The 144,179-nt window shown below is 37.0% G+C and overlaps 3 protein-coding genes across 5 annotated transcripts; all 3 read left to right on the top strand.

Moving 5' to 3' along the window:
* The first annotated feature begins 8,829 nt into the window (after positions 1-8,829).
* LOC139437100 (ovostatin homolog 2-like) lies at positions 8,830-11,808 on the top strand. Its single transcript, XM_071210252.1, has 4 exons — positions 8,830-8,931; positions 10,057-10,131; positions 10,977-11,142; positions 11,525-11,808. The coding sequence occupies exons 1-4, from the start codon at positions 8,830-8,832 to the stop codon at positions 11,773-11,775; spliced, it is 594 nt and encodes a 197-aa protein (XP_071066353.1). The 3' UTR covers positions 11,776-11,808.
* Positions 11,809-13,966: 2,158 nt separating this feature from the next.
* Positions 13,967-26,107, top strand: LOC131274795 (alpha-2-macroglobulin-like protein 1). The gene is made up of 6 exons (XM_058282763.2): positions 13,967-14,078; positions 23,130-23,220; positions 23,599-23,667; positions 24,275-24,377; positions 25,075-25,150; positions 25,955-26,107. Exons 1-5 carry the CDS (start codon positions 14,017-14,019, stop codon positions 25,125-25,127), a joined length of 378 nt encoding a protein of 125 aa, XP_058138746.1. The 5' UTR covers positions 13,967-14,016; the 3' UTR covers positions 25,128-25,150; positions 25,955-26,107.
* A 35,940-nt stretch (positions 26,108-62,047) lies between these two features.
* Positions 62,048-124,606, top strand: LOC101442018 (ovostatin-like). 3 transcript variants are annotated; one of them, XM_058282756.2, is made up of 35 exons: positions 62,048-62,177; positions 62,795-62,978; positions 63,441-63,597; positions 66,213-66,265; positions 70,118-70,138; positions 70,645-70,813; positions 71,483-71,567; positions 74,134-74,251; positions 76,559-76,673; positions 79,015-79,124; positions 83,287-83,445; positions 83,793-84,023; positions 87,667-87,727; positions 88,286-88,431; positions 88,768-88,917; positions 89,612-89,779; positions 90,409-90,502; positions 93,826-93,940; positions 95,100-95,328; positions 97,893-98,019; positions 98,390-98,508; positions 99,010-99,061; positions 100,269-100,352; positions 103,378-103,554; positions 103,749-103,830; positions 105,152-105,308; positions 107,496-107,567; positions 107,902-108,067; positions 108,239-108,456; positions 110,247-110,462; positions 113,095-113,219; positions 114,157-114,247; positions 114,755-114,823; positions 115,019-115,121; positions 124,045-124,606. In XM_058282756.2, exons 1-35 carry the CDS (start codon positions 62,110-62,112, stop codon positions 124,098-124,100), a joined length of 4,347 nt encoding a protein of 1,448 aa, XP_058138739.1. In that variant the 5' UTR covers positions 62,048-62,109; the 3' UTR covers positions 124,101-124,606. The 3 variants fall into 3 exon arrangements, with proteins under 3 accessions (XP_058138739.1, XP_058138741.1, XP_058138740.1); XM_058282758.2 differs by lacking the exon at positions 83,287-83,445; XM_058282757.2 differs by lacking the exon at positions 100,269-100,352.
* Positions 124,607-144,179: the final 19,573 nt, after the last annotated feature.

The following is a 144,179-nucleotide window of genomic DNA, read 5'->3' as shown; positions in this document are numbered from 1 at the left end:
TCATCTATATGTTGACTACAAGAGACCCACCTCAGACATAAGGACACAACCAGGTGAAAGTGAAGGGTTAGAAAAAGGTATTCCATGCAAATAGTAACCAAAAAAGAGCCGGATGTTGCAATGCTAATATGGGACAAAATATATTTCAAATGCAAAAATGTTTTAAGGAGGGAAGAAGGTCATTACATATTAATAAAAGGGGTATTCACAAAGAAAAAATAATGATACTAAATATGTATGCACATAACCTGAGTGCCCCAAGATACATGAAACACACTGGCAAAACTGAAAGGGGAAATAGGTATCTTTACAAAAATAGTTGAAGACTTCAATGAACCACTCTCAGTGTTAGATAGAATATTTGAACAGAAAATAAATAAAGAAACAGAGAACATGAATAATTTGATAACTGAACTAGACCTCACAGACATCTATAGAGCATTGCACCCCGAAACAGAAAGATCTACTTTCTTTTCAAGTACTTATGGATCCTTCTCTGAGGTAGACCATATTTTGGATCACAACACAAATCTCAACAAATTTAAAAAGATTGAGATTATTCAAAACACTTTCTTTAATCATAATAAGATGAAGTTGGAGATCAATAATGGATGGAAAAGGGAGAAATTCATAAATATATGGAGATTAAACAACACCCTCATAAAAAATCAGTAGGTCAAAGAAGAAATTGCAAGAGAATTCAGCAAATATCTTTAGATGAATAAAAATGAGAACACGACATATTAAAACATATGGGACACTGCAAAGGCAATGCTGAGGTGAGAGAGAAATTTATAGCCTTTAATGCTTACTAACAAAGAAGAAAGAGTTAAAATTAAAGATTTAACTGCACAACTGGAAGAACTAGAAAAAGATCAGCAAACTAATACCAAACCAAGTCAAAGGAATGAAATAGTAAAGATCACAGCAGAGGGAAACGAAATTGAGAAAAAAAAATAGAGAGAATCAATAAAACTGAAAGTTGATTCTTTAAGAAGTTCAAGAAAATCAACAAACCTTTAGCTAAACTGACAAAGTAAAAAAGAGAAAAGACACAAATCAATAAAACAGAAATGAGAGATGGGACATTATGAATGATCCCATAGAAATAAGAGAGATCACAAGAGGATACTATGAAAAACTGTATGCCAAAAACTAGACAATGTAGAGGAGATGGAAAAATTCCTAGAAACACAAAAACCATGTACACTGACTCTAGAAGTATTAGAAGACCTCAATAACCAATTACAAATGAAGCGATTGAAACAGTCATCAAAAACCTCCCAAAGACGAAAAGTCCAGGACTAGATGGCTTCATAGGTGAATTACCAATCATTCAAAGATGATCCTATACCAATGTTACTCAAACACTTCCAAAAAATTGAACAAGAAAGAATGCTACCAAATTCATTCTACAAAGCCAACGTCACCTTAATACCAAAAACAGATAAAAATACTACAAAAAAAGAAAATAACAGACCAATACCTCTAATGAATATTGATGCAAAAATCCTCAACAAAATACTTGCAAACAGAATCCAAAAGCACATTAGAAGAATTATACACCACAATCAAGAGAGTTTTATCCCAGATATGCAAGGGTGACTCAACACTAGAAAATCAGTTAGTGTAATAAACCATATTGGTAAATCGAGGAAGAAAAATTACATGATCTTCTTAATTGATGCAGAAAAGGCATTTGAAAAAATACAGCACACTTAAAAAAAAACCTCTAAAAGATAGGAATAGAAGGATGTTTTCTCAATATGGTAAAGTACATGTATGAAAAACCCACAGCTAGCGTTGTACTCAATGGTGAAAGACTGAAAGCTTTCCTGCTGAGATCAGGACAAGCCAAGGATGCCCACTGTCACCACTGTCATTCAATATTGGGCTACAGGTTCTAGCTAGAGCAATTAGGCTAGATAAAGAAATAAAAAGCACCCAATAATAAAAGGAAGAAGTAAAACTTTCACTATTTGCTGATGATATTAACTGTATTTAGAATCTCCTGAAAAAAATCCACAAGAAAGCTATTAGAACTAATAGATAAGTTCAGCAAAGTGGCAGAATATAAGATTAATATGCAAAAATCAATAGCATTTCTATATACTACTGATGTGCAATCTCAGGAGGAAATCAGAAAAAAAAATCCATTTATAATAACAATTAAAACAATCAAATACTTAGAATAAACTGAACCAAGGACATAAAGGACTCATATTCAAAAAACTACAAACATTGCTAAAAGAAATCAAAGAAGACTTAAATAAATGGAAGGACATTCCATGTTCATGGACTGGAAGACTAAATATCATTAGGATGTCAATTCTACCCAAACTGATTTACAGATCCAATGCAATCCCAATAAAAATCCCAAAATCCTTTTTTTGCAGAAGTGAAAAAAACAAGTTATCAAATTTATTTGGAAGGGCAAGGGGTCCCAAATAGCCAAAAATATCTTATATAAGAGGAGGTTGGAGGACTCTCACTTCTGGACTTTAGAGCTTATTACGTAGTTACAGTGCTAAAAACAGCATGATTGGCATAAACACAGACACGTTGACCAATGGAACTGAATTGAGAACTCAGAAATAAACCCTCTCATCTACAGTCAAGTGATTTTTGACAAGGCTGTCAAGCTCTCCCAGCCATGCCAAAATAGTCTATTCAACAAATGATGCTGGGAGAACTGTATATCTATATCCAGAAGAAAAAAAAGAAGACATGTATCTCACACCTTATACAAAAGTTAACCCAAAATGGATCAAGAATCTAAATATAAAAGCAACAACCATAAAACTCCTAGAAGAAAAGGTAGGAAACCATCTTCAAGAACTTGTGGTAGGCTGTATATCTTAAGCCTTACACAAGAGCAACAAAACAAAAAGTAGAATTAATGGGATGTCCTCAAAATTAAGCACTTTTGCACTTCTGAGGACTTTGTCAAAAGAACGAAAAGACAGCCAACTCAATGGGACAAAATATTTAGCAATCACATATCGGATAAGGGTTTAATATCCATGATATACAAAGAGATTGTACAACTTAACAATAAAGTCAGGAAGTGGACTTGGCCCAGTGGTTACGGCATCTGTCTACCACATGGGAGGTCCACAGTTCAAACCCGGGCCGCCTTGACCCGTGTGGAGCTGGCCCACGCACAGTGATGATTCAAGCAAGGAGTGCCCTGCCACGCAGTGGTGTCCCCACTTAGAGGAGCCCCACACGAAAGGAGTGTGACCCCTAAGGAGAGCCACCCAGCACAAAAGAAAGTTCAGCCTGCTGAGGAATGGCGCCAAATGCAGGGAGAGCTGACACGACAGGATGACGCAACAAAAAGAAACACAAGTTCCCGTGCCACTGACAACAACAGAAGCAGACAAAAGAAGAATATGCACCAAATAGACACAGAAAACAGACAACTGAGGGGGAGGGGGAAAAAGGGGAGAGAGATTAAATAAATAAATAAATAAATAAATAAATAAATAAATAAATAAATCTTTAAAAAAAACAATAAAGTCAAACTATTCAACAAAAATTAGGCAAAAGACTTGAAAAGACAACTTTCCAAAGAAGTAATACAAATGGTGAAGAAGCACATGAAAAAAATGTTCAACATCACTAACAATTAGGGAAATGAAAATCAAAAGAACAATGCAATATCATTTCATACCTATTAAACTGGTCACTATTAAAAAGTCAGAAAACTATAAATGGTGGAGAGGATGTGTAGAGATAGTAATGCTTATTCACTTTGGGTGGGAATGTAAAATAGTGCCACCACTGTGGAGGACTGTTTAGCAGTTCCTAAGGAAGTTGAATATAGACTTACCATGTGACCTGGCAATACCATTACTAGGTGTAATATACCCAGAAGAGCTAAGAGCAGACACAAATAGACATTGCACACTAATGTTCATATTGCCATTATTCACGATTGCCAATAGATGAAAACAACCCAGGTGTCCATCAACTGATGAATGGAAGAACAATTTGTGGTGTATACACACAATGGAATATTATGCAGCAATAAGAAGAAATGCAGTCATGAAACATGTGACAACATGAATGAACCTGGAGAACATTATTTGAGTGAAGCAAGCCAGGCACAAAAGGGCAAATACTGTATGATTACATTATTATGAACTAAATGTATTGTGTAAACTCATGGCGTTTATCATTAGAATATAAGTCACCCGAAAACAGGAGGGTAAAGAATGGAAAGCTAAGGGTTAATCAATGTGGAACTGGTAAAAGGTTTGTAAATCTTTGGAAATGATTAAAACATATCACAGTATTTGTAACTAGCATTGCTAGGTATGACACTGAGTATGACAGTAGTTGAAAGGGAAAGTCTAAGGTCATGTATATTACCCAAAGGAAAGCTAAAAACTGTAACAAGGGACTCTATAAGATAGTAAAAGCTCATGTAAAGCAAAAATATAAACACAATTACACTAGACAGAAGGAAAAGAATAGCAGCTAGGTATGGTAGGGGAAGCATAAAGAAGATTGAGAGGTAATGAGTTTTGGTTGTTGTTCTCTATTATTATTATCATTATTATTGGAACAATGAAAGTGCTGTAAGAGTGATTGAAGTAATGAATGCACAAGTATGTGATAACCCCAAATCCCATTGATTGTACCCTTTGGATGGATTTATGCTTGCTTAATATGAATCAATAAAATTGATTTGTTATAGAAAAAAATACCACCTCTTTGATCCTCCAACTGTTGTCAATGCTCGAATTGCTTTTGAGTTTCATAAGAACAGGGCATAAAAAGAAAACTTCAAGTGTAGGTGTCATACTTAAGTTAAGTAACAATTACCCAGGAAGACTCCTTGCCTTAACGTAGAATTAGAAGTAAGTCAATTGTCATAGAGACGTTTATTTGTGAGTTTATTTGAACTGAAAATGGAGTAATATTTTTCCTTTAAGAAATTTGTCTAATTGGATTGATTATTTTGATATGATGAGTGACTTTGAAAATTAGTTTATTTGGTGAACAATAAATGTAATGATGTGCCGGTCTGTGGTTTTAATGAAAATATACTTAATGTATACAATAAAATAAAGCCTTTTATGAGATTTTATATTAACAAAGGCATATTTAGATAAACAATAAATCAATTTTCCCCAAATTTCTGAGCATATTGGGTTAAAAACTGTCTCTAAGTAAGAGGGCAAGAAGTATAATTGGTAGTCATTTTTGTGTCCTGGTAAACTTCTTTGGCATACATCATAGAAACTAAGACTTGAATAATCCTAATAACTGAATTCCAAATCCTTTTGCAATAGAAATTGTTTCCAGTGTTTGGCTTTCAAAAATTTAAAAAGAACATATTCGATTTATCAGCTGGTAGATGATTAAAATTATTTTTAAAAGTTGATTATAATATGACCTTTAGCTTATGTCTTAGAACCTTAAAGAATTAAATGATATTATAATGACAAAATATCCCCATTTCTATCTCTCTCTTTATGTGAATGAGGTTACTTGGTGTTTTCATGTTGTAGCAGTCTAATATCATTGATGAATTCCAAAAAGAAATATTGGGTTATGCTTGTAATCTGATCTGTACCTGGGCGTGATTGAGTTACGATTAGGACATTTACTCCCCACCCACTCACAGATAAAAGGCATGGCAAAGAACAGAGTTAGAACTTTTGATGCGAGAGTTTCTGATGTTGGAGTTTGATGCTAAAGACTTAAACCAGAGCCCTGGGAAGTAAGTTCACAGAGGAAAGAGAAGCCAGCCCCAGGAAGGAAGACATCTTGAACCCAGAGAAAAGCAAGCCCCAGGTACATGGGAACCCAGGAAGTCTGTATCCTAGCAGACATCTTGCTCCAAATAGGCTTTGTGACGGAAGTAACTTATGCTTTATGGCCTGGTATCTGTAAGCTCCTATCCCAAATAAATACCCTTTATAAAAACCAACCAATTTCTGGTATTTTGCATCAGCACCCCTTTGGCTGACTAATACACATGTATGCAATAGGAAATAGAATAGGAATATTCCAGAATAGAAAGAGAATAGAAGAAAATATAGGGATAGAAGAGATAGATGGATCTTATCTTATTCTAGCAATGAGCAATATTCATGAAAGATACATAAACCGATTGGGGGTGTGGGGTGGATAGTGAGTGCCAGGTGGAATACAAGAGTGGTTTTATTATACACAGCTTTTAACTTATAACATTCTGCCAAAATAGCTTGTTTGTTGTTTTTGTTGTTGCTGTCGTCATCGAGAGTAGCTGTAATTGCTCTATTCACCAACTTCTATACTTGCCTGATCAATTATGTTCCTTGGCAGTGAAATGATTGGATTTGTATATAGAAGGAGGGCATATAAACCTTGTAAAATGTGATGTTAAAAAAAGAGTTTAAGGGTATAATTTCTTTGGGTTTTCTTCTCGTAAAGGTAACACAATTAAAATAATCTTAAAGAAAGGATATTAAGCAATAATTAAGCCAATATGAGCCGGTTATTGAACTAGGTATATTCACATGTTATATGTTATTTGTCCTCAAAACTCCATAAGGTAGAAGTTGTATTTTTCCATTTATGGATAGAGAGCCTGAATCTTAACAATTAAAATTTAAATGGTCATCTCATCCCAGTAACGTATCTAACACCAAAGACCAGGGTTCACTCTTACCATTCTTTTTCTTCTAACTCCCATGTGATAAAAAATCCTTTCCTTCAATGTTGTATTTCAGGTTATCAAAAGCAGCTATTTTTTAAACACCCTGATGGCTCATAGAGTGTCTTTTTGGATAGTAATCAGAAAGGAAGCATATGGTGAGATATAAAATTTGTATTTTAAATAATGATATGAATTGGGTTTGGGGGAGAGCTGGTGGGATTAAACCAGTGCAGATTTGGGGAGAAGAGTGGGTTTCAAAGTGAATTTACAGAAGATAATCAAATAAAACTAAAAGATTTGAGTGTTCTAATTATAATGCAACTATCTACCTACAGTGTAGTGAGAACTTGCTTAGCTGTCTGGTCATTTAATGATGACTCCCCATTTTTGCACAGTTGATTAAATTCATGGAAACTGGTACATTTTAGTCTGAACTAATAAGACAAGAAGGCCCCAAATATCTAATTACACCCATTCTGTCTCCATGTATGGATAATATTGTGGACTATATAACAATAACTTTGCATGTAAGCATACTGAAAATTATCTACTCCAATTGTGTTTATTACTATTCACAACTTTTTACTGATGCAAAGAAAAGATCCATTATCAATAAAGACTGGTTCCAGTCAATATTAGATAAGTTGGATGCAATAAATAATTTCTGCACTTAATAGCAATTACCCAAAGGGAATAATGGCAATGAAACTTTTGAGAAGCTGACATCATCACTTCTTTTTCACCTAACTTTAACTCTGGTCACGTCCATTACAGGCTCACTGCTCTTACGTTTAAGACATTAGAGAGAATGAAGGATTACGTTTTCATTGATGAACAAACTCAGAAACAGACCTTAATCTGGCTTTCAAGCAAACAGAAAGGAGATGGCTGCTTTAAAAGTGATGGCAAACCTTTCAGCAATGCCTGGGAGGTGAGAGATTAACAGAGTTCTATGCTTTGACTCCTTTGCATTGCCTACACTCTTTATCTCTGGTCTACCCAATCTGGCACGTGGATATCTTGATATTACTCTTTCTAAACCTTGAGCTGGTGGTCTATTGGTCAACAGCCTCAGTCTTGCTGTGTCCATGTTTAGCCACAGCCAAGCTATAACTCCTCATGAATCTCCTTGTTGCCTTGCTCAGTCTTTAGTCCTCCAGGCTACCAGTTTCCTGCAATAAATAAGTTGTAGATAGGGCAGGGAGGAGAGAGAGAGCTCTTAGAGAGGAAATATTCATAAATTTGGAGGCAAATTACACATTAAGGGAAGGGACCTCGAGGAGATAATCCATTCCTATTTGTGGATGGTGAGAAACTTTGGAGAGGATTTAGAAATTAACCTTGTTTCAATGAAGCAAACTTTTCCAATACCTTCCAAATGAAGCACAGAAAAGCAAAACCTGCCCTAGGACAAAACACAAATGAGGTAAATTGTGCCCTTAGCAGAACCCACCCTTTCTCTGTTCATGTTTGTGGGAAACAAAGGCATGTCGTTTCCATGGAAGCAAGTTACTTCCTTGACCACTGAGTCAAGCTGTCCCTTATGATTATTGGTGCGGAGCACAGTCTTGGCTGGGTCAGCACACCTGCAGGCAGAACAATACATATAGAACAGAACAACCTGGGTAACAGGATTTATGAGTATAGTTACTGATTCTTATAATAATAGTTCCAGTAAAGTTTGTTGGGTTTTCATCAATCACTAGTTAATATAGTCTGAGGTAAGGGTAATAGGTAACTTGATTTTTTGCTGAATGTCACGTAGGTTAGGGGTATATATACTAGCCCCTCAACTCAATAAACTTGTCCGATGAGCTTGAGAAATCAATGCTCTCAGATCCCCTGAACCCAGTCTTTCTTTGTCTTTCATTCCCGATACCTTGGGTCACCGAACAAGACTCCGACAATGTTTAGGAACATCACTGTGCATTCGCCCTTCCTTCGGACACCCTTTCTTTGCAGAAAGATTGTCCATTTCCAACCTGTCTTCTGTTTATTTTATACCCTAAACTTTGTGTTTCCCTCTCAATGCTCAAAATCCCCAATCATAGTATTTTGGATGCCCTAATATGCCTGAATATCCTGGGCTTTTCCTCTATTCCCTTCTTCATAATTACCACTCCTATTCTTGGATTTGGGCATGTAAAAGATATTAAACTAATCCACCTGAAAACATGAATGAACAGGGAAGTGGATGTAGTTCAGTGCTTCCCACGATAGAGGTCCTCAGTTCAATCCCTGGTACTTCCTTAAAAAATGAACAACAACTACCTATGGTAAGTAATTTTAAGGCAGAATGTCTTTGAATCACTTTAGTCTTGAGTCATGTGGGAAAATGTCTTTAAATTATTCCAAACTTACTCCTCACAGGGGGCAGACCCTAATGGAGAAGACTTTTGTTCTCATGTGGGAGATGCACAGAATTGTCTTTGTTCTTCTCTAAAATATCTTCTCCACATCTCTCTTTTTTATTGGATTCATCTCTGATCAGTGCTTAGCTTGACTAAGCTTACCCAATTCTTTTCTTAATGAATTATGAGAGAGAGAAGAAGGGAGGGAAAAGTTGTGTTATATTGGGAGAGAGAAAGATGCAAAGGAAAATTGAAAACTTATACTGCAGAAGAATGGCGATAAAACTTTCCAAACTTTGTGTGCTCCATATCCCCATATCTTATTTTAGTTCCACCATCTGCAGTTTTTGCACCTTGAGAAACTTTCTTTTGTGCAGAAGAGGGGGCTACCTTGGGCTTAAATAGGGAAAAATGAGGGGTTTATACTAGATTAGTGGATCCCAAATGCCAGCCTGAATGCTATTTGCATAGCGCACATTATAATTCATTACCCTGTATTTTATTACTGACTTTCTGAATTAGAAACTCCTTTGTGTGTCTGGTGCATGTAAATTTGAATACCCCCGTGGATTATGACACAATTGGAAAACCATGTAATTTATAAATGTCTTTCTAATTTTACAATGTGTGAAATAAGGTAACTCCTAGGGAGGGGATTTTCAGGAAACTTCACAGCAGCTTTCTGTTCCATCCCTTCAGATACTATTTGGGGTTTGTTTTTTTCTTATTACCAGACAGAGTCAAATACTATCATATGAATTGCTTGGACTACATGTTTAATACCAGGCCACATAAATAAGCTTATATATGTCATTAAGCCTCCTTGAGGTTAATTGTGCCATGTTTTATTTTATTATAACATTGGATCTTGATGGATTATTGCTCGGGTATCATGGCTAGTCATCATCTACTTTAAAAAGCATATCCTCGCACATATTTTATGAGTGGTGGGATTCATCCAGGATTTCTTTCACACATAGTTTTGCTGTATATGAGCAGCTGTTCGTTTGTGCTCTCCTGTCTATATGACTCTTGCTCTTTTGCACCGAGGTTGGGGATGAAAAGGACCTTTCACTCACTGCCTACATTGTTGGAGCGTTCCTTGAAGCTGGCCTCAGTCTCACTGTATGTCTTACCATCACTTCGTGGTTTCAGTCACCTGACTGCACATCTAATAGACTATGGATTCAAAGGGACATGAAATTCTTAGGATGAAAATGCGAGCACTTAACTCATTAACCCCCTTTAAATTGATGTGATCCCAACTTTTTTTGATACAGAGATACTTTTGATGAACACTATTGGCTTCTTCCTTAGGGGGAATGTACATATGCACACGTACACAAGTTTTTCTTACAACTTCAAGTATTTATGTATTTGCTAAAGTTCAGTGACGAATTTCCAATGAAGCACCTCACCTAAAGGATAGCCATAGCCCAGGATTCTGGTTCCCTAACCAATTCATTGTACAGGTATTTTCACCTTGAGCATGGCTCATCCTGACTAACTGCCAATACATCAATCAGACAACCTCATTCTAAAATCTATTCCTAACCTAAGATACTAGGAATTTTCAGGGTCATTGGTTTCAGTGATCTCAAAAACCATCCTTAGGGACCTCTTTAGGCACATAAGCCTCAATTTTAGGTATTAAGAGTAAACATCTCAGGTCAAATCATAAATTCATATGCTTTGCCTCACCAAAGAAATTTATCTTATTAACTAAAACATTACTGTTCAATTATAGAAACTACCATTTTATTACTACTTAAATTTAATTTTTCAGGTACTAATAATGTCATTAGACATTTACTTTAATTGTACTTTTGAACTATAATACATATTTTTGTGTAAAATATAATTCAATGATATGTTGTTATATACATTTCAAGGAATGATTATTTTAAATATGTAGCAAGTTTATAAAGAGTTCAGACATTATTTTAAAATATGTTCTTCTTTCTGACTAGTTTCCTGCTCTACGGAATGGGCTCTTTTGCCTACAGGAGGCATATCAAAGTGGTGTCACTAATGGCTATAATCATGCAATTCTGGCTTATGTTTTCACAATAGCTGGAGACGAGGAGAAAGCAGAATCCTTACTTAAGATCCTGGATCAATCTGCTACAAAAACAAGTAAGTAGTATCAGCTTTTGCTCATGGAGATGACCTTGAGAACAAAATAATGAAATTTTTAGCAATCATGTATATAGGTATCCTCTCATCACTACTGTTTCTATTTCTCTTATGAAATTTCTCAGTGGCCCTTTATCTTCAAGGATCATTTTATATTTTCTATTTGTGTCTTTCTCTTTTCTGCCATTTTCGTCTCAAATGAGTGGCATAAAGGAAATCAAGCATGGTGACCATGCCATAGACAATAACAAGGGCTTTTGGAACTTAGGAACGTACCACTTTTGATCTTAGGAAGTTGCTATTTGAGCCAAGAATGAATCCTTTGTATTGCCAATCACCTGCTGTTTATAGACACTGTGTGAAAATTCTCCCTTTTACTCAGATAATGTAATACATTGGGAAAGAGCAAAGAAACCCAAGATGGAGGAATCCTCCTCTTTCCTTCCTCGGGCACCTTCCGCTGAGATTGAGAAGACTTGCTATGTGCTGTTGGCTGTTATTTCCCCAAAAATTCCTGACCTTGTGTATGCTAGCAAGATTGTGTGGTGGCTTGCCCAGCAGATGAATTCTCATGGAGGCTTCTCTTCCACTCAGGTGATGGATGTGGGTCAGATATTAATGTCAAGTGTTTAAGACAGAAGATGCTACTTGATAATAATTTATCTAGCAAAAATGATCACAGAAAAATGTTTCTGAAGTGCAGAATAGTTGATATTGTAAATCCTATCTTATTATTCAATAATTATTTATTGAGCTATTTTTGTGTATCAGGCACTGTACTAGAAGTCTCTATATGAATGAGTGAAATGAGGTCCCCTTTTCAAAGAACTCATGCCCTATTTCTATCTCTGCATTTACATAGTTAAGATAGAATATAAGTCAAAAGAGAGTGTTGTCATAAGCACGAGAGTCTTGATGGTAAATTAGATTATCTGATGGTACTAGGGTCAAACTGATACTGAGCAAATGCAGGTTCCTTCCTCCCCATTCATCTTAAAGCCAATTCCTGAAACATGGGGGTTTCAAAGACTGAAAGAGTTTTATTGTTTGCTCAAGCAACGGAACACAGTGGCCTCGTGACTCAAAACTGCCTTCCTGATCTGCAGAAATTCTAATATTTTGTAACATCAGGGTGCCAATGACTAATTGGGGTGGGTGGAGCTGAACACAGGCTCCTTCATTAATAAACATTAAGGGGCTAGACAGGATGGATGGGGTCAGGTAGCAAACCAGGATCAGACACAAGGATTTGGGATAGGAGAATACAGAACAAGGTCTCTCATATGGATATTAAGCAGAAGTGGGTAGAGTGGTCACCATCCCAATAGTCAGGATACACAAGGTTGACCTCAGTCTAGAACTTCCATCACAACAGAGGGCATACACAAGGGTGAAGTGGGCCCACTCTAGGCAGCTTCCATAATTTCAGGTATTCACCTTTTGCTATTGTGTAATATAAAGGCATCTATGTAATGATTTAATAATCATAGTTATTTGCTAATTCTTAACCCTTGTTTACATGAATTCATTTTTGCAAATGACATATTCTTCAAAGGTGAAGAATTTTTCTCGATTTCTATGGCCTACACATTGGGAAAAGCAAATGACAGGAATGGCTAACAGGAGAAATGTGTAGGAAACAGTGATTTATGTCTTTCCTTAATTGGAAAACAAATGAAAATGCAAGGAAATGTTCTTTTATTCTCAGGAGAAACGCCTCACTTCCTCCTTACTTTCCTTTATTCAGGCGTAGGTTCTGAGTGAAATCATCTGTTAGTAAATCTCCCAGCATGCTTTCTGCCTAATGGCATATCTTCCTTGATGACTGAACCTGAGCATCATCCAAGGCAGCAGTTACATCACTGAAGTAGAGAACACCTTAACTACTAGGAAAGATTTGAAAGGTTTTCAGTAACAGAGATGATACTTTATGAAAGTCCTTTAGAAAACTAAAATCTAATTAAGAATAGTTGAAGGAAATTAACTTAAATTGCAGCCACTCTTAAGTACATGCAAATATGTTTTCCTATTGTTAAGGATATTGCTTCTTGGTAGTCTAGGACTATTTCTATGGATAGAAATGGGTGGTTAGGACTATTTCTATGGATAGATTTAAACATGATGATCAAATGACAACTAATATCATTTCATAACAGAAATCAGGTAATTCCTTGTAACATTCTGTACAGGACACTCTCGCCATAAGCTGCTACATGAGATTAACCTTCTCTAAGGACCAAGTCATGGTCACGTTTAGCAGTCAAGAATCCAGTGAGATTTTCCAGGTTAACAGGGACAACCGCTTTCTGGTCCAGCGTTCAGAAATAACAAAAGTGCATGGACAATACACAGTAGAGGTGGAAGGGCAAGGTTGTGCATTTATCCAGGTAAGAGAAACCTACCTGAGAGGGAGTAAAAGAACCAAGCCGTCTGTCAGTTATTTATGAAGTGCTAGCTTGCCATTACACATATTTCAATGATTATCTCTACCCTTGCTCTCATCAATGTTTTCTAATCAATAGCTGAAAATGCAAGTTATTTTATAAAGAGGTATACATTCTTAGGTATAAGTGGGTAATTGAGAGCTTTTTTGAGGGACACCAGTACTAGAAAACATTCTGATATCTTCATTAAATTACGTTGTTAAAGATTCTTGTGTCTTCTGAAAACTAAGCAATATTATTTAGCCTTGGTCCCTGGTTGGAAAGAAGTGAAGCAAAGTGCAGTAAAAATGGAAAGAGAGAAATAAAAGGTCCTTCAGATTTTACTACAGGATAAATGAATCATTTTTATCATTTGCTATCTCTTGTAGCCCACCCTTAGGTATAATGTGCCTCTACCTAGAAGGCATCTGGGTTTTCCCTTTCCTTGGATATGGTAAAGAAAAACTCTTCAAATGAATTTCAAACTACTTTTGACCTAACAGTGACTCTCAAGTAAGTGTCATATTTTGATATCAGAACTGAAATTAGAGGTATGGTAATAAATCAAGAGAGAATTATTAAACAGTCATGAAATAACAAAATACGAATGATGATCAGCAGAACGAGTTTGTGTGCTGGTGGTGATGGTTATGGAACACTCTGGGTTCTGGGTCTCCAGGTTCTTGGCTCCATTGCAAGAAAGAATTCAGAGATGTGCCGATTTCAGAAGGCCAGAAAAAAGAGTTTGTTAAGAAACAGGAAAAGAGAGAGTACACAGTCAAAACACTGGTGCAGGCAGGCTACAGGGTGAGATGGACAATGTGGGGCCCAGGGTAGGCCATTTTAAGGCTTTTCCTCCCTGCCCTCCCCATGTTAAGGAGGCATCTTAGCAGTCTGCTGTCCTAATTGGCTTCCTGTCTACACTCACCTGTCAGCTTTCAGGGAACCAATAGGGAGGCCTGTTTGGAGTTATCTGGGGCTTCTTTCGAGACTGAGCATTTCAAAGGGGACCCAATGGCCATGGTCTTGGCAGGCTGTTATGTTTAGAGCAGTATTCTCAGGCAGTTGATTCCTTTCAAGGGGTTTCTGGGCACGGTCTCCTGACTGTTCTGCCAGTGGCCTTCCCTCCTTTCCTATACTAATCTGCCTCGGGGATATTTCTATGGCATGGTCATGTCAAGTGCATCACAGTTGAGTACATCTTAAGCAAAATAAGAGCTAGATTTAGGAGAGTAAATGTCGGAGTTGCAGACCCGAAGGGTATCGGGAATGAAAGACAAAGAGAGATTGGGATCAGGGGATCTGTGAGCATTGAAGCCTCAAGTTCATCAGACAAATGTATTAATATCAGGGGCTTCTTTATGTACCCCAAGCAATTGTGAGAACCAGCAACTATCCTAGCTAACTATTCCCATAACTTCATTAATGAAAACACAGTGCACAGTGGATAAGATAGTAACTAAAGCACAAGATGTTCTATTATGTTATTGAAACAAATATACTCATAAGTCTTGTTGCCCAGGTTACTTGAGATATCAAGTCTGGGTTCTGCTGGAATGTTATGTTTCCCAGAGAGATTAGCCACCTGCACATATATCTCTAGGGACAGCATGACCCAGTGGTCAGAAAGTAACTTGCTACTATGGAAACAGCATGCCTTTGTTTCCCACATTTCCCCCTTTTTGTTTTAGTCAGGGTGGCTATACCTGTCTTAAGTTGCCCTCCTCTGAGAGTCTTACCCATCATTGGCTACCAGCCAAGCCCTCTGACCATGGGGAATTATATCAGGGTTTTAGCAAGTACCAAATTATTAGCTTGTCCCATCGCATCAACACGGTGCAGTTTTCAACAGACTTCTCATCCCAGGCAAGCAACAACAATGAGCAACAAGATTAATACACAAAATCCTATTCCTAATGCTGACAAAAAATGTTGAGACTTCCACCAATCTACTGGATGAAACTTTTTGAAAAAAGAAATCAAATCATTACAGATATCCTTATATTCAGCTACATAAATCTGATTATGAGACCTTCCTAACATCTTTTTCTGCAATTCTTCTATTTCTAATGACATATTACCTTTATGGCCTATAAAATGGTTTTTAATCTTTTCCCAATCAAACATAGAATTATTATAAGCAAGTGGAGTAATGCAAAAGTTACTTTCATTCCAATCACATTTCAATCCCCTAAATAAGTTTAAGTTATATACTTGATCTCTAAGATGTAAAACTGCTGATTCTAAATCATTAACTCTACCCTTTAATTCTCCATCAATATGTTCTTGACTATGCCATAAGTCACTAGCATTCTTATGCCATTCATGTACATATTGTTGAGTCCGCACCATCTCATGGAAGGCCACGGTAGCTGTAGCGGCAGCTGCAATAACACCAGTCAATCTTAATATGCCAGCTATTAGCAGTCCCACAAATCACTTCGAGCGCTTCAGGATTTCTCGAGCCATATGGGAGAGCAGTTGACTCTCAGGTGACGATTGCCAAATTTGGTTCAGTCGCACTGCAGTCCACACTCCCTGCTGCCTTCGACCCATTATAATGAAATCTCCATTCTGTAAAATGTTCTCAGATAAACAGGTATGCAAAGCCCCACTTTTATAAAATAGAGCATTCTCAGTTATAGTTAATTTTCCAACCACAAACACATAAGGATCTCTTACACATGCCTGAGGATGATGAATTTGATTTAAATGCAGATATTGACTCTTCTTGCTATTATTCCAATCCATTATATAGTAGGTGCTATTCCTATAAAAACTTTCCACAGATTCTTCTGCTTGTGTATAGATGTAATATTACACCATGGAGAAGGGATCCATTTCCCTTTCTGTTTCCAAACACTATTATTTTTAGTAAAAATTATTTTTTGTTGTCCTTTACTATTTAGACCATACCAAATAAATCTGCCATAATATGGAGAGGGACTCCCCATTGGGGCACTCACTCTCCCATACTATTCCATAGGAATCATTAAAAATGACAGATCCTCTTCCTATATGGCACTCTTGCCATCCTTCTTTATCCCTACTGTCTTTTTGCGGACAATCATAAGTAGGATTTTTGGTCATGATTAAATTGTAAGAGGGAAATAAAGTCACAATAAACTGAGTATTATTATTTTTGAAGATAATTATGACCCGATATTTAACATACATACAGGAAGGATGGTTACCAATGCATAAGGGTTGATAATCAAATGGTAATACGAGATTATCAATTCTTTGTCCTTCCTCATAGGGTTTTATTGGCAATCAATCATCAATTGCTCCAGGGAATATATGGGTCTTATTCAGATATATATGAAAGAATGGATCTTTCCAGGTTAACACTCTAAGTAATGGGGGTTTAGGTATATAGGCCCAATAAGTGTAATTACCGGCAGCTTCCTCATTACTTACGATCACCATCATCAGAAGTTGCAGGAGACCCCATCTCTTCATTCCAGGGTTTAATCCTCTTCACAGGTAACCAAATTTGTTCTCCATTTTCTGAAATGACAAGAGCATAACCTCGCCCCCATACTTTAATCCTGCCTTTTTTCCATTCACTGCTTAAAATACCTTTCCAGAATATTGGTTGATCTTCATTTCCTGCATCCACTGTAGATGTTTGACATTTTCTAAAGTGACATTCCCCAGGTGTCAATGAATTATAAACATTAAGAAAATTTAAAGTAAATAAAGCTTTTGCCAAATGATCTTTTGGTGTTATAATACCATCATCTCTCCCTTTTTGTTTTAAAAGCATAGTTTTTAGGGTATAATGGCTGCATTCAACTATGGATTGACTTGTAGGATTGTAAGGAATGTTCGTAACATGCAAAATAGCATACGTAGAACAAAAAGAAGTAAAAGACTTACTAGTATAAGAAGGGCTATTATCAGTTTTAATTTTCAAGGGGCATCCCATCACTGCAAAAGTAGACCATAAATGGGAGCGAACATGATGAAAATGTTCACCACTTTGTGCAGTAGCCCACAAAAAATAAGAGTAAGTATCAATGCAAACATGGACATATCATAATTTACCAAATGATGGTATGTGAGTAACATCTATTTGCCACAGTTGATTAGGAGCCAGGCCTCTGAGATTAGTCCCAGCCTGAAAAGGCACTGTAGTTAAGGGTCTGCAGGTGGGACAGGTGTGAGTAATTTCTTGAGCTTGATGTTTTGTTAATTGAGGAAATTTATGTCTAAGTCCCTTAGTATTAATATGAGTTAATGCATGATATTTATTGGCATCCTGCAAACATCCTACTAATAAATCAGCTCTTGCTTTTTGGGTAGCTAGAGGACCAGGAAGGGAAGAATGAGACCGGATATGAGTAATATATATGGGCTGACTTCTTTGACGAATGAGGGCTTGAAGATCAGCAAAAAGTTGAGCCAATTCACCAGAAATAAAAATATGAGCTGTTTAAATATGGCCTACAGTTAAACATACGTATTCGGAGTCAGAGACAATATTCAAGGGCTCTTGAAACGTTTATAAAACCTTAATGATGGCTGAAAGCTCTGTGCGTTGAGCAGATGAATAAGGAGTCTGCCAAATTTGTTCTTTTTGAGAGTTAACGTATGCTGCTTTTCCATTACTACTACCATCAGTAAATACTGTACATGCATTTTCAATAGGAACAGTTTTCACAATTTTTGGTAAAATCCAAGTGGTTCTTTTTAAGAGCGTTAACAGTTTGGATGTAGGATAATGATTATCAATAATGCCTTGAAAATCACTGACAGAAATTTGACATTGAGGATTAGTTATATATAAACGTTGAATTTCTTCATGAGAAAGATTACAGATAATTCTATCTGTATCAGACCCCTTCACCTGTAGCAACCTCACACGGCCTATTGCTAGTATGGAAATAATTTTTTGAAGATATGTTTGCAATCTCTTTTGTTTATTATTAGGTAAAATAACCCATTCCAATATACCTTCTTGCCAAAATAAAGACATTGGAGATTGAGGGGTTGAGAAAATAATTAAATAACAGCTTTTTTAGGGTTTATTTGTGTTAATTGCCCTTGAGAGATTCGATTTTTTATTAATGCCAATTCTTTTTCAGTTTCTTTTGACAAGATTCTAGGGCTAGATAGATCAGAATCTACTGTTAATGTTTGAAACAAATGAGTTAACATATAATTAGGGATTCCTAATGTTGGTCAAATCCAATTAATGTTTCCTAGCAATTTTTGAAAATCATTTAAGGTGTTTAACCTGTCTCAGCATATTTGCACCTTTTGTGGTGTAATATGTTCATTAGCCAATTTCATACCTAAATAACAATATGGAACATTCCTTTGAATTTTTTCAGGGGTAATTAGCAAGCCATATTCAGGAAGAATTTGTTCAGCATACAGAAATAACTGTTGCAGTTTGTCATTTGAAGCATGAGCAAACAATATATCATCCATATAATGAATAATCACTGCTTTTGTTTAATATTATGCTGAAATATTGGTAAATTTATACACTGTTAAGTATTCATAGGAACCTTTTACTCATACAACTTTAATTAACACAGGGTTAAAGAAAAAAATTTTTTGTTAATTTTATAACACTTTTAAACACCTATTCGACTTATAAAATGAACTTAACTATTACTTTAATTTTTTTCCCAAGGTAAAAGAACAAATCTCTTATAATTAGTTTGGAATAAAAGGATACTTTTCAGGATTTGATTTTAAGAAAGCAAGTTTGAACGTTATGTTATTTTAAAAGAGATAAACTTTTCCTTCTTGGAACACTGAGGAAATGATGAGGTTAAAGCACAAGAAGCTATTTTGATAAAACAGACTTTCTTTGTATACTGATTATTCAGGATAAAAACTTTTACTAAAACAGATTAATGACTTGAGAAACTTTGAGAAACAACAAAATTTTAACTTTGCATTAGTATACTACTTGATACTAAACCTTTAAAATTTATAGATAGACCCATCAAAGTTATTTAACTTTAATTATAAAAATTTCTTTTCCATGAGCCTTCTACACTTTTTGTATTTATTCAGGTTTTGTTCCACACTCTACTCTTTCCCATTAATTAATCATTTTATCTTAGGACAAAATCATTTCCTGTTTCTTTAATAAGAAATACACATTCTATATATCATATATACTAAGTTACCAGGTAAACTTCTTACAACATATAATTGCCATTAATACTAAACAAGCTTGTTAAAATAATGAACTTTTCTTTACTTTAAATACTTAGTAGCATGCAATATCAGAAACAGTCTCCTAGAAGCAAGTTGTCAGGGGAGGCTGGCTGCTGCCAAGTTTTCCTGTTATAAAATCATCTTTTATTATTATTATTATTAATTCAGGTTTGTTTAATAATGACCTTTTGGAATAGCCATTTAAACACTTTAATTTAAACAATGCTTTGTTAAATTTCTTATAATTATTTATAACCATATAGACTATAATTATACTATTTTAAGACAAATTTTACCTTCACAGAATACATTTCTTTACTTAAAAATACCACAGTACTTTCTATAATTTGCCACATGCATTTAAGTTCCAAGAGTTTATGAAAATTAGTCATTCTACTTTAGGACAAAACACACTTTTTAGAAGAAACTTATTGAATTTCAGTCAGCATTTCCACAAACTTTTAACCTTATATAATATTCATTTAAGTTTTACATCCTTCATTTTATCCTGTGAAGAAAAATAAACTATTCATTTCAATCTAGGCAAGAATAATTTTTTATAAAAAGACATAGTAATTTTGTTAATCAAGACTTACAATTTTTATCATTGTAGAGATCTTATTAACATATAGACTTTTGTATTAATATAAGCACTTATTTAATTTTTGGCCATTTGAATAGAGCTCTTTTTAAAAATTTTTACTAATTTATATTACCATCTGGAGGTATCAAAATATACACTGACATTGAACGAACAGACAGACACAAAACAATTACAACACATTAACAGAAACATACAGTTTACAATTAACTCATAATTCTTACTTTTTTGGTATAGCTGTTTTTAAGTTCTCTGTTATATCACATCTTAGATATCACTTTTTAAGATTTCTTCTGGAATCCATGTTGCCTGTAACATGCAAGCTTGTACTCGGAAACATTTTTATTAGTTATCAGCAATCAGTTAAGATAACTTGAGCAGCATAAATGTAGTTAAGCTCTTCTTTAGTAGTTTAGACAGACTGTTAACACACATTTTTGGATTATTACTCTGTAATACCATACTGAGACTTGAAGTTCAGAAGTAAAACTCTTGATTTAAAACTGAAAATTCCTTTTTAAGCCTAGATAAAAATTATGTACTAATTTTATTATTTTGGTTAAATAAGCCCAATCAGAATTAGCATGGAAACATGGCTTAACTCTATTAACCCCCACTAGCGCACAGCTACATTGTCATGGAGACAGCAGGGGTTTTGCAGAGTTGCTGCCAGAATAGTTTCCTTATTTTAGCGAACACTTTAACAGAGAGTTTTTTTTTTTACAAGCCTGATTTCACTAACAAGGACTTTATTTAGTATTTTTACCTGTTTTAAATCTTTCAAGTAGTTTAAGAGGTATTGGTTCAAGATGGAACTCAACACCTCCCTGAGGATTATTAGCATCTAATGGAGTTGTCGTAATATAACAAGAAAAGCTGATAACAATTGCATGGCCTCCAGATCCCCTCATTGAGATCTGTGTAATAAACAGGGCATTAAAGGTGTTTGAGGAATGGAGATGGGAACAATTATCTTATTAATATAGGGCAAAGTGTCTGATTGTAATGGATCTAAGGCGGCAGCAATTTGCTGGCACAAAGCCCACACAGATAAAGGAATGGATTCCCCTCTTTGAGATGTTCTACGTAGTGCCCTCATTACCTGTTTCCACTGTTTCACATTCAAAAGATTTTTCCCTTGCAGCTGAAACCAGTAACAGTGTTTTTGAACTAGATCTAAAAGTTCAAGTAAATCAGCAGTTTTACTGAGACTCCAACAGTATTTAAGAGAGTTTTTAGTACCTGTGAATATTCTTCCAGCCGTCCTCGTTAATTACCCATACCCTAATGCTAGCGGTAAACAGGATTAATTAAAATTCTTACCACTGTATGGTCAGACTCAAGTCACCCTTTGATGGATGCCCCAACCTTTCAGGAAGGTTTTCAGCTCAGCATTCCCAATACTGTTGTAGAAGAATCTCTGCTGCAGTCACTACTTCAGGCCCCATGTTGAGCACCAGATATTGGAGTCACGGACCTGAAGAGTATCAGGAATGAAATACAAAGAGAGATTGGGATCAGGGGATCTGTGAGCATTGAAGCCTCAAGCTTATCAGACAAATGTATTAATATCAGGGGCTCCTTTATATACACCAAGTAATTGTGAGAACCAGCAACTATCCTAGCTAACTATTCCCATAAATTCATTAATGAAAACACAGTGCACAGTGGATAAGATAGAAACTAAATCCCAAGATGTTCTATTATGTTATTGAAACAAATATACTCATAAATCTTGTTGCCCAGGTTACTTGAGATATCAAGTCTGAGTTCTGCTGGAATGTTATATTTCCCAGAGAGATTAGCCACCTGCACATATATCTCTAGGGACAGCATGACCCAGTGGTCAGAAAGTAACTTGCTACCATGGAAACAGCATGCCTTTGTTTTCCACAAGTAAAATTTCAACTGTATCCAAATTTAATTTGGAAATTTTTGCCACATACATATTTAGCAACACTTAGATTTTCTCTTATGGAAGCACTGTCGGTTTCAGACAAGGGAAATATTTCTTTCTCCCAAAGAAAACTGCAGGTGGACATATACTAGAAAGCTCACAAATGTTTATTTTATACCTGAACAAAGCAAGAATTTTGGATTTTTTTTTCAGTGTAGATAAAAGAATCCTCTTGAATTCCGATTAGACGTATAAAAATCAGAGGGTTTTAGCATTAGTTAATATGTTGGGAAACACTGAGTAAAAGTAGTTTGGAAAATAGAAATAAAATAAAAAAAAGAAAATAAAAGTAGTTTGGGGGAATTTTCTTAGGATTTCTTCATGAAAGTCCCTTGAATACCAGGGCTAAGACCTAAACTAACTCCATGTCTTAACAACCCTCTCCAGAGTCAGGAGCATAATGTAGACAATCTCTTGGGGACATGTCTACTCTGATTCTGCCAACATCTTGCTTCTTAATGAAAGATCTCTTTTAATTGTTTTGCAAATCTAAGGGTAACATAAATATATGTAATATACATTTACAAGATTGTTTCTAAGTTCTGCATTTGCAGCCTTGGGCAAGTTTAAGAGTGGAATTTGGGTAGATTTGAGGTCCAGATAATTCATTATTTGCACCACCTTACATTGCTGTGTCAGCTCATCCAGCTCATCTGAATGGTACTTCGAACCACTTTCTTGAGGCACTTCCTCTTCAGCTTTTGCTTTTCTTTCAGACTGATGGCCAGTTAGTATCTACCTACCCATCACTCTCACCATGAGTTAAGTCACTGTTCCAAGTTGGCACCCCAACTAGTATTTTTTCATCTTCTTTTGTTTTCAGATATACTGGAATTCACAATAACTCCAATATGGCTATTGTTGATGTAAAAATGCTATCTGGATTTACTCCAGTTCTGTCATCCATTGAGGAGGTAAATAATAGAAGACCAATCTTCAGCACAGAGAAAGCAATAAAATATATAGATGAAATAACTACATAGCAAAACTGAGCCATGGAATTCATTATTTAAACAAATTTACACAGAGTCCATATTTATATTTCTGATGTACACCTGGAGGGATGGTATTCTTAATTCATGGAAATTAACCATCATTATTTTCCACAGTGCATAATATATTTCTTTATTTATTTCCCACCTGTGCTTAGGAAAATATCATGGTACTGTGGGAACATTCCATAAAATAGATTCCTGATAATTGGTTAAATGAAAAGCATGAAACATTCAATTCTCAAATGACACTTTCATCTTCTAATATTTCTCCCTCTCTTCCCATTTACTTCTTTAAAGCTTGGAAAACATGACCAAGTGATGAAGACTGATGTCAATAATGGCCATGTTCTTTTCTACCTGGAAAATGTAAGTTCAGTAATAATTTTTTTCTTTCATGACTTTTTTGTTGGTTCATCTTTTCTGAGGTAATTTGGTGGCTCTTTTGTTTATAAATATGGCTGATGAATTTTATCAAAAACAGGGAATGCTAAAAATTGTCCATGTTCAATCCCACTGATCATCTTTTCCCTGTTAACCCTCAGTTTATTTCACATATGCCTAGGCTCCCTGACCAGATGGTTCCCAATGTAGAAACATCATCAATCTGATTTTCATTTCTCATGGTATCTAACATACTATGGTCAAAGAGAGGAGATATATAATTCCCTTACAGTTTGACTTGCTCTTCAGCGAAGGCTGGCATGAGTTGTAGAGCCATCCTTTAATGTGAAAATCACTATCATTCACACAAATGTCCACTTTACAGCTTACAACTAAATTCCTTGCACCTCCATTTAAGCAATGGAACCTAACACAACATATAATTCAATATTAAATTATTTTGTCATTATGTAACATAATTGTATCTTAGACCCTTTTAATTGACTGCATCGTGAATTATGGCAGATAACTTGCTCAGTGATTTTCTATTTGCAGACCTGCTCTGATAAAATTATCATTGGTATCTTTACAGGTTTTTGATTCAGCAAACAGTTTCACTTTCTCTGTTGAGCAAATCAACCTCGTATCGAACATTCAGGCAGCCCCAGTCATGGTCTATGACTACTATGAAAAAGGTAGGCAAACAACAATCATGTCCTCATGCCTTGAGCTACTAAATTTTCTCAAAATATCCTTAGTCTTCAAAGACTAGACAATAGATGGTTTTACATTGTATATAGAATTCTTTTAACTCTATTATGTATGTTTTATATCTTCTATCTGGGCCATTTTCATATACCAGAGGTTTTCAACACCTAGAGTCCTTTTGATATAATACAAAAGGACTCCCCTTTAACTTGAACTATAAACCAGGCTAATCTGCCAAGTCTTTTTCCATTATTGTCAATGCCAGGATTTATCATGTCATGCCACCTCTGTGAACTTTGATTTAAGAAGAGGAGGGGTGGGATTCTGAAAGGTTATAGAAAAATTGTGAGAATTTTCTGTGTTCTGACGCAATTCCTAAGATGTTGTAAAGACATTAAAGTTTTCTCTGGAACGTTAATGCTATTAACTTCCTGTTGACTGCCATGCAAAATTTGTCAAGGAATATTTGCATTATGGCTTTGGGATTTACAAAGTGGGCATCCTTCATCAAGTGACTTAAACTTTGAGGGGATATTTCTGGATTTGTAAAATGAGGGAAGGGTTAACTCTCCTGCAAAATTATTGGGAAGATTAGACCTGGTATATGTATATTGACTGGCATAACCTAGGTGTAGCAAGTCCACACTTTAGTAAGGGAGTATTTATTTTCACTTTATTTTCCAGATGAATATGCACTGGTTTCTTACAATATCAACAGTATTTCAGTTCCCCAGTGAGAAAAAACAAAGCACAGGAGAAGGTAAGGAAATTACATACATTATAGACCATTGAAAACATACCTGGTAAAAAAAACTAAAGAAGATAGAATAATGGAGGAAGCAAAGAGAAGTCCCTGGTATTTCACAAGGTTTGTGCAGCTATACATACTAGATGAGTGTTCTGATTGTCATTAAGATTTTATTAATGTCTTTAAAATAGCTTTAGGGAAGCGAATTGGCTCAACAGATAGAGCATCTTCCTACCACATGGGAGGTCCAGAGTTCAAACCCAGGGCCTCCTGACCCATGTAATGAGCTGGCCCACACGCAGTGCTGATGCACGCAAGGAGTGCCATGCCATGCGGGGGTTTCCCCTGCATAGGGGAGCCCCATGTGCAAGGAGTGCACTCTGTAAGGAGAGCCGCAAAATGCAGCCTGCCCAGGAGTGGCACCGCACACCCAGAATGCTGACGCAGCAAGATGACACCCACACACAAAAAAAAGTGACACAGTGTCACTGACAAGCATACAAGCAGACACAGTGAATGGACACAGAGAGGAGAGAACTGGGGAGAGGGGGAGGTGCAGGGAAAGAGGAGAGAAATAAATAAAAAATAAATCTTAAAAAAAGAAATAGCTTTAAAGAATTTACAGCTATATAATATAGAACCACCTTTTATAAATCTCTTTTTTGTTTTGTAAGATAACAGCATCAAATATATTTGTACATATATTTATACATATATACTTATACGTTATGTGTATTTGTATATGTGTACATGTTAGTATATCTATAGATACATGCCACATTTCTTTATTGCTTACACTATTTTTTTAAATCCCAGGTGGAAACGACTTATTTTGAACACACTCATGCTTCTTTATCAGTCCTTGGAGAGAATCACAAACCACCTCACTTTTGGAACAGTCTTCATTCTGCTATGACTTCTTCTCTTATTTTATTTCTTTATTATCCCATTAAATGCTGTGGCTTCACATCTGAGTCTACGACCATCTTTCTTTCCAGTGTGTCATTCATAGATTTTCCATTCTAGAAAATGTAGGGCCTTGTTTGATAGGAACTAAGATATTTTGCTTTATTGTTTAAACTCTGAATTCAAATTTTAGACATTGTGATAAATAGAATTGGGAATCCTCCAAATTCTTATTTAACATAGTGAAATAAACTTTTGTTGCAGCAGACATGGACTGACACCAATTCATCTATGATAAATCAATGAATAAACATATTTTTTAATGACCCACTTGTAATTTAAGTGCTATAAGAAGCATACATTGGATATGGAGACTGAAAGAATAAATACAAATTAGCTGTGATTTTAAAATGTATATGTTTAATTTATTGCATGCTATAAGCAGAGAGAAAATAAGTTGAAAGGACTTCATGCTTGCTCAAGAAAAGGCAAACAAACAACAAAACACACAGATTCTTTTCAGTGAAGGATCATAAAAGGCTAGGGTAAATAGTAGTTAGAGAATCATTAATAAATGGATGGATTTATTTTCATGGTCCAGAAGATAAATAAAACTTACTTTATCTTTTTAAAGATTATTTTATGGATTTGAGCTTATCACTTATTACTGATAATACTTAAGGTGTGTCCTTTGCATAATTTAACAAAACTATTATAGAATGGAATTAATACTGGGGAGAGGGAGGAAAAAAGTGGGAAAAATGAGGACGGGAATGGAAGAAAATCTCTCCGTTGACTGCAATTCAGGTTTGTCACTTAGGCCTCTGCTAAAGTAATGCTACAGACAGGAAAAAAGCCATAGATAAATACTATAATTTTGGAGTTAAATAATTTCAAAATAGTGTCTCAAACCCTACTACCGTGCAATAAATTAAATATATAAATTTTAAAATCACAGATAGTTAGACATTTTTATTCTTTCAGTCTCCAAATCTAATGTATGCTGCTAAGATTACAAATGGGTCATTAATAGATATGTTTATTCATTGATTTATCGTAGATGAACTGGTGTCAGTCCATGTCTGCTGCAACAAAAGTTTACTTCACTATTCTAAGAATCACTTTATACCTTCTCAGTTTTTTTGTTTTTTGTTTTTGTTTGTTCATTTGTTTTGTTTTTTACCAAAACGTGATGTATCATAGGTCTAGGTGGGATGGCAGCATCCCTATTTTTTTAAAGACCTCTCAGGCACCATTGATGTTCAAGGAACTACTTTCAAGGAAAGCATGACTCTTCTAGAACGCTTGTGCTAAAGGTTCAAGAAGATTGAAAAGCATTTACTTTTTGGTATGTGATAGCTATTTGTGGGTAAAATTTTTTCCTGCCTAAGTAAATGATCAATTCTCAGTTCTCTTTATACTTGGCATTTTCTCAATAGTTTGTCTGGACATGTAATAAAATTGTTCTTCAAATTGTAAGCATGCCAAGAGGGCCTGTTGAGGTCAGCTTCTTGCTCCTCAGGTCACAAGGATTGTCTGGGATTTGATGTTTACATTTGCAAAGTTTCATGGTGTCGCCATGAGCATGGGAGACAACAGGTAACTGAGATCAAAATGCCATCTAAGAATTAAAGGAACTAGGTGTGGAACCATACACCTCTGTTACTTGCCCTTTTCATTGAAACTTTTTGGACAAAGAATCAAAGTTATTTACCACTTCCCAATTTAAATAGGAAATGAGACATAATAAATATTCCATTTAGGAGATTTGAATGGGAAATGCTAATTTTATGTAATTGTGTGAGGTGTATGTCTGTGCATATGTAGGTGTGTGTTTAGAAAGAGGGCTTTAGTAAACTAGACAGTCAGGGAAAATTTCACAGCGGTTGTATAATTGATTTGGATGAAGCTTGTATTATCAAAGCATCATAGAGCAATTTTTTGTTGGTCCTACCCTTTTCATGCAAAAGTATTTTTTTGAATGTATTTTTTATTCTTTCTAAGATTCTTAGTTACATAAAAAAATATAAGGGACTCCCACATACCCCACTCCTCCCATCTCCCACCCTTCCCCACATTAACAATTTTTTTCAATAGCGTGGTATATTCATTGCAATTGATGAACACTTTGGAGCACTGCCATTAAGCATGGACGATACTTTACACTGTAGTTTACACTCTCTCCCACTCAGTTCCATATGTTATGGCAGAATTTATAATGGTCTGTATCTGTCGTTGCAATGTCATCTAGGACTATTCCAAGTCCTGAAAATGTCCCCAGGTTACAATTCTTTTTTCCCTCTTCCAGCAAGGGTATCCATACAAAAGTATTTTGGACAAAAGGAAGAGTTCCTTCTTTGGTACATTTTTAAATAATAGTGCCGTGATCTGCACAGGTGAATTGACAACCTGAGGGGAGGCAATGAGAGCTGAAGAAAGACACATAGAGACAAAGACAAGATTAGAGGGGGCCAGGTGGTCCAGGGCTAGCTGATGGCAAAGCCAGGGCCCTGAGCTGGCACTACAAACTTTATTTAAATCAGTTAACTAGGTCATTCTTCTCAGAGCAGGGGCTATCAGGTATGAAGTTCTTTGAGGAGAGTTTTCGTAGAGTTTCTTCTTATCAGGATAGCAGCTCCTTTCTGGTTACTTACAGGTACAGTCATGTTTGACCACACCCTCACCACTCTGCACACATTGATTCTCCCTAGAAACATAGCTTGAGCCCTGCACATTACTTGAGGGACCCCTACAAATAGTCACAATTTTCTTTTGCATTTGACATGAATTATATATACTTTTCACAAGTACTGGAACACTTAACACTAACTGACATCCATCATCTTCTAGAAATCTCATCCAGTTGGCCTCCTCAGTGACCTCCTTCCATTAATTCCCCCAAGATGGCTCCCTCGTCTGTTTGCTCATTGTTTTTGCTTGTTGTTTGTGCTCATTTTTTTTCTCATTGTCTGCTCATTGTTTTTTACTAATTGTCTTCTCATTGTCTGTTTTTTACTTTAGGAGACACCAGGAACCAAACCTGGGATCTCCCATGTAAGAGGTCAGAGCTCAACTGCTTGAATCACATCCACTGCCTCCTCTTTTTTGGTGTTTTGTGTGGGGTTTTTTGTCTGTTGTATGCTCATTGTTTTTTTGTTTTTTGTTTTTGTCTTCTTTAGGAGCCAATGGGAAACGAACCCAGGACCTCCCATATTGGAGTGGGTGCTTAACTGCTTGAACCACATCCGATCCCCCACATTCTATTTAGTTTTGTCTTTTTCTCTTCTCTTTAACCCCAACCTCTTTCCTCTTATTGTTTTATTTTGGTTTTCTACCTTGCATCCTAGCGTAAAGATGTAGAATTCTCTCCCATAATATACACTCTTTCCTTCTCCATTTTCCCTTCTTTTTTTCTGGCTCCTTTTTCTTTTCCTAAACATTAAATTTTTTTCTTGAAGATTCTGTTGCAAGCTGTTTCCTCCTCTCACTCTACACTAAAAACCTTGTGACTTAAATTACTCATTACTCTATGTTTATAATTCCTTTATCTTGCCTCTCTATGTGCATTTCAGTCCCATACACCCCACTGCCTACTCTATTTTTATAATCAAATGTTCCACAGGCATCTCAGTCAGATCCATCATCTACCCCAAACCAGCTCCTCCTGCTGAGTTCTCTATCTCAGTATATAATTATGTAATCATGCCTTGCCTCTCTCTATTCTATTAACCACTAAGTCATGGTGATCTACCTCCTGAAAAATTCTTGGAACCACACGCTTTTATTTGGCACTGTTATACTGCTGTTGTTCAGACCTGCCATCTTGAGTGCCTCCATATGCCAAGCACTGCTCTAGGTGTTTGGCATATGTCAGCCCTTATGGAAGAAGATTCTAATGGGAGTAAACAAACAATACATATAATGCAACCGACATGGTAGATAAGTAAAACATAGAAAATTAGAACATAATAAATGCTATAGAAATAATTTTTTTATTTAATTTTTTTAAAAAAGAAGAGGGTAGGAGCACAGCCATTAACCAATTGTCTCCAGTTAAGCCATTTCCTTTGGAAAATATCTCTGTTTCCCTGTAGATAATAACTGCTGACTACAAGGTTTTTAACTGTAAATGTTTAGTTTGCTTCTATTACATTCCTTGTTATCTTACATCTTGCAACATTACTGTAACTGGTAACTATATATTTACCCCACCTTGCTTTTTATGTGTCTTTATTTTTTTAATATTACATTCAAAAAATATGAGGTCCCTATATACTCCGCATACCCTCACCCCACTCCTCCCCCCATAACAACAATCTCCTCCATCATCATGAGACATTCATTGCATTTGGTCAATACATCTCTGAGCATCGATGCACCTCATGGTCAATGTCCACACCATAGCCCACACTCTCCCACATTCCCCACAGTGGGCCAGGGGAGGACATACAATGTCCGGTAACTGTCCCTGCAGCACCACCCAGGACAACTCCAAGTCCCGATAACCTGACCTTGCTTTTGTCAGATCTTGTAGACCTTTTGATTAACTTAGTTTCCTGATTTATCTTATGTTAATTGAACTATTTTACCACTCTGCTGTCCTGTAACTACATGTTTGCCCAGACTGTCACCAGATTTTGTCTAGGTTCTTGACTATGCTACAGAAATTAATTTCAAGAACACGTCAGGTTAGTTAGGCCGGTAATTTATTAAGGTAGGGAGGGAAGAGAAATGGGAAAAAATAACAGATCTTGGGTACCAGGTAGAGAGGAAGGAGCTAAAAAGTGATCAAGTAGGCTGATTGACAGACTAGAAAGTCCCATTATAGATTATAAGTGCCCAGATTTTACTGTATTGATCAAGGTGGGGATGAAGAAGGCCAGAACGGGGGCCTCAAGGCAAGAGAGCACAAGAGCTAGGTTTGTCCTTTGCCCTTGCTTTTTGAACCATTAATTATCCTGCGCTTTTGCTAATGGCATGGGAGGAGTTTCAGCTATTTGCTGTTTTGATTGATTATGTCACTCATCAATCCCCCAGGAGGGCCCAATAATAAGGCCCCTGGAGAATACCCAGGGCTTCTCCTGTTTCCAGAGGAAATCTCAATCCACACTGGATTTCTCACAAGTGTCTTCCAGCAGCCATCTTGGGGGAGGGGTACCAAATAATACATGGATTTCCAGATCCATCTATTGATTCCCTATCTTACTAGCCTGCTTCAAGATGGCTTCGTTTTTTTGAGATCTCATAGCCCATTTGTTTAGCTTTGTTTCCTTACTTGTTCTCTTATGTTAATTGAAGTATTTACAACCTTGTTGTAACCTGCAACGCAATGCTTATCCCAGCTGGCTTTTGTCAATCTTTTAGAGCTCCTGGGGTCTGCACTTACACACTTCCAATTAAACAAAATCAATCAATATCCATTAAAGTAACTATCTCCACCTCCTTTTGCTTAAATCCCATAAAAAACTCTGAATTCATTAGAATGGTAGAGACAGATTTGAACTTGTTCATTTAGCTCCTGTCTAATTAGCAGGAATGGAATAAATCTCTTTTTCTATTCAAAACCTTGGTGTCACAGAATTGATTTTTTTTAAAGATTTATTTTTTTATTTCTCTGCCCTCCCCCTTGTTGTTTGCACTCACTGTCTGCTCTCTGTGTTCATTCATTATGTGCTCACCTCTTTTATTTTTTAGGCAGCACTGGGAACCAAAGCCGGGACCTCCCATGTGGGAAGGAGGGGTCCAACTGCTCCCCAGTTGTGTCTCTTGTTGTGTCTTTTCATTGTGCTATCTTGTTGTGTCAGCTTACCACACCAGCCCATTGCACCAGTCCACTGTCTTGCTCATCTTCTTTAGGAGGCACTGGGTTCCAAATCTAGAACTTCCATGTAGCAGGTGGGCACCCAACTGCTTGAGCCACATCCACTTCCCAGAATTGATTTCTTCTGCATGCCAGGCAGTGAACTAATTTTGTCTGGCTGTTGTAGAAGTTGAGAGGTTTAATTATTTGCGTATAGAAAGGCCAGGACTCAGGAATAATTTTGGGGAAGGAAAAATGATTTGTTTATGACCAGCCAAGCTCGGAGCTTCTCATTCCAAAATCTGAGCCCCGAACAAGATTTTTGGGTTCCTTTTATACAGAGGAAGGGCCAAATGTTTTTTTGTTTCAGTGCTCAATAGGCTTGAATTAGCATATATCTTCCACATCCTAGGCAAACTTTTAGCATGGACTTTATACATTTTAGATAAGCTTTTGGCACATTTGGTTTGTATTTTCCCTGAATATTTAAAGTTTATAGTGTTTGCATTGCTCAACTGTTTCTCTAGGACTGAAGTTGTTGTCATAGTTACCAAGGGCATTTCTCACTGTTGCAAACACACTGCTCAGAAAACACACAGCTCAGTTATTTACGAAAATATGAAGAGCGCCCTCCCCCATAGCCCAAATTATTGCCCCCCTTATGCCAAAGCTTAACAAGTTAACAAGTTAACAAGTTAAGCTTTGGGATAATTATTGTTGGAGGTATGAGGTGGATGACTATTTTCATAGATTACTTCACTTATTAATATTTAGTGAGGACCTAAAGGCAAAGTTTCTAGGTAGCATTCAGGGTTTATTTTGTTTTTAGAAGTTTTCGTCCTGGACAGTAGAATAACTGTGGAGGTGGACCCCCCTGCAGTTATTCTGGGGCCAGTAGCACTCATGTGGATTTTCAGTTAGGTTTTAGATTTATTAATTTTATTTTATTTTAAAAGTGTTTATACCTTTAATTTTAAAGGGGTGATGAACGGAGACAGTTTTGTTCGTAAGTATTTTTTGCTGGCCGTGGGTTGTAGTTATTACCTAACAAGGTATAAAACCTTTATTTTATTTTGCTGGAGAAAGATGGATTTGGTATTTTGTACGAAGCTAGATGAAGTTTTTATATGGTTAATTGAGGGAAGGCCCGACAGTGCAGCCATCCAAGCCATGAGACTTGCAGTACAAGACACAGGACTATGAGTAAACTCATGGATGGTAGTTAAAGTGCTGAGTCATGGGGCAAGGACAATGCGCATGCGCCAAGCCACCATTTTGTCTAGTAAATCTATAGTTACCATATATAGACATATTGCTGTCCCAACCAAGCAGATACTGTTTCCGCATTCACCCTCTATAACTCCTGTCCACTACCCCCTCCCCGGACTCACTCGCAGACAGCACATAAGCCTGGGCGCCCTGGCTCCCCCGCTTCTGCTAATAAAGCTGTCTACTTCTCCTGGCCAGTGGCTTGCGTGAGTTCGTAGCGCAGTTCCCCTTCACTGACTAGCAGCCCCGGCCAGCAGTCCCCGGCACACAGCTGGTGAGGTGTGTCGACAGCCCGCTGCTCACGAAGACAGTGCGAGGAAGGCTTCTAGCAGCCACTGCAGCCGCAGCAGCGGAGAAAGGGAAACTAACATCCGTGCCAGCAGCACTCCACCCCCCCGCCCGCCAGCATATGGCGCCCAAAGTGGGGCCCCCCGAGCTTCTGAAACTTCGCCTCCCATCGTCAGGACCTGGAAGACCCCATTGCCTCATCAATACCGTGTGTTTCGCGTGAGTTGCCCTGCCCGCATCATGGGCAATCTTTCTTCCTCTACTCTCTCTCCCTCTGCGCCACCTGCAGGAGCCTCCGCTTTCTCAGAGTGCCACCCTTCACCTCTAGATGATGATGCTGATTCAGAGACAGACAACACTGTCCCCCTCAAACCCCTGCGCCCAGGGCCTCCTAAGTATGCTTCTGCTGACACATTTGGCCCCCGCCGTCCGACTGTGCTCGTCCATCCGCCCCTCCGCGAGCGCCCCCACCCCGGCACATGTAACTTCCTCTTCTTCCTCTTCCTCTGGGCGCCGCCTCACCGCCCCACACCGCCATGTCTATCCGGTAGTTACTGCTGTAGATGCTGAGCATCCTATAAAATGGACCCCTCACCACTCGGAAACTATTTCCACCCTGCGTAAGGCAGTTCAAGAGGACGGTCTACACAGTCCTTATGTTCAAATGCTTTTAGACAATATCGCTTTTCAAACTAATTGCCCTATTGACTGGAAAAATATAGCTCGCGCCGTTCTCCGCTCTAGTGACTTTCTCACTTGGAAGGCGCTTTTCTTTGATGAAATGGAGAGCCTTTTCCTCTGTACCAAAGGCAGCAAGTCTAAGGTTCCTCTTAATGCCCTCGGGGCAAACCTCAACCCTGAGGCCCAAATAAACCAGGATGATAATTGCTTCAGCAAGGTCTGTAATTGTGCTATGGCTGCTTTACATACAATTACTACTCTGTGAGTTCCCTGGACAAACTGTCATTTCCCTCAACATCGGCTTATTGCCAGCTTGCTCACCCTTCCTCTTGCCTCTTTGCCGTTTGCCTTCCCTGCTTCAAAACCCTTTCCCAACCAGCCCGTTGCATTCACAGACGCAAATTCCTCCCGTAGCACATACATCCTCAAACGATTCGGTCACGAAGATGTTTCCTGGCTGTACCCTCATGTTGGGTCTGTCCAACTCCGAGAGCTCTATGCAGTCTACAACCTCCTCCTACATCATCAGAATATCCCTCTTAACATTTTTTCCGACAGTGCCTATGTCATCCACACTGTAAAAATCTTGCCGCTTGCTGTCTTTGCCGCCAAACCAAATGTACTTGATTCTCTCCTCCAGGCTACTCAGCTTCTACTTGAAAATAGGAGACACCCATGGTACATTCAGCATATTTGTTCCCACACAGGACTCCCAGGACCCCTATCCGCCGGAAACAGTGCTGCAGACCATCTCCTCATCGCTTCCATGTCACCTTTATGCCAAGCTGTCTCCTTACACTCTCAGTTTCACATGTCAGCTTCAGCCATTCGCACCTTGTTTCCCCAACTCTCTCATTTTCAGTGCAAACGGGTTGTTCCTGAGTGTGTGCCTCCTGTGCTCCTTTTCTTCCACTAGGTCTGCTCCAGCCCTCTGGCGTCAACCCTCGAGGTCTCAAGCCTAATTCTCTTTGGCAAATGGACGTCACCCATGTCACCCACTTCGGCAAACTAAAGTATGTTCATCTTGTAGTTGACACTTATTCCCACTACACTTATGCTGTCGCTGCTGCAGGCGAAACAGCCCGTCATGCCACATCGGCTCTATTACAGGCAATACTTGTCATGGGCGTTCCTTGGAAACTAAAAACAGACAACGGTCCATGTTACACTTCCAAACCATTTCGTACATTCTGTTCGTCCTGGAACATTTCCCATGTCACTGTCACAATCCTCAGGGACAGGCCATCATTGAGTGTGCGCACCTCACCTTTAAAGCCTTGCTTCAAAAGCAAAAGAATAAGACATTGGGTATACCTACGCCTACCCCCCACAGTGCCATTGCTCATGCTCTTATCACCATGAATCACTTACCCTTCTCAGTCCATGGACAATCACCTGCACAATTACATTGGGCAGGGCTCCAGCCCCCCCATTACTCCTCTCCCACTAGGCCACTGGAAAGACCCACTCTCAGGCGAGTGGAAAGGGCCTCACCCCTTATTAACACAGGGAAGAGGCTATGCATGTGTCTTTCCAGAATCTGCAGATCAATCAATCTGGGTTGCTGCACAGCTCATCCGACCTGCTCCAGTTCAAGCTGATGACCACCAACACCACACCAACCTACACCACGGCGACTCTTCCAACTCAGCAGCTGGCAGCACTGATGCTCAATGACACCAACCACACCACCACACCAGGAGGAGGCCCTGTCCGACAACGCAGACGCCCTCGTCAAAGACAACCACCCCCCTTTTGTCCAACGAGCCTTAGCGAAATTTGCTAGTATGTTCCACCCTGAAACCCTATTCAGTTATCTCATCATTGGTGCCGTGATTATCTTAGCAATTATCGTATGGAGATACTCCCACAAAAAAACAAAAAACTCTCCACACCTCCCTCACCAAAATACAACTAATTCAACTTACTTTATTTAATAAAAAGGGGGGAGATGAGGGAAGGCCCGACAGTGCAGCCATCCAAGCCATGAGACTTGCGCTACAAGACACAGGACTATGAGTAAACTCTAGCCCCCACATGCCCTTGAGTAAACTCAGGGATGGTCTTTAAAGCGCTGAGTCACAGGGCAAGGACAGTGCGCATGCGCCGAGCTGCCACTTCATCTCCTTCCGCCATTTTGTCTAGTAAATCTATAGTTACCATATATAGACATATTGCTGTCCCAAACAATCAGATAATGTTTCTGCATTCACCCTCTATAACTCCCATCCACTACCCCCTCCCCAGACTCGCTCGCAGATCGCGCATAAGTCCACGCACCCTGGCTCCCCTGCTTCTGCCAATAAAGCTGTCTACTTCTCCTGGCCAGTGGCTTGCATGAGTTTGTAGCGCGGTCCCCCTTCGCTGACTAGCAGCCCCGGCCAGCAGTCCCCCGAAGGCGGTGCGAGGAAGGCTTCCAGCAGCCACCTCGGAGTCGGAGAAAGTGGAGAAAGTGAAACCAACATCCGTGCTGGCGGCACCCCTCCCCCGCCGGCAGTTAATAAGATGTTTATTTTGAAAGAAATAAACTTAATTAAAATTTTGGAATACCCATTTTTAAAAGAGGATATTGGATTACAGAGGTAGACAAGGTTAGGTGCCTATAAAGATGGCACCCTTTTTTAAAAGTTGGTGGGAACAGTATATATATATATATATTTTTAAGTTATTTATTTTAGAGAAATGGCAACAAATATTTAGCTTTCTTTTGAAGATGCATTTTAGGCTGTTCAATGATTGGCACTTACGTGCTCTGTTAGATGTTCCTGGTGAACTGGCACCTTTTGGGCAGTTGGTTTTATTCAGGATTAGTGCACTAAGTTGGAATATTTTTTTTGTTTTCAGCTCTGGGAGTGATCAGAATTACAGAATAAAGTTTTTTGCATTTTGGTTTTAATTGTACAATTTCTGGTAATTTTGACTGTCCACTAGGTGACCCATTACTAGTAAGTAAGCTTTATTTTTGCTATGCAGTAGAGTATACTAGAATAGGAGGTTGGCTGAGTTTGGCACCAATTAACCAGCTACCTGCCAGGTACTAGTGACCCCATTGTTTTTTAGCTAAGACTGTTACCTTATTTTATAGACATGTTTATTAACTATTTAGAAAATGAAGTTACCAGGAATTTAATATGTTTAATGTACTTTTGTACCTGATTCAGAATTGAAAAGATAACATTATAATTATTAGGTATATATTTAGAACAGGAAAACAGTATAGCACTTAATATTAATTAATGTATACTTAATGTGTCAGGATTTGTGCTGCAATTAATAGTTTTAAGTTTTAGGTTTGTAATACCTTGTTATTTTTCTGTGGGAGCAGGCTGTAATGCCAATTGTGTTTAAGTTTTACTTACAGTATTTTGGTAATCATGGCTCCACTTAGTATGTTTTTTATACAGTGAGCAAGTTGCAGCATTGTTGATCCTAGGGAGAGTTTTCAGTATTTTACCAGCCTGGTGCATAGTGCTTTTTGGCACTATGGAACAGTGCTAGTCTGGAAGCGATATTTATTGTACGCTTGGATGTACCAAGTTATTATTGGCTACTGCAGGAGCTTCAATTGCAAGTAGTTTTCCTTGACTTTAGGAGCATAATTGGAGGCTGATATAGCAAATATTTTTCTTTGAGGGGTTAGTGACCAGCCTAGCCAATAACTCACATGGACAGGTAACCTGTAATGTATTTAAGGCCTGGTTTGAATGCACAAGACAGTTTGACAACGTTAAAGTTCATTTTTTTGTTTTTACATATTTTAAATATTTTAATGCAACATATTCTATATTAAATGACTTTTGGGTAGTGGACTTGGCGCAGTGGTTAGGGCATCCATCTACCACATGGGAGGTCCGCGGTTCAAACCCCGGGCCTCTTTGACCCATGTGGAGCTGGCCCACACACAGTGCTGATGCGCGCAAGGAGGGCCGTGCCACCCAGGGGTGATCCCCACATAGGGGAGTCCAAGCACCAGGAGTGCACCCCATAAGGAGAGCCACCAAGTGTGAAAGAAAGTGCAGCCTGCCCAGGAATGGCGCTGCACGCATGGAGAGCTGACACAGCAAGATGATGCAACAAAAAGAAACACAGATTCCCATGCCGCTGACAACAAAAGAAGCTGACAAAGAAGAACACTCCGCAAATAGACATAGAGAACAGACAACTGTGGGGGAAGGGGAGAGAAATACATAAATAAATCTTTTTCAAAAAATAAAATAAATGACTTTGTTTACTTATAAAATTTTACCATGAAGATAATAGTAGGTATTTTACTCTAGTAATAAAGGGGAAAGAATTATTTTTCATTGTTAAAATGAAAATGGAAGATTTACAATAGAATTAAGATAAATTTTAATTACCATTTATTTAAATATGCACCTTGCGGTGACCTTTAAATAGGTTTTATTATTATGAAGTTATTTTTTGCCACCTATACCAACCCAGATTTTCAGTTAACAATGACTTTTAGAACTAGAACCATTTAAATGTTTGGCAGATATTTTTACAAATTTTTTATAATTGACTACAACCACATAGACTAGTTACTTTATATTTAAATAAACATTAAATTACAATTACCAACCAAAGAAGTTCCTTTATTTAAGAGAGCATATTTACAATTTTTTAGCTTAATTTTATTAACATAAACTTACAATTTTCATTATATTTTGTACATATAATGTTAATTTATTTAATGGGTAATTTATAAACTAAGGGAGATTACACCTAAGCTAAACAAAATTGAAACCATTATAGTTTATGCAAGGAATTGTTTTTTTATACAAAGTTAAAATGTTTTATGTTGTTTGAGTTCTGATACTGTGAATAATTTTTAAAAGCCTACTGACTACCAGGTTCTGAAACACATTATAATTATATAATTTTTAAAAAATTATATAATTTGTTTAATCATAATCCAGGAAAGATTTTTTCATGGCTTTTATGGACCTTCCTTTTTTTACTTATTGAAATTTGGCAATAGAACTATGAAACACCCTTATTTGAAGGCTGTTAAAAGGTTTAAACTGGGGAATTACAGGGCAAACTGCTTTTTAATTTCCCAGCCTAGTAGATGGAAGATGTCACACCTAGTTCCACCCTCAAAGTTTTTGCAAAGGGAAGATCCTTTTTCAATAGTTCCTATAATCAGATTTTTATATGACCTTTTTATATTGCTTAGTTTAATTTGAGCTCCAGGAGTATTTATTCACATATATAACTGCATAATTAATTTTTGGCAATTTGAATAGAGCTCTTTTAAGACTTTTCATTTGTTAATTTGATATTATTGTCCTGATGAATGAAGATACGCACTGAGCAAGTAGGCAAACACAAATAGAGTTAGACACAAAAACATAATTTATTGATGTTACTTATAATTTGTATTATTTTATATACCTTTCAGGTTAACTTAGGTTTTAGAAATATATATTATGTATATAACTGTATATTTAACCAACAATTTGAGCAAATAGGCAGACATGAATAGTTTGACATAGAAACATAACTTAGTTACTAAAAACTTCTATTTTTTGCAAAACAAGTGTGACTGCAAAATAATTGAAGATTTTTTAAAGGTTTTTTTTTTTTAATTTGCACTATAACTATGCAGTTTTGCACAAGAATTTTGTTTTTTAACTAACGGTTTGTAACCAAAATGTTTCCAATGCTTTAATACAATTTTTGTTTATTTGTTTTAGAACCTTATATTTTACTTTGAATTTTATGAGAGAAAGCAGGGTTACTAATACCAATAGGACAGGAGACAGGGACGGTCATGTCTGCTTTCCCTTGGGCTGTAGGGGCAGAAGCTGTTATGAAATAACCATAAGCAAAGGCAAGGGGTGAGGCTAAACTAGGCTGGAAGTGACCAAAAACAAAGGTAAGTTTAGTTTAGAATTTGTACTTGCAATGATAGTTTCAGGCTAAATTTATCCAATTATAATTTCAGTTATTATTCTTCTGCTGTTTTGTAATATAAATGCATCTATAAATGATCTTAACTCTTAGTTACAGTTTTCATTAAGTTTTAACCTTAAGGTGAATTGGATACTTTTATTAATTAAGTTACAAGGATTTTATTAATAACAATCCTGTGAAGTTCTGCCTTTTTCTAGTAAGGGAACAAATTCTCATCTGCAAGTTAAGCATTTAATTCACAATCAAGAGAGTATTGGTATTTGAAGATTCATTTTGAACTATTTTTACCATGAACTTTTAGGCACCAGCAACTGATAAAAGCCAAATACAGATTTAAAAGTTGAGGTTTATCCGTTTTTTGTTTCCTCTGTAGTTTTAAAACCCTGACATTCCCAGTCAGACCACTAAAAAGACTATCAAGTGATTAGAAGTTCATAGTTTTCAAGCGATAGCCTCTTTTTTTCTGATAAGTTTACAGTTTTAAAACATTATAAAGCATTTTTGTATGGACTCACAGATTTGGAAAAGCAGAACCTGGGCAGGATGCAAATTTATGTTGGCCTATGACACTTTAGGGAGCGAACTTTATTGCATTTATTTCGATTCTGCTTTGCGTCCCTTTCACCTCCCCACTTTCAGGCAGTTGGTGCATAGCGATTAAGCAGGAATGTGGCTTATGAATAGAAGGTGTGGACTCACTGGAAAGGGGCAAGCCACTCCCCCTTCCCAGCTTCTTGCTTCCACTATGCCCCCTCCTAAAGGGAGGAGGGGAGAGAAGGCAATGGTGGCGAGTTCTAGATTGCTAAAATTCATCCGAAATTTGAATCCTCCAAATTCGGCATCTTTCCTGGGGACCCCCTGTCCTGGCAGGGCTATGATTCAAGTCACTGGCTCCATCAGCCACCTGACTGGGCCAGCTCCAACAAACCTGGTGCATGGGGCGCACACAGAAACAGACAATCCCTGAGTTCCCACAAATGGGCCGACCCAGAGAGCCAAGACAGCTGAGCCTGTGCAGACACATTTACGCTGCAGTTTTGCTTCACATACAATCACTCCCTCCTCTGCCAACCACAAGGGAGGGTTCCAGCTCAACCAAATTCCAACATTCCACACAACCACACAACTCCAATACCAGCACTGAGCTGACAGGCAGAAGCACAAAACCCATTAATTTGACCCACAAGTTTTATATATTATTTTTTCAGCATAGCTGTCCCCACAGCCATTACAAACTTTAGAAAGAGAGATCTCAACATTAACATCTGATATGAAGTTAATTCATTTGAAATTCAGCACCATAACAAAATATTTTAGCTAGACTTTTTTCATTGTTTAACTTTATCTCCAGACCAAGCTTCAGTAGAAAAGCCGATTCATTTTCCTGTAACCAAGTTTTTTAAAATCCAGACCAATTTCCAGGATGTTAGGACTCGAACCTATTAACTTCCTTTTTTAATTATAATCAAGCCTTCACTCTTTTAAAAGAGACAAGACAGATTCTAATGTGCAGTTCGACAAACCCAAAACTCCAGGCATTTTCTCTCTTTTTTTCCCTTTTTTCAGACCTAAAGAGAATAGCTTCCCCTCAGATTTCTCGAGGTAGTAGGGCTCTCTTTCTCAGGAGGTGATCAAGCTTGCATCCTAGCAATTAAAGCTGGGATTTTTCTGACTATGCTCCACTGGGAGTCTTAACATTTCTCCATATTTGGAGTCTTTTTGTTCCCAGAATTTTTTGTCTTCAGACCTTCCATTGCCCTTGATTTTTGTTAGGATGATTCTGGTGGAGCTCACATCATTTGTGGATTAAATTTAAACCAGGGGCACACAGATTGTGGTTCACCTGAGTTCTCCCAGCTTCCTCAGGGATCTGGAAGGGGCAGCAAAATGCTACCATTTCTGGCTTTAGTTTGCAATCCCAGACGAGCCCCCATTAATGTTGTAGAAGTTGAGCGGTATAATTATTTGCATATAGAAAGGCCAGGACTCAGGAATAATTTTGGGGAAGGAAAAATGATTTATTTATGACCAGCCAAGCTCAGAGCTTTTCATTCCAAAATCTGAGCCCTGAACAAGGTTTTTGAGTTCCTTTTATACAGAGGAAGGGCCAAATGGTTCTTCATTTCTGTGCTCAATAGGCTTGAATTAGCATATATCTTCCACATCCTAGGTAAACTTTTAGCATGAACTTTATACATTTTGGATAAACTTTTAGCACATTTGGTTTGTATTTTCCCTGAATATTTCAAGTTTATAGAGTCTGCATTGCTAAACTGTTTCTCCAGGACTGGAGTTGTTTTCATAGTTACCAGGGACAGGGCTGCACTTCTCACTGTTCCAAATGCACCGCTCAGAAAACATACAGCTCAGGGTATTTACGAAAATATGAACAGCCCTCCCCCCCCCCCCCCGATAGCCTACATTATAGCAAGAGGAGATGTAGAATGTCCTGGTGGATGAGAAGAAAGGGAAGACTAAAGTATTAAATTGGACACAGTGAGACTTGAGCAACATTTTGAAGGAGGTGCAGGCATCAGCAACAGATATCTTAGGGAAGATATTTCTGGTGGAAGGAGCAGCTAGAACAGCAAGGAGCCAGATGATTCTTTGCTAGAGCAGAGAGAGAAAAATGGAGCATATACTGGTAGGTGTTGGGAAGACATAATTAAAAACAAAATCTTTTCACACCCCGGAAGAACCATTCTACAAGAAAGAAAAGCAGTTGTATTATTGAATAAACATTAAAGCAGAATATGATGTATCGTAGGCAAGTCACAAACAGATGGCAAAGACAGAAAGAAATCTCACTTTTTTTATGTGGAGAGGCATTATATAACACATTCTATGGCCATTTTGAGGTAGGTTTACAATTTGGAGCCAGGAGCCCCTTGGAAGTAGGTGAATATCTTCTCTGATAACTGAGAGATAAGGGCAGTAAATCCTTGATTACATTACAAATAAATGATTTCCTTCCCTCTGTAGAACTTGTAGTGAAATTTACAAGAGGATTATTCAATATTTTGCGTACATTTAAATTTATATACATTTAAAAAGGACAAAGAAAAAGAATTTACAGCTACAGATTTTCTAAAGCAAATGCAAACAGATGGGAAGAAGGAGGAATACTCTTCCTTTATTGGAAAATTAAGGCCTTTATTATTATTATTAAAATTTGTATTTGCCCTTACATAGGTAAGCAGATAAAAATGGCAACAGGAAATAAGATCCTGCAGGGGCTTGAAGGCAGTTGTCAGGGTTTTAACTTTCACCAATCTTAACTAGGTTCATTGCAGGGTTGGGGAAGGGGAGTTATCTGAAATTAAGAGGATCATCTGGCTGCTGAGTTGAAATTAGCTGTAGCAGTGCAGGAGAGGAAGCAAGGATACCTGTGAGAGGTGATTGCAGTAATCCAGGCAAAGATGATGATGTCTTATGTCTACTTATGGACTCACGCAGAGGCCCTTCTCAGGCAACTGTTGTAAAAATTTTAAGGGAATATCTACAGGTAGAATTGGAAGATAGAAAAGGAAGTAAATGATGTTTTCCCAAAGATGTTATGAAAGGCTCCAATCCAAAAGAACCACAGCAAAAATGTTGTAGAATTTGAGAGAAGTTCAATTATTTGAGTATAGAGAGGCCAGGACTCAGGAATGATTTTGAGAAGGAAAAATGATTTATTGACGGCCGGCCGGACTCGGGAACTTCTGTTTGAATCCCGAGCCCTGAACAAGATTTTCAAACGTCTTTTATACAGAGAGGAAAGGCCAAATGGTCCCTTTGTTTCAGTTCTCAAAAGGCTTCAATTAGCATATATCTTCCACATCTTAGGTAAGCTTTTAGCATGGACTCCAGATATTCTAGATAAGCTTTTAGCATATTTACTTTTTGCATTTCCCCTAAATACTTAAAGTTTATAGCCCTTGCATTGTTAAACATCCTGGGACTGGAGCCTGTTGCCATTTTCCCTAAGGGCAGGACTGCAGCCTCTTACCATTCCACACTCACAAGTCAAACAGCTTAGTTATCTCTGAAGAGACAAAGAGCCTTCCACCCATAGCCCACATCATTCCCCCCCTTTTTGCCAAAGTTTAACTTGCTAAGCTTTGGCATAATTATTGTTGGAGCTATGAGGTGGATGGCTGTTTGTTGTTTTGATTGATTATTTATCAGTCTTTAGTACAGCATCCAGGACTGTTTTTAGAAGGTTAGAACTTTTCATTCTGGACAGCAGAATCTTGGGCAGGGGCCTTCTGCAGTTATTCTGCTGCCACTGGGACTCACGTGGATTTCCAGTCAGGTTCCAAATCCATCTATTACTTTTATTTTACTCTTAAAGAGTTTACACCTTTAATTTAAAAGGGGTGCTGAAGGGAGACGATCTCTTTTCTGTAACTGCTTCCTGCTGGCCATGGGCTGTAGTCATTGCCTAATAAGGTGTAAAACTCTTAATTTATTGTAACTGGAGGAAGATGGATCTGGCATTCCGTACGAAGTTGGATGAAGTTTTCATATGGTTAATAAGATGTTCACTCTGAAAGAAACAAACTTAATTAAAAATTTGGAATACCCGTTTTTAAAAGAGGACCCATTGGATTACAGAGGTAGACAAGGTTAGATGCCTATAAAGATGGCACTCCTTAAAAGCTGGTGGGAACAGCATATATATTCTTTTCTAAGTTATCCATCTTTAGAGATAAATTGCAACAGACACTTAGCTTTGTCTGAAGACACATTCCAAGCTGTTCAATGATTGACACTCATTCGCTCCGTCAGATGCTCCTGGTGAACTGGCACTCCTTGGGCAACTGGCTTCACTTCGGATTAGAACACTAATTTGGAAATACTCTTAGTTTTCACCTGTGGGAGTGATCAGAACTACAGAATAAAGATTTTTACACCTTGGTTTTCATTGTACAATTTCTAGCAATTTGACTTGTTCAATAGGTGACTCACCATCAGCAAGCAAGCCTCACTTTTGCTACACAGCTGAGTACAGCAGAATATAGAAGTTGACTGAGACTGGCTGACACTGCCACCTTATTCTATAGACATGTTATTAACTGTTTAGAAAATGATTTTACCAGGAATTTAACTTATCTAATATACTTCTGCACTTGATCCAAAATAGAAAAGATAACATTACAATTATTAGGCATATATTTAGTACAGGATAAAAGTACAGCACTTAATATTAACTAATGTATTACTTAATGCATAAGGATTCAGAGTTGCAATTATTAGTTTTGAGTTTCAGGTTTGTAATACCTTACATGTTATCTCTCCATGAGAGCAGGCCATAATGCCAATTGTGTTTAAGTTTCACTTACAGTATCCTGGTATCATGGCTCCACTTAGCATGTTCTTCAACGCAGTGAGCAAGTTGCAGCATCCTTCATCTTAGAGAGATTTTCCAGTATTCCACTAGCCTGGTGCATAGTGCTCTCTGGCACTATGGAACAGTGCCAGTCTGGAGGCGATATCCGTTGTACACTTGGCTGTACCGAGTTATTATTGGCTGCTGCAGGAGCTTGAAACTGCAATATAGTTTCCATCGACTTCAGGAGCAGAACCAGAGACTGATACAGCACATATTTTAATTGAGGGGTCAGTGACCAGCCTAGCCAATAACTCACATGGAGAGGCCACCTGTAATGTATTCAAGGCCTCGTTTGAATGCACAAGAGTTTGACAATGTTAAAGTTTATTCCTTGTTTTTATATATATTTTAAACAACTTAATACAACACATATATTAAATGACTGTTTACTTACACAATTTTACTATGAAGATAACAGTAGGTACTTTACTTTAGTAATAGAGGAAAAAATATTTTTCATTTTTAAAATGAAAACAGAAGACTTCCAATATAATCAAGATAACTTTTTATTACCATTTACTTAAATATGTACTTTGCAGTGGCCTTCAGACAGGTTTATTATTATGAAGTTATTTCTGCTACCAATACCAATCTAAGTTTTTTAGTTAACAATGACTTCTACAACTAGAACTATTTAAACATTTTCAGTTTGGAAGATGTTTTACAAACTCTTTATAATTGACTATAACCACATTGACTAGCCACCTCATGTTTAAATAAACTTACTAAATTACAATTACCAATGAAAGAAATTCACTCATTATTTAAGAGAGCATATCTACAGTCTTTTTCCTTTAGCCTAATTTCACTAATGTGAACTTACAATTTTCATTACTCTAAAGATTTCATACATAATGTTAATTTAGTTTATAAATTAACTATGGGAGATTACACTCAAGTTAAATAAAATTGAAACCATAATAGTTTATGCAAGGAATGTTCTCTTTTTCCCTTACAGGAAGCTAAAAACTTCTTTTCTTTAAGTTATGAAAATTATTAATTTAAAAGCATACTGACTACCAGGTTTTAAAACACATGCATACTGACTACCAGGTTTTAAAACACATTACACAATTACTTAATTTTTTTAAAATCATGACCCAGGAAAGATCTCTCCACAGTTTTTATGGACTTTCCTTTACTTACTGAAATTTGTTAATAGAGCCACTAATTACCTTTATTTTGTTGGAAAGAAATCTTCTGGAAGAAAATAAGGCTCACCAGATTGTGGAGTAGAAAATAATTTATTCTCAATCTTGCAAGAAGGGGTGCAGAGCCAGATATGGCTGGTGCCACGAACAAAGAAAAATGACACAATTTATACCCCTAAGCCTAGCATGCAAGCTCTTCCTCTGTTTTTCCATAGATTGGATACTTCAGAAGTTACAGCTTATCTGAGATTTAACTTTCCCACGCAAAAGTTTGAATTAACTGCTTCTTCTATCACATTCCAACCATTTTAGTTTTTACCTGCTCCCCTTTGTCAAATAAGGAATAGAATTAAGTGCTGAAATGGCACCAACTTAGTTAGCTCCTTCTTGGGCATCCTTCCACTGCCCATAGGACTGGCCTAAACTGGTCTCCTCCACTGCTGTCCAACCTGGGAGTGGGAGACTGAGGCAGCAGGCCACCAGGTCACATCAACATTTTTCTTATGTGGAAATTGACCTAATCTTTGTTTTTTTTTTTTTTGTTTTTTTTTTTTTTTTTGCATTTTATGGCTGACAAAGGTTTAAACTGGGAAATTACCAGGCAAACTGATTCTTAATTCCCTAGCCTAGTAGATAGGTTTAATCTGCCACAACTAGTCTTGCCTTAAAACCTCTTGCAAAGAGGAGGCCCTTTCCCAATTGTTTCCATAATCAGATTTCTATGACTTTTTCATCCTGCTTAGTTTAATTTGGGCTTTAAGAATATTTATAAATATAACTGCATATTTAATTTTTAACAATTTGAATAGACCTCTTTTAAGAATTTTTATTTGTTAATTTGATATTATCCTGATGTATGAAGACATACATTGAGCATTTTTTTTAAAATGGGCAGACACAAAGAGTTAGACACAAACACAACTCATTGATATTACTTATAATTTGCATTATTTTATATACTGTTTAGCTTAATTAATTAGGGGTCCAGAAATACATATTACTTATATAACTGCATATTTAACCTCAACAATTTGAGCAAATAGGCAGATATAAATAGTTTGAGACAAAAACATAACTTTAATTACTTTAAACTTCTAATCTTTACAAAACAAGTGTGACTGCAAACATTTCAAAGACTCTTGAAACTCTTCTTAATTTGCACTATGACCATGCAGTTTACCACAAGAATTTTCCTTCTTACTTAATGGATTGTAATAACCAAAATGTTCTCAATGCCTTAGCACCATTTTGTTTTAGAACTTTATATTTTACTTTGAAATTAGCAGAATTTTGGAAAAGCAACAAGATTAATTTTATATATATTTACTGAGGCTATTTGAAGCCTCAAGGAGACAGACTGCTTTCTCTCATGAACTGCCACTCTTAGGAACACTGACCGTCAAGGCAGGAGACTTCTCCCCTTCCACCCCCCTTTTTGATTTTGGAGATAATAAAGCTCCAGTGGTCATTTAACCTTATTCCATCAGGCAGCCATTTATTTAGGTTACACTTGAATTCATGAGAGAAAGGGTTACTAATACCAGGAGAGGAGACAGTGATGTCCCAGCTCTTCTCAATTATGAAATAACCATAGGCAAAGGCAAAGGGTAAGGTTAGGCTTGAAGTAACCATAAACAAAGGAAAGGTTAGTTTAGAATTTACACTTAAATAATAGTTTCAGGCTAAATTCACCCAGGTATAATTTCAGTTATTGTCTTTCCACTGTTTTATAATATAAATGCATTTATAAATGATTTTAACTCTCAGTTACAGTTTTATTAATTTTTTTTAAAAAAACCTATTAATTTTATAACACCTTTAAATACCTTTCATTCGACTTATAAAATATTAAATGAACTTAACCATTACTTTAATTTTTCCTTTAAAGTAAAAGAATAAATCTCTTGCAGTTAGTTTGAAATAAAAAGCTACTTTTCAGGATTTGATTTCTAGAACATAAATGTGCTTTTAAAAGAGGTAAGACTCTTCTTTAAACACTGAGGAAATGATGAGGTTAAAGCACAAGAAGCTATTGATAAAAGATTTTCTTTCTATATTGATCTTACTCAATTTTAATCATAAAAATTTTCCTTCCACAAACCTTCTACACTTTCAGTATTCATTCAGGTTCTGTCCCACACTCTACTCTTTCCAATAATCAATCATTTTATCTTAGGACAAAATCATCTTCTGTTTCCTTAACAATAAAAACACACTCCATATATCCCACATACTAAGTTACCAGGCAAACTTCTTACAACATATAATTGCCATTAATACTAAACAAGCTTGTTAAAATAATGAACTTTTCTTCACTTTAAATACTTAGTAGCATGTAATACCAGAAACAGTTCTTTTGGAAGCAAGTTGGCAGGGGAGATTGGCTGCCGAATAAGTTTGTTATAAAATTGCCTTTTATTATTATTATTATCAATTCAGTTTTGTTAAATAATGACTTTCTGCAATTAGCCATTTAAATACCTTAATTTAAACAATGCTTTGTAAAACTTTTATAATTATTTATACCCTTAAGACAAATTTTACCTTCATTGTACACATTCTCTTACTTAAAGTTACTACAATACCTTCTAAGAACCTGAGCAGAATGCAAACGTATTTTGGCTTTGACACCCTAAGGAGGGAAGTTTACTGCATTTATTCTGATTCTGCTTTCCACCCCCTTCACTTCCCCCCCTTCCAGGCAGTCGGGTGCACAACAAACAGGAATGCGGGTTATGAATAGAAGGGTGGACTCACTGGAAAGGGGCAAGCCGCTCCCCCCTTTCCAGCTTTCAGCCAAAATGGGCAGACAGAACCTACTCAAATTAGAACCTACTCAAATTTGGCAACTCTCCCAGGAACCCAGCCACCCTGACTGGGACATTCCCAACAAACTTGGGTGCTTGGCACGGACACAGATGGCCTCCAAGCCCCGGCAAAGGGCCAGACCAGAGACAAGACAGCAGAGCATGCACAAACATCTAGACTCCGCAAACATCCAGACTCCTCAGCTTTTGCACCAGAATCATTTCACCCCCTTGCCAATGGCAAGGAAGGGCTCCAGCTCAGCTGTAATTCTACTTTACATAAGGACACAACTCCAACACTAGCATTGAGCTGACACAGACAGAAGAACAAAGGTCACTAATCGGACCCACAAGTTTATATATTTATTTTCACCATGGCTGCCCCCACAGCCATCACAAACCTCAGAACACTTAACATTTGGTATAAAGCGAATTCATTCACAAATTAGCACCATAACAAAAGATTTCAGCTAGACTTTTCCACTGTTTAAACTTTACACCCAGACCAAGCTCCACCAGAAAAGCCAATCCATTTTCCTGTAACCAAGTTTTGTTTTCCTTACTCTAGACCAATTTCCAGGACATTAGGACTTGAACCTATAAATAGCCCTTCCTATTAAAATCGAGACTCCACTCCTTTAGTGGATATAAGACCAGTACCAGATTCTAACATGCAGTTAGACAAACCCAAAACACCAGGGCTTTTCCCCGGTTTTTCTCCTTTTCCCAAGCCTAGAAAGAACGGCTTCCCCCCAGCCTTCTGGGGCTACTAGGGTTCTCTCGGGAGGTGATCAGCCTCCCCTTCCTAGCAATTAAAGCTAGGGCCTTCCAGACTGTGCTCACCCGGGGAGTCTTACCTTCTTCCGTGTTCGGAGTTCTTTTTCGTTCCCAGAATCTTTCTCTTCAGACCTTCCATTGCCCTCGATTTTTGTCAGGAAGATTCTGGTGGAGCCCACATCTTTTCTGGATTAAATTTAATCCAGGGGCGCCCAGATTTGGGGCTCACCCGAGTCCTCCCGGCTTCCTCGGGGATTTGGAAGGGGCAGCAAAATGCTACCGTCTCTGGCCTTCCTTTGTTGTCCCACCAGAGTCGCCAAAAATGTTGTAGAATTTGAGAGAAGTTCAATTATTTGAGTATAGAGAGGCCAGGACTCAGGAATGATTTTGAGAAGGAAAAATGATTTATTGACGGCCGGCCGGACTCGGGAACTTCTGTTTGAATCCCGAGCCCTGAACAAGATTTTCAAACGTCTTTTATACAGAGAGGAAAGGCCAAATGGTCCCTTTGTTTCAGTTCTCAAAAGGCTTCAATTAGCATATATCTTCCACATCTTAGGTAAGCTTTTAGCATGGACTCCAGATATTCTAGATAAGCTTTTAGCATATTTACTTTTTGCATTTCCCCTAAATACTTAAAGTTTATAGCCCTTGCATTGTTAAACATTTCCTGGGACTGGAGCCTGTTGCCATTTTCCCTAAGGGCAGGACTGCAGCCTCTTACCGTTCCACACTCACAAGTCAAACAGCTTAGTTATCTCTGAAGAGACAAAGAGCCTTCCACCCATAGCCCACATCAAAACAACTTCAGTGATTGTTGTGTGTTCATCTTACATACTGTAGAGAGCATTTTTTATCATCCAATTCTCAATTTTGAGTTACCAATGAATTTGGCAAACTGGTTTCCTCCTCCAAGAATGAGAACAAAAGAGAGGAAATCTGAAACATAATTTTGAAGCTGTAGGAGGATGACAGCAAAGAAAAAGGGAAGTGAAGCAGGCTAGTAAGATAGGGAATCAATAGACAGATCTGGAACCTCGCAAGAAGTCCACGTGGACATCAATAACCCCAAGACAGCTGCTGGAAGGCCCTCCCCAAGATTCTGCCACTCAGGGGAAGACTTCCTCTGGAAGCCAGGAGAAACCCCGGATATCCCCCAAGGACTTTGTCCTTGGGCCCTCATGGGAGAATGATGGGACAGATAATCAATCAAAAGGATACAGTTGGAACTCCCCTGCCATTAACAAAGGGGTGGGATAATTACCAGTTCAAAAACCAGGCAAAGTGAGAACTGAGCTCTCTCTCTCCTGTGCACTTGCTTCTGGACCCAACTCTGGCTGCCTTCTCCCCCACTTGGACTACTCTACAAATAAACAGGGGGATTTATAACCTATAATGGGGGATTAGAATCTGCAAATCAGCCCTCTTTCTCACTTTTAAGCCCCTCCCTCTCTACCTGGGACCCCTGGTTGTTATTTTCTCCCATTTCTCTTCCCTCTTTACCTTAGTAAAATGCTGGCCTAACTGACCTGACAAGCTCTTGAAATTCATTCCTGCAACATAGTCAAGAACATAGACAAAATCAGGTGACAGAAGCATAAGGACACTTACTCAACAGAAACATTGTTAGGTGAAGAAACAGAACATTAGTTCAACAGTATCTTAGATTGACCATTTATATTGTCAGTTCTGCCTTCAGAAATTGAGTGACTTTCATCTTTGACCATAGATAGTAAAAAACTGAAGTGCTGGCTGCTCAGAGTGATTTGGAAATGTTAATGCTTGCATAAATGTCATACAATTAATTCCCGGTGGAGTATGTATTAAGTAAAAGTCTGTACATATGTCAATGAGGCCACTTTTCCCAGCATTCATAATTTTTTTTCACTTCTTAGGAAGCTTTTGTTATGTATTTTCTGTTAGTAGTATGCGGTCACCCCTCGGGCTGAAGTGTGGTTTGCTGGCCTGGTGAGGGTAGCGGCCGCGGTAGGCCTAATTCCGCTGCCCCCATAATAGCGTGGCTGGTCGGGCCCACCGCCACCCCTGAAGGAAGCTCGGCATGGGCGCAGAGTGCCCTCGGGTCTCCCCAACACGGCAGCCATGCTTCCGCGGCCGCCCCTCCTCCCAGATGGCGCCACCCGATGCCTTGTGGGGCGGCACCCTTCTTCTTCTTTCTCCCTGCGCAGGCGCAGGGCGGAAAATTCCAGTCTGCCCTTTTCCCCTCCCCTGACAGCAGCAACAGCCAGGCGTGGGCGGAAAAATCCAGCCCACCCTTTTCCCTTCCCCCGACAGCAGCAACAGCCAGGCGTGGGCGGGAAACTCAAGTCTGCCCTCCACCCCAGCAACAGCAGCCACCAATCCCTAAACCCTGCCCCTTCCCCCAGCAACAGCGACAGCCAATCCCTAACCACCACCCCTCCCCCGTCCAGTACCGCCCACTGACCTTTCGCCGGCAACCAATCAGAACAGGGCGTGGCTTCGACCAATCAGCCTTCCCCAGCCCCTATAAAACTGTTGCCTCTCCCTCAGTAAAGTGGACTTGCGTGTTTACCTCGTCTCCACGGTAGTTCTTCTGCCATGCACCCTCCAGTCCTGAGAGCCCCCGACAAGGGCCTGGCCTCCCTTGTCCCCAGTTCGTCGCCTGCTTCTCCGGGCAACCCCTTCGTCGCCGGTGAAACCCCATCAGCCAAACCGCGCAACCCCTGTGAGACCGACCCCTCTTCTGCTGCCGGACCGACCCCTCGTCCCAAGTGGGACCGACCCTTCGTCCCAAGCAGGACCGACCCCTCGTCCGCAGCCAGATCCCACCTCTACCGACCGAGCAAGCTGCCGCAGTAGTACTTAAAAGTGCAACTTCTAAACACAAAATAAATAAAAAGAAAATATGTATAGGAAGAAGCAGTTAATTTGATATTCTTTAGTAAATTTGTATTAAATTCCTCAGAGTGTGATATGTTTCATAAGAACATTAAAGTATCCATGATTTAAAAAGAAGTTACCCACAACACATCATATATCAAGATAGATTGCATTTCATATTCTAGAACCTTTAGCTCAACTGCACTGGATAGGTTATGCTTTCCTTGAGTGGAATGTCCTAGGGTGTTTTTTAAAAATATATGGATGCTGGTATGCTGCTTAGACAAATCAGAATCCCTAAAGCAGTGGCTTCCAAACTTCACCGCGCATCAGCAACTCCCAGATATGAGGTTGCTGGACTCCAAACCCAGAGATTCTGATTCAACAGGCCAGGATGGGGCTCAAGAATTTGCATCTGTAACAGGTTCCAGGAGACACTGACCTTCCTGGGCCCAGCTCCACGCTGGGAGAATTCTTACTCTAAGACAGTGCTTAGGGCATCAAGGTTATTAAAAGCTCCTCGGGTATCTGGTGTTGAACCAGGACTGAAAGCTGCCTCTCCGAGTGTGTGGGCAGAAGAGCAGCAGCAGCAGCCTCACTGGGAACTTGCCGGAAATGCAACATCTCAGGCCCCACCCAAACCTACTGAACCTAATCCACATGTTAACAAGACCCTCAGCTGATGCGCCAGTGAAGCACTGATCAGACCTCTGGTCACTGAACTTTGATAACTCTCAATTCTCTTTACTGAGCCAAAGAACCATATTTCAACATTTTACCTTGCTTATAATCTCCCAAATTTCTGTTCTGCCCCATCCTTCTGATACACTCCAATATTCAAAATAAAATATCTTGAAAAATACAAATTTCCCGGCTTTTACTAGACACTGGTTGTTCACCTAACAACCTTCCTCCTTTCCTTAAATTATAGAACTTGCGGTTTGCTAGACCAAGGCATGCTCTGGATACTGAACAAATGTGGGTCCTTTCCTCTCAGTGTCTTAAAACCAATCCATGGGACAGCTGGGTTTCAAAGAAAGAAAGGTTTCATTTGGTTGCATAAGCAAAAGAGGTCAGTTGCCTTAGATGGCCCAAAAAGTGTCTCCCTGATCTGCAGACATTCTAATATTTTATAACATCGGGGTGCTAATGATAATTGGGTATAGGTGAACATAGGTTCCTTCATTGAAAAACATTAAGGGGCAGAGCAGCATCAGGATGGACCCCAAACTAGGGACTCACAGAATTACAAACCTTATCAGAGATCAAGGCTCTGGGATACAGCGCCGAGGTCAGTCACAAGGTTCTCCATATGAGTGGTTCTTGGGGGACCAATGAGAGGCCTATTTGAAGCTATCCGGGGCTTCCCCTTGACCCTGGAAAGAGTTCCAAACAGAACCCCATGGCCAGGGTCTTGGTGGGGTCTTTCGGGCTTTGTTTTCAGGAGCAGCTCTCCCCTCAGGGGGGTTCCATGTTCTCTACCAGTACCAGCTGTAACTTGTCTTCCCTTCACCCTGTACAAACCTGCCTGAATTCTTGCCTACAATATGCAAGCTTGTTTAGGAAACATTGTTATATATATAAAAATTGGAGGAAAAGTTTTCTGGGTATTATTTGGTTAACAGATCTTCTTGTTTGTTTGTTTTTAGCAAGGAAGATATATTTAGGAAGCTAAGCTTTAAATATTTGACTTTAATTTAAGAGTAAAGCAACCCACCCCTTGGCCCTTTCATTCCTGGTGTCTGAGTTCCCACCTAGGTCTTCTTGGGGTTTTTCCAGGGAGCATCTATGGAAATTCCTTTTCCAGTGTCCTTGGCAATTCCCACATTGACTGGTTCTTAGCTCAACATTTTCCAGTCCCTGGAGGGGTGGAGGTTGACCCCAAGGGTCTTACCTTTTTGAGGCAGTCTTGTTCTGATTGTTTTCAGTCTATTAGAGCTTTGAGTAGAGTCATTCACCTTCTGAAGGGCAGGTTTTCTTTAACTCAGTCCCCAATGTTATAAACGTCATAGGCAGTGTTACCTAAAGTAGAGATGGGTGATGCTAGTTGAGGACCTGAAACTCAAACAGAATAGTACAATAAATAATAAATAAAATAAATAAAAAAGGAAAAGGTGGAGTGGTAACAGCAAGAGAATCATTCTGGAAGGAATTTAAGGGAACTCAAACTGTTGAACTAAATTCTTGATTTCTTTCGACCTTGGTGACCTGCTCACCCAGACAGATGTCTGGACTCAGGGCTGGAACTGTTTCTCTCTTTGAAGCTATTAAGCACTCTTAGGCCCTTGAGTGCCAGCAAGGCAGGAAAAATCGGATTGTCAAACTTTTAGACCAAGAGGGTCTAGCTGCCATAGAAAGCTCAAGCACTGTGCTTACCTCGCTCCCTGGAGCCCCAGGACCTCAGACAGTTGGACTCATTCAGGGACCCCTTTGTCCTCAGTTCCACTAGAGTCTCCAAATTGGTACCAAATGAGCACAAAAGGACCAATGGGTCCTTTTCTCCCTATATGTCTTTAAAGCCAATTCTTGAAACACCAGGGTTTCAAAGAGAGGAAGTTTATTTGGTTGTGCAAGCGAAGGGGGTCCCTCTACTTAGATGGCCAAAAACTTGCCTCCCTGCTCTGTAGAAATTTTATAACACTGGGGTGCTAATGAATAACTGGGGTGGAGCTGAACACAGTAACCTTCACTAATAAATATTAAGGGCTGAACGGGATTGGGGTGGGCCCCAAACCAGAGACTCACAGAGTTGCAATCATTACCAGAGATCAGGGTTCTGGAATAGGGATGTACAGAACAACGGCCGGTTACAAGGTTTCCCATACAGATATTAAACAGAGGAGGGTGAGAGGTTACCATCCCAATAGCAGGCATAGGCAAGGGTGAACCTAAACCATAAACAAGGATAAGGTCAACTTAAAACTGCCATCACAAAGAAACATACACAAGGGCAACTTTGAGTTTAGAGTAACCAAAAACAGGGGTGAAACCACTCTAGCTGGCTTCACGAATTTCAGGTATTAACCTTTTGCTTTTTCCTAATATAAAGGCATCTATACAAGGATTTAGTAATGCAAATTACTTGTTAATGCTTAACCCTCAATTATACTCATGAGTGAATTATGATTTTTTTAAGCCAATCACATAGTCACATTGTTGACAATGGTCAAGTTCCTTGGAACACAGACTCTTAGATGGAGATTTGTGTGTAGGAAGTTTTTTGGGCAAGACGCTCACCACTGACTCCCATGAGGGAAGAGGGAAACCAAACTGTGTAGACAGAGTTCAACTGTAAAGGTCACAGGGGATCCAGGGGGGTTCTGGTGCTGGAATGTTGTTCACAGTTGTCATTCCCTAAGGGAGGGGTTCTTAACCTGTTTTGTTCCACAGACCCCTTTGCCACTCAGGTGAATACTAAGGATTCCTAAGTCCACACAATACTGTGTATTATTCAATAAATATATCACACCTGCACCAGCATATCCCCACAGGAACAATGTTATTGTAAATTTAAATTCAAGCTCACGGACCCCTTGTTAAGAACTCTTGCCTTAAGGCAAGAGTGCCAGACTTTTGTATCACTTCAGCAACCATTCTTGGATGTTCAGCTGCCCCAGGGGAGGAGGTGGGACCTGGGGGAAATGTGTTTTCTGATGCCAAGAGCAATTTCTAGAGCTGAATTCAGCTGACGTTCAACAGCCACCAACACCCCCAGAGGCTAGGGTTTTGAGTACCTCTGCCAGGATGGGATAGCTAAAGGATATACCATGTCATCCTCTATTTTGGTTTAGCAACAAGGGACATGAACCAGGCCTGTCTAAGGAGCTATTTAGGGTTATCTCCTATCTATTGTCTGGAGATTGCTCCCCCCCAAAAAAGAGAGAGAGATGAAGAAGAAAATTCTTTTTCTGCTGATTCCATTTGTATTAGTCAGTCAAAGGGGTACTGATGCAAAATACTATAAATCAGTTGGCTCTTATAAAACGTATTTATTTGGGGTAGATGTATATAATTACCAGTCCATAAAGCGCGAGTTACTACCCTCACCAAAGCCTACTACCTTGTGTGGGAACAAGATGGCTGCTGACGTCTACCAGGGTTCAGGCTTCCTGGGTTCCTCTCTTCCCAGGGCTTGCCTCTCTTTGGGCTCGGCTGCTCTGCTACCTTCACAAGGCCAGCTGTAGATCATGAGGTGAACAGCTCTGTCTCTCTCCCTGAGCTTGATTCTCTCTGGACTCAGTTGCTCAGCATTCTCCCACGTGTTTACTTACTGGGCTCCAGCTCAAAACTCCAACCTCCCTCTCTGCGGTGCAGATTCTCTGTCACTCTCCACACACCAAAGGGATGCTACAGCCTACTGAAGTGTCCCAATCAAAGCCCTACTCATAATCTAATCATGCCCAGAGGAACAGACTAGTTTGCAAACATTATCCAATATCTATTTTGGAATTCATAAACAATGCCAAAATGCCACTCTGTTCTTCCAGATTGTAAGTATAAATATCTTTCTCTCTAGGAATCTTTGGCACTTTGTGTACCAAGCTGTGACCAAAAGGGGAAATGATGTGGATGCACTGTAGGGGTCCCTGAAGGAATGTGCGGGGCTCAAGCCACCTTGCTAGGGAGGATCAATGTGTGCAGAGTGGTGAGGATGTGGTCAGCCGTGTCTGTACCTGCAAGTAAGCAGAAAGGAGCTGATGTCCTGATAAGAAAAAATTTCAAAAACTCTTTAAAGAATGTCATGCCTGATAGCTCCTGCTCTGAGAACAATGACCTAGTTTACTGCTTTAAATAAAGCTTGTGGTGCCAGCTTGGGACCTTGGCTTTGCCATCAGCTAGCCCTGGCCCACTTGTTCCCTTCTAAACTTGTCTTTGTGTCTGTGTGTCTTTCTTAAGCTCCCGTCACCTCCCCTCAGGTTCTCTGTTCACCCACACAGTTCCCAGCAATGTAGAGTGAAAGGAATGTGAAAAACGCTTTTATGGCTTTGGTGAGCTGCTGCACCACTCCTGTATGACCTTCCTCAGAATCTGTGCTAAATAACATGATCATTGTCTGAATTTTTTTTTAAGAGATACTGATTATTGAACCCAGGACCTCGTCCATGCAAAGCAGGCACTCCACACTGAGCTACACACACTCCCCATTGTCTGATTGTTAAAATCTCAGTTAGGCCTTCCATTACTTGCAGCTAATAAATGTGATCTTGTCATCAACATTTTTCTTTTTCCTATTTCTTTCCTCTTTTCTGCTGTGTTACCTTCAAATAGAACCTGTGCTGTCTTCTTGCCTGAGTTCTTCCTAAATGACTAACTCTAGGAAAATCATTTTTGAAAGGTGACAGGACAAGTTGCTGGGCTGTCAGGAACCATCCATTGTTCACAGTAATGTTCTTCATAATATAAGATTTTGGTGTATGTTTGCGTGTGTGTGTATGTGCGTAGTATTCTGTCTCTATCGGAAATTATCCAGTGCCAATTATGTATCAGGCACTGTGCCAATCACTTTAAGTATATTAACTTATTTAAGCTCTACAACAAACCTATTATCTTGTGTTATTAATGACAATTAAGGACAAGGCAAGAGAAACACAGAGGTCTTGAGGGAGAAGACAGATGGGCACAGCTTAACATCCATCTACTGCAGGAAAAAATCTGTCTGCTGAGGTTGTGCAGAGTTCTTGTCATGAGCAGGTTATTCAGAGGGGAGGACAAGTTTCTACTGGCTACATTACTATGTGAGCAAATAATGTACCAAGTGAGTTCCTGGAACATTCCTCCAAATATCTTCAGTCTCCATCTAAGAAGAAACTCTATCTAACAATGAATGTTATGCAAAGTGATTTCAATCAGAGGTTTTAAAATGGTTAGAATCTTTCCAAAAGTTTTATATTTTCATAGTATGAAAAATTAAAAATACCACCCAGGCACCTCTTTGAAAGAAAATGAAGTAGGAAAGGTGTTAACAGAAACATATTTAAGGGAAGATATCATAAATGTTAGGAACCAGTTGGCAGTCCAGAGGATTCTTATTTGGGTGGGCCACTGTAGTAAGCCCAAACGTAGTCACAAACTTATTTACCATAGGGCTATGTATTGAAATATTTAATAATTATGGTTGTCTCCACTAAATCAGGTTGATCAGATTATATGTGTGTGTAAATAGAAATTCAAATCACCTTACAAAAGCAAAGTGTTCTAAAAGTTCTTCCTACTCAACAAATTTATATATTTGTAATGATTTGTGTGTGTGCGTTTTTTAATTCCTCACCTTTATTTCCCTGTTCTTGATGATAGCTTTGAGTTTCCAGATTAGTTGATAGTCTTAGAAAGCATTTGACCTCCACTCAATATCACTACTGGTATTATTTATGCTTGGCAATTTGATTAATTAATACAAATGTTCTAAATATAGGCACATAATTGGACTGTGCTCTTCAAATAGTAAGTGACCATTTAAGACTCCTGCCTTGGACTGGGTGTTACTGGAAATGGGCATATAACTCCAAAGAATCAGTAATGGACAAATAAAGAGAGGGAGGTTTTTTAAAATAAATTTTTATTGGAGTAGATCATTTATGCATGAATATTCATAAACAGTAAGTGTATAGCAAAGCAAACATGCATGTCCTCTAACAAGGCTCCCAACACCACCCCATCACCAACACCTCGCATTGTTGTGAGACGTTTGTAACACATTATGAAAGAACATCGTCAAGGAGAGGGAAGTTTTGTTGTTCCTTTCCATAAAGGATAACATAAGTGACCAACAATCTAAGACTGTTTCCCATCTGTGATATAAAGAAGAGATCATGGACTAAGGGCATAAAGTCCATATTCTCAGTCAAGTGAATTGGGCCAATTTTCTTTAGACTTGGAGGTAAAGAAGCATACTATATCAAGCTGACTTTTTAGAAAGGAGTAGGTAAAATGCAATACAAAAATACAAATTAATAATCAGTAAATTGACCATACACTGGAAACCAAATGATTATTTATTTAATCCTTTTTAATTCTCTAGAATACGTAAAAGTGGGAAACCAGCAATAGAAAAGTTGAAAGTATGCATCTATTTCGGCATCAAAATATCAAATTCCTTCTTTAGACAAGAGGAGGGCACTCCAGTAATTTTGTTTTCCATACAATTCTGAGGGCCAAGAGGGCTTACTTACCCTTCACATCATAAAGTGGGTTCGGAGAATGCAAAGAAGTCCTCGTCTAGCCAAGAGAGTTATTAAATATTTGAAAAAACATTAGTATTCATTAAGGACCTATATAAGGGCCTATTCCAGACACTGAAAGACCAAACATTAACAATACACACAATCTGTGTCTTCAAGGTTCTCACAGAGAAGTAGCAGACACAACATAAAATAAGTATTTATAGTATAACATGACATTGAATAATAAAGATATGTACCTGAATTATAGAAACTTAAAGGAGTAACAACTAATTTCAAGAGGGGATTCATGAAAGTTTGTGCTGAATCAAGAAGAACAAGCAAGAGTTACTACCTGGCAGGAGGGAAGTCATGGAGAGAGACATGCTAGCCAGAGGATTTAACACCTAAATATGCAAAGAAATGAAAGTGTGGCACTTGTTGCAAATTCCTATCATTTTTTTTTAAAGAAAGACAGAGTGGTTATAGGACACTTTCGACACTGAATTTGAAAGGTAGGGAAGGAATTTCTCAAGAAAAAACTTGTTAAAGAGTAGACAGTCATGAGGTTGTCTTCCAAGAGCTTTTTTATTTTATTTTATTTTTTGAGATACCAGGGCCAGGGATTAAATCGATGACCTCATATGTGGGAAGCAGGAGCTCAACAATTGAGCCTCATCAGCTCCCCTGAGTTGGTTTTTTTGATTGTTTTCTTGTTGTTTGTTTGTTGGTTTTATCAAGAGGCACCTGGAACCGAACCCAGGACTACCCATTTGGGAAGCAGGCACTTGAGCCACATCTGCTTCCCTACCAAGATCCTAACGGGAAAGAAGCACAAAATAGTCGGCAAGGAGATGAAGAAAATGAAATACAACGCAGAACAAAAACTAACAAACAAAAAATGAAAATAATGTTTCAATAAACTTTTCTTCCAAGATATTATTATTTCACAAGCCATGAGACCTTGATCAGGCTGACTTAAGTCTGCTCAGATTCACCTCAAGGAGTCTCGCTGTAAATGTTGGGGATATTTATCTCCCAGCAGTCCTCTTATGTTTCTAAAGGCAAATTGTTCCACCACTTTCCTAAGCTATGTTTATCAAGGCATAAAAAGAGGTGTGATCTTGAAAAAGTAATGGGAGAGCACTGGGGACCAGCTTGCCTTATGTTTACATAAGTAATATTTCAAGGTAATGATCTATGGATATCTTTAAGATGGCAGCTTCTTTTAGTAAAGAAATTGATAATTAAGTGCCAATTTATTTTGTATCTCACTACAATTGTAAACCATTTAGAGCAATAAATGTTAAGTCTTTTATAATAGAGGTTATTAGTTATTTTCTTAACTTCAGTGTTATATTAAATATTTCAGATTTTCAGTTAATTATTTCTCATGATTTAGAGTTTTGCCAGGAATTTTTTGGCAAACAAAAATACATTATATGGAAAATACAACCTCAGCAATTACTAATAAGAGAGTGCATGAAAATATTTGAATCATTTTTTCAATCTGAGCTTCCTTAAGCATTTTTCTATCATTATTTTTAGAATTTGCTTCCGACAAAGTAACTGTATGAAACTATTGTCAATCAGAAATGAGTATTGCATTTTCAACACAGACTTAGCTTTCAAGCTGGAAAACATTAGTATAATGAGATAGAAATTCATTTGCAATAACTGAATTTCTTGAAATGAGGTTTAATTTGGGCTAACAAAAACTCACAGCTTCATATTTTAAGTCTGGGAAGTATTGATACTAGACTTCATAAATGAGATGGTGATAATCAAATGACGTGTACAGACATGGGTACTGACATGACTAAAATTAAAAGAATGCGTCCAATTAGGTTATGTTCTGTGACTGGCTCAGGAAATCATGACGAAAACCACCACATGGATATATAGCTGCACAGTTGGCTTTACTGGCCGGTGAGAACGTTGGAGCTCCCAACACGCTGACCTGCATGTGGATCACGGATCATGATGTGGAGGAGACTACTTCTGGGCATTTTCCTCTTCCATCTTTCTCTTTCTCAGTCCCCTGGAGTGTAAGTGATGGCATGGTGTTTTTTTGTTACATGTGGAAGCCAAAGAGAGCTTGGGGTTAAAAATCAAACTTTCATTGCGGTGATTAGATTTTAGAGAGTATTACCACTTTACAATATGATCCAAAATATTCCAATTTGTACAGGAAATTCCATATTTGAGTGGCACTGATCCTCTCTGTCTAGTAGATATCCAGAATGCTCGTTAAGAGTTATAACCGTGCTGTATTTGTGTTGTGGAAAAGGCGTCAGACTGCTGCTGGGGAAGGAAGCTAGGTAGAGAGTAGACAAATGCCAAGTGATTTGTGTAGTATCAATTCAGGGGCAAATTGTTGGGAAGGCACTGACAGCGTCAATCTTTGTGGAACTAATGACTTAAATTAATTGCTGTTTCGTAATTGAGATTTTCCTTTTGGGTCCAGAAAATTCAATTCATAAACCAGTATCTTCCCATTTCATGCATTGCATGCCCTCACATTTAGACTTTCGGTGTACTCCTAACATTTTATCATAACACATCTTTCTTAAACTCTAAGAGTCTGCAGTTAACAAAGCAATTGCTAAGTCACTTGACATTTCTTTATACTTTCATGTTTAATGCTCTTGCTTAATTTTTGTAGGCAATATGTTCTGTTGGTCCCTTCCGTTCTACAAGGAGGCTCTTTGGGTAAAGCGTGTGCCCAGCTTTCTAACCTTCCTGAACATGTATTTTTGAATGTCTCCCTCAACTACGCTGAAGTCCAGACCAAAATATTTGAAGAGAATGTTGCAGGAGAGAATTTCTTCAAATGCGTCAGCTTTAAGGTAAAATACTTCATTCTTCTTTATACGCCAAAGAATGTTGCAGGAACAGAAAAACCACTACATCACTGATTTTATAAGAATGATGATTTTACTGTGTGTGTCAAAGTCTTTTAAGTCTTAAAAGAATAACAATCCTCAGTTTGAGATGATGTAAGTACAGTCCTAAGTGGTGATGTGGGCATAAACTAAACCGTGTGATTTTATGCACAAGTTTTTTGAAGGAAATGAGATACGAAAAGAGAAAGACTCTTATACAGAGGAGAAAAGGATTTTTAAGAAAGATGGAGGAGAATTAATGTAAAAAGGTGCAATAAAGTGGCCAAGCAAGAGAATCAGGTTGATCATTCAATAAATAGATACGCTATGTCACGGATTAAAACTTTTAGTGATACCAACACACCGTTAATGGTTGGGATTTCTTGACAAACGCCAGTCTCGTAAGGTATTTAATTTGTTCTCTAGGTTCCTGAGGCCCGCTCTAACCCACTGGGGTTCATTACCTACTCCGCTACAGGAGCCACTCTCAAACTGGGAGAGAGAAGGTCTGTGGCAATCCAGTCCAAGGAAAGTGTGGTCCTCGTGCAGACAAATAAACCTATCTACAAACCTGGAGAGAAAGGTGAGTGTATGGAAATCACATGACTCTCAGCTAATATCATTTCTGAGATATTTAAATGGAAAGTATGCAATACAAGCTCAGCAAATTGAACAAAAAGAAACACAGATTCCCGGTGCCGCTGATAAACATAGAAGTTGTCACAGGAGAACACACAGCGAATGAACACAGAGCAGATGAGGGGGGGGGGCACAGGGCGGGGGGGGGGGTGGTTGGGAGGGTAAAGGGGGAGAAATAAATAAAAAATAAATCTTAAAAAAAAAATCCATTAGAGAGTTTGCTTACAGAGCAGATCATGTACTCTCAAAGCCAGAGATTTCATTTCTGTAAGTCTAGGATGAAGAGTTTTGGGCACTGTATTTTTAAAGAGCCCCCTACATGTTCTAATACTATCCAGGTTTGGAAATTACTAAGTTTTAGTTAAAGCAAGCTTATGAGCTTCTAGTTGAATTAGAGGTAAAAACGAATTAGAGGTAAAAACGGTGACAAAAATGTGTCAAGGCCATAAGACATAACCCTAGTGACTAGAAAATTTCCCAAGATAGAACGATCAGTATGACATTGAATTAAGCTGAAAAAGCCTCCTCCAATCCATGGGATTGGAAAGGATTGGTGGGCATAGGTACTGACAGTGGAAAGACAGACATTTCTGATCAGATGAACAGCACATGAGAACACACAGGGGTAGAATTAATTTTTAAAACTACGCCTTAAGACGAGAAGTGACATAGTTGGTGTGAAGAAAAAAAAAATGAAAGGGAGGAAAATAAGTTGAAGTGAATAGAGTGGTAAAAAGGAAACCCTGGATATGGGGTCCTTTTGCATGCAATCAATTAAATAAGGTCCACCAGGAGTTACAGTAGGTTTGAGGCATAGAGCACGACAACAGTCTGAGGAAGACTATTCAAAACAATCTATTAATATTGCTGAAGTATCTCTCCTGTACTTTTTCTTTCTTTCCTTCATTTTTTTTAAAGAGGTATCAGGGATTGAAACTGGGACCTCATACATGTGAGGCAGACACTCAACCACTGAGCTATGCTCACTCTGCAGCTCTCTGCTATGCTTTTGATCAACAGTCCACCAAGGACAGTGGGCATGAAAATGAGGGAAAAAATGATATCTTTCTCTACTCCTACTATTCATGGAGGCCTAATTTGGAAAAGAATGAATGAAATTATAAGTATTACTTCTTTTGATTAATGACATGACCAATTTTTTCATTCACTATGCAATTTTCTTCAAAGATTCATAGCAACATATGCAATCTAAGAATGGCCACACTGGCTATCATATTCAGGTTTAAATGTTTATTGATGTGCAAAAGTCAATAAATCTGCATGTTTTACTTTTGAGATACATCTTGAAAAAAAACCCATACACTTACACTTTTAAAATTTAGGAAAACACACTAGAAAAGCTGTCTTTGTATAAGTAATTTACACATTTATTTTTACATTTGGTTGAAGGTATTTTTAATACTCATGTATTAAACACACATACATAGATTACCAACAAAGATTTTTAAAAAAATAAGTTTTGAATAAATGAATTGAAGCCAGGAGAGGGTCAATAGCCTGGAATAATGAAGTTAAAGAAAATAAACTTTAAATGAGTATGAAAAAACACATTTCAAGGGTTGTTAATATGTGTAGACAGATGACAAAATAGGATCTGATATCAATGAGTGATTTTTCTCTAAAGTGCAATTGCTCTGGTATAATGATGAACAGATTTTGACATGGATCTTCATTTTCCTTAAAAAGTAAAATGCATATAATATAAAATAGGACACTAACCAGAAAGTAATAGATGACATCAACAAGAATAAAAAGATATTTATTGAAACTGATAACTTCTAAAATAATAATTCCTCGCTTTTGAATTTAAGTGCAAGGAAAATATCTTTAGTCAGAGTTATGAACTTAAGTAGTTAAGTAATCCTCTTTTTGAGCCATGTGGAAGGTGAGAGGTCTTCCCTGGAGAGATCCGGAGGAAAATAGGCACCGTGGAGCAGAAAAGAGTTGGCAAGTGTGTTCTGTGAGAAAAAGAGGGAAATTGCTTCATAAGAGAAGACATTTCCTTGATGGCACAATGACATGGATTCTATAAGGACCATTGGGTTGAGAGTTATTTGGGCATGGGACGTCGTAGATGCACCGGGAATGAGAGTGTGAGAGAAAATAGATGACTGCAGAGGATTACACTCTGGATTGGTTTAGGAAAGGTAGAAAGGGATATACTGAATTAAGTAAGTAGAAGATTACTGTGGGAAATTATATTAAGAATTAAATTATCTGAACTGCCTCCTCAGTCTTTTGCTTCTTTGGCTTGAACATGTTTTATGACCATGCATAGGAGGTGAAGGATAGAAGGAGATACAAACAAAAGAAAGCCAGGAGGTTCTTGACTGCAATCCTTCTTGTTGGCAACATAACGTGTTCAACATGGTAACCCCAATATTTGCAAAAAATGTTATGTAAAATATGTATGTAACTCCTCATCACATACTGCAAATTTATATCACTTTCTAAGTCATCTAAGTCCATCAGTTTAGTGTGAAGGCTGTTATGACACAAAAGATGCTGATTTTGCCTCACCTTTATTTCCTCCTCCAGTGATGTTTCGAGTTGTATCTCTGGATGTTAATTTGAAGCCTGTTAAGGAATCGGTAAGTTATAAATGGGAATATGTAAAGGTTTATGGGTGACTTTGCTTTTCATGTCTTAAAATTAGTCAGTGAAAAGAGGCAGGCTGGTTGAAAGTATTGGTTCTGTGTTCCTAATGGCCTAATGACACATTGAACTCCTCACTAAACCAAATTCTTTCCTTTTCTCTTTTCTCTCTTTCTCTCTCTCTTTGATGAACAAACTTGAATGTATTTCCCAATTACATAAAAGTGTGCAATTATTAGTTACATAATTATACGTTATAAAGCCCTGTGCTAGTCACTGAGATCCAAAGATAAAGAAGAAACTCTTTTCAGCCCCTCTCCCTACCCATAGTGATTGCATTCAAGTAGAGGTGGTTGGAGAAGTACATAAGTGGTTATGATAAAAGTGACATTAGAACATTATAAGCAAAGCACATCACTATATTCTGGACATTTGGAAAAATATCTGGCACGTAGAAGGCTCTTACCATTACAGAATGAGGGAATGAACGAATGATTGAAAACATTATGACCTCTTCATATTGGCGTTATCAGGGGATGTATTATCTTTCCCCAGTACCAGATCCTGAGACAGGGAATAATCAACGAGGGAATTATTAAGAAAGTGCTCCCAAGGGAAACAAATTAGAGACTGGGAAAGCAGGACAGGGAAGGGGAAAGAGCAATGTCATCCCAATGGTCTCCTTAGGATTTTTTTCCCTCTTGTTGTTTTCTAGTTTGTTTTGTTTTTTATTGTCAATAGTCCAGGTAAGATTGTCCAATTCCCAGCTTTAGTAATCACTGCATTTGCTTAGGTACAACAGTATTGATGATCTGTTCCTTAAAAATGTGGGCCTTGGAAAGATTGTTTTCACAGAATGTTTCTGGAGAGGAGTTTCCACAGTGTGGCAAAGTACAGCAGCTTATACACAGCAATCAAAATTGATACAGTATTTCTGAAATGGTGGCAGCTAACAGACTACATGTTTACATATTTCCAGACCCTATTTGTAAGGTCCACAGCTATTTCAGTTTTAAATCCCATTTAAGTAAATGATTCAATATATAATTGGTCTTTTACGAGATCTGGGGAATCAGTAAATTTAACTGAAAAAAAACAAACAACAAAATATTATTTTATGCAAATGGATCCAGCTATGGGGTATGTATGCAGGAGGGTTTTTATTGTCCAAATTTCACATCTTTCTTTTCTGTCCGGTGTACTTACCTTCACTGCTGACTCTGTCTTTCCTCCCCCTTAAGTCAGTTATGTAGCATATTCAAAACATTATTTTTCCAGACAGCTCCATTTATATTAGGAAGTTTCAGATCTTTCCTCAAACTTACCCATAGTCTGGAACTACCTCTCCTCTCAGAGGTCTTAGATATGATCATGTCCCTGATCAGAGAGAGATTTATGAATCAAACTACAGAAGAGCATATAAAGGTGTTGCTTTCTAGGTTCTTGACTGTTATGCAAGATTTAGCTATGGACAGAGTCATTAGTTACTAAGCAGAATCAGCCCTTTTCTAATCTTTGTTTTTGGAGAAAATAAAAAAGTTTAGATCAATGGTAATATAATTTTGCTAGATCCTTGTACACCATGTTTTTGAAGTAGGCTCATCTTTGTAAAACTAGAGGACAAATTTAAGTAACAAAAACTCAATTTGTTGCATGTGCATTGGAAATATCATAATAGATATGAAAAAGGTACAGTACTCTAACTTCATTTCTCATTATTAGAATATTTCCTCTTCCATGGCACTTGTAGAAAATATACTCTTGATTTCCCTCCTGTGAGGGGATCTCACAAAGATGCCTCACCTCTAATAATTGTTGAAAACTATTCAACACCATCTCAACAGTTTATCCAGGAGATGCCATGTTCCCGAATTTGGAGTAACAGATAGAGCTTTCAGTCCAGCTGTTATGTTTTTTTGTTTCAAGAATTCTGAACAAGGATTAAGAACCCTGATCCTATCCCTGTATGTGTGTGTTCTATCAATGAATGAATGTTGCTGTCAGTAGCAGCTTGAAGAGTGAGCAAAGGACCCTAGGGAACCTTTTTTTTTCCTGACATACCAGGCTCTGGATTGAACCCTGAACCTTGTATGTGGGAAGCTAGTGCTCAACCACTGAGCTACATTATCTCCCTGGACGCCATTTTGAAAATTGTAATCACCCTGTTCACGTAAGGATTCTTTCCTTGGGCTTCTGCCTAAATTTATTTACTTGTCTAGTAAGGAAATGTCAGGATATGTGGGAATGTTCAAAAAACAAAGACAATCGAATTAGTGCTGGATACAGAAATCATAGTTTGGAGTATTTCCCAGAAGGGGAATCAGCAATGTTCAACATTATAGCTGTGGGATTGAACACTGACCACAAGGTTTGTCAATAAAGAAGTCATTAATGATCTTTGGGGATAATTTTGTTATATTGGAGAGACCTAAGTTTAAATATCTGAAAAAGGAGAACCAGAGACAGCACGTAGTTCTCCTAAGATATTTGGCATTAAAAGAATGATGGGAAATATTGTCACCTTTTTACTTTGCTATGAATTCTTTCTCCTTCTTATACAATTTCATAGCCCTTCACTCCTTCATTCCTTTTTCTCCCTCCCTCCCTTGTTCCTCCCTTCCTCCATTCCTTCCTTCTTTCCTTCCTCTCTTCCTTCCTTCTTTCTCTCTGTATCTTTCTTTTTCTTTCTGAATTCTTTCTTTTTCCCTCATGTGCATTTGTTTTGCTGCTCCTCACCTGAACGATATAAGCTATTATATACTGCACAGTATTAAGCAGACTGATAGACAAATACAAGAGTATTATAAGATAATACCTCAAAAGAAATAAAATTATACATTCTGAGGTGGAGGAGATGTCTCTGGGATGGAGCAGCCCAGTACAATGTAATTACATTAACAGTCTAATATTTCATGCAGGATTTAAACCTCAGGTTGAATATATGCATCCTATTGATTGACCCCTTGCCTGTCTGTGAATGCATGCTTTCAGAGAAACGGTTGAGTATCTTCCACCAGCAACAAATCTAGATTTACCGAGTTCCCCAAATGCTCGACATTGGCATGGGATCAGAAACAGATCCCTTCTTCTTATCCTCGTTCAGTTTTCTTAATGTGTGAGTTGTTGTTGTTGTTGTTTCATTTTATTTTCTTTTAGCAGTTAACTTTCACAAAGTAGTGACCATTTCCAAGGCAACCTTAAAGCAATAAGTGTGTTTGACTTCCTGCCTGTGTGCATTACCTAAAGTGAAGGAAAAAGTTTATTTAATCCACATCCTCAGTGTGCTGAAACCTGTGTTGGAAATCCAAGCAAACACATCAGGGGGTACAATATAATGTTGTCCTTGACTGAGTGGTACAGACCATACATGCTACAGAAGGGCGGTGGAAAATCACGGCTCAGAAAGGAGGGCATTAAGTAAGGGAGTGGAATGTGGTAAAACAAAACAAAACAAAAACAACCTTGAATAAAGGTAAATTAACAGAAACTGGAAGGTAAAAAGGAAAGCATTCTAAGGGGAGAGAGACAACTTGAGCAAAGTCCCAGGCCTGGAAATGAACATGGACTCTTTTAGGGACCATACTAAGACTTGCTTACTGAGACTCCTGGGTGTGTGTTGTGAAAGAGTGGTAAGTAAATGAAAATTCTTGAAAACTAGCCAGAAGATTTTAAGTATGAGCAATAGACATTCTGACTTTCAGTCAGAATCAATATTTCTTTCAAATATTCTAAATTATCTCCTTACGTTTCTTTCTTTAATAATAGATTTTGATCTCTTCACTCAAGGAGAAAACAAAAACAAAAAATCTTGAGGTCACATATTAACATGATTTTTATTTTTCTTTCAGTATCCAGTGATTGCCCTTCAGGTAAGACAACTGTTATTTCAACTATGGTTTTCTCATTTTTTTGACATTCCCTGAAACCTCAAAGTCAAAAATGAAGTTTACAGAGGAAGACAGGCTATATAAATTGTCTCAGAATTATTTATTTCATGTAGCCATCCTCAAGAGGATAGAAATATTTTTTCAAACATTTCACAGTAACAGTCACATGTTAAAAGAACTGAACAATAGGCAAGTATGATTTCTTTCAATTGAATATTTATTGAACATATATTAATGAGCAGTTACTGTTTTATGCACTGGAGATAAAATGACTCACACTTAGGAAATCAGAGATGAGCACAGAAACTCGAATTGGAAAAAATAACTATCCTAAAATATAAGTACTACAGTATGAACCTATGTTCAGATGGGACAGGAATCAGAGGACACACCCATGTTTTGAATGAGTAGGTGAGAATCTCAAGAAGTGGAAAGTTTCTTATTGAAAAAATCCAGCATGCAACAATATGTTCTTTCTTGCTTCTCAGGATCCACGTGGCAATCAAATACAACAGCAAGTGAATGTGACATCTTCAAGAGGGATTTTGGAAGGTTCCTTCCAGTTAACCTTGGAGCCTGTCTTTGGCCAGTATCGCATCATGGTGCAGACCCTCTCTGGAGAGAAAACGTATAAGTCCTTCCACGTGAATAAACATGGTAAATAAGTGCTATGAAGCTATTATCTGTTAGTGACAAGAAAAACATATTAAAATCTCTCTAGTTTTGCAAGGGCACTGTTATTAAATAGCATATTAAGTATGTATCTGTATGTCTTCCTTACCTTCTTCCTTATACTCTGTTTATTATCCCAGGATTCTCCACACTAATTTATCCCATAATTCTCATGCAACACCCTGATAACCTGGGACCTCTATCCTCTTCCTTTTGTGGCATCTGAAATCTGTTTGTGTTGTTTCCTGGTGTGTTAACTCTCATTTTTTGCCATATTTATGCTTTAAAGCACCTTGGATAATGGGGAAGGAATTAGAATTAGTTATATAAGTTAGTTTATATTAACTCATAAAATCCTCAAAAAATTCCCTTATGATATTATTATTCCCACTCTACTGTTGAAGATATTTAGGTACACTTTCCGTTGCTCAACACATGAGAAGGCACAGATTTAGAATTCAAATCTATATTGTTCTATTCAATTCCAAAACCCAGCTCTTATATATTCTTAATACTATTTATTAACAGCAAACATAAGCATAGAGTCATGATCTGTGAAAGAAATACATAGTTGTATTTATGTTAATACATGTCATACATAGGAATACATAGTTGTATTTATGTTAATATGATTTTTTTTCTTTTTATTGACAGTGTTACCCAAATTTCGAATTACTATGGATGCACCAGCAACCATATTAGTTGTGGACCCTGAATTCAAAATAAATGTCTGTGCCTTGTAAGTTTGAATTATGCGCAATAAAATGATGGATTCATAGAAAGAGACTAGAATGGAGTGAAGATAGCTAAAAAGAAGTGACAATTGAAAAGTGTAGAAGGCAAGGGGGGGGGTGAAAAGGATTTGCTGGCTTTTGAATTCTTGCTGTATTTCAGTAAATATCTGAGTGCATGTTAGGACATCAGGTTTTAAGTAAGAGTCTTCAGACTTCTGACTACTATCTGACATCACAAGTTAACTCAGTCTTTCATGCCATCCAACATGATAAGCACTAACCACATTTGGCTGTTTTAATTGATTAAAACTAAGCAAAATTTAAAATTCAATTCCTCAGTTGCACTAGTCACATTTCAAGTGCCCACTACTCACATGAGGCTAGTGGTTATTCACTTCTGAAGCGCACAGACATAGAGCATTTCCATCATCACAGAAAGTCCTACTGAGCAGTGCCGGATGAGGAGGAAAATCATATGCTCCTTCTGCCTCTTGATTCATTCTTCATATATTACATGATTAAAGAAGAAAACTATAGTTCAAAATGTATCCTAGGGAAAACTGCCATAAGAGTTGAAAGGAACTTTACGGTAATTCTAATGCACTGGGTGGAAGATTCAAGGGCAGAGGCAAAGGGGTGATGCAGATGTGCTTGGCAGGAGCAGCAGCCAGCCATTTCAAGCTGTCTTCTGCCTCCCTCCTCACTGAGTTAAGCAGCATTAGAGGAGCTCGTGTAATGAGGAGTGACAGCTAGAGCACTCATCAGAACATACTGTCTTCTCAAACATGATGTGAGAATTGATTCTTTCCCTGGTCACAGGTCAAAGCTCATAGACATTATGTTTCATTGTTTTTCTTTTTCCTCTTGATTATTTTTTTGGGAAAAAAAGAAGGAAGGAAGGAAGGGAGGGAGGGAGGGAGAGAATGAGGGAAGGAGGAAGAAAGGAAGACCAATAACCTAAATTTCCACACTAAAAGTCCCCCAGCATGTGTCTGCTTTGGGCTGGAAGTCTATAATGGAAAGAAAGGGCATGGCCAGCAAGTTGATGCCCCTATCTTGTCTTCCACCTCAAGGTAGAATGGGAGGAGGCAAGAAGGTAAGGGACCAGAAAGTTCCAATGCATTTTGGTTGGAAACGCAGGGAATTTCCAGGGTAGCTGGCAACAGCCATGATGAATGGAAAGCCCCGAAGCCCAGATGAGCAGGTACTGCCATTCAGGTCCTGTGTCATATTCACTGGAGGGATACTGCTACAAGCAGAAGAGACACTCTGAGTCAGAACAGCAGGAATCCCCCCTATGTAAACATGAATCATCAAACACCTGAAGACTCCAACAATTTGAAACGAGTATTAAATTTTTTTAATTGAGCACTTTATTCCTGAAAAACACAATTAAAGGTCAACAGAATAAAAATTTAGAAAAAAAAGTCAAATTTAAATACTCAGAGGGAGTGAATAGTGCATCTTTTAAGATATAGTCAACGAACATGGAATTCAGCATATTGATTATTAAAATAAATATATGTAGTAAGTCAACTAGAAAAATAAATAGTTTTGAAGAGAGAATTAGTGATTTGGAAGATGAAATGGAGGAATTCTCATAGAATATAGCCGAAAGGAAAAAAGTACATAATGAACGAAAAGTACAAGTATGTGGCTAGGAGTTCCAGAAGAGAACCCTGAATCAGTCAGATTTATTAATGTCTAGCTTAGGAATCCAAATTTTCAAACCTTTAAAGGAGAGGAATTTGCTGACAGGACTCCCTGGTGAGGTTTGAGAACCAGCATCAGAAGATGGAGCCAAAAGTCAGTTCTAGGACATAGCAAGGACTCCAGTCGAAATTTGCTAGAATCTAACATGCCAGCATATAGCTGCCACTGGCATATTACAAAGAGTATGATCCCTTTTACCCAAACACAAACAGAAAATGAAAAATTTATATATATTTGTATGTATCTATGTCTAAATATATATTGAGAGAGTGAGGGAGAGAGAAGAAAGTATGATTCTTCTCTCCCCTCACTCTCACAATTGGTCAAAGGGGATTTTAAATTTTTATTTGTTGTTTGAGTTTTTAACAATGAAAATGTATTTTTGTACTTCTGTTTAATTAAAAATAAATACAAGTTACCTTGTAAAAGTAAAATGAACAAAAAGTTAATATATGCCCATTGCACAGCATATTTTGAAAACACAGAAATAAATACTCTTATATTTATAGACAATGTAAATATACATTAAATAAATATTAACATAAGAAACTAGTCAATAACTGCTCTATATCTTTCCTTTCTATTAATATTGTGTTTGTTTACATTGTATTTTAGTGACATAGATATGTGATTTCTTCTTGTTGATTTTCAACTTTTTAAATTAAGAGCTATCTTTGCTTAAAGTATGCACCTGAATTTTAGTCACTCAAGTTGTTTTAGATTTCCTCAAGAAAATGTTTAAGGATGGCAGTTTGCGGTTGTGGTTGTAGCCACTAAAGAAAGTTTTTAAAATAGCCTAGGCAGATTAAAAACGACATTGATCCCTATAATGTTATTTTTGTTTCTCTCTCCCTTTAGGTATAACTATGGCCAACTTGTGAAAGGAAATATTCAACTTAGTGTGTGCAGGGCGTATGCATTTCAACCTGCTTGTCACACTGCTGTGACTTCACGATGTAAAAATTTTACCCATCAGGTAAGAGATGCATCTGCAACTTCATAAATACGCATTACTGTTATATTCACTTTCCACCCACTCTCCTTTCTCCTTGTTACCCTGTATACCTTGAAGATTTTTCCTTTTTTCTACGTTCCTAATCCTATTTGTAAATTCTCTATTTTTCTTTTGTCTTAATCATTTCAGTGGTAAATTTCAGTTCTTAATTAAAATGATTCCAGATTGTAACCCACATACTACCAATGTACTAGAAATGTGGTATGTCTTCCATTTTACCTTATGCTTGTGATAGAAGATAAGAAAATGTCCACATGTATTTAAGAATTTTAAATGAGTGATTAAATTATTTTCTCTCAATCAATTCTGACTGGAAATAAATGAATAGGAGTTCCAGAAGGAGCATGCGTCTTGCAGAGTTCTTAACTACTAGCAAGAGGAATTAACTTTTTCAAACTGTCAAAGGAGAGTAATTTGCTGAAGAGACACATTGGGAAGGTTTTAGATCCATTAATTGAAAATGGGCACAAAAAGTCAGTTTTAGGATATAGCAAGAACTCCAGTCAGAATCATGCCAAAGGCTGACTGGCTACTATAGAGTTGCCATTACCATATTGCAATATTACAAACAATGTGATACTATTTATCAACACACATATACACACTCATATACACATGCATACTCATACTTGGCTCTCCCTGAAGATGACTTTTGATTAGAAATAATAACAAATATTCTGGCTCTTAAAATTTTAACTTTATTTATTTATTCAAACACTGAGAGCAACAGCAATAATGATAATAATACTTTTTAATAGATGCTTACCAGGTGACAGGCACTGGGGTAAGTAATTTATATACATTGAATTTTCAAAGCAACCTTATGCTTTGAATTTTTGTTTTATTATTATCACACTTTTACAGATTAAGCAGAGAGAGGTTAAGTAAATTGCTCAAGATCATATATTTTAAAATCTTGAGGGGCTGTATTCTCAGGCACTTCAGGGAACGGAAAATTTTCTCCATTTGTTCATTCAAAAATCAATATTGAGGTCCTTTAAGATGTAAGCATTATTTTATTTAGGGGCTACAATATATAACAAGACAGACTTGGTCCTAGTCCTCATGAAGCTTACATTTTATGAAATATTTTCTTTCTAGAAAAAAAACGAACCATGCCAAGTACACAGTGTAGCTAGATTCCAGAATGTATTATCAAAAATATTATATAGCATAGATATATGCTATAGCATAGATTTGAGAGCTCTGACAATTGAGAATACATCGCGTAAAGTACACTGACATGTGGAAAGCAGGAATATCCATTCAATGATTCATCCAATCGTTCACCTTCAAGTCTAGTGAAATGGTTCTGGACCTTTCCACTTGTGGAAATGGCATCAGACCTTGGTGTAGTTTCAGGTGCACTCTGAAGTGGCCATAGGATCTTGACAGACCACCTAGCATCTCTAGGTCTTGTTCTCATCTCATCACAAAATGAAGGAGTTGAAAAAGAATTTAATTTCCCCCAATTTAATATGGACACTTTTCATGACCATACTAGATTGTTTTGCCATATTCACCAATTCCCTCTGCTTAACTTCATTAATTGCGAATTTTTAAATATTCTCTCAATGAGGCATTCTAACTTGACCAAATACATTTTGATTGGCATTAAAGAGAATTAAATAATTATAATAATCATAATAATAGTAATAGCTACCATTTTTTTAATGTTTTCTAAGTACTGTGCACTATGCTAATACTTTCCAGGTGTCATCTTACATAATACATACAACTCTCCAAACTCTTTATTAACATCTGCATTTTTTATGAGGTAATAAGTGGCAATCAAGGTTCAAATGCTGGTCTTTAACTCTAAAGCCTGTCTCTTTAACTGCTGTGTAAATTCTAGTTCTGTAAACATCCAATGCATGGTGACTACAAAATAGAACTCAGTTTCAAAACTGAAAAAGAATGTGGAATCAACAAACTTTCAAATATTAGATGTGAATTAGGTGACTAGAGGTAGATTTATTCATTATCTTGTGAATTAACAAAACAATGATACTATGAATTTTTTTGAGTGGACAGTATTGTAAAGGTTAATACCTGTAAAAAAAAAAAAATCAAGTAGAGTCATAGGTAAATACATTAACTGAAATTTTATATTATGAAAGTGCAAGAATTACTTTATAAAATTAGAACTTGGCTAATACAGCTTTATTAAAGTTGCTTCCCAGAAATTACACCTTTTCCCTAAAACTACTATCACAGTCTTTTTCAAATTTAACTTTTCTTTTACGGTTATATTCATTTATTTTTCAGTTAGGAAACGATGGCTGTTTCTCCCAGGTTGTTGATACCGATGCCTTTGACCTAAATCAGGGTGGATACAGCAGGTATTTGCACGTGCACGCTCTTGTCACAGAAACTGGAACAGGTAATGAACCCAAAGCAGTTAGACCCCAAGGGCTATCGCTGTCCATTTGCATTGCTAGTGGGTGGGCAGCTACACAGTGTTAATCTAGTCATTGTTTTCTGGTGTTTGTCCTCAGTTTCTCAGATCCACAACCTGAATGTTTCACATCGCAATCAAAATTTATTAGATTCCTGCTGATGGATGGTCAAAGATTAATTTCAAAAGAGACTAAACCAGAAGTCAGAAGGCCAATCCATGGATTTGTAACAAAGGCCTCATTTTTCAGATGTCAGCATACTCATTTCCTTTAATGATTCCACCTAGAATTTGAGAAATTTCGTTTTTGACATAAAACTTTTTTGGTGAGCATAAAATCAGAACAAGAGTAGTATAATAGTTTGGGGAGAGTATTTTACCGAAACTCCAGAAAAATCCAATAAAAATCTCATCTCACAACCAAGAACATTCTTGTAAAGACTGTGTCTCCCTGATCTACTATCCCTTCCTCTCCCTTAAGTACAAAATGAAACACTTTATTCTTTAAAATCCTTTTTTTCTGTGCTGCCCACTCCTTTTCTGTGAACAGCATCTTTTTTAACTTATGCATATATTGCTGGTATTTCAGTGAAATTTCTGCTCATGGGATATTAAATTTAATGTATATATATCATTATTCAGAGTTTCAAGCATCTGTCACATCCTCCTGAGGAAATTCAAGTATTAAATAAACATTTAATTGATAAATATATTTGACACATCAAAGTAAATAAAGAAAAAAAGAATCCTTACTAAACGATGATATATACATTCCTAAAAGGACTACTATGCGCCCTTTAAAAATCAAAATGTTTAGAAAGTTATCACAGAATCACAACAGAATGTTAAAAATGATATAAAATTACATATGCATATATACATATAAATGTGCATGTAGATATGCGTATTTACAACTATATTAATAGAAATATATAGGTTAATAAGTATACCATTTATAGGATAAACACCTAGAAATAAATCAGAAAAATAAGATGCAAGTCTAAAATCATTACTAAATATAATGAATCATTAGTGAATGTATTTTAATATATATACTAAATTAAATTTTGATCAAAATCCAAGAAGTACGTTTATAAAATGCCAGTGTATTCTAAAATATATATAGAAATTAAAACAATTCAAAAGAGCCGGTAATCTTGAATAAGGAGAATCACTTGGAAAACTTACAATGTCATATTGGTATATTAAAATCTCTAGTAATTAAGGCAGTATGGTATTGAGAAAAAAATAGAAAGAGGAAGATAACAGTCAAGAAATTAATACATGATTTATAACAAAGAATTGTGCAGTTGTGCAGAGTTGTGGAGAAATGATGATCTTTCAATAGATGTAACTAGGTCAAATGAGATGGGAAAAGGTACTCATATAGGTATGTAGTTTCCAACAAAAGAGAAATAATCATGAATATGTGAAGGCCTCATATATATCAGTAACAAATAGACAAAAGTCTTAATAGAATAAATTCAACTAAATTCATAATAATACTTCCATATTTGAATTTGTAACTACAGAGTTGAGTTAACCTCTTCTATAGTACCTACAGTTAACATAACATTTAAGATTAATTTTGAGAATGATTTTACACAGCTTTTGCTCAGCTTTTTTTTTTTCCTGAGGAGAATTACTTTGAATCATGGCGTTTTTTTACTGTTTTAAAGTATGCTAACCAAGTTCTCAACTGGAAATCACTGTATAATTAATATTTTAAAAAATAATTAGTTTATAAGAGTTTTCACTGGGCTTTAGAAATAAATACCATTCTACCAACATTGATAAATGTTCCTAATGAACAATGCAGTGGAATAAAAAACTTAACAAATTGTCTGTCCAATGAATTCATTTTATATATTAAAAAAAAAAAACTGATAGGAAATAGCCTAAAGTGTTAATTTTTGTTATCTTTGGTATATCTGAAGTTTGGTCATTTAAAATCTTAAAACTTCTTAATTTCTAATAATGCACATATAATTCTTACTATGATTAGAATAAGTGTGTGTTTTAACCAAGCAAACAACAAAAGAAACATTGATAAACAATTGCTTAAGAATATTGAGAAATGAATGAAGTTACTAAGCCCTCAAAATGGCATGTGAGTGGATTGCATAATTATCAGCATCACCAAGGGAATGAGAAGCTTTTAGTTTTTTTCCCATCTTTGTTCATTTTCTTTTATAAAAGATATGTATTCAAATTGCTTCGGATGTGGAAACTATTGAAAAGAATGGTGGACATTTGTGGGTTTTTTCTGTAGCTCTCTTTGGCTGTTGTTTTGTGATATTTTCCTAATAATCTTATTGGACCCTAGGTGTGCAACATACACGGGCTGCATCCATATACATAGAGTCATCAATGGTGAGGATTAGCTTTGAGAATATGGATAGAACCTATAAGCAGGGACTTCCTTATTTCGGTCAGGTAAGAGAAGCAATCATTTCTTTACATGCTCATTCATTAATCCGCTTTCATTCATTTGTTCATTTGTTCATTCATCCACAGCTATTTCCTGAGAAGTTACTCTGTGAGAAGCTCTGGGCTAAGCATAGTAGGGTATCCTACATTGTAGGTTTTCACAGGTTTGTCTAGGTTTATGCCTTTTGTCAAGGTGTCATTATTAATACACTGTAAAAATGTTCAGGCTTGGACAAAAGATTCTATGATCCCTGTAAGTATTGCAGATATAAGGGGTATAAGGGATAGCCAGGCACTGTCCATGCCCTCATGGAGTATAGAGTTTAAAAGAGAAAATAGACATAAACTACACAATTTCACAAATAATGATTTAATTCTAGTCATGATAGGTGATATGTCAGGGAAATATTGACCATTTAACTAATCTACATCCAGGTCAGCATTTTCGTTTCCTAGGCTGCTCAAACAAATACCATAAAATGGTTCTGCTTAAGCAATGGGAATTTTTATATGTTCACAGTTTTGAGGCTAGAAAATGCCCAAATCAAGGCGCCATCAATTTTTATTTTTAAAGCATTCTCCTTGTTTCTATTATCACAAAAAAATAATTCCTTGAAGACATTGAAATTTCAAATTCTCCAGTTGTAATTATTAAATATATTTTCAGTTTATTGCAAAAAGATAGAATTAAGGCCCATACATTATATTGGTTGATATATCTCCTAACCCTGTTTAAAATAAATAGGATCTTCTTCCCTCTCTCTTTTGTTATCTTGAAACAAATTTATTGAAGAAATTGTGTAATTTGTTCTGCAGCATTTCTCTAAAGTTAGGTTTTTCTGACTGCATTCCCCTGCTTTCTTTAACACTTTCCTCTGTCCCCTGTATTTCCTGTAAACTAGTGGTTAGGTTTTGAGACTTGATCAAATTCAAGTTCAGTTACCTTGTAGGGGTTGAGATGCACAAGCATACAGGAATAGTGGTATGCACACTTTCTGTCACTCTTTTTGTGTTGTTAGTAGCCATTAAAAAAAAATTACTAAGATTCATCATGTCCCTAAGCCATCATTTCTCAACCTTGGCACTACTGAAATTTTGGGCTAGCTAATGTTTTGTTGTGAGGGCTACCCTGGTAGGATTTTAGCAACATCCTGGTCTCTACCCACTAAATGCCAGGAGAACCTCTGCACATACACACACACACACACACACACACACACACACACGAGAGAGGTGGGAACCAAAAAATGTCTCCAAACATTGTCAAAGGGCCCCTGGGGCCAAACCTTATTAACCAATAAATTAAGAAGTAATAAAAATAGAATATTGCAACTCCTAGAATAGTGGTTCTTAACCAGGGGTGATTTTTGTTTTAAAACGCTACCTCAGTTCCATTGTTCCATCTAAAAAACTAACGTTAATTCCTTAAAATCTTCTAGCCATGCTCCAAACTCAACTCATTGAATTCATTTATGTCTTCTTCTCTAGCACAGGACCTGGGAGCTGGGAATTTATTTTTGTGTGAACCTAAACCCTAATCTCTCAGGCTCAGATCCTTCCCACCTCTTCTGAGAGCTGCTGAACACATAGAGGTGGAGTACTATTTAATCCATGGTCAGGGACTTCAAGACACAGCCTCCTGTAAAGGAGAACTAGGAAAGCCGAATGAAGGGGTTCTAAGTTGTCCTGGAGGTAGGGGGAGAAGGTACCTACATGAATCAGGCATCCTTGGATAAACTAGTCTGCTCTGTCGTAACACAGGTGCAGATACCCAGCCTGGACAGATCTCCTTTTTTAGCATTTGTGAAAGTTAGATCTTGACAACCAACATAAAGGCTCCAATCTCCTGGATCATTTTAGGGGGACCAATGTCAGCCTTAGGCTGCTACTTTAGTTCAAAACTATGGTAGGTTCTGGATTTAGGGTCTTTTTGTGGTGGCAAAATGCCATTATCACCTCCTGGAGCTGTGCCAATATAAACAAGGCAGTCTCTTTCTCCTTCTGGAAAGGGGGCTGGTTACTCTGCAGTGAAGGAGAGCACTCTGCTAGCTACATTCTCAGAAATTACCGATAATGTATCTGGCCATGAATTCTGTGATAAGGGCAATAAGCACATGGCTCAGCATTGCTAGGTCTTTTGAAGGTTAAGTTTTATTCCCAGAATAGAGGGACTTTCAAGACTCCAGGGGTAATGTCTCCAGAGGTAGCTGTGGACTAACAGGAAAATTTCTTCCTAAGTGATAGACGCAGCATCAGTGGACGGCTGAAATGATCGTCCATGAGAGTTCAGGACACACAACAAACACACATGCCGCAAGGAACATCCACAGAGTATGGCATATCTGGTCCCTAAAGACTATCCTGGGCTGGTGCCACTGGTCAACATTATTGGGTATGGGGACAAAGAAAGAAAGGAAAGCCCTTGGGAACCTTGTGGATTTTTCTGTTTCCCAAGATTAGAAAGGGCTCAAAGGAGCTGATTTCTAGCCAAGTTGCAGTAAAATTAGAACCTCTGCGTAGCAGGCTGTCATGACTCCATGGCATGTAGATTGCTGACATATGTCAATTTTTTTTTACAAGATAAGGTCTTGAGATAGAGGTGAATTATTAAGCTAGAAAGATAGTACAAATGAGGCATTAGGCTAAAGATGCCAACCACAAAAAATAAGGGCTTACTTGAACCAATGGGGAAATGATGGGGGTGGGGTGGGCAGGAATAAGAAAGCAGAAGGCTTTCAGCAGAAATTAGCTGAAATGCAAAGAGGGCGTCTAAAATAGCTCTTTAGGATTACAGAAGCCTCAGGTGTTATAAAGAAGGATGCTGTTAAAAATTCCAAACTGGCGCAGACACGGATGCTGATGTGGTATTTAGTGCAAATATGCCAATCTGGGGAGGCAACTTAAAGACTATCATTGCCTGTACTAGTAAAACAAGGTGAAGATTTCTAGCAAATACCCATGGTTTATTACAGTATTCAACAAAAGTTTAAGGGAGAAGAAAGATAAATTAAGTTTTGCATTTCAGGAAATTTGGTTAGTCACCAGTATGGAAAAAGAACAGACAGGGGCAACAGAGAAGAGAGTCATTGGATAGGAGGCAATTAAATGTGACAGGAAACAAACAGGATGACAAATGGACATAAGACAATAGCAATGGCAATTCTGGATAGTTTGCTAGGGCTGCTATGACAAATACCATAAAATGGGTAGGCTTAAACAACGGAATTTATAGTCTTGTGGTTTTGGAAGCTAGAAATTCAAAATGAAGGTCTCATCAGGCTGTGTTTTCTCCCAGTGGGGTACATTCTGGTGCTGGCTTGCTGTAATCCTTCCACTTCCTTGGCTTGCCTCTCTGCCTCTGCCACGTGGTCTCTTCCTTTGGCTTTCTCTAACTGTGTTTGAACTTCCTCTGCTTTATAAGGACTTCAATGATGTGGTTTAAGGTTCACCCTGATTCAATTTCACCTAATAGTATCTTCAAAAATCCTATTCATGTAGAAGTCCATACCTTAACAAATAATAATATCTTCGAAGATCCTATTCACAAATAAGTACACACCTTAACAAATAATATCTTCAAAGAGCCTAATCACAAATAAGTTCTCACCCACAGGAAGGCAGATTAAGACTAGAACAGATTAAGTCTTTTAGTGGGGTACATGACTCAATCCCAAAGGCAATGAATATGGTCAATTGGAAACAGAAGATGTTAAAAATAATAATAAAATTGAGAGTACTTTTTCAACAACTAAAAATGTGGTGAAAGAAAAGAACTAGGATATCCCTGAATTGTTGAATTGGTAGCTAAATGAATGAATGGTTGGGTTAATCCCTGAGATTAATGAGAAAGAAAGAAGGGACGATTGAACAGATAGGTAATTCAATTTTGAGGATTTCTTAAATATTTTTATTATAAAATTTTGAGGATGCAAGTAAAGATATCGGCCTGAGTTTCAAGAGAACTTTACGGGTGTGAGAAATAAATTTAGGGCCATTAATATATTTATAGTATCTTAACTGTCACATACTTGACAACAGTAGATGAAACTAGCCAGAAAGTACACACACGACAAGGAAAGAGGAATGTTGACACCAGAACCTCGGCTTATGAAGAAAAAAATGATTCCCAACTTTAGTAAATGCTTCAAAAATTTCTTTTCTTTCTCAGATTAAATTGCTTCTTCCAGATTACTCTCCTGTCCCAAATCAAGTTGTCCTGTTGCACCTGAAGAACAAAATTGTTGGCAACTATACAACAGATGTAAATGGCATTGCCCAGTTTTCCTTGGATACATCTGAGATGACATGGCCAAATATGACTTTGGGAGTAAGTTAGCTAAAAGCAAGTTGAAAAGAAAATACTGTATTTGCTATCTAATGTTTAGGTCTATGTTAAAGGATATTTATGGAGCAAAAATGGAAATTGTAGGACAGAAAAGAGTAAAAATTTTAGAGAAATAATATTAAGTGATAACTTTGTGAAAGCCATATACTGGTCACTCTAGAATATGACTACAAAGTAGGAATGGGGAATTAGGTTAAACTGAATGTAGAAGAACCAAGAAATTTTCATGTAGAGAGAGAGCAGCATGATGATAAACCATCTTCTAAAATATTGTTTGACTTCTCTTTTTCTTTATCCCATAATATCTCTAAATTTGACACTTTATCTAGGCAACCTACAAAACCAGTGAATACTGCTATGCTCGTGACTGGGTGTTGCCTTATTACCCAAAGGCAGAGTTCTTGGTTCGCCGATTTTACTCCAAGTTTAATAGCTTCCTAAAGATTGTCCCTGTAACAGAAAAACTGAAATGCAACCAGAAGAATCACGTGGCAGTGCACTACCTTATGAATACGAATAACCTTCAAGACAAAGCCTACACAGCAACCTTCAATTATCTGGTATGTGCTAAAAATATTCTTCCACAACAAAAATAATTTCTTGATTTTCAAACTTCTTGGAACTTAATGTAAACCTTATATCATGGTAAATTTCAAAGTAAATGCAAAACATATAACTGACAGAACTGAAGTTTCTGTTTAAAAACTATACAAGACAGGCCAAGTCATCATACTCTCATCCACTTCATTTTTCTCACCATACTTTTTCCATAGTCTGTCATTTCCATTTTAACATATCTGAGATCAAATCATGCTTTAACCTCTAGAGAACTTTAATTTTTTAGTCTAATGAAAATAATCTAATCAGAGGGATGTTAAGAGAATTAAATGCAATAATACATATAAAAGCCCTTTGGACAATGCCTTGTCCATGAAAAGTGCTCATTAATTATTATAATGAAGTATATTTTATTATTTTATGTTGTCTAACTGGATGCATGGTCCTTTATTAAGATTGATAAGGATGATGTAAAATTAAAGAAACATGAATTAATTCAATCAACAAACATCATTAGAAGCTTTTCATGGCTCTGGGAATAGAAACAGAGAAAGTGCAGTTGGAGACAAAACATTAAATTATAATGACATAAATGCAACAAATGAAATGTGTGCAGTCAGAAGGGTGATACAGAAGAATCAATGCTTAACTCTAGCTAGGACAATGATCCCCAAGTTAGGGCATCATCCTGAACTAGGAATGGGTTTAGAAATGCAGATTATCAGGTCCCACCCTGGACCTATAGTCTCAGAATCTCTGGGGTGATACCCAGCAACTTTGTTTTAACAGATGATTCTAATGTATACAAAAGTTTGGGAATTACGCTTAGGAAATATGCATAGATTTCCTCATACATACGAGTGAGGATATGCCTAACCAGGGTTTGGTAAGGAGAAGTAGGAGTCTCCCTAGCTGACATGGAGGCAAATTTAGGTTTGTTGGAGAAAATAACATATGAAAGGTCATAGAGGTCTGAAGTACATTGTAGTTCTGGGAACTAATAGTGTTTGGATAGATCTACATGCAGTGTGAACGTAGTACAACAAAATTTCTCCTGTTTATCAAACTTGGAATCTTAGAAAAACCTTTGACACTTCTCTTTTCACCCTATTTACTGAATCACCATATCCTGCCAAGTTTTCTTTATATTCCTCTCACTTTTTTGCTGTTCATTCATCAAGTCCATATATAATAAAATACTTCAAATCAGTTTGGTATAGGCACCAAGCAGGCAAAATAGACCAGTCATAACTCCATTAAAGCCCTTTGCTAGGCCTGGTGTGGCCTATTTAGCTTGCGGGACAGAGGAGTCTATTGGGGTGAGTCCAAGGGAAGTAGGGTGTAGGTCTGAGAAACTAAGGTTCTTTACCACCAATACTGAAATACTTCACTATTTTAACAACACTATTGCCATAGTGCTGAGTGAGGAGCACCAAGCATCCTTGGGAAGAGAAGCTGAATCTAATTAGTCTTTAGAAGACATCCAGCCTCCCAGAGTTAGGTTCCTCCCCTCCCCTCCTTCTACCCCTGCCCACCTAGGTATCCCATATCTCCCACTTCTGAGCAGAGCCATTCTGCAGTTCCATGGGCTGAATTGAGTTGTCATCAGCTTCCTCTTGAAATAGCTTATGTTTATTTTTTCTCTTCTCCTATAAGGGCTTAACAATTACTTCACCTGATTTCTATTTTAAAAGATAGCGCAGAGTTCCCTCTGTTTCCTAATGTAATTAAACAAGGAGTTTGTCCTTCTTTCCCTCCTCTACCTCCCTCCCTCCTTCCTCACTCTCTTCCTTTCTCTCTTCCTCTTCCTTTCTCACTTTCCCTTCCTTCCTTTATTCTCTCCTTTCCTTCCTTCTTTCCTCCTTTTCTTCTCCTTCCTTCCTTTTCAGTTTTTGTTTTTCTTGCTCTTTCCAAGGCCTTTTATAGAAAAGAGAACACAGAACTCTTAAATCTGGAAATCTAGACTAATTTCTTCCCAAAGCAACAAGGATTATTTCACTCCCCTAATTGAAATACATTCAGTGGCTTCCTATTACTATTAAAATAAATCCCAAACTCCTTGTCCTTGCCTGCCAGGCTTTACCTCTCTGTCTCTTGGAAAACTTGCCAGTGCCATTTGCCATTATTCTGCACTGTGACTTCCTTCTTTGCAGACACAGTGGTCTTTCATGTTTATGGACAGACAAGCTCTTTTCTGTCTCAGGAGCTTCCCACATTCTTTTCCTTATGCCCATCATACTCTTCCTTCCCAACTGCACCACTACCACCCCAACTGCCTACACTCTATTTGCTTAGATGATCCTCTTCATCATTCGATTCTTGGCTTAAATGAAACTCTCTAAGGAAACCTTCTCTGCTCACCCAGACAATTCAAGTCATTGTACTGTTCAGCTCTACATATCCTTTCCTAATCAATGGGCTTGTTTCTCCTCACATTACTTATCAAAGTCTGTGCACATGTCTTTGTTTATGTGATTGCTTGCAAATTGCCTCTCACTCTTCTGTAACCTCTAGGAGGTCAAGGACTGGGTTTGGAGAGTGCACAACATCAAGTACATAAAAGTACAGTATTTCAAAATGAATTCTTTATTATGCTTTTAAAAGGCAGCATAACTGTGTGAACGTGGGTAAATACCTTTACCTCTTCGTTCTTCCTCAGTTTCCCCATCTGTTATAATATCTTACTGTTTTGAGGAGTCAAAGAGTTAATATACACAACAGTATTCAGAACTGTGGCCAAAAGGCTTATTAAATATTGAGTCTCATTCCTCTTTGCACTCTTACATTACCAAATACAGTATCTTACAATTAGCAGAGACTCAATTTTCCTTTAGGATTTAATTACCAAAACAACACACTCCAGATAGTTAAAGCAATTTGAGAGTTCAGTGAAATATTGACAATAGTAGGATTACCTGGTCCTGCAGTTTCAGGTTATATGATTTTATAGAAATTTAAATTTTCTCCGAATTTCAGCATCTCTTTAGATAATACTCTGAGACTTTACTCTGAAATACAATGGTTTTCTTAACAGAGGTCACATCTCCAGCCTTTGTTTGTACTTTAGAGATTACAAGTAAAGCGTGTTGATGTAAATTTGCACAAGGTTGTTGATAAAAGCGAAGTGAGAGAAGCTTTCTTCTGTGACACCCCCTCCTTTTTTATTTTTCTTCTTAAATTTTGATTGGAGATGGATGAGCATTCCTTACTTACACCGTTTGGGTCAAACAAATCCATCACCCAGAAAGACCTTTCAAGCACTGGGAGACTCTTGATAATGTATTTGTGTAGTTTTGTTTTATTAAAGTAAATGCATTTAATTATTAATATAATTCAATACTTTCAAATATGAGTGGAAATTGTTTCACGTATAGGAAACAAACAAACATATAACAAACATAGGGAATTGTTTGTTTTGGAATGTGGGATATTAAATTGCTTTAGAGAAATGTATCCAAGATGCCTAAATTCTGTTGAATATAATTATTAGGGTTATAAGCTCATTTACAGGTATCCTATTTCACACATGAACTTGTTCAATTTTATTGTTCAGACCAAATAAAGAGGTAAATGACAGAAGTCTATAATGAAATTAAATTAGGTTACTTTTGCCTCAAGTTTATTATAATATTTTCATTCTTCTAGGTAATTGCGAAAGGTGTAATCGTGCTTCATGGACAATATAAAGCCCAGATCAGTGATAATGGTGAGGCCCATCATTTTAGCATAGAATTTAATGCAACTAGAATGTTTTAATGTGGGTGTATATTACATTTTTCTTTAAAATCATAGCCCCTCATTTTTAGGGTTGTTTACTGTCCCAAATCAATGTTTGAGAATGTGTAAAAACATATGAATATGAATAGGCTTAATTTCAAAGAAAAAATGTATTAGTTAATAAATATTTATATTAATTATAACTAAAGCACTATTGTAAGGGACAGGGTCACTGACCCTTTCCTTTCTCTTCCAAGAAAAACAGTATCTTTACATTGAAACAAGGAAGAATTTTAAAAGTGAAACAAAGTAAGACTTTGAATTTGAAACATTAAGGAATGCCCAGCTGTCATTTTCTTTTATATTTTATTAAAGAGTTGGGTGACCTCCTTCTGGAAATGCTTTATGAATTAGTTTGTTAGATTAGGTATCCTCTTGTTCGCTGGCAGTGGGTGAGACGGCTAGAAATTCATGGAGGGTTTTGCTAGCTAAAGGAGTCGGCAATTTTACTAAGACACTTTTCTAATTTGATCTTCTCTTTTCACAGCCAAAACTGGCACATTTTCCATCTCTATAGAAGTTAGCACTAAGTTATTTCCCTCTGCAGTTATGCTTGTCTACAGTTTACATCCTGGAGCAGAAATGATGACCGACAGTACCAGACTGAAAATGGAAAAATGCTTCAATAATAAGGTGAGGGGGAAAAATTCCCCTTCAGAATTGTTCAAGTGTTGGAAAACTGAGGAGAATTTGGAACATGTTGGCTTGAGAAAATTCCCAATTTCTCTGAGAACTGGAAAAGAAAACTAGTATGGTAAAGTTAATACACGGGGGGATTAAAGAATACCAGGATTACGGCCTCCACTTTGAAAGTTGTTCCCTTTCTTCTAAGTTCCAGATGCCATTTGGAGGGTAACTCGATTAGAAGACATACCTAAATGGTATGTGCATTTGAAAAAACTAAGGGTAGTCTGAAAGAATCTCATATGGCTTCCCATCCCTTGTTCTTTGTTCTATTATCATTTTCAGGTCGACTTAAATTTCTCTGAAGAAAAAAGTTTACCGGGATCCAGTATCAGCCTTCAAGTCTCAGCTGCGCCAAACTCTCTTTGTGCCCTTTTGGCTCTAGATCAAAGTATATTGCTACATAGGGCTCATGATCAGCTATCAGAACAAAGTGTAAGTGATTGAAACTACTTTTATTTACCATCCACTCTAAGTTTTATGTCTTTACCTCAGATAAAAATGGGAAAACTTAAATAAACGAGGGAACCAAGAAATTGGCAAAAGTCCACTTGGAATAAAAAGTATTTTAGGTTGGAAATCATGTGAAATGAACTACACTAATTCTCTTGTGGTAAAAGGAAGCAACACTTTTAAAACAAATATTTACCGAACGTTTTCTATTCATAGCCATGCTACTGAGTATTCTGAAATACATTATTTCCTTTTATTTTTATATTAACTCTATGGAGTTGAAATTATATTTCCACTTTGACTAATGAATAATCTTAGGCTCAGGGAGATTTAATAAATTAACCAAGGGCGTTGTATGACAATGTCCTTGAATGATGACTCATCAAAGAATGTTGTGCTATCCCTTTATATGAAGTTCTTAAAATCCAGTTGATTCTCATCATTCTTTATTGGTTTTAATATGATTAAGCCAGTAATTGTGCAATTGATTATATGACAAATCAAAGTATTGATAGCCCTGTGATCCTATACTTTCCTAGTAGGTATTTTGTATAGATAAGATGACAATTTTCCTTAGGAATTTTACGATTGTATAGAAGATATATATATTTCTTGTGGGAAGAAAGGTAAATTATTATCCATTAAAAATACATCATTGATTTTTCTCTACCATTAGATATATAATCAGCTATATCATAGGGAACTGAGTGGCTATAATTTCAAAGGACATAACTTAGAAGATGGCCAAAAAGAACCATGTCTCAATGCTCAAATCCTTTACAAAGGAATTTATTATGAACCAACATCAGCTGACTTTGGAGAAGATGCCTATGACCTTGTGAGGGTAAGAAAATCATTAGTTAAAATGGTTAATACATGTGACAAAATCAAAATAAGAATACTAGAATGAAAACAGCAAGGAAATATTTAGAATGTGTCTTCATTAATCTAAGAATTCTCAGAGTATTGGTTTACAATGCAAGATAAAGAATATCTAAGAAAATTACCAGTTTTCCTGACACAATGTTGCCTGCATTATGTACTGGGCATCTAATATAAATTCCCAAACACTTTTCTCCTACCCCTACTCCCCAAATTGAAATTCTGTACTATCAATATATATATATGTTTAAAGTGTTTCCAAGTGGGCTTTTGTTCTAGTCCAACATAAAATGCCAAATTCAAGGCAGCAAATGTACAGTATAAGATTTTTTTTCATTCTTTCTCATTTAAAGATTTTCATCAACAGATGTTACTATTAAGGAAAAAGGGAGCAAAAGTCATTATAATCGGAGGAAATAAAGGAATTGAAAACATGGAATTTGGAAAATGGCTGTGAATTATGTCTAAATATATGACAATTAGAATTGGAAAAGTAAATAAAAGGGAATAAATATGTAAGGAAAACAAAAACTTGGTCTAAACTGCTAGTCTGTATTGTCATATGATCTAAAACTGATCTTGCTTTGCAAGGCAATGGGATTAAAAGTCTTTACCAACTCTCATCTCCGGAAACCAGTTCTGTGCAAGAAATCCAGATATCGTTATGATGGTCAAAGTTATTCAGGTGAGTCTTGATATAACATAGAGGACAGGTGATAGATTGTAATTTCTTAATTTTGCAAAGCATTTTTGGGAAAAAGGAGAGGTTTTTTGTTTGTTGTATTTATTTTCCCCTGATACAGAATATTGGTGACATAGTGACAATATAGAGTATATGTAAAGAATATATTGAGACTATAGCAGGAGAATCTTTATATTCAGGAAGTTTACATTGAAGTGGGCTACAGACAATTCATAGAAACATAATTTCAGGTGGTAATAAGTGCTCTGATCATTGGTATTTCTTAAATAGTTACTCCAGGTTAATGATGAGGAAAATGATGCACGGAGAGATTACCTAACTTGCCCAGTGCAGCAGATAATTATTGGAAGAGACAGGATTGTAATCAAGGCACTCTGACCCCAAAGTACATGTTTTTTACCATTATATTGTACTCTTTCCAAAGAATTGCTATGGAGAAAATAAAACAAGAAAAAAGAAAAGAGCAGAACATGAGCATGCCATTTTAAATAAGATAGTCATAGAACACCTCTATGAAGAAATGATTTTTGATTAGAAATCTAGAAGATGTCAAGGACCATACAAAAAATTTTTTGAAAAAATTGAAAAATAGAGAAAATATATGAAGGCATGATATAAAGGAGGGGAAACAAATAGGTAAAAACTGTATGAAGAGATATTTAACATCACTAGTAATATCATAAAAAATAAAGGAACATCAAGAAACGAATTAACATATACACCAATTTCAAAAGGTTTAATTTCCTAGCTGCTAAAATAAATGCCATGTAGTGGATTGACTTAACAGTAACTTATTGGCTCATGGTTTCAGAAGTATTTTAGTTTGCAAAAGGCTGCCATGGCAGTGTGCCAGAAATGGGTTGGCTTTTACAATGGGAATCTATTAACTTAGAAGCTTACAATTTTGAGGCTGAGGTAAATGTCCAAATCAAAGTTTCATTAGGTGATGCTGTTTACCCTGAGGACTGGCTTCAGTGGTCCTGGATTCCTCTCTCATCTGGCAAGGCACCAGATGAGGCAAAGAGCAGCATCTGCTGGTCTCTGCCTTCTGCTGTAGGCGTGGTTACTTTCTGATCAGTCTGTGGCTTCCTCTCTCCTGGGTTCCATTGATTTCAACTTCTGGCTTCCAGGACTTTCTCTCTTAGCTTTGTGGAGTTTCTCTTTGTCTCTGCAGCCTTGCCAATTCTAGTTTATAAAGGACTCCAGCAAGAGGATTAAGACCCACCCTGGGCTACAACTTTCCTTAAGTAACCTAATCACATGACCCTTAACCAAATCTACCATAATCTAAGTTCTTACCTACGATAGGTTCACACCCACAGGACTGGACCAATTTAAGAATATAATTTCCTGGGATCCACAAAAGACTCAGACCATCACAAGAAGCTAGAAGACCTGCTCCTTTCCAGGGTGGTATCTTCTGGTTGGCTGACAATATTTGGGATTCCTTGATTTTTCTGTCACATGTCCTTTCTCTTCTGGGTTTCATTGACTCCTAGCTTCTGGTCACCCTCCATGACTTCTTTCTCCATCTGACTTTCACTCTGCTGATAAAGGACTCCAGTAATCCAGATTAAAGCCCGACAGGCTTTAGTTGGGCCACACCTTAACTGAAGTAACACCTTCAAGAGATTTATTCATGATAGATCCACATTAAGGAGCCACCCCCATGTGAGAAAAGTGTAGCCTACCCAGGAGTGGCACCACACACGTGAAAAGTTGTCACAGCAAGATGATGCAACAAAAAAGAAACACATATTCCCGGTGTCACTGAGAATGCAAGCAGACACAGTAGAACATACAGAGAATGGACACAAGAGAGCAGACAACTGGGGGAGGGGGGGAAGGAAGGGGAAGAGAAATAAATAAAAATTAAAAAAAAAATTCACCAAAAAAGAGACAACATGAATAAGATTTAAGCACAAAGTTATACATAGAAAATCTAAGAAACACAGTGAGATCTAAATTACAGTGTCATTTATATGACTTTAAAATAGATAAACACACTAAAACAATATTATATATCTGTGAAGCATATGTACAAATTGCATTAGTGTATTAGACAATGTGTTGCTTTTAGGAAAATGGGGAGAGGTAATATTTTAATATGCTATATGGACATTAATACATATTATTTTATATTAGTTTATTGACATAGGGAGAAATTCTTTGCAATGTATTTAATAAAAACAAAGAAAAATTAATTACTAGAATATACATAAAACTCCTACCTATTAATAAGAAAATGTCTGACAATGCTCTAGGGAAAGTTAAAAAGCTAATGAATGAACAGTGCACAGGAGAGGAAATATATATGATTAATAAACATAATAAAATTTGCTCAATCCTGTTAGAAATTCAGGAAATATAAATCAAATGTGGTACAATTTTTACTTCATAAAAATTTTTATTCTGGTAATGTCAAATAACAGATGCTCTCATGCCATTTGTTAGTGAAAATATAAATTGGTCTCCAAGGAGCTTTTTAATGGTATTTTTCATAAAGAAAAATGTACATACCCAATAATCCAGAGAGTATACATGTTGTGTTAACTGCAGAGAAGTAGTCGTACATTAGAATATCAATGAACAAAGATACTGAATAAAACAGGAAATAAATCTGAAAATTTGCCCATCAAGAAAGGTATAGGTAGCACCGTAAAACAGCTAAAAACAATGAAATAAATATATTTATATAAACATTAGTATAGTTCAAAAATAAATTGTTAAGGGAGAAAAACAATTTATTGAATGATAAATATACTACCATTTTAAAAATAAAAGAGAATAGAAAATAGACCTATATTTTCTACGGATACGTGGAAGATTACATACAAGAGGGGAAAAAATGCAAGGTTGGTGGTGAGGTCAAAGGGGGCCTCACTTTATTTGTAATGTTTTAATTATTTTATAGAACAGTGTATTCCCATATTACTTGTGTATGTACTTATAAGTACAATCTGTCAAAATATCAATGATAGATGATCACAGGGATGAATAGTTAATATTCTCTTACCTTTTTAGTAAGCATTATAAAATATTCATAGAAAATTCACCAAACCTAAGGTGAATCCTTTTATCTAGGAAAAGGATCTTAAAGCATCATAAAAAAATATTGTGAGGATTAAACGAATTAAAATATGTGAAAAGCATTTGTATAGCAAATGGAACATAGCAATAATTCAATGAATAATAACTTCTTTTATTGACTTGTGCTCAAAATATAAGTTCATTTGCCAAAAAGTTGAATTTGACTTTTTTCTATATGAAATAGTTTATTGTTCATAATGTGTTTTGTCTTCTAGGAATACATTCAGAGGTAGATGCACGTTCTCAGACTTCTGAAAATGCTAACTCTTACACTGAGACTCTGACGACATCATTTCTTGAAACTTGGCTTTGGAAACTTGTCACAACTGAGTGAGTTTTTTTATTGTTTTCCTGTACTTAATTATTTTTTTCTTTTTACCTGAAAAACTGAGGAAAAATATCCATAAATACTTCTCAGCCTTAACAAAATAAATGTGCCCCAAAGTAAGAAGCTTAAAAGAGCATGTTGAAAACTCTTCAGAGCCTCTGATAGGCTTCTACTAAGTCCTCTCTTTTCATCCTTTTAAATTCTCCTTCTTTCATTTTTACTTACTTCTTTTCCTTATTCTGTTACTTTTTATTGTATATTTTTATTAGAATCTGATATTGTGGGAAGAAAAGTTGTATGGGAGATCATGAAAATGTTTTCTCTTATATGAATGGTAAACATAATAATCACAAAATACATATGGCTGTAAGGGAGAAAGGAGAGAGGAAACAAAATGTGAAGTTAGCAAGAAGAGGCAAAGAATGGAAGAAATAATGAAAAAGAGATAGAAAAGGGAGGAGAGAGGTTGGGGAAAATGAGTTTCTAAGTAGGGACTGTAATAAATTCAAATATATGACATTTTAAAATTGTACGGCAGGGCTTATACTTCTAAAGTTGTCAGTAAAGTTGGATAAATGTGGCAAAACAAGTTTATGAGTAAATTAATCACTAATGCATGTATCCCAAGTAAATTAATGTCATTAGTTCATGTATCCCACCTATTCCAACATTTTTAAATACTTTGCTTCTAAGATCCATCAAAGTGTCTATCAATAATTAAAAAAAGAGAAATATACACAGAAAAAATGTATCTCTCTCAGTATTTTATAAGTAAGTGAGAGATCAATCCCTATGTCAAGTATTTCAACAATTTGTAATTTGGTAAAGATTATAAGGAAAGATAGATGATCAATAGAATTTAGAGTAAAAAGATACCTCAGAATTAAGAGACAAAATAGAGTCTAAGGAAAGTATAAATGAATAGAGGCTAGTACACCAAACACAGGGCTTGCCTTTGAGCTTCTTTAAAGATAAGGCATAACAAGAAACTAAAGAGAGGAAAAATGGGATTTATTTTAAAAAGAATTCTCCTTTTGTAGTTTAGCTGAGTGTTGACTAGTTCAAGAAAGGGATGCAAAGCTTTGAGTAAATGAATGATCCAGTTATTTCTTATGTGGTGACTGATCCTTTCTCCAGTGTTGTCTGAATCTTCTCCCTTAGCTCCACAGGTGTAGCCAAAATTCCTCTTACAGTTCCTGATACCATTGCACAGTGGAATGCCAATGGATTCTGCATTAACGATGAAGCTGGATTTGGCATCTCCGAAAACACCTCCCTCAATGTTTTTAAGCCCTTCTTTGTAGATCTTACTCTACCCTTTTCAGTTGTTCAAGGAGAAACGTTCACTCTGACGGCCAATGTCTTCAACTATATGAAAAGATGTATTCAGGTACTACCTTGAGTCTTTTTAGTAAATAGACATTTTTTTGTCAATAAATTGAACTTCGGGGGTACTTTATGTTTCCTAAGTATGTTTTGAAGAAATTGTATCAATCAGGATTCTCTAGAGAAACTAAACCAATAGGATATTGATTAGATCACTAAGTAGGTAGGTAGGTAGGTAAGTATATAGATAATAGATGATAGATAGGTAGGTAGGTAGGTAGATAGATAGATGGTATAAAGATATTTATTTTGAGTAATTAGCTCACGATTGTGGGGGCTAGCATATCCACAATTTGAAGGGCAGGTTGGCAATCTGAAAACTCACTCAGAAGTTGATGTTGCAGTCTTGAGTCCAAAATTTGTAAACTGGCTTCTGGAAACCCAGGCAGAATTTTATGCTGCAGTCTTTGCTCTTAAGGCCTTCAACTGATTAGATAATATCCATCCATGTTATGAAGGGTAATCTCCTTTACTTAGTCAACTAATTGTAGATATTAACCATACTTTACAAAATACTCTCACAGCAACATTTAGATTAGTGTTTAACTAAACAACTGGGTACTATAGCCTAGCCAAGTTGACACAATGAGACTAACCATCACAGATATTGTCGAGCTTTACACAGTCATGCCGTGGGGACTTTAGAAATATAAATTAGTATATCTGGATGGATGGATGACCAAAAGAGAACTGAAGACAAACTCGGAGGCATAAATTATCTTTTCCGTTTGTGTGTGTGGTGTGAGGAGGAATGATTGGATGAAGAGCTATCTAGCACCTTCAATTCTTCAACATATCCAAGAACTTAGTGGAAGGATTTGTTAAATAATCAAGCTGAATGTTATTAAATTAAGTTTTAAATCTGCTTACATTTCCCCTTGAAATTAGCTGAAGATGTGTAGAATATATAAATGACTTCTTAGTGGTTTCATGGGCTCTTGACCATTGGGCAATAACTGTGGAAAAGCAGCAATTTCTTAGAAGAAAAGCACAGACTTTTCCCTCTGGGTTAAGATCTTGGTTTTTACACTTCCTGGCACTACTGCTTTGAACAAGGTACTTAATCTTTCTAAACCTCAGTTTACCAGTGTGTAAAATGATGTTACTCTACATATTTGGCTGGATTCTTAAGAGCATTGAATAAAGTAATGTCAATGATGAGCCTTTCATAACATATTGCAAACACAGGCATTTGGATTATTTTCCCTTCTCTGTAGTCTTCAACTGAATGAAAAATTTTAGTAATATCTATAATGAAAGTATGGCCTTTTGCTATCTTATTGCTCACCTTTTATTTCAGTATGGTTTCAGCATGGTATGATGCTCAAACCCAACCCTTTATTGACATCCAATTATTTTATCAACCTAAGTAAAAAGCAATTACAGATTTACATAACCAAAATATCAAGTAAGATACTTGACCTATTAACATATTCTTGATTTAACTGAAACAGTTTATTGAAAAAAACCAGGTGTGTAAAAATCTATTAAGTTAACTGGGATTCAGCATTCAAGTAGCTAGTTTTTAGGGAAAAAATAATTTCTCACATTAAAGGAAGTTTTGTTCATTTGCTTCCTTGCTTGCTAATAAAAATTTTATTTCTAAGCCTGAGATGAATGCACTGTTCTAGATATTTTATATATGCTACCTGCTATAACAGACATAACAACTGTGAGCAAGAGAAAATAATGGGGGAAGTGGATTTGGCTCAACTGATAAGAGCATCCTCCTAACATATGGGAGGTCCAGGGTTCAAACCCAGGGCCTCCTGACTGGCGTGGTGAGCTGGCCCACATGCAGTACTGATGCGTGCAAGGAGTGCCATGCCACACAGGGGTGTTCCTTGCATAGCGTAGCCCCACATGCAAGGAGTGCACCCCATAAGGAGAGCTGCCCCATGCAAAAAAAGTGCAGCCTGCCCAGAGTGGCAGCTGCATACATGGAGAGCTGATGCAGCAAGATGATGCAACAACAACAAAAAGAGACACAGATCCCTGGAGCTGCTGACAAGAATGCAAGCAGACATAGAAGACCATACAGCAAATGGACACAGAGAGCGGACAATGGGGGAAGGAGAAGGAGGGGTTGGGGAGAGAAATAAAATAATATTTTATTTTATATAAATAATAAATATTTATTATTTATTAATAAATAAATAATAAGTCTTTTAAAAAAAGAGACAATAATGGCCCTAATTTACAGATAAGTGAAAGGAAACTGAGGCTCACAGTATGATAACTTGATCTACCCAGATTGATCAAAACATCTGCTTATTTTGTGATACTTTTCTAAAGTAGTATATTATTCTATGTGACTTAACTATTGTTTTTGTTTTTTTTCCAAAATAATAAGTCATGGGTCAATAAGTGCCAAAGGTCAGATTATAATAATTATGTAGCAGAGCTTTGAAGGTTTCTCCATGGCTGATAAGCTATTTTTCCCATGGTAGAAAATATGGAAGGTGAAGAATTCCTTTAGAACCTCTGGGACATACCTGGCTATATTATGTAAATGTATGGAAAGAACTGAATCTTCTCTTTTTCTCTTTTTGTATCTGGATCTCACAGATTAGTAATTATCTGGAAGCATCTAGCGCCTTCCAAGCCACACTTCTCTCAACTGGTGATGAAAATCATTGTATATGTGCCAATGAGAAAAAATCCGATGCTTGGCTGGTTACCCTGCAAACAGTGGGTAAGATTGTCAATTACTACGTATTTTTACATTCCTTTTAAATCTTCCTCAGAGTTTATGTTAGTCTATTTCTCTTTTACAGCTAATTCACACATTGCTGAGTACCACCTCACCTGTCCCTTCTTCTATTCGGATTATAGTCTTCTCTTTTACAACTCAGGTCTACTCTGCCTTCAGACAGGAGTCAGAGTTGGAATCAAATGCTAGCTTTAAGAGCTCTCATACTGTCCATGTCAAGTTCTTATCTCTCTTCTGTAAAATGTTTAATTTATAATTTAACTTAGAGCCTAGAATGATCTCTACCTCCTTGAATTACTTTCAGTCGAAGGAACCACTGAAACCCTGACATTTGTATTTCCTGCCATTCAAGGTACAGTCAATCTCACTATCAGTACTGAAACCCTGCAGAATAATAACTGTGGGAGTGGGTCACCCATGGCCTCGGATACTGCCTGGAGGGATACACTGATTAAGCCATTGCTGGTAGAGGTATGGCCTCAAAATAAAACTTATCAGCTTTGAAAATCTGTCTGTACTTCAAAATGCCATTTCATAGCTGACAGAAATAGGAACAAGCCATCTATCCAAAGAGACAGGACTATAATTTCAATCAAATTGGCAGACCAGGAAAAGACATTTAGTCTCCCCCTATAGAGAACCTTTGTAGTCAAAGGTAAAACATTCTTGAAAGAGAGAGTTGGAATTTTGTAGCTTGAAGGATATTTGAGAAAATCCTTGCCTTTAAATTTAGAAACACTCAACTTATTCTATTATAGCATGCAAAATCCAACTTATTCTATTACAACATGCAAAATCCATTAGTTCTTTCTGCATTAATTCAGGTTTAAGAGTTCATGTACTCATTATCTGGGATAGAATTTTATAGCTGATTTGTTCTTTTCAAATATTATCATTAACTTATGAATATTCTTATTTACTTGATATATGAAATTGATGACATCTTCCCTCTTTTCTTCTTCCAATGATTAGCCCGAAGGCACTGAAAGGGAGATAACACAGGGCTCCCTTATTTGCACACATGGTAAGTAGACACTTTTACCTGGTCTTGCTAATATGACACTATTGAATGAAACTTCTGTCTCTGTTTTGGAATTAATTGCTTTATTATTGATCTTTAGCAGCATGCTGCTATGAAAGATTAAACTACTTTCAAGTTTAAATATGCCATGAGCAAAATCAAAAGAACTTCCTCTTATTCCCTTCTCCCCAGTTTGGAAATACAAGTACACTGGACTTTCATTCAACTCTTATCTTACCCCTTAGTTCCTCTTCATTCAAGTCTTGATTTCTTCATTTAAAAATTTACTGTGATTACAAATATTCTGTCAAAAGACCCTAGTCAAAGTAGAACTGTTTCTATCTGCTTAAAACATTCATTTCAATGGGGCTTTTTCTTGTCATCCATCTCTGAGACAGATTCTTCCAAATCTTTCTTCTGAATAGCACACTTCAGAGGCCCACCCCTATCCAGGGCACTGACCCGTATCCATTGCCTACAAATATTTCTATTCCCAAAACTGCAGCAACTAGATTGCCTTATATATAGCACCTGGCCACAATTTGATTTTTCTGTTATCTAAATTACTTTGCAATTACTCCATCTGTAGTATTTTTTTTTTTTCATTCTAGAATTCCTTAGGCCCCTACAGTTGGAGAGGCCAGAGAGCTCATTTCATTTTCAATATATTATTACCTTAAGGAGCACACTCAGGTGTGGAGTTATTTCAATACTATGTGGAAATTATACTGACCTTGAATTCAAAACACCAGGGTCCAGAGTCTGTGTTCCATTACTGTTTGTGATCTTTTGTGATCTTCCAATTCCCTTATTTAATTCTGGCTTGAGCATTCTTTTCTACGTGGGGGGTGGGGGCTGGAATAGAGGAGATATATCTGACCTATTCATCCACTAAGTTATTTTGTGAAAATTCAATTAAATAATATGTGTGAAAGTATACAGGACATTTTAACGTGATCTCCAAAGTCAAAGTTTTGTCATGTGTTCTATTTTAATTGAATGTGAAATTTTTACATTAAGTCTGATTAATTTTTATCATAGGAATCCCTCAGCCCTTTTTTCCCCTGATTATTTTAAAAGTAGGAATGATTAATAAGAAGATATTAAGTGTTTTATCGATAGGGAGGATAAATTACAATCACAGTCAGAATCCTGGTCTTTACGATAAATGAGAGTTCTGAATTAATAAATTCTCTTTACTATTTCTTAGACTCTACAGTGTCTCAACTAGTAGAACTAAGTTTAGGAGAAAATACTGTGAAAGATTCAGCTAGAGTTTATTGCTCTGTCCTTGGTAAGTCTGCAATATAATGCAATATTGGGGAGTTATACAGACTGGGAGGAAAAAGAAAAGTTTTACTGTTATCTGCTTGGTCCTACTTGTTGGTTTTGTCATTTGTTTGGGGTTCCATTTCTATCCTTAGACTTTGAAGACTGAGGTTTGTGTATTGACCTAACCAGTAAAATACACTAAGAAAATTGCAGATTATGAAATCATATTATCTCATAGTCTGTAACAAATATTCCTTCATGGTGTGGTGTGATGATAGAGGGGTATTGTATGGGAATTCTGCACATGTGCATGATTGTTTTGTAAGTTCACAACTTCTGCCATAGAAATATATTTTTAAAATAATAGGGTGGGTTAGGGGAAAAAACCAAATGCAGGATATGAACTATAGTTAGTAGTAAGATTTTGATGCTATTCTTTCCTAATTTGTAACAAATGTCTCACAACAATGCAAGGAGTTAGTGGTAAGATGATGTGTGGGACCCCTGTATGATGTGATGCATGTATGCTTTGTAAGTTCACAACTTTTACTATATACTTATTGTTTATGTGTGTCTATGTATAAATGACATAAAAATAATATTAATAATAGTGTGGGTAGGGGGAAAATAGGCCAAATGTAAGATACTTTGGTTAGTAGTAATATTTTGAGGATATCCTTTAATCATTAGTTAAAAATGTTTCACAACAATGTAAGATACTGGTGATAGGGTGAGGTATGAGAGCCCTGTATGATGTTATGTGTGTTTGTTTTATAAGTTCACAACTATTACTATACACTTATTGTTTATATATGTTTACATATGAGTGATATACTTCAATAAATTAAAAAAAGAAAAGGAAAAAAAGAGAATATAAGTATCGGAACCAAATTTCTGGCTCTTTCTTTTCTCAAATACCATTTTAACTCTCTCATAAAAATTAAGTTCCAGTGTTAGCCCTCCTGGGTTGTGTCTCATTCCAGACTAGCCTGTAAAGAAAAGTTCTGACCTTTTTTCACACTCCAGTGATTTTGAGAGCATGCATTCTAAGCCAGTTAACTGTCGAATGTCACTCTTTTTTGCACAGGAATTGGAATAGTCAGGGAGGCACAAACAACACTACCCAAAGATCATTGTTCTGTGGGTCAATGACCAGAGCAACGTAAAGCTTTTTACTCCTAACTTGCAGGCCCTATAAAGCCAGAACCTCAGTAGTCCTGCTCAAAACTGAAAAAACTAAAAATTAACCAAGAGCAACTACAGAACACTTTCTTCATTGATTCTCTTTTGAGATGTTCTGTCCAAAGACAAAAAAAGAACTTCCAGAAGTTTTAACATTGATATAAAAGCAGGGATCACCAAACGTTCTGACGGGAAGGAGAGAGAATAGGTATAACACGGGGCATTTTGTGGACCTTGGAATTGTTCTGCAAAACATTGCAATGCTGATATAGGCCGTTATACAGTTTGTCAAAACCTATAAAATTGTACGGTGGAAGTGAAAACCACAATGTAAACTATAGACCACAGTTAGTAGCAATACTTCAATATGTGTTCATCAGTTGTAACAAATGTAGCACACTAAGGAAAGATGTTAATGGGGAAAAGTGTGGGAGGGGGAAGGAATAGGATCAATGGGCATCCCCTATATTTTTAATGTAACTTTTCTGTAATCTAAAACTTCTTTAAAAATAAAATTTTAAAAATGTTAAAAAAAGAGAACACTTTCTAACACAGAAAGGGCCATAGAATATATCTGCTAAAATTAAAGACAATATTTACCTATCCTTGTTCCCCTGTTGCAAACTAGAAAACTGCTTTCTTGGTCCACTTAATATTTTAAAGTATTTCCTGCCTGATTTATTTCTATCTTTAAAAAAAAAAAAATCCTGGACTGTTTAGCCCTTTCCCTCTCCCTACCACCTATGGGCAACCCAGGGTAAAATTTTATGATAGAAATATAATGAATTCAGGGGAAGAGATTCTACACTCTGTGATGTCACAGTAAAGCCTGTTTGTTGCAGTAGGCAGAGTGTGGGCCAGGCAAAGCTCATGGGGAAAAGAAACAAAAACATTTCATATCAAGAACAAGTCCCAAGATCAAAACTAAAGAACACCTGAGTTTACCTGAACTTTTGATTTTAAGCAAATCAGTCCCATCCATACATCACCAAAATGATGTCCTACAAGGCATTTTCAGGACAATCATTGGAAGGTGTTCTTATTTTTTGTGATCTGTGATCTTATTTCCAATTTCCATCCAGATGGTAGAAGTTCCTTACAGTAGCTAAGTATAGGGCATAAGACAACTAGCTCTACAAGCAGATCGTCTAGTTTTGAATCCCAGATTCACCACTTCCAGTATTGCTTCGGTCAAATTGTCCTCTGCCTCCTTTCCTCATCCTTAAGTGGAGGTAATAATAGTACTTATTGCATATGGTTGTTAGAAAAATTAAACAAATTAAGATGCTTGGAACAATTCCAGTTGCATACTAAGTGCTATATGAGTGTTAGCTATTGGTAGAGAGTGTGTAGGGAAGTGACAATCTGTCCAGACAATCTGAAGTCTAGTCTGTGATCTATTCCTGATTCGCTCTGCATTTTTCAGTTTTTACATCTATAAGATAGAAATAATAATAGTGCCAATGTACATTACTGCTATAAGGATTGAATGAATTAATATAAATCAAGTGCTTAGAACAATATCTGGTACAATGTAAATGTTTCAGAAATGTTTATTTGGGATCCTCTCAAACTGATGATTGAGCTTTATCTTGAGAATTGTACAATAATTTTGATTCCTATAAACTTTGTTAGCTCTTCTGCTCTTGGCTGCTTTGAGTACCACATCTCTACCTTAGTTCAGGAAACAAAGTAATTCTATGGTCTGGGCCCAATAAGTAGGAGAGGGAGGAAGATTCAGATAATATAGACAAAAAGTAATTATTTTGAATATCTGTAACATAGAGTTCTTAAACACAATTTAATATTATTAATACTTACCAATTTTGATAAATTACATCATATCGACTTGATTGACTTTTTAGGAGACCTTCTCGGTTCTACCATGCAAAACTCACAGAACCTTCTCCGAAGGTCTTTTAGTCGTGGAGAGCAGAATTTGGTACTAATCACTCCCACTATTCACCTCTTCGACTATCTGACTCAGACTCAACAAATGACAGAAGAAATAAAATCCAAGGGTATTGGATTCCTGTCCACAGGTAGAACTTTTAAAAGTCCTTCTTTTATCTCAAGTAAATCCCTGAATTCCACCTGGTTTGTTTATTATTAAGTACATGAATTTCTTTTTTTTATATGTATATATTCACTTATAACTAATACAAATATTCAGTTTATACAGTTTTTATGCTAGATTAGTATGTTAAGTTTTAAAATAGGTCCTTTCCTGTTCTAGGATATCAAATGCAATTGCCCTATAAACGCTCAGATGGATCTTACAGTATCTATGGACGTCGCAATCAACAAGGAAACACATGGTTTGAATTGCTTTATAAGTTTTATCAAGAGTTATTAGAGGTTTCTAAACATTTCTTTCTTTTACAGGTGAAATTTTGACAATTTCTTAAAAGCTATGGGCATTCTCTCCTAAACCTTTATATACAAGGCTCCACAGGCATATACACAGAGATGTGCTTTAATAGGATCTTTGCACTGTCAGATTAAAGATTCATGATGTATGGCTTTGGCTCTATGCCCCTCTTTTACTTAGGAAAAATGCATGTTCAGTAAACAAATCATAAGGGGGGAAAGCAACTCAATTGGGCAGTATGAGTTCTGTGACACTCCAATTATTATGCAAGCAAATTATTCCATTTGAAACATAAATATTATCCCAATGCAACCCCAAAGGTAACTTCAATAGCACTTATACTCATTGGTGATATAACGCTGTGCAGTTATGAATACTCTTGATGACATATTTAAGCAGAATGGACTTCCTATCAATAGTGAAATAAGTACTAAAATCAAATTAAATTAAGCATAGATTGTGTTATTACTTAAAGCCTGAAAGACTAGGTGATCAGTTAGATGCAAGTTAAATTTTAAAAATTATTCTTTATGTTCTTATCATTTATTTATAAACACATATTTATTCCTGAGAATAATAAGCCTTTGAGATACAAAAGGACAAATGCTAATTATGATCATTCTTACTGTATCCTCATAATAACCCAACAAGGTAGCTAGCACTGTATACCAGTTTCATAGATTAAAAAAACAGAGACACAGAGACGTTAAGTAATTTGTCCAAGATCATGCTGCAAATTATGGGGCAGAGATTTTATCCACTATATGATTTTGCTTCTTGATAACACATGATCTTTGATCTTAGAAAGTTCAGAGTATAGTAAGGAAAGACAAGTAAGTAAAATATTATAGCATAAATTGATAGAAGACGTAGTAAAAATAAGCACATGACACTATCGAGCAGATAGGAAGGACCACTTTTCCAGAAACATTTGGTATAGTTAGGGGTTTTTTGACCTTTCTAATGGCAGTATAGTGGTGTTTCATCATGGTTTTAATTTAAACTTCTGTGATGACTAATAAGCTGGAGCATGTTGTTATATGCTCATTAGCCACTTGGATACCTTCTGTGGTAACTTCTGTGTTCAAATCTTTTGCCCATTATTTGAGTTATTTTCTTATTATTGAGTTATAGGATTTTAAATATATATATATTCTGAGTAGAGGTCAAAAGAACATATGATTGTCCCAAGACACAAGATTTAAAGACCATTCCCTCTGCTTCTCAGCATTTACTATACATGTTCATGCTTTGTTGCATTTTCCCAGGATCACTGCATTTGTTTACAAGTCATTTGCACAAGCTAAACGCTACATTTATATTGGTGACGAAGTCCAGTCCCAAACCCTTGTTTGGCTCTTAAATATTCAGAAATCAGATGGCTGCTTCCCATATCTGGGCACTGTCTTCAACAGCACTTTGAAGGTACTTAAATTTACCTTACAATTTCCTGTCCTTTCATCATGAACATTTAATAAACACCAAAGTACCAGGGTAAAATTTAGTAGAAATCATTGAAGTGGCATTCCTACCATAATAAATCAATTCTCTTGAAACACCCACAAAGCCTTTCTTCTTAACATATGGAACATTTTCTTTCTTTCAGTCAGATCGAAACCTCTACAGTTCAGATTTCCTAACGTCAGTTTGGTGACGGTAGTGGTGGTGGTTATGGGAAAGAGTGGGGGACAGTGGCAGGAGTATTAGTAAAATTATATGAATGAACCAGAATAATTACTAATATTTTAAAGATTTAGCATTTAAGAAATTCTGTTAAAATTGTTTGATTATTAGAATTCAATTTTTTTAGCTTTTACTTGTTAATATCCCCAAGGTAAGTATTTATGAATGAATTTTCCAATTAGTTCTCAGTTTCTCTAATCTCACTTTTTCTTCCTAATTGTTATGGTAATGCTCATTAATTGAAAGTAGCTTGGAGACTTAATATAAAGAATGAACCAAAATATCATTCCTATGTCAACTACTCAGAGATAACTACCATTAAATTTTTGACATTTTTTTGTTCAGTCTTTTTTCCTGATATATAAGCATGCTTTTCTATAACTGGGATTATCCTCTACTACTGAGTTATTAGTATGCTTTTTATGAAATCCTAACATTATTTATAATGACCTTGCCATGCATTACATTAAAATGTTTAAAAACAAACTTAAAAGTCTTGTAATACTCCATCATATGGATCAACCATACATGTTTATTACTCTTTTGTTGAACTTACAGTAATGTTTTATAAACTCAAAGAAATATTGTTTAAGCATTCTTACATATAAATATTTGTTCCTAGATCAATATTGACTTAGGACAGATATATCAAAAAGTGGACTCTTTCTAAGATTCTGAAAAATGTCACTACATTGTTTTCTAGTAAAATTGTGCCAATTTTTACTGTCACCATATATAGACTATCTGACACATAGAATTATCGTTAGCATTGAGTAATACAAATAAGTACTGAAAACAAAAATCTTCACAAATGTAGGAGCAAAAATATAGTGCTTCACTTCTATTTTTGTTTATAGGACACGAGGTGTTCTAAAGATAAATATTTTTCAGGTGTTGACATTCAATTTCTATTTTCTCCCTTTTAATTTCCTTTTATCTTTTGGGGTTAGTTTGAATTCATTAATAGTTAATATTATTGATCTGCTAGAATGTATTTCAGTATATTGTATAATCTATATATGATTTATTTCTATATTCTAAATAAATCGCTACTTATAACACCTTTTGTTAATTAATGCTGTATGCCCTACTGATTTTTAATGCCAACTTTGTTACATTGCTTTCTATACTTGCTAGGATTTCTTTCTGCTTTACCTAATCCATTCCATTGACCAACCTTTCTATTTTATACTACACTATTGTAATTACTGTAATATTATAGCATGTATTTTCTTTATTATTTCTGGAATTCTTTGCCTCCTTTAATTTCAAATACCCCTTTTGGCTCACAAGTTCCTTTTTTAATTAAAGAAATTATGGGTTTACAGAACAAACACATAAAATACAGTATTCCCATGTACCTGTTATTAACAACTTACATTGATGTAGTATATTTGTTACAATTAAGGAAAACATGTTTTTATAATTGTATTATTTACTATATAGTCCATGGTTTAATTTATAATTCACTGTTTATATAGTGCAGTTCCATGGATTTTTTAAAAATTTTTATTCTATTACCATACATATAACCTAACATTCCCCCCTTTAAACCACATTCAGATACATATTTCAGTACTGTTAATTACATTCACAATGTTGTGCTACCATCACCACCATCCATTACCAAAACATTTCTATCATTCCACCATAAGTTATTTTTATAAGTGATGATTCTACACTGTGAATTCCCTGGATTTTCATTCAATACTCCCTGATTTTATAAGTAGTACCTTTTGTGGAAATGAAAAACACTACCCCCAAAAAAAGGAAGGAGGGAAGGGAGGGAGGGAGGGAGGGAGGGAGGAAGGAAGGAAGGAAGGAAGGAAAGAAGGAAGGAAGGAAGGAAGAATATAATGCATAAACAAAGAAATGTATTCGTCCCTCTGAATTCTACGAGACTGACATATTACCCTTTGTTTTGTTCAGAGAGAAGACTATGAGCTTTCTCTCACTGCACATGTTACTGCTGCACTGATGGAAGCCGGTCACCCAGTCTCAGTACGTAGCCCACTGGTGAAACCCCTAACTTAATTCTTATGAACTTGAAACATTTTATGCCAACAACAACAACATTTTATACATTATTAGGAACTAGAACTATGCTTGTAACTACCACAAAATAACATTGAATCACTATCCTTCTTAATTAGTCAAATCAAACCTTGCAGGTAGAACCATACTGAAATTTAAACACATGTGGCATTTGCCCTTTCAACATTTCAACACAGAAAAGATCCAGCCCTGACTTTTTTCCTGGATTGAACATTTACATGTGTTCACACATATGCGTTTGAGGGCACGAATAATTTTTTTTCTTTCCTTTCCTTTGAAGTTTGAGGCCGTTCAAAAGGGTCTCCAGTGCTTAGAGGCTACGTGGAGGAAGAGAGCCATCACTACCTATGAACAGGCGCTCCTGGCCTACACTTTTGGTTTAGCAGGCCAGGAAGACAAAAGGGCATTCTTCTTCAATGAGCTCAGCAAAAAAGCAAAGGAAGAAGGTGAGTGCATGTGACTTTTCCCAGTCAAACCCTGAAGAAGTAAAGTGGCCGGCAGTGGTATAATTATCATGCCCTCATGTTTCCTTATTTCCCATTGGCCCCCACCTGAGCCTACACATATCCCATGCTTTGGCACAGACACTCTGCAACTCCTTTTCCTTTTATGGTCAGGTGGCTCCATTTACTGGGATGTAGAAGAGAGTATCTACTGGGTAGCACCAATTCTCTTCTCTCGGGCGTCGCTTGCACATATAGAGACGACCTGTTATGGCCTGCTGGCTCTTCTCCACAAGCCCCAGCTGACTTCAGAAGAGCTGACCTATGCTTCTCAGATTGTGCAGTGGGTGGCAAAGCAGCAGAATGCCTACGGCGGCTTCGCCTCCATGACGGTAACTCTTTGTCTATTTCAAGTTTCTCAGAGCAAGAAAATTGAGCACCTGCCTGGTATTGGTGGTACTGGTCTTTGGGCTTATATGTTAACTTTTTCCAATTAGATGGGTTTGACATCACTATTAAACTTGCTGTCACTTTGTAATTTGCTGTCTTTTAGGCTTTTTGAAGAGAATAGTATTTTATCTAGTAACAATCTCTGATTATTCAAAAGCTAATTTCTTTTAATTTTTAATACGAGAATTTAAATACCAACCTGCAAAATTTGCGGTATAAAGGAATACTCAAAATGAAACATTACAATACATATTGGTAAACTTCTTAGGGGAAGTTGCAGCAGTTTGCATTATTATTAGCTGTGTGTGTGAGTACCTTTCTCTACATAACTTCAAAATCATTTGTAAAAATCTTTTTAAATCTGATACAATAAAAATAGTAACATTCTGTATAAAAATAATTCTCCATGGTTTCTACTTGGGTAGAATATGCCTTCATTTTTAAAAGTCCTCCTTTATTTCATGCATTATGAATTACATGGTCATCCCATCTGCAGATTTCCTAATAGTGTTATTAATCTTTTTCTTGATTGTTTATAAGATTTTGAATACAGTAAAGATACTATGCTTTGAACATGCATGTAACATATCCTTGCCGAATTTTCATTTTCTTTTCAGCATTTTTTTAAAGATTTATTTATTTATTTATTTCTCTCCCCTTTCCACCCCATCCCCACCCCCCAACCCTGCCCCAGCTGTCTGCTTTCTGTGTCCATTTGCTACTTCTTTGTCCGCTTCTGTTGTTGTCAGTGGCACAGGAATCTGTGTTTCTTTTTGTGCGTCATCTTGCTGAGTCAGCTCTCCGTGTGTGCGGCGCCATTCCTGGGCAGGCTGCACTTTCTTTCACACTGGGTGACTCTCCTTGTGCATGGGGCTCCCCTACGCAGGGGACACCACTGCGTGGCAGGGCACTCCTTGTGCGCATCAGCACTGCACATGGGCCAGCTCCACACGGGTCAAGGAGGCCCGGGGTTTGAACCACGGACCTCCCATGTGGTAGATGGATGCCCTAACCACCAGGCCAAGTTCGCTTCCCTCTTTTCAGTTTTTATAATGCTTTAAATATACGGATTATTTTATTTTCATTTTCTCTGAGTGTAATCATTCCGTTCAAGCTTTTTCTCTGTAATGCTATGATAACAAAAGCGTTCAACACAAAAATATATAAATATATAGCCATACTTTCGTATACTATTATGGATAAATGAATAACTTTTCAATTAATCCATCTGCAATGTATTTTTATAGAGATGTGTTGTAGATACTCAACTTGATTTTTTAAAAATGTTCAGCCAGTTGTCTCAATGTAATCTAATTAATAATTTCCTCAATGATATGAAATGCCTCTCTTATTGTCTAACAAAAAGATACAAATTTTGGTGTCGTTTTAGGTTTTCTGTTCTTTCTCTGTGATCCCTTCGCTTTGTTGTGTGCTTTAATACCTAGTAGAACAAAGCCACTCAGTAGGCAATTTAAAAATTTCCTTGGCTCTTCTCACATTTTATTCTGTTAGAGTAAGTTTTCCCGTAATTTTAAAGAGTTGATCTTACAAATGAAAATGTCGTAAATCCCATTTATTTTCAATAAATTATACAGTGCTCAAGACACAGTAGTTCATAAAAGAACGGTTATTGCATTTTAAATCATTTTTAAGCAATTCACAGCTATATTGAGCTTAAGATTTCTAAATCACATAGTATATTCTAATAAAATTTATGACGTTATTATTTCAGGATACCGTTGTGGCTATCCAAGCTTTGACCCGGTACCAAAGCCTCACCTTCACTAAAAATAGACAAAATTCAGTGAGGATTTTCAAGGACCAAACATTCAGTAGGGACTTCAGAGTGAATGACAGGAACCGTTTGCTGCTACAACAGATTCTGTTACCAACAACTCAGGGGATATATACTGTGGAAGTGAGCGGCAAAGGCTGTGTATACGTACAGGTAAATCAGGACTTTTTTATCCTAGCATCAAAAATTAGAAATAAAATATAATGAATATGTTCACACTTTGCAATTTTTGCTTTACCATTTTTTTCTGGGGGGTGAATTTTAAAGTAAATTTAAGACATCATGGTGCTCCTAAATATATCATAGTGCACCTTCCCCAAAAAGAACAGTCCATCGTGTAACTGCAATGTCAGTATCACACCTAACAAAAATTAACAATAGTTTTATAATATAATTTTAAGTGTCAACCCTCTGCCCCCAAATATATTTTATAGTTGTTTCTTTCAAACCACAATTTAATCAAGGACCATGCTTTACAATTTGTTGTTATGCTTTTTAAGCTTTGTAAGTGTCTTTAAACTAAGAGTCCTATCCATTTGTTGTTTGTTTTTGTTTGTCTGTTAATTTGTTATAGCATCAACTTTGAAGACTTCAGGCCAGTTGTCTTAGGATGTTCCTCATTCTGGAATTAACAAATTGTTTTCTTTTTAGTGCCATTTAATTTGTTGTCCATTCCCTATATAATATTCTTAAAACTGAAAGTTAGGCCTATATTCCTATTTCATCACATCGCCTGGCACCTATTAGTCAGATTTGATCATTGGATTTAGGTGGTGACAGCCATGGTTCTTCAATTATGGTGCTGTTTTCAGCCATTGCCACTAGCAATTAATATATGAAGTGATCCATCGAACCATGCAAATATGGAGTCTACAGCAATTTTCACTGAGAAATTTTAGTATGCCATTAATGATCTTTTAACATAGCATTCATCTTTGGATGCTTCTTTCTCTCTGGGAAAAAAGGGATAGGACTGGTTCCATCTTGCACTTTACCTGTCCTAGAGCTGGAATCATATTTTGCCAAGGAGTCCTCATCTTTTCAGGGGAGTATGGTATTTTTCACTGAAGCCTGGTGATGGTGTTCCTTTTACTACCGAGAGGCTGATAGGTTTTTGCCCTGGGACAGAGCTCGGAAAGTTTTAAATCTTTTGAATTCTTACAAATAGTCCCACTCAAATTTAATACTACAGTATTTGACTAAGAAATTATAATGATATTAACAAAAATTTATTTGCTTAGCCTAAAATATAGAGAAAATAGTGCTTTTGTTTTTTTAAAAGATTTATTTATTTGTCTCTCTCCCCTCCCCCCCACCCCAGTTGACTGTTCTCTTGTGTCTATTTGCTGTGTCTTCTTTGTCCACTTCTGTTGTCAGTGACACAGGAATCTGTGTCTCTTTTTGTTGCGTCATCTTGTTGTGTCAGCTCTTTGTGTGTGTGGTGCCATTCCTGGGCGGGCTGCACTTTCTTTCATGCTGGGCGGCTCTCCTTACGGGGTGCACTTCTTGTGCGTGGGGTTCCCCTACGCGGGGATACTCCTGCGTGGCACAGCACTCCTTGCACGCATCAGCCCTGCGCATGGGCCAGCTCCACATAAGTCAAGGAGGGCCAGGGTTTGAACCACGGACCTCCATGTGGTAGACGGATGCCCTAACCACTGGGCAAAGTCCGCCGCCCGAGAAAATAGTTTTAAAATAACAAACAATGTTACTATTAAATGGAACTAGTGAATGAAATGGAACTACTGAATTTTAAAGTCCATTTTTTATTTTAGAATACATACTCCTAAAGATATATAGTCAAATAACTATATTCTGTACTTTCCTTTGTGTGATTATATTGAAAATGTGATATGGTTAGGTTTATTCATTTCATTTTCTCTTTAATTTCAGGATTTGTTTTTTTATTTAAGTATGACAATATTTTGAATTTGTAAAATAATTACATGGTTTTCATTTTTTGAAGTTTTGGTTTGTTCTTCCAGTGTTTGTTTTTGTAAACGTATACTAGTATTAATCTTATAGTTTTCTTATTTCTCATCTGTTTTTATACCTATGTTAGCATTCAAGATAAATATTTAATATACACTATATGTATAATTAGTCAAATATTGATGGACATTTGCACTGTATATAATTTGGCCATTACATAGTGCTGTAATGAATGTGTGCACAGATTATTGCATAAATGGACAGGGATTCCTTCAGGCCATATTTCTAGAAGTGGGGTGATTAGTTCAAGTTAAATCTTTAACCACACTTATTTGCATTATTCTGGATTTAGAGTCTACAATTTCCCTTTCAGTTATTTTATTGCAATCATGCTATTCATCTTGATTCTTGCAGCACTAACATGATCTATAGTAATTTTATTTCTTACAGGTGAAAATTAGGTAATTGTAATTATCCAAGAGACTATATAGGTATACTCTGGCTTTGTTATTTTTTTACTATATGAGATTTGACAAGTTATTTTACCTTTGAAAAGTTCTTCACCTCTCTACCTGGGTGCCTTTCCTGTAAAATAGTGGCTATAAATAATATCTACATCACAGGGATGTTGGAAAGTTTAAATGAGTTATTACATAAAAAGCACTTAAAAATAAGTGCATTGTATGTGCTCAGTTAGTGTCAGCTATTATTACTATTGTTGCTAATGGTATAGAAAATAGGAAACACAGAAGTCAAATTTGACTTTTAGTTTCAGTTGAAATGTTTATGTGCAGGTAATAAATTTAAAAGTAATCTTGTGGCTAATAAAGAATATATTTTGTATTGATTCTAGTATTCTCTGAAATATAACATCATGCTCCCCAGGAGTTCATCTGGGTTTTATCTTTATGTGACGACAGCCAATGCTATCTGCAGGGGATTATCTGATACAAAGTTTGACCTTATTATTTCAGCCAGGTAATAGCTTTTTTTTCTTGGCTTAGACATGTCTCTATCTCTAAAGCAGGTATCCTAGTCACTCTCTCTGCTGCCTTATGAAACCACATCCCAACCATTTTCTGTAAGAGGTTGGCCTGTCTTGATTCCCTAGGGATATACATTTCATGGTACTTAAATTGCCTAAGGGGAATACTGGGTAGAAAAAAAATGTGAATTGAAAATATGAAATAGGAGGGAAAGAAGGAGACTATAGGAAAAACAAATTCTACAAATTCCTCAAGAAGTATATTTCCTTAACATTCCTACTTCAGAAAACAACATATTGCTACCTCTTCTTTCTGGAAATCAAAGATCCAAACCAAGAATATCAGTCAGGTTCAACACTCTGGGTTCAGTTAGGAATGGATTGAAATTTATGTTGCTTCATTTTGGAGGACCATTAATTTCAGGTTATTATGAGATTATTCCAGTCCCACTACAAGAAACACTATATAGTTTATAATAAAATGGACAATTAATAGCTAACAAAACTGAATTTTGCCTTTGCTTTGGTCCAAAAATTGTGCATTGACTCACAATTAATAATGCTTATAAATTGTCTTATTTGGTAAAAATAGTCATGTTTTTTGATCTTATCAAGAAAAATTTAATTGATTGAACCCTTTGCTTTTCACGGAAATTTGAGATTCTAGAGATCATAAAAATACACAGAAATAAGTCAAAAGCACAAGTTGGAATCTCTGCTAGATATGCTTTTATGTTTTATTTCCATTATACAGATGTCATTTACTCAATTTAGCTTTGGGAATATGGCAAAACACAAAACCCCGTTCAAGATTGTACCATAACTCATTGAAGAGTTTTGCATGCAAATATATTTTTTGTTGGTAATTTGATTTTCTAAATAATTTCTAAAGTTTATCTGTATTTTATATTTTGTACTTTTTAAAAAAAGGTATTATGGAAAGCACAAAACTTCCAACATGGCAGTCATAGATGTGAAGATGCTTTCGGGCTTTGTACCTGAAAAATCATCTATTGAGAAGGTAAATAATTACATGATTTTAATTAAATAATTTTCACAGATGACTGTTTGTGTTAGGTCCTGCGTTATACATTGGGCACAAGTTGGTAAAAAAAGAAAAGACACATTTTCTCTTTTCAAGAAATGAAATTTCAGTCTCCAATTTCAATCTCATATTTCATAGTACAACATTGTTTGAGTTTTTCAAAGTTATATTCTTACATTGTTAATACAATATAAGAAATTATCAAAAAATAAAACAGGTAGATGACTTGGTGTTCAGTTACTATTATTCTATTCTATTATTCTGTTTATTGAAAATTTAGCAGCTAATATTCTACAGACAGATCTCTCAAAAATGTTAAAGGAATGAGTTTCAAAGATTAATATTTATTTCTGAGGTTATCTGGAAACAATGCTGGTATTTATAAAGGAAGCAAGAAAACCACCGAATTGGATATTTTTGAATAGATATTTGTATTACAGGTTCCCTGTATTTAAAGCACAATTTTTTTCTTCTCATTTTTAGCTTCAACGAGATGGCCGAGTACAAGCAGTAGAAATCAAAAGCCCTCGTATCTATTTCTATCTGGAGAATGTAAGTCTATCTCATAATTTGTTTATTGTCATTGTTTATGCCAGAGGTACACTGTGGGATTGTTTGTTTTTTAAAAATTTTCCCAAGGACACAAATGTCAAAAGAGCACTGTTAAAATAATTCTGAATATTTGAAATGGAGAGAAATTAAGGAACTAAATTTCAATATGCCTAACAATATTGTTTTTTTTCCCAGCTTACTAAAATGTCAAATCAATTTTCGTTTTCCATTCAACAAGAAGTACTTGTGTCTAACATCAAGCCAGCATCCATTCAACTCTATGATTACTATGAAACTGGTAAGAGTTTTCTTTAATTTTTGTGTTCTGTTTATATCCTACATTAAATGAAACATATATATACACACACCAATTTTCATTTTCTCTGCTGTTGCTACAATTTCTATTTCTGAAATCTTCTTCCCTTATTTGGCTTCTTTTAACTGTTAGTGCCATCTAACCCAAAATGTTTCAGAATGTTAACAGCAAACAATACTTGAGATTTGTATCTCTCTCTATAGGCACAACCAGGTCTATAGATAGGGGCACAATTGATATGATTTTTTTTTTTTGAGTCTGTAGAGGTAATGTTTATTTTCAAGACAAATAGTACTGTCAGTTTGACTTGCATTTGCTAAAATTTACAAGATAATATTAGATGTACTTATAATTTTGAGATTGTAGCTATGTTAAGTTAATATGGCAAGATAAATTTATTTTGAAGTAGGAACATGGTATCTATGAAACTATTTTATGAACAGTCAGTTCTTAAAGTACCATGTTTACTCCAATTTGCATTAGCCAGAAGTTATTTTATCATACATTCTGCCTAAAGATTAACATTTGTAAATTGGCATGGGTTTTTTCGTGTTTTACATAAAGTCCCTGTTACTTTTTAGCTTTGCTTTTAGTAATATACATAAACTTGGACTTTTCCTGTCAACCACTGTCATACCCACACTAGTTACAAACATTATGATATACTTTAACCATTTCTATTCATTTCCAAAGACATACAAACCACCTTTTTACCAATTCTGCACAGATTAACCCCTAGCCTTCCATTCTCCACCCTCCTTCCATCTTCTGGTGATCTATACTGTAATTATTAACTCCATGAGTTTACACAATGTATTTAGTTCATAAAAGCACAATCATACTGTATTTGTTCTTCTGTGTCTGCCTTGCTTCACTCAACATAATGTCCTCCAGGTTCATCCATGTTGTCATATGTTTCATGACTTCATTTCTTCTTATCACAGCATAATATCCCATTGTGTATATACACCACAATTTGTTTATCCATTTATCAGTTGATGGACACCTGAATTGTCTCCCAACTCTTGGCAAGCATGAATAATGCTGCTGTTAACATCGGCGTGCAGATGTCTGTTCATGTCTCTGCTCTCAGTTCTTCTGGGTATATTCCTAGCAATGGTATTACCAGGTCCCATGGCTAGTCTATATTTACCTTCCTTAGGAATTGCCAAACAGGCCTCCACAGTGTTTGTACCATTCTACATTCCCACCAAAATTAAATAAGCATTTCTATCTCTTCACATGCTCTCCAATATTTACAGTTTTCCAACTTTTTAATAGTGGCCAGTCAAATAGGTGTGAAAGTATATCTCATTGTAGGTTTCATTTGCATTTCCCTAATAATTAGCAATGTTCAACATTTTTTCATGTGTTTCTTTTTTTTTTTTTAAGATTTTTTAATTTATTTCTCTCCCCTTTCCACCTCCCACCCACCCCAGTTGTCTGCTCTCTGTGTCCATTCGCGGTGTGTTCCTTCCGTGACTGCTCCTATCCTTATCAGCAGCACCAGGAATCTGTGTTTCTTTTTGTTGCGTCATCTTGTTGTGTCAGCTCTCTGTGTGTGCGGCGCCATTCCTGGGCAGGCTTCACTTTCTCTTGCACTGGCTGGCTCTCCCTAGGGGCTCCTCTACATGGGGGACACCCCTGCGTGGTAGTGCACTCCTTACACGCATCAGCACTGCACATGAGCCAGCTCCACATGGGTCAGGGAGGCCCGGGGTTTGAACCGCGGACCTCCCGTGTGGTAGGCAGACACCCTATCCATTCGGCCAAGTCCGCTTCCCTTCATGTGTTTCATTGCCATTTGTATTTCTTCTTTGGACTTTCATGTTTTCAAGACTTTTGCCCATTTTCTAATTGGGTGGTTTGTCTTTATATTGTTAAGTTGTCTGATCTCTTTGTATATTATGGATATTAAACCCTTTCGGATATGTGATTCCCAAATATTTTCTCCCATTAACTCAGCTGCCTTTTCATCTTTGGAATACAAAAGTACTGAATTTTGAGGAGGTCACATTTAATTTTTTTTCTTTTGTTGCTCATGCTTTGGGTATAAGGTTTAAGAAACTACTGCCTACCTCAAGATCATGAAGATATTTTCCTACATTTTCTTCTAGGAGTTTTATGGCTATTGTTTGATCCATCTGGAGTTAATTTTTGTATAAGGTGTGAGATACAGGTCTTCTTTCTTTCTTTCTTCTGGATATGGACATCCAGTTCTCCCAGCACCATTTGTTGAACGGACTGTTCTGGCCCAGCTGGGAAGGCTTGACATCCTTGTCAAAAATCAATTGTCCATAGAAGTGAGGGTCTATTTCTGAGTTCACAATTCTGTTCCATTAGACTCTATGTCATTCTTTATGCTAGTACTATGCTGTTTTTACCACTGTAACTAAGAAATATACTTTAAAATCGATAAGTGAGAGTTCTCCAACTTTGTTTTTTTCTAAGATCTTTTTGGCTATTCAGAGACACTACCCTTCAAAATAAATTTGATAAATGACTTTTCCACTTCTGCCTAAAAGGCTGTTGGGATTTTTATTGGAATTGCATTGAATTGGTAAATTAATTTGGATAGAATAGACATCTGAATGATATTTAGTCCTCTAATCTGTGACCACCTAATATCCTTCCACTTATTTAAGTTCTATTCAGTTTCCTTTATCAAAGTTTTGTAGGTTTCTGAATACAGGTCCTTTATGTTTGGTGAAGTTTATTCCTAAAATTTGACTTTTTTTTCTGACTTTCTCCTCAGATTGCACATCAGTAGTGTATAGAAATGCTATTGATTTTAGTGTATTGATCTTGTATTTTGCCACTTTGTTGAACTCATCTATTAGTTCTAGTAAGTATCTTGGGGATTTTTCAGGAGATTCTAGATATAGGATCATATCATCACCAAATAGTGTAAGTTTTACTTCTTCCTTTCCTGTTTGGGTGCTTTTTATTTCTTTATCTAGCCTAATTGCTCTAGCTAGAACCTCTAGCACAATATTGAATAACAATGGTGATAGTGGACATCCTTGTTCTCTTCCTGATCTCAGTGGGAAAACTTTCAGTCTTTCACCATTGAGTACAATGCTAGCTGTATGTTTTTCACATATACGCTTTGTCACATTGAGAAAACGTCCTTCTATTCCTAACTTTCGCAACGTTTTCATCAAGAATGGATGCTGTATTTTGTCAAATGCCATGCCTGCATCAATCGAGAGGATCATGTGATTTTTATTCTTCAATTTATCCACGTTATTTTTTACACAAATTGATTTTCTTGTTTAGAACCACCATTGCATATCTGAATAAAATCCACTTGATCATAGTGTATAATTCTTTTAATGTGCTTTTGGATTCTGTTTCAAAGTATTTTGTTGAGGATTTTTGTACCTATATTCATTAGAGATATTGATATGTAATTTTCTCTTTTTTTTTGAAGTATCTTTATCTGGTTTTGATATTAGGGTGATGTTGGCCTCACAGAATGAGTTTGGTAGTATTTTTTCTAGTTCAATTTTTTGGAAGAGCTTGAGCAATATAGTTATTAGATTGTCTTTCAGTGATTGGTAAAATTCATCTCTGAAGCCATCTGGTCCTGGGCTTTTCATCTTTGGGAGTTTTTTGATGACTGTTTCATTCTCTTCATTTGTGATTGGTTTGTCAAGGTCTTCTTTTTCTTCTAGGACCAGTGTAGATGGTTTGTTTTTCTTGGAATTTGTCCATCTTCTCTACATTGTCTAGCTTCTTGACATATAGTTATTCATACTATCCACCTATGATCTATCTTATTTCAGTGGGATCCTGGGTAATGACGCACCTCACATATCTGATTTTATTTATTTCTTTCTTCTCTCTTTGTTTCTTTGTCAGGCTAGATAAAGTTTTCTCGATTTTGTTGATGTTTTCAAAGAACTAACTTTTGGTTTTGTTGATTCTCTATTTTGTTTTTTGTTCTCAATTTCATTTATTTCTGCTCTGATCTTTACTATTCTTTCCTTCACCTTGGTTTGGTATTAGTTTGCTGTTCTTTTTCTAGTTTTTCTAGGTGTACAGTTAGATCTTCAATTTTAGCTCTTTCTTCTTTTTTAATGTAAACATTGAAGGCTATAACTATTCCTCTCAACTATCTTTGCAGTGTTCCATAGGCTTTGATATATTGTGTTCTCATTTTCATTTGTCTCGATATTTACTAAATTCTCTTGCAATTTCTTCTTTGTCCCACTAATGATTAAGAGTTGTTTAATCTCATATATTTATGAATTTTCCCTTTTTCTATCCATTATTGATTTCCAGCTTCATTCTGTTAGGATCAAAAAAGTGTTTTATATAATTTCAATCTTTTTATATTTATTGAGACTTTTCATGTGACCCAACATATGGTCTATCTTGGAGAGCATTTGTAAAGAAAGTACATCCTGCTGTTTTGGGCTGCAATGCTCTACAGATGTCTGCTAGGTTTAGCTCAGTTATCATATTATTCAAGTATTCTTTTTTTAATCCTATGTCCAGATGTTCTATCCATTACTAAGAGTGGTGTATTGAAGTCTCCAACTATTATTGTAGAGACAGCTATTTCTCCCTTCAGTTTGCCAGTGTGTGCTACGCATATCTTGGGGCATTCAGGTTAGGTGCACAAATATTTAGCATACTTATTTCTTCTTGGTGAATATCCCCCTTTACTAATATGTAATGACCTATTCATCCCTTATGACAGTTTTGCATTTGAAATCTATATTGTCCAATATTAGTATGCTAGTCCAGCTCTTTTTTGGTTACTATTTGCATGGAATATCTTTTTCCAGCCTTTCACTTTTAACTTGGTCATGTCCTTACATCTGAGGTGGGTGTCTTGTAGATAACATGTACACAGTTCATATTTTTTTATCCATTCAGTCATATGCATTTTGATTAGAGTTCAGTCCATTAACAGTCAATGTTATTACTGTAGAGGGCATTACTTACTTCATCCGTTTAGTTCTTTGGTTCTCTGATGTCAAACTGTTCTATTATCTGTCTTCTTAAACTTTAGTTTACCCTTCCTAATAATCTTCATTTTGAAACTTTTCTCCAAAACTCTTGTCCTTGTTTCTTTTCCTTTCAGGCAGCAGCACACCCTTTGGTATCTCTTATAATTCTGGTCTTTTGGAAACTGACTCTATCAGTTTTTGTTTCTCTGTGAAGACTTTGAACTTACCTTCACTTTTGAAGGATAGTTTGGCTGGATACAGAATTCTTGGCTTACAGTTTTTTCTTTTAGAATCCTAAATACATCATACCACTTTCCTCTTGCCTCCATGGTTTCTAATGAGACATCACATTTAATCTTTTTTTTTTAAGATTTATTTATTTATTTATTCCCCCCCCCCTCCCTGCCCCAGTTGCCTATTCTCTGTGTCTATTTGCTGTGTATTTTTCTTTGTCCACTTTTGTTGTTGTCAGCAGCACGGGAATCTGTGTTTCTTTTTGTTGCATCATCTTGTTGTGTCAGCTCTCCATGTGTGTGACGCCATTCCCATGCAGGCTGAACTTTCTTTTGTGCTGAGTGGCTCTCCTTACAGGGCACACTCCTTGCACATGGGGCTCCCCTACGCAGGGACACTCCTGCGTGGCACGCACTCCTTGCGCTCATCAGCACTGTACGTGGGCCAGCTCCACATGGGTCAAAGAGACCTGGAGTTTGAACCACGTACCTCCCATGTGGTAGACGGATGCCCTAATCACTGGGCCAAGTCTGCTTCCCACATTTACTCTTATCAATTTTCCCTTGTATGCGATGTTTTGTTTTTCTCTTGCTGCTTTCAGAATCCTTTCTTTATCTCTGATGTTTGTCATTCTGAATACTAGGTGTCTAAGGGTAGATCTATCTAGATTTATTGTTTGGGGCATGTTGTCCTTCTTGGATATTGATATCTATGTCTTTTATAAGGACTAGGAAGCTTTCACTCATTATTTCTTCAAATATTCTTTCTGCCCCTTTTCCATTCTCTTCTCTTTCTAGGACATGGATAACACAAATGTTCGTTGATTTCTCATTGTCATTCAATTCCCTGAGACTCTGTTCCATAATTTCCATCCTTTCTCTTTCTGTTCTCCTGTCTTTTCCAGTTTAGATGTTCTTTCTTCAAAATCACAAATTCTCTCTTCAGGCAATTCAAATCTGCTTTTATGTGCCTCTAATGTATTTTTTTTCCTCTTCCCCTCCCCCCCATTGTCTGCTCTCTGTGTCCATTTGCTGTGTGTTCTTTATGTGACCCCTTCTATCCTTAGCAGCAGCAGCGGGAATCTGTATCTCTATTTGTTGAGTCATCTTGCTGGGTCAGCTCTCCGTGTGTGTGGCGCCATTCTTGGACAGGCTGCACTTTCTTTTGCACTGGGTGGCTCTCCTTATGGTACACACTCCTTGCACGTGGGGCTCCCCTATGTGGGGGACACCCGTGCTTGGCACGGCACTCTTTGCGCGCATCAGCACTGCGCATAAGTCAGCTCCACATGGGTCAAGGAGGCCCGGAGTTTGTGGTAGGCAGATGCCCTTTCCATTGGGCCAAGTCTGCTTCCCTCTAATGTATTTTTAATCTCAGTCATGGTGTCCCTCATTCCCATAAGATCTGTTACTTTTCTCTGCAGGCTTTCAAATTGTTCTTTATGCTCTCCCAGTGTCTTCTTAATAGCCTTCATTTCTTTAGTCATATTTTCTTTAAATTCTTTAAAGTGATTTAGAAGAGTTGTGTAATTATCACCATTTACTTGTCTCAAATCCTCTCTCTCTTCAGGATATTTGGTTAGTTCCTTTGGTCGGGCCATCTCCTCCTGTTTCCTAGTATGGTTTGGAAGTTTTTGCTGATGTCTAGGCATCTGAATTGGTGAATTTACTCTGATGGCCAATTTCTCTCTTGCCTATTGTTTTTCACAGCTCTTCTTTGATATTTGTTTCAACTTGTTCTAAATCTTTAAAATTGCCAGACTTAAGTTATCAACATGGGAACAGGAATTCACTAATGGTGCACAGATTTTCTCCCAGGGACAGGATACAGAGTTGAGATTTTTGTCCCTGCCATTTCAAGATCAGACAGGAGATGGCACTTGTCAGCACACCTTTCCGTGGAGGTATTCCTGTCTTGGCTTTCCTGTGTTCCTGTGTTGAATCTCCAGAGCAGAGATTCAAAGCAGGCTCTGCTGGTCGAGTTCACTGAAGAAAAGCCCCCTGACTCTTCCTCCCTTTTCCCTTGAAAGCACTGACAGGCAGGATGGTGTCTGTTCCCTTCTCAGTTGGCTGCAGTGAGCCTGGGTTTTACCCCAACTTAATACCTTGGGAGTGGGTGAGGGGAGCCCTTACCATCCACTGCAGGGTCTTGGTAACTAACATTTGTCATTCAGCCTCCTTGTCTCTCTGTCTGTCACCTCCTGGGAGTTGTGTAGCACCATACAGGTCTGCTGTCCCCCAAAACAGGTGCCTCGGACAGATTTTGGCTCTTTGACTGAAGTTTTTGTGAAAGCATTGAGCTCTGTCTGTTAATCTAGCACCATCTTCCCACAATCAACATGATTGTTTATAACCAGGGTTTTCACAAAAATGTTTAATTAAACTTACTGGAAACAAAATCTTTGGTCCATTACATAAGTTGTGGATTCAGGCAAATAAATTGCAGATTCAGGCAACATAAAACTAGGGGCTGCGAATGTTGACATAGAGGCTGTTAAAGCATTAGCGTTGATTAGAAGACAGACATTATGTGTTTATCTGATTAGAGAAAGAAATTTATGTACTATTGAAGATGACAGAAATGTCTTAGTGAAAATATTTAGAGGAAGGTTATTTTTTTAAAGTCACAATTATTTATTATTCCTCATAATAGTATAGACTGGCCAGGCTGGCTGGCCTGGACTGGCTTGGCTGAGCTCTGCTCCAAATCCACCCATGGCTGAGGTCCACTGGGGGCCACTGGCTGTCTTACCTAGAGAGGCCTCACTCAAAGGTCAGGGGCTTGGCAGGCCCTTGTTTGGAGGCTGGCTGACTGATGAATCAACTTGTTCTGGCTGCTCACCTTTAGCAGACTGCTTTAGACATCTGTATCTTTATCTACTTAGTGATCATCTATCTATCCATTTATTGCCAAGTATAAAGGAATTTTTGAATAATATATATATGTATTTACATGATAAGAGATATTTTGTCAGGTAATTTGGGGTTTCTGTTTTATTTTGTTTAACCATGTTTTATTGGGGTTGTGTTGTTGTTTTAACCAAGGCTGAAAGTCACTTATGTCACAACATGTATAAGAGCAAGGAAGATAAATTGTGTCTCTTTACTTGTAATTGAGGCTTGCCTGAACTGTAGCACTCTGCATTCCTCAGATTTAAATATTATGCATATTAATAAATTAGAATATAGATCTAATCATTTTATTAACCAAAAAATGAAAATAATTTTCAAGTCAGATTATGTCAGCCAATAAATGACTCAATCTTAGTTTTTAAAAAAGACTGTTCTATCTATGATATAGTGATAAATATTTCAGCCAAACAAGGAAGTGCTTAACTACTTAACAGTAACTTACAAACTTTGGGTACCCAAACATTTGGTAAGTGTAGCTTTACCTGTTGCCAAAGACTCGATTGATTGTTTTCACTGTCTCTCCAGCACTTGTGATACTATAGACTTTCTAACCTGTCATGTTTCACATGTATTATACACTAAATGTATACCCGAAACACTTAAAGTGATTATATATGTATGCATGCAATGTAATTTGGAGGAGTATCAATATATATGAAAGTTGTGGTGCAGAGAAACTGTTTTAGTAGCATAAATTACTTAGCATAGAGTTTGTTTCTGAACAGACTTAAGAAGCAAAGATGCTTATTTCTTGAACAATACTGTGAGACTGTTCTCATAACAATTTTTCTCTTCCAGGTGAAATTGCTGTTGCAGAGTATAACTCACCATGCAGGTCTGTTGAAACCTCCTAATTCCAGGATAAGGGAAATGAGACGTAAAAGAAGACACCTTGGATCGGGGGTACATATTGAGTAACTACTTCCAGAGTTACAACCAAATAAAAGCATTCGGAACAGTTAGATGACAGATGTTCAAGTTCATCTTCCACCAACAGCATCTCCGCTTGGATAGACCACCAAGGACTTCTTGCTTTCTCCCCTTGACCTTCCCTGGAGCCCTGGAAGGCAGCTTGACCTGTGTGCAAACGCAACTGAGAAGAGCAGGTTTAAGGCCCCCAGGGACAAACTTCAACCAATGAGTAAGCAACGCTCCAGCCTCTTGCCTTTGGTTAGAGAATTTGAGGACGCGTTCCAAGAGCTTCTGCTGAAGTCCCCTGGACTGGAGCTCCCTGTTTCTCAGGGAGGCAACCTCATAATAACTAGTCCTTAAATTAGCCTCTTTCCTTCCATGTCACAAGCTCCCTGCTCCCCAACTCCTGCTCCCTGGATCATCTACAAAATAAATTCTTTGCACCCAATTCCTTGCCTCAGATTTGCTTTCAAGGCAACCTAAAGAAGACAACATATCACATCAATTCATGAAAAATAATGAAAAGGTTTAATTAGATGTGGACCATTCTAATATGTTGATAATTTAGTTCAGGTATATGCTTTGGAACAAATACTTCAGGAACAATGAAAATGTAGAAATTTCATAATTAAATGAAAGCAAATTTAGTTTCCTTGGGAACTATTTTTGGAGTTAGACGTGACCAAAATTTATTTTTTTTAGCTTCTATTTCAAAATAAAATTTTCTTCCTAAGGATATACCTGGCATGGAACAAACACACCCAAACCTACAGACACACATGATTGCTTGAGGATCTCATTTGAAAATTGTATCTGTAATTTTTTTGATGTAAAATATTCTGAATAGACTTAAATGCTTCATTTAAAGATAAGATCAAACATTCATTACCATATTATTGTTGTATACATCCACATATATGTATAATTTAGAAAAGGTTTTAAATCTATGCCTACAGTGTCCGTGCCCCAGGGCCCCCTTGTGAAGGCAGGCTCACCCGCCTGCTGCGGAGAGCCCCTGGCCCAGGCACCGTGGGATGCTGCCCGGCCCACAAGTGCCATGGAGAGCTGACTCAGCAAGGCGACACAACAAAAACAGAGACAAGCAAAAAAATGCAGAAGAGTGCACAGCAAGCAGACACAGAGAACAGATAGCAAACAAGCTACAAGAATGGGGGGGAGGGGGGTAAATAAAAATAAATACAGACACAGAAGAACACACAGTGGAGGGACACAGAGAGCACACAGCATGCAAAAAGCTGCAAAGGGGGGAATAAAAAACAAACAGGAACCTGCAATATCTGTGCCAATATGGCTCTCTTGAAAACTATAGGTCTTTTATTAATTAATTTCAGCAAAATGCAAGTGCAAAAAGCCAAAAACCCACAATCCTTTTTCAGATGGCTTTTCCCTCTTGATTTAATTATAGGTAGCTTCAAAGTACCAAGGCTCTTAGTAGGTCAACCTCCTCACTTTCCTTTCTGAAGAGGGAAGTTGGGAAAGTGAAAGGAAAAACACCCATGAAAACGGTGGACTGAATCAGCTTTTCAAACTGGAAGGGGTTCAATTTCTCTATATGGCTCTCAGTTATGTCTACAAACATCTTTTCCTCCTTGGAGCACCAAGTCTCTGAGCAGAAAGACTTGATTTGCTGTGTGTATTGAGGAGGGTAGCTATGTGAACCACAGCGTAGTGGACTCATATTTCATAGAGGGATACCGCTTAAGTAAATCTTACAACTCATTGTCTTTTGTCATCCTGAATATTGCATACAATTCCTAAACTCAGTTTCTGGATGTGAAAAATAGTCGTGCCACCTAAATGTTCCTTCTTTAGCCAGCTTATAATGTATTTTATAACATATTTTTATTAGAGACCACGCTGTGAAATCACAAAGCCATCATGCAATTTAAGTAAGATTTCCTGAAACAACGTTGTATTAGGAACGATTCTTTCTATGATCGCTCATCCTTAGCAATATTTTCAAACTTGTCCATAATTATATTTTGATTCTGAAGGGTTAGAGAATATCTAAGCTATGTTCAAAATAAATGCTAAAATCAAAAAATGTTAGCCCATTAGACCTGTACTGATGGAATTAACCCAATCTTTAGGCCAGCCTTGGACCTGATCACAGAGGGAGGAGGGTATTGCTTAGGTTAACTGCCCCAAGGGCTTCTTGCCCCACTCAGTGTCAGCCCCACCACAGTCCTCTGACAACTGCACAACAAGGGAAAGGCGGGAACCAGGAGATGCTGAGGAGCAGCCAGGTTACACACCTTAGGAAAAAAAGTCTTGAAGAGAAAAGATGTTGGAAATAATTTGATGCTTTTCTCAAATTAGGGTGCAGGAGGGCCTTGGAGTCTCAGGTCAAATCAGTTTCAATCTTTCTTTTAAGTGATACAGAAATTTGATGGCATCAAACAACAAATACCAGCTGCAGTATTCTACAAATCTATAGTAAGCACTATTCAAAATACAATATCAAAAAAAATGACATTATTGTAATTAGAAATGCTTTATATTCTACCTAAAGATGGAAAATTTCAAGTGTCCAAGCAATCCTCAGGCATGAGGTAGCCTACTCTTCTCTCCAATGGCAGGAATTTTCAGGACTACCATGGATGGAAGATACAACTTAAACTGTAGTCCTCTGATGGACCTTCAGCTAATCTTCTGCAAGAAAAATAATGTCTGTTACACTGAGAAAGAAAAACTCACTTAGCAGAGTGAAAAAAAGATACTTTGTTGTTTGTTTATTTGTTTGTTTGTTTGTTTTTAGGAGGTACAGGGGAATGAACCTCAGGACCTCATACATGGGAAGCAGGCACTCAACCACTTGAGCTATAAAAGTTACCCAAAAACATTGGGTTTGGTAAAAAAATTTGCAACCACCACCTAGCGCCACCATGTTTAACCACAACACCAAAATTATATTTTCTCTCTGAAATCCAAATACTAGAATGAAAGCTATATTTTTTTATAGGAAAGTTCATTTCTAGTCATCCCTTCAATGTCATTATACTTAATCTCACTTGACACCACTACAATCTTCCTATGTTTTAGGTGTTGGATAAATATGAGTGATCTTCAGCGATTATATAATCACCAAGAAACTTTATATGCTAATTCAAATGAAAATAAGAATAGGAATATTCTTGGTTAAGGTGTCTGAAGTTTTATTAGATTACCTGCGGGACAAGGGGTTGGGAGGTCACTGAGATCCAATCACCTGATTTGCATTGATCTAATTTGCTTGTCCTTATGATGTTCATTCACCTGGTGAGTTTTCTCTCTGATTTCAGACGTGGAGTCCTTGTCATCCCAGGTAAGTTATCATTCATGTTCCCGAAAATAAAGGAAATTGGGAATAGCAGAGAATTATTATCAAGCATGTGGAATTCTTTAAGGGAAAACAAGGATTACTGAGGGGTTGGGAGAAAAATTCACTTTCAAGTCTTGAAAGTGCTAGTAATTCCATGTTCAGAAAAGTCTTAAGATGGATTAAATGTTTCATGAAGAAGATACCAGTGGTTTAAACTACTTCATCAACTAATAGCACTCTGAGCTCTAAAAAACTCCGTATGACTGAAAATGTGCCTGTGACAATTCAGTGACAACAAATGAAGCTATATGGATTTTATAAATGAGCTTGTCAGGATCATGGTCAAATAAATATTGGGTTCAGAACCCCTAAGGCATTGAAGCAAAGCTACAGGCCATGGAACTTTCCCCAATTTGTTTCAATGACCTAAATGCATGTACACCTTCTAACTGAAACCCCTTACACACCTTTTAAGCAGGAAAGGTTCACCTTAGATTTAGTTTCACTTTATATCCTGTGAAGCAATATTTAGCAAAAAAAAAAAGGCACACACAAAAAGTCCAGTTTTAGTCACCTACCACGTCTAAAAAACCAAAATTGCTCCCTTAGGCTCAAAGACCTCACTATAATGCAAATCTTCCCCTGTCTTTTTCAGAACCATTCATTGGACTTTCCTTTGAACATACTCCAGAAAGAGGACATCTCCCAAAGAGGTATGCCTTTGTCAACATTGTTTCTCTCATCAAAACCTCTGTTCTTCTCTTCTTTATGTGTTGTCTTCTGACACTTACCTTGGACATTGCAAACGCCTTTCTATACAGGTTAAGGTAGCAGAATATCAAAGGCTGAAGACAATACAATATCCTTCTTCACTAAGCTCATGCGTTTAGGTCCTTTCTACTTCTCTTTCAGTCTGAGACCCAAACACCTTGTGTCACTTAGCTTCTCTCATATTCCGAGTGGCAATCTCTCTCTCTCTATTTCTCTCCCTCTATGTCTCTTAAGGTTAAAATGACATCCACACCTTTGTTCTCCAGTGCACCCACTGTTGCCATCAACATGATCAGTGAAGTGGGCTGTACTGCATGCTGAATACAGGGAATGCTCTGGTGAAATAATGTTCACCTGGAAGCCTCAGGTTTCAGCAATTTTTAAAATAATTTCAGGTAAAGCTGTTGTTGCAGATGAATTCCAAAAGAGGTTTTACAAAGCTGTGAAATGGAAGAAGACATTCAAATGCTGTTGGAGATGCCAGTGAAGAGAGAAAAACAAATGGCAGGAAGGAATCACGAGCCTCAAACTACTTTGCCAGGTTGGTCTCTCAAAAGAGTTTTGAAAGACAGTCTGGGTGGGGTGAGGGGCTAGAGATGGGATGTGGGAGACAAGACACTTTATTGTATTTGCAAGGATCTAATTCAGGGATTCCCTTGCTTCTGTCATTTTCGTGCATATATTCACCTCCTTCGTATTTATAGTCCTGTATGCATGGAACACTCAGACATAGACTACTATTTAAATCACTAATTCTGAGTCATGAAAGAACATTTAGCAATTTCCCCACAGGCCTGTTTTGTTTGAAGGGGCAATTTTGAAGCTGGATGATGAGAAAGTAGAAAAGAAATCTTTGGCGTCTGAGAGAGCAAAGGATGGTGTGTGCAAGTCGAGAAGAGAAAAGATACCAAGGAAAACTCACCTCAATGCTAGCAAAGAGGTAAAGCCAATAGTAATCCTGTGAGGCAAAGTCATCTTGTTAATTCAAGCTTCTCTGGTACTCAAATAAAGCACCATTTGACTCCCCATTCCTACATCCTCTGTGTAAATGGGACCCAAAAATCCTATTCAGGGCTTGGGTTTTGGACAGGAGTCCCTGAGCCTGGCTGCTCATAATAAATCTTTTTCCTTCTCAAAAACATTCCTGTGTCCTGGCCTTCAATACATAATCAATGAATCTTTCTGCTTCCACAACATTTCTTGGGGGCTCGTCCAAGTTAGCAATGAAGGCCAGAGAGGCAGCACTTCCCTGCCCCTTTCAGACATCTCTGAGGAAGCTGGGAGGGCTCAGGTGAAGCCCAAATCTGGGTACCCCTGGACTCTTTTCAGTCCAGAAAGAGGATGTGAGCTCTGCTGGAGTCCTCCTGGGGAAAATCGGGTGCATCAAAAGGTCTAAAAGGAAATTCTGGGACTGAAAAATCGCCACATGCCAGACAGGTAGGACCGCTCAGAAGGTATAGTGTCGGAAAAACCTAACTTTAAACGTTGGAAGGGGGGCCTGATCAGCTCCCAAAGAAGACCCTAATAGCCCCAAAAGTTTTGGGGGAAGCTGACTTCTCCTGGCCTGAAAGAAAAAAAAAAGCCTGATGTTTGATTTTAGCTAACTGTGGGTTGGCATCTGGTTTTGCCTTCATTAAAATAGTTACAATTTGTTCACAGTGGGAGAGGCAGTGATGGGTTTAAGTCCTGCTCACTACCTTCCTTTAAAATTTTAAAAAAGGGGGAAATGACCTGCTGCCACTTGTGCCCTTATTTGGCTGCTCTCTCTCTCTCTCTCTTTCTGCCACCATAGAAAATGAGGTGTCAGTATCCCAGCGCTTTCATCTAGAATGTATCCTGAAAAAAATGATCTGGATTTGGAAAATCTTAGTTACAAAAAAATGGATTGGTTTTTGTAATAAAACGTGGTCTGAATATGAGTTAAACAGTGGAAATGTTTTGCCAGAAATAAGTCTTTGTTTTGGTGCTGGATTGCAAATGAGCTTATTTTGTAAACAACGAGAGTAGGCAAAAACTCCAGTTAAAAGTGTTGTTAGAAGTTTCCCCTCGCTAGGGTTGCAATAATTAACAAGCTATAGATTAAAAACAGCCGTACCAGAAAAATGGAAATTATAAGTCAAATCAATGGACTTGTGTTTCTGTCTGTGTGCCATGGCTCTTTAGTGGTTGTTGGTTTAGTCAATGCAGTGTATGTTTTCATGCCTCCAGATAGTGGTATTGAATTTTGTGAAATAATGAACTTTGGTTAAGCTGCAATCCCTCCCCTGCCATTAGCAAAGGAGTAGAATAATGAATAGTTTATAAAGCAGAGCACAGAGCCAGAACATGCGCGCACTCCGCTTTCTTGACTCTGAACCCATTCCTGCCCTTTGTGCGCTGCTCTCACCATTTGCCGGGGCTTGGGAATTCTCCATGTCCACCTCCGTGCCGCGGACCCAGGCTTGTAAATTCTGACCCCAGTCAGGATGGCTGGGTCATAGGGCAGTGGCTTGAATTATGGCCCTGCCAAGACAAAAGTGACAGGCCCTGCAAAGCTTCTTCAACCCATTTTCCTAGCGAATCTTTGTCCTCGGGCTTGCAGGCCATTGTCTTCTCCCACCCTCACCCTTAGGGGCTTGCGTGGCAATGGCAGAAAGCCAAAAACTTACCCCTCCCACTGGGCCCACGCCATTACAAGCAACATTCTTATCTAATCACACCCAGCTACCTGGCAAAATGAAGTCAGAAGGCTGTGGGCAAAAGCCAAAATGGATGCCATGGAAGTTCCTTTCCCAGGGTGGTCACAAGCCAGGATACCCGTGCATAATTTACCTTTACCCATGTTTTACCTTTGTACTTCTTGCTTCTGAATTTCTCTTTGCAGGTTGGTGTCAGAATGTTTTGGAATATTTTTAAAACTGTAAAAGTAAAAATGCCTTTGTCTAGCAAGAAGGTTCTTGTCTCAGAACCCCAAGGCCTGTTGGCTAGAGCAATTAACCTCTGATCACTTAATAGCCTTTTGGTTTTGTGGTTTTTTTATTTTTAAGATTTATTTATTTCTCTCCCCTCCCCCAGTTGTCTGCTCTCTGTGTCCATTCGCTGTGTGTTCTTCTGTGAACACTTCTATCCTTATCAGTAGCACTGGGAATCCGTGTTTCTTTTTTTGTTGCGTCATCTTGTTGTGTCAGCTCTCCATGTGTGCGACACCATTCTTGGGCAGGCTGCACTTTCCTTCATGCTAGGTGGCTCTCCTTATGGGGCACAATCCTTGCGCGGGGCTCCCTTATGTGGGGGGACACCCCTGCATGGCACGGCACTCCTTGCGTGCATCAGCACTGCACATGGGCCAGCTCCACGTGGGTCAAGGAGGCCTGGGGTTTGAACCGCAGACCTCCCATGTGGTAGGTAGATGCCCTATCCATTGGGCCAAGTCTGCTTCCCACTTAATAGCCTTTTGATAGCTGGTTTAACTGGAAAACTAACAGACCGTAAAGTCATAAAACTGAAACTATATCTAAGAATTCTCAAAAAATAGGAGATAAAGCACAATTCAGCTTGGCAGCTTCAAGTTAAAATCTAGTCAGCCTGTCTCCCAAGTCTAAGACTGCCCAGGAATGCCTAGTGGCAGGAACTTTATGATTCCCTGGAGTAACAGGAAGCAGAGATCAGCCTCTGTATAGAACCCTGAATTCCAGTTAAACCAGTGTAAGAGAAAAAAAATATATCTAGATCAATCTGAAACCCCAAAACCTCATGTCATGTCTCCTTAAAGAAATAAAAAAAAAACCAAACCTCATGTGCCATCAATTAAGGTCAAAGAATTCCTAGAAATGCTAAGTATATAAAATTCTTCTGTTTTGATCTGTGCATAACCTTGTGTTTAACTTTAAAATCTGTATTTAACTTTGTCTGTTTGCTTGAGCCTAGAAAATCAGATTTGGGGTTCAACTCTTATGCATTGTATAACAGTAAAAGGTAACCTAAAAATGAGTCTTTACATGTCAACACTGTCTTGTTAGTGAATTTACTGCATAACTAACAAGTAAAATTTATTTAATTGCTGGAAAAAGCAGAAAAAAACTGCAGGGTTGTTACTAATAAAATTGTTTTAACTGTGTAATTAATAAATAAAGGTACCCAAATTAATTTTAAGTAAAAACTTTCTAGAAACTAAGAGTTGAAATCATTGTATAAGTACCTTTATATATATATATAATAAATAACTGAAATTATTATAGCAGAATAGATGTAGCCTTAAATTTCAGCTATTGCAATAGTAAACTTAAACTAATTTACTTTTGTTTATGACTACTTCACATTTATTTAGTGCTTACTATAGTAATAGTAATTATAACTAAAATTTATCTTTAATTATAAAATTTATCTTTAATTATAGTTATTTTATAACCAACCTCACCTAACCCTAGACTTGAATTATTGTGGTGGTAATCATAAACTGAGCTTGCTTTTGCTTACAGTTACTGCCAATCTAGGCTTACTCCTTGCCTCTGCTTATGGTTCTAAATCAAAGAAAACTTGTATCATAGCATTAGAAACATTTTGGTTATAAGCCATTAACTTAAAAAAGCCACAGAGGGGGGAAACTGCGAACCCCTAGTCTGAAGAAGCCAGCAAAGAAAAGCCTTCCAGACAATCTTTCAAGTGTTCTTTTACAGTTAAAATTGTTTTGTAAAAGGAAAAGTTTTAAGTAACTAAGTTGTGTTTCCAAGTCAAACTATTCATGTCTGCCTTTTTGCTCAAACTGTTAAAATTAAATATGCTGTTACACATGTGATAAATATTCCTAGAACTCAAATTAGACTAAGCAGTATGGAAAAGTCATATAGAAATCAGAATATAAAAACTATTAGGAAAGCTATGAAAAAAATCCTTACAAATTATAATTAAAGCAAATTAAATAATTATTTTATATTCCAAAGCCTAGAAGTCAGTATGCTTTTAAGATTATTCACAGTTTTAAAGTTTTATCAAAGACAAGAAGTTTTAAACTCCTGTAAAGAAAAAAGAAAAAAAAATTCTTTGTTTAAACAATAATAGTTTCAACTTATTTAGCCTGAATGTTATCTCTTTGGTTTATAAGATACCAGGTTAATAAGTCAACATAATATGTATTAAACCTTTAAAATAATAAAAAGCTGTAAGTTTGTGTTTAATAAAATTGAGTTTAAAAAATGGCAATGTGCCCTCTCCTAAGTGCGTAAAGTAAAATCCATCGGTTGCCAATTATAATTTAAAGTAAATTAACCAGTCTATGTAATTGTGTTTAAGTATAAAAAGTTTGTAAGAACATCTTCCAAATTAAAGCATTTGAATGGCTAGCTCTAAAAAGCCATTATTAATTAAAATCTAAATTGGTATTAATAACAAAAAGTAACTTCATAACAATAAAACCTGTCTGAAAGTCATCTTAATGTGCATATTCAAGCGGTGTTAGTAAAAAGTTACCTTGATTCCATTAGGAACCTTCAGTTTTCATTTTAAAAATAAAAAAAGTGATTTTTCCTGTACTGCTAAAATGACATACTGTGTAATTAATGTCTTTGTGGTAAAAGTATAAAAGTAAAAACCAAAGTACTAAAAGTTCTTTTAATATATGATACATTGCATTAAGAGTGTTTAAAAGATATATAAAATTCAAAAGATAAACTTCATCATTGTCAAAATCTCTTGTGCATTCAAACCAGGTGTCCAATACTTGCAGGGTTTTTCTCCATGAGAGTTAGTGGCTAATTTGGTCACTGATTCCTAAAACAATAAAAGTATCTGCTACATCTCTGGTCATGCTCCTGAAGTGGTTGAGAACTACTTTGCAGTTTCAAACTCCTGCAGCAGCCAACAGTGGCTAAGTATAGCCAAATGTACAATAAATATCATCTCCCAACTGGCACTGTTTCATAGTGCCAGAGAGTGCTACGCACCAGGCCAGTAAAATCTGCTCCCTAGTTTCTCTCTAGAGTCAATGGTGCTGCAGCTTCTGTGAAGAACATACGAAGTGGAGCAATGAATACCAGAATACTATAAGTAGAACTTAAACACAATTGGCACTATAGCTTGCTCCCATGGAAAAATAACCTGTATGGTATTGCAAACCTGAAGCTTAAAGCTATTAATTGCAACTAAAAAAAAAAAAACTTATACATTAAGTAACACATTAATTAGTATTAAGCACTGTATCTATATCCCATTCTAGATATATTTCTGATAACTATGATAATGCTTCTAGTAAATCATATGCAGAAAAACATTGAACAAGTTAAAAGTCATGATCAACTTCATTTTCTGAATAGTTAATAAACATGTCTATAAGATTAAAAATGGCCACCTTACCTAAAAGCAGTAAAGGCAACAGCATTTTAATTTAAAAACAACCAAATTAACTTGGGGGCAACCTCTTACCGTCTTCACCCCACACCAGGTAAAAAAATGTACTTGAGCCCAGGGCCACTAGTGGCTTACAAGTAGGCAATTAACTAATGCCAAGCTCAATTACTAAAACCCCCCAAGTGCAAATAAGGGTGTATCAAACTTATTCCAACACTATTATATTAATACTTAAAGTTCCACAGTGTAACCAGGGCAATTAGCTTGGGGTTCACCCTGGAAACTGATAAGTAGCTTCTTAAAAATGTTCAAGTCTACCTGCCAGGGACAATACAGTAAAAAGTCTTTATAAACTTCACCAAGCCACTCATCTGGGGAGGAATACCCTAAATAGCTTAGCAAAATGGGTTTTCAAAAAAAAGCTTGGTAAAAATACTCAAAAAATTTATCAGGAGTTGCTCGATTAAAGCCAAAATATAAAACCTTTACTCTACAGTTCTGATCACTCCCCCAGCATTAAAGTTAAAAAAATGTCCAGCTTGGTTTACTAATCCTGAATAAAGACAGTTACCCAAGAGTGCCAGGTCACCAGAAACACTTGACAAAACATACAAGTGCCAATCATTGAATAGCCTGGGATGCATCTTAAAGAAACAAAGTTAAATAGTGTCTATGTCAGTATCAACTGTTTCCTTTAACTCTAGCCCAAAGGCCAATTGCTAAGAAAAAGACAAACCAGACTTCCCTTTAAAAATATTGCCTCTTTTCATCTGCTTTGGCTTAACGGAAAGGAGAAATGCTTCTTCTCATTTCTCTCCTCTACCATAAAAACTGATATTAATTATTTATGCCTAATCCCATTGTCTATTGCAATTTCTCTCTGGGATTAGCCAACAGCATAAAATAACTTAAAAATGTGTGTATATATATATCTTTCTCTCTCTCTCTCTCTCTCTATATATATATATATACTGTTCCCCACCAACTTTAAAAAGGTGCTGCCTTTGCAGGCACCTAAACTTTTCTACTTCTGTGGTCCAATGTCCTCTTAGATAAAAAATGTATTCTCAAAATTCTAATTTTTGAGTTTGTTACTTCCAGAATGAGCATCTTGTTGGGCATGTGAGAACTTCATCCAACTTCATATAGGATGCCAGATCCATCTTCCTCCAGTCAAAATAACATAACAGAGTTTTTACACCCTGTCAGGTAGGGACTACAGCCCATAACCAGCAGAAAGTACCTACAGAAAAAGATCATCTCTCTTCAGCACCCCTTTCAGATCAAAGGTGTAAACTCTCTGAAGGGAGAATAAAGCAGGCAAATAAAATAGGGAATTAATAGATGGATCTGGAACCTGGCAAAGAGTCCATGTGGATATCAGTCACCCCCAAGATGGCTGCTGGAAGACCCCCACCCCCAGGATTCTGCTATCCAGAACAAAGACTTCTTCTGGAAACAAGAGAAAAAAACAGATAGTCCCTAAAAACTTTATCATTGAGCCCTCACTGGGGAATTGATCTGTGGGGTAACCAATCAAAACAGCCAAAACTCCTCCCATGCTTGCATCATAATTCCCTGTTTCCTCCCCTTAATAATAACTAGAGTATGCACTTTAATAAATGAAGCAATAAGAACACAGACAGTCACCCACCTCATGACTCTAACAATAGTGATGCCAAAGCTTAACAAGTTAAGCTAGCATCAAAGGGGGGAATGATATGCACTATGTGTGGGGGCTGTGTGTTTCTTCATGAATAACCTGGGCTGTGTGTGTAAACTTGCTAAGACTTAAAATCCAGCATAAGCCATGTGTGCATGCAAATAAGAAGAACTGCAGCCTCACCTTCTGTAACCATGTCAATCACTCCAGTCTGCCTAGTTCCTGGAAAACCAATTAAGTGATATATGCTCCAGATGCTTTGGATATTCAGGGAGGATGCAGACTAAATGTGTTAATTCAAGTTTACCTGGAATGTGGGGGATATGTGTTAATTCAAGCTTTTCTGGTACTCAAACAAAGCACCATTTGACTCCCCACTCCTACATCCTCTGTATAAATGGGACCCAAAAATCCTTTTTGGGGGCTTGGGTTTTGGACAGGAGTCTCTGAGCCCAGCTAGTCATAAAAAATCTTTTTCCTTCTCAGAAATATTCCTGAGTCCTGGCATTCAATATGCGATCAATAAATGTTTCTGCTTCCACAACAATCTGTTCAACTGCTTGACTAATTCTGAGGGTACATACACAGGCACATTTTTCAGGGATACAAAATGAAAACTAAACTAAACTAATTTTCTTTTAGATTAAATATAAATAAATAATATGATTTAATTATATTTTAATTAAGTTTATCCTGGGCAAAAGAACAAGAGACAGTATCTCAGAATAGTTCATCAACTCATGAAGAAGTCAAGAGTTGTGTGAGTACTTTTCTGAACCTGGCCCCATAATCACCATAGAATTCTCTTTTTCCATATCTTCATTTATTTCTTTGCAAGCTTCTTTACTTGACCAGCAGCTGTGTCCTTGGTTTCAGATTGAAAATCACACTCTTGAGACATAATAGGCTTAGCTATGGCCAGTGTTCCTCTGTAAGAAAATGCACAGGACAGGCAAAATCACAGCATCTTCTCAAAGAGCACAGAATAATTCTCCCAAAGTGACATTCTGATATCCCCAAATCACACACCATTTGGGACACTCATGGCTATGTGGTCATGATAGTTGAGGTTAGTTGGCAGCCATCAGCTCTGAATCATTTAACGTTTTATGCCTTTATATTCATACAGCTAACCCCCTACTCCTAAACTTCTGCCCCCAGCATTGTGGACAAGCCTTCCTTCTGCGTTGCAGCTCCATCATCATTACAAGGTACTCTTTGCTCAGTAAACTTGATAATGAGATTTAAGTGTCGATTCTGGGATTGCTATACCTCATCTAGACTCATTTATCTTAGATCTGATATACTCTTATGAATTATTTGTTTTAGTGTTTCAAGTTGCATTCCATCATGTAGGAAAGCTTGGGTAGCCCTGAGATTGCAAAGAAAATAAAAATACCGTAGTATTTCCTCTATTCACCCTTTACTTTTCCTGCTGCTTCCACTTTGCCTCCTTCTCATCCTTCTCCTTCTCTCTCTCTCTTGCTCTCTCTCTCCTTTTATCTCTCTGTCTCAGAATTGTGATAGGAAAGTCATCTAGTAAGAGTTGTTCTTCAAAATTATGGTCAGTTTGACAAGAACATATTCTTCTGAACAATTATGAAAATATGACTTTCCATGTCTTCTTGAAATATCTAAGCTCTCCAAGCCTCCAGATGCCACCAAATATACTGAATTGTACAATTTATTTGAACTTTTTCTTTTCTTTTTCGTTCAGGAAGAAATTGTTTCAAATATGCTGCACTCTGAAATGACTACTTCTAGAAAATCATGCAATGAATACCTCAGCCATTTTTGTTTCATTGACTCATGAGCCATTTTTATTAATACATTTATTGTTACTGTCAAATACTGAAATCTTTTTGATGTATGTTAAAGCTTTCCACAAAGGATCTTGTAATTACATGACGCCTTCATAATTAGAAATCTGATGGAACATTGGAGTTTGAGATGCCATTTTCTAGGAAAATTTAAGCTTTACAGTTGAGGAATGCAATGAGAATGTATTATGAATGTATACAACTCATAAGTAGGGGGTTCTGCCACAGTGGCTTCCTGCCCTTATAAGCATCCAGGGCTGCTACTTCAGGGTTCCAGAGTTTAAGGGAAGGTCAAGCCTGTCGCTAGGTTAGACCTTATTTCCCCCAGACTTCCAAATGGAAACCGTTGAAGCATCTGCACACAATAGTAAAGTAAGAGGGGTAGACTAGGGCTGGGAGATTGCTGCTAGGTGTGTCTCTCACTTCTCCAGTAAAGGCTGTATCAAACTAATGACGATTTTATTTCTTCATGGTATTTTTAAAAACAAAAATCTGATACATTATTTGAAAAAATGGCTCTTCAACCAGTTATCTGTAACCTACCTTAGCTATAATAATAAGGGGTGGATGGCAGGGCTTGCATAGCAGGAACTACTTATTTGTCCTGTGACCTCTTGCCCTGAATGTCAAGTAACTACTTTCTATAAGTTTCTTTGTTTGTTTGATTTTCACTTTTAAGCTATGTCTAATAAGTTCAGGAAATATTTTTAAGTATGTAGAATTATTTCTTAGAGCATAAACATTTTTTAGACTATTTCTTTCCCCCTGCTTTCTCATTGTCTCTGTAGATCACTCTCAGACCATACCAAAGAGAGAAAAGACTCCAATAACTTGCCTTAATTGCAGGGCTATCAGATTCTCTTGCAAAGCCAGATTTTTCTTTCCCAATGTCTCAGTTAGAAAGGAGGCACTAGAGTGACCAGCTGTCTGACTTCCCAGTCCCATTTTAGGCATGAAAGTCCTATATCCCAGGAAATCACTCCCCAAGAAACAGAAGGTGTCAGTTTTTGGAGACGGTTGGGAAAGATTGGGTATAAAGCATAAAATACATACGGTGACTCAAAATACAGAGGCAGAAAACAACAGATGATCAGCCTCCTATAGTTGTAGCTGTTTCTTCCTCACCACCACCCCCAAATCTGATCACTGATTTAGGCAGCCATGGTTGGCATTTCCCAAAAATGGATCATCTATGTTTGCATCACTCCAAGTGATATTGTTGTAGCAGTTGTGAGAGGTTCAATTATTTGCGTATAGAAAGGCCAGGATTCAGGAATGATTTTGAGAAGGAAAAATGGTTTATTGACAGCCAGCCAGACTTGGGAGCTTTCTGTTTCAAACCTGAGCCCCGGACAAGAATTTTGAGTTCCTTTTATACAGAAGAAGGGCTAAATCATTCTTTGTTTCCGTGCTCAATAAGCTTCAATTAACTTATCTCATCCATATCCTAGGTAAGCTTTTAGCATGGACCTTATACATTCTAGATAAGCTTTTAGCACATTTGGTTGCCAAGGGCAGGACTGCAGCCTCTTACTGTTCCACACCCACAAGTCACAGATAGCTTAGATTATCTACAAAGAGATGAAGAGCCTCCCACCCAGAGCCCACATCAATATGGCTTAAATTAAAGCTTATATGCATTAGCAAAACCTCTTTAACTTTCCCTGTGAATAAATGCTATGCTCTGTATTGAGATAGTTGAATATTTGAATATTTTGACACTGTGAATGTTATGATTATGTTTTCCAGTCCCAGGAAACAGTTTAACAATGCAAAGTCTATAAATACTCAGGGAAAATGCAGACCAAATGTGCTAAAAGCTTATCTAGAATGTATAAGATCCAAGCTAAAAACCTAGGATGTGGACAATATATGCTAATGCAAGCCTATTGAGCACTGAAACAAAGAACAATCCTCTGTGTATAAAAGGAATTTGAAACTCGTATTCAAGGCTCGGGTTTGAAACAGAAAGGTCCTGAGTACAGCTGGCCTTCAGTAAATCATTTTTCCTTCACAAAATCATTCCTGAGTCCTGGCCTTTCTATACACAAGTAATTGAACCTCTCTCAATTTCTACAACAAGTCCACTCAGTGGCCATGGCAGGACATACAATGTCCAGCATCTGTCACTGCAGCACCACCCGGGACAACTCCAAGTCCTATAAGGAGGTTTGAAAGTCAGTCTGGGTGGGGTGAGGGGCTAGAGATGGGCCGTGGATGACAAAACATTTTGTTTTATTCTCATTTGCTTGTACTTCCTAATTCAGTGGTTCTCTTGCTTCTATTTTCATGCATATAATTCATCTCTTTCATATTTATATTCCTATATCTGTGGAACACTAGGACTTGCACTGTATCTTAAAATCACTAATACCGAGTCAGAAAAGAGTAACATTTAAAAATTTCCCCAGAGTGCTTGTTTTGTTTGAAGGGCCAAATTTGAAGCCAGATTATCAGAAATTAGTGAAGAAATCCTTGGTGTCTGAGAGTGACAAGGAATGCTTATGCAAGTCGAGAAGAGAGAAGATACCAAGGAAACTTGCCTCCATGCAAGCATGTAAGGCCAACAGAGATCCTGGGAGGCAAGTTCACCTGTTCAACTGCTTTCCTAACTGGGAGGGTCCATATGCATGTACATGTTATAGAGTTAAAAGTGGATTCTAAACTAAAATAATTTCCTGTCTTTTAGGTTAAATATAATTACACCATAGGATTTAATTATGTTTTAATTAAGGTTATCCTGGGCCAGAAGAGTAAGAGAGAGTTACTCAAAATCGTTCATCAAATCAATGGAGAAGTCATGAGTTGTGTGAGTAATTTTTCTGTATCTGGCCCCATGATCACTGATAATTCTCTTTTTCCTACACCTTTTAATTCTTTGCATGCTTCTTCGGCTTGATCACCAGCTGAGCCCTCATTTTCAAATTGAGAATCTTACTCTCTGTAAGAAAATACACAGGATAGGCAAAAGCACAGCATATCCTCTAAGAGCATAAAATAGATCTCCCAGAGTGACATTCTGATATCCCAAAATCACACCCCATTTGGGACACTTATGGCTATGTGGCCATGATGAGGTTTCTTGGCAGCCATCACCTCTGAATCGTTTGAGTCTTTACACCTTTGTGTTCATGTAGCCGATGCCTCCCCCTCCACCCCCATTCCCCTGGACATTTTGGACTAGCCCTCATTCTGTGCTGCAGCTCCATCATCAGTACAGGATATTCTTTAGTCAATAAACTTGACAAGATTTAGGTGTTGGTTCCAGGATTGTGTTACCTCATCTAGATTTGTATTTATCTTAGGACTAATATACACTTACGAATTATTTACATTAGTGTCTCAAATTGCGTTCAACCATATATTAAATCCTTGGGTATCCCTGAGGTTATAAAGGAAGTAAAAAAACACCTGTTCTTCCTCTTTCCTCCACATTTTACATATCTCCTGCTTCTATTTTGCCTCCTTTTGTCCTCCTTCGCACTCTGAACTCGCTCTTTCTCTCTCTCTGTCTTTCTCTCTGTCTCTCAGAATTGTGATGGGAAAGTCTTCTAGCATGAGTTGTTCTTTAGAATGATGGACAGTTTTACAAGAGCATATTCTTCAGAAGAACTATGAAATTGTTTTTCCTGAAAAATCTAAGTTATCCACGCCTCCAATTGCCCCTAATGCACTGAATTGTACAATTAATTTGAACTTTTTCTTTTCTTTTTTTTTCAAGAAGAAATTGTTTCAAATGTGTTGGACTTTCTGAAATAACTAATTCTTTTAGAAGATCACTCAAAGGATATCTCTGCCATTTTTGGTTCAGTGACTCAGGAGCCATTGATTATTTGTACATTTACTTTTACTTTCTCACACTGGAAGCTTTTGGTACATGTTGAGGCTTTCCACAAGGATCTTGTGCTCATTTGACACCCACACATTTAGAAATCTGAAGGAAAATTGAAGTGTGAAAAATGCCTTTATCAAGGAAAATTTAAGTTTTATACTTTTGGAATTCAGTGAGAATGTGTTGTTAATGGAATATATTACTGGGGAAGCAGATTTGGCCCAATGGATAAGGTGTCCGCCTACCACATGGGAGGCCACGGTTCAAACCCCAGGCCTCCTTGACCCACGTGAAGCTGGCCCACGTGCAGTGCTTATGCACGCAAGGAGTGCCCTGCCACGCAGGGGTGTCCCCCACGTAGGGGAGCCCCACAGGCAAGGAGTGTGCCCCATAAAGGGAGCCGCCCAGAGCGAAAGAAAGTGCAGCCTGCCCAAGAATGGTGCCACACACACGGAAAGCTGACACAAGATGACACAACAAAAAGAAACAGATTCCCTGTGCTGCTGATAAGGATAGCAGCAGTCACAGAAGAACACACAGCGAATGGACACAGAGAGCAGACAACTGAGGGGGGTGGGGGCAGTAGGGGAGAGAAATAAATAAAAAATAAATAAAAATTTTAAAAAATGTAATATGTTACATTAAATAGCTGCTGTTTTTGAAAATACAAGCTCTCCATTCAATGACTTTGAGTCTCCGTACATCTCTTAAATCAAGTGTGCTGCCAATTGTGTTGACTTTTTATCATCCTACTCAATGCTGTAACTTAATTTTAGTAATTCCTATGTTTCTAATAATCTTCTATATTGACAGTGTCATCCTCTCATATAATTTCTTGAAAAATTACATGTTTTATTGCTATAAATGTTTCTCATCAATTTTTTTTTTTTTACATTAAATGACATTTTGCATATTGTTTATCTTAGAACTCCTAATTTGTTTGGGTACATTTTCCAGATCCCTCTTCCTTTGACCTTTCCTTTCTTTAACGTTTTGTTTTCTCTATTTTTCCTTGAAATTTTATTTTTAACCAAAGTGATAGTTGGATAGTAGTGAGAGAACTGATTATGTTTTCTATATTAATTATGTATTTGATATTATTTCCTATTTACTTCATATAAACAATTTACTTTCCTGTAGGATCACCTAGTAGTTAAAAGCAAAATTCTGGAATTATACTACCAGGGCTCAAATTTCAGCTCTATCATTTTTAAGCTAAGCACAATATTTAAAATCTTGCTTTAATATACTCATCTGTAAATGTATACTATCTACCTTATGGGAGTGTAGTGAGAATGAACTGAGTTACGATATTTTTAAAAACTCTATAACTTCTGGGAATCTTTATTATTTACTCTTGTTTTCTCTTTCATATTTTGCTAATTTGATCATTTACTGTTCATTCTTATTCTTCTTTGTCCATTTGGAGCCTAATCTATTTTTTCCCTATTTAGTGTTGTATTGGTTTTCACAGGTTTAAGAATATTATTCATTTAAAACTAAATATTTCCCCACACCCAAATATTAAATTCCTCCTTATTTCCCACCCCATCTCATAGATTTCATATTTTTAAATATTTGTATTTGCTCTGCACTGCTCCTTTGATGCTCAGTCCAAACTTTGGGTGGCTCATCCTTCCTCTCACTCAACCAACAAGGAAGTGTATTTTGCTTATGTTTACAAACTAATGTAAGAATTATCTTACTATGTTCCTCCTATTTTTAAGAATTCTGGATTATAATATATTACAAATTCAAAAAGTCCTTACACAGTCTACTTAAATTTAAATATATATTTGTGCACACATATTTAAATTATAAAGACAGATATGTCAACTGCCCATCCTATCTTACTCATTATTTCTCTTATCTCAAAGTTTCTTTTCCAGTTTATTTAAAATTGGGTAGCATCCTTTTAAATAATATTTATCAGACAGGAAGGATACATGTTTTTATACTGCAACAACTTCCCTGTTCATATTTTTAGAAGGATACATTTTTTTATACTGCAACAATTTGCCTGGTTCAAGTTTTAAGAAGGTTTCACCATTCTCCATGAACAAAATTGCATAAGGTTAAAATTTAATAGAAATGTACCGCAGCAAGTAGAAATAGGGTGCAGGCAAGCACTGGGAGTCTGAGAGTTATCCATGTGGAATTTCCCCCAGGGTCGTTTATTTCTCATTTACCATGCCTTGTCTCCAGATAGATCCACCAAGATCTATTAAAAAATCCTGTCTTCCAGCTAGCTAAAAGGATAAGTTCCCAAGGAGGATTCTATCCCATTTGGAC

Source organism: Dasypus novemcinctus, chromosome 20, assembly GCF_030445035.2.
Source record: "Dasypus novemcinctus isolate mDasNov1 chromosome 20, mDasNov1.1.hap2, whole genome shotgun sequence".
Lineage (NCBI taxonomy): Eukaryota > Metazoa > Chordata > Mammalia > Cingulata > Dasypodidae > Dasypus > Dasypus novemcinctus.
This window is presented reverse-complemented; position numbering and strand designations above follow the sequence as displayed.

What these genes read in the sequence shown, in the direction of transcription:
- LOC139437100 (XM_071210252.1), top strand. Translation starts at nt 8,830, where the DNA reads ATGAATGAACAGGGAAGTGGATGTAGTTCAGTGCTTCCCACGATAGAG. An exon ending in AAGCTGGCCTCAGTCTCACT is followed by an intron (nt 10,132 to 10,976) that starts GTATGTCTTACC and finishes CTTTCTGACTAG; the next exon opens with TTTCCTGCTCTACGGAATGG. An exon ending in TCAATCTGCTACAAAAACAA is followed by an intron (nt 11,143 to 11,524) that starts GTAAGTAGTATC and finishes CCTTTTACTCAG; the next exon opens with ATAATGTAATACATTGGGAA.
- LOC131274795 (XM_058282763.2), top strand. Translation starts at nt 14,017, where the DNA reads ATGGTAAAGAAAAACTCTTCAAATGAATTTCAAACTACTTTTGACCTA. An exon ending in GACCTAACAGTGACTCTCAA is followed by an intron (nt 14,079 to 23,129) that starts GTAAGTGTCATA and finishes TTTTGTTTTCAG; the next exon opens with ATATACTGGAATTCACAATA. An exon ending in CTATGACTACTATGAAAAAG is followed by an intron (nt 24,378 to 25,074) that starts GTAGGCAAACAA and finishes TTTATTTTCCAG; the next exon opens with ATGAATATGCACTGGTTTCT.
- LOC101442018 (XM_058282756.2), top strand. Translation starts at nt 62,110, where the DNA reads ATGATGTGGAGGAGACTACTTCTGGGCATTTTCCTCTTCCATCTTTCT. An exon ending in GTAAAAATTTTACCCATCAG is followed by an intron (nt 74,252 to 76,558) that starts GTAAGAGATGCA and finishes TTTATTTTTCAG; the next exon opens with TTAGGAAACGATGGCTGTTT. An exon ending in TGTCACAGAAACTGGAACAG is followed by an intron (nt 76,674 to 79,014) that starts GTAATGAACCCA and finishes ATTGGACCCTAG; the next exon opens with GTGTGCAACATACACGGGCT.